This window comes from Leopardus geoffroyi, chromosome A1 (assembly GCF_018350155.1).
Source record: "Leopardus geoffroyi isolate Oge1 chromosome A1, O.geoffroyi_Oge1_pat1.0, whole genome shotgun sequence".
Classification (NCBI taxonomy): Eukaryota; Metazoa; Chordata; class Mammalia; order Carnivora; family Felidae; genus Leopardus; species Leopardus geoffroyi.
Window position 1 is genome coordinate 88236152 of NC_059326.1, and position 107796 is coordinate 88343947.

The following is a 107796-nucleotide window of genomic DNA, read 5'->3' on the forward strand; positions in this document are numbered from 1 at the left end:
CACGAGGAAACTCCTCCCCCCAGATCCCAATAGCACTGCACTTATAGCATCCCCAGCATCCATATTCCCACTGTCACCCCCATCAACCCTGTCTAGCCTTTTCCTATCATGTCCCTAGAGTCCTTCCAGCCACCACCCTCTCTGCCTGATTCCAAAGCCACTGCACACTTAAGTATATGGTAAGGCAACAGCTCACACTTAATACCAAAATCCATATTCGTTTCCTATTGGTGCATAACAAATGATCAGAAACCTATCATTTTACCTAAAAACACATATTTATCATCTCACAGATCTGTAGGTCAGAATTCTAGAATGATATGGCTGGATTGTCTGCTCAGGGCATCACAAGGACTTTAAAACAAAATACATTACTAGAGGTAAAAAAAAAAAGACATTTAAAAAGTGTAAAAGGATCGATTCATCATGAATTGTGTCGTGTATCATGAAGATGCAATAATTATAAAGATAGAAACATCTAACAACAGAGTCCCCAAATTCATGCTGCCAGAACTGACAGAGTTGAATGGAGAAACAGACATTAAACAATAACAAGCTGAATATGTTAACAACTCACTTTCAGTAGTGGATAAAAAGCTAAGCTGAAGATCACCAATGATGAGCAAGCCTGGAACAACACCAGACCTCAAGAACCGTAGAACGCCTAACCAGGCAACAGCACACACATTCTCCAGAACTCATGGAATAGTCTCCAGAATAGACCATTTGCTAGATCAAAAAATAAACCTCAAATAAATTTAAGGGACTGAAATTTAAGGGACATACAAATTATGTTCTCTCACCAAAATGGAATGAAATCTGAAAGGAATAATAGAATAAAATCTGGGAAATTCACAAATATGAGTAAATTAAACAACATACTCCTCAGTAACCAGTGGGTCAAAGACAGTATCACAGGATAAGTTAGAAAATACTTGGAAATAGATTAAAATGAAAGCACAAGAGCGAGTGAGAGAGGCGAGAGAGAGGGGAGAGAGATCCCCCCCCATCACATATAAAAACATAAGACATGTATGGGGCACCTGGGGGCTCAGTTGGTTAGGCGTCCGACATCAGCTCAGGTCATGATCACATAGTCTGTGATTTCGAGCCCCTCATTGGGCTCTGTGCTGACAGCTCAGAGATTGGAGACTGCTTCAGAATCTGTGTCTCCCTTTCTCTCTCCCCTCCCCTGGTTGTGCTCTGTCTCTCTCTCTCTCTCAAAAATAAACATTAAAAAAACATAAGAGATCTAGCTCAAGCAGGTCTTAAAAGTATGTATAGCTTTAAATTCCTGCATGAAAAACAAGAGAGTTCTCAAATGAATACCTAACCTTCCACCTTAAGTAACAGAAAGAAGCAAAAACTAAACCCAAAGCAAACAAAAGGAAGGGGGTAATAGAGATGAGAGTGGATCAATGGCATACAAAATAAAATAGAGAAAACCGAAGTTCTTTGACAAGATCAACAGAACTGATAAACCTTTAGCTAGACAATGAAAAAAAGAAAGGCTCACATTAATAAAGTTAGTGATAATTACCAAAAAAACAAAAGTTAGTGAAGGAATATGTTTAACAACTGTTTGCCAACTACTGAGAAATTTATATGAAATGGGCAGGTTCTTAGAAAGGCACGAGCTATTTAAACTGACCTCAGTAGAAATAAAATGTCTGAATAGACCTATTCCAAGAGACTGAGTTAGTACTTTTAACATGTGCCAGAAAGAAAAACCCCAGACCAGGGGCTTTCAAGGGTAAATTCTACCAAACACTTAAAGAAGAAGTAATACTCATTCACAAGCTCATCCAAAGAGAAATAAGCAAGGGAAGGGAGAAATAGAAGGGAAGAGAGCCCTTCTCAGTTCAGTCCTGAAGGCTAGTATTTCCCAGACCCAACAAAGACACCACAAGAACAGAAAACTGCAAACCACTGTCTATTATGATGCAGAAACAAAAGTCCTCAATAAAATACTATCCAACTGAATCCAGTAACAAATTAAAAGCATTATACACCATGACCAAGTGGTATTTATGCTAGGGATGTAAGGTTGGATTAACATGCAAAAACAATGTGATAAACTCTATTAATAGACTAAGGACAAAATCCACATGCTCAACTCAATAGATGCAAAAAAAACCCACCTGACAAAAGTCAATACCATTTCATGATAAAATGATCAACAGACTTGGAGTATCAGGGACTTCATGGACTTGATAAAGAGCATCTACAAAACCCCCACAGCTAACATCATACTTAACGGTGAAAGACTGGGTGTGTTTTCCATAAGATGAGGAACAAGACAAGGATGTCTGACCTCACCACTTCCATTCTAGTCAACATTGTTCTGGAGGCTCCAGCCAGAGAAATTAGATAAGAAACGAAAAGAAGGCATCCAGATTGGAAAGTAAGAAGTCAAATTATCTCTATCTGCAGATGACATGATCTTGTGCATAGGAACTCCACTAAAAATGGTTAGAATTTATAATAGTTGCAGGATGCAACATCAATATGCAGAAATGAATCAATTTCTGTACACTAGCAATGAACAATTTGAAAATGAAATTAACAAAACAGTTCCATTTCAATAATATCAAAAAGAATAAGATACTTAGGAATACATTAAACAAAAGATGTGGAAACTTTTTTAAACTTATTTTTAAATCTAAATTGTAGTTATTTAACTTAAGTGCAATATTGGTTTCAGGGGTAGAACTCAGTGATCCATCACTTACATACAATACCCAGTGCCTATCACAGCGTCCTCCTTAATGCCCATCACCCATCTAGCCTATCTCCCACCCACCTCACTCCATCAACCATCAGTTTGTTCTCTATAGTTAAGAGTCTCTTGTGGTTTGTTTCCCTCTCTTCTCTCTCCTTCCCTTCCCCTATGTTCATCTGTTTTGTTTCTTAAATTCCACATATGAGTGAAATCATATGGTATTTGTCTTTGTCTAATCGACTTATTTCGTTTAGCATAATACGTTCTGGCTCCATTCACATCATTGCAAATGGCAAGATTTTATTCTTTTCCATCGCCAAGTAGTATTATACCAAATCTTTTTTTCAAGTTTATTTATTTATTTTGAAAAAGAGATTATAAGCAGGGGAGGGGCAGGAAGAGAGAGAGAGAGAGAATCCCAAACATGCTCCTTGCTGTCAGCACAGAGCCCAACATGGGGCTTGATCCCATGAACCATAAGATCATGACCTGAGCTGAAACCAAGACTCAGACGCTTAACTGATTGAGCCACCCAGGCACCCCCACATCTTCTTTATCCATTCATTAGTCATTGGACAGTGACTAATTGAGACCTAGGGACAAGGACATCTAGGACCAACTTGGGGGACAGGGATGTGTGGGACAGACCTGGAGCACAGGGACATCCAGGACAGACCTAGGGGACAAGGAAATCTAGGAGATACCTGGGGACAGGGACATCTAGGACAGAACTGGGGCCCAGGGACATCCAGGATGGACCTAAGGGACAGGGACATCCAGGACAGACCTCGAGACATGACAGGTAGGACAGACCTGGGGATAGGGACACCTAGGACACATGTGAAGGACAGGGACATCCAGGACAGACCTGGGGGATAGGGATATCTAGGACTGTCCTGAGGGACATGGAAAGATCTAAGACAGACCTGGGGGACAGGGACATCCAGAACAGATGTGGGGGACCTGACATGTAGGAGAGACCTGGGGACAGGGACATATGGGTGAGACCTGGGGAACAGGGACATCCAGGGCTGACATGGGACAGGGACATCCAGGACAGACCTGGGGGACAGGGACATCTAGGACCGACCTAGGGACCTGACATATAGGACAGACCTGGGGACAGGGACATCCAGGACAGACCTGAGGAACATGGAGATCTAGGACAGACCTGGAGACAGGAACATACAGGACAGACCTGGGGGACAGGGACATCTGGGTGACACCTGGGGGACGGGGCATCCAAGACAAGTCTGATTTCCTCCAGGCAGCAGGAGGTCCAGCTGACATGCAGGAGACCCAGAGCCCCGGTCAGCCAGAAGCCTTGTCTGCACAGACTTGCATGTCCTGGCATCCAGATCCACTCTGAGCAGCCCGATCCACTGAGCCAGATCCACTCCGAGCAGCCCGGCCCCTACATCAGGTCTGGTGCTGAGGCCCCATGACAGCAGGAGCTGGACAAGACTCCCCGGGTGGAGGGCTTGTGTGGCACCCCGTTTCCGGGCCAGGACCAGGAGCCAGAAGCAGCTGGGGACACACAGGCCCTTTGAACTGGGTAATCAGGAGGCAGATTCCTGTGGTGCCAAGTGTCTGCTGGTGGGGGCTGGCCAGGCTCCCTGCTGGCAAAGTCACCTCCATCACGCCTGAGGGGTGGGACCTGGGCGCCGCAGAACACACTCCACAGCACGGTGTGATTGCAAAGGGACCTCCGCTTCGGGGGCTGGCAGAGGGACCAAGAAGCCGTCCCACATGCCTGTAATCCTGCCCACTGTGCTCCACCTTACCCAAGGCACCTTCCAGCTGCTTGGGGAGCAGTCCGCCACCACTGTCCCCTGGGGGCCACACAGCCATGCTGTCCTGCCACCTAGGCTGGGGGCTCTGCTGGGCAGGGTCTTGCTTTCCTCCCTGGAGCCCTGAAGGCAGTGGACTCCCCAAGTAAGGAGGGCAGCAGCATCCAAGAAATGTCCTCCTAATCCAGCCCCCACCCCAGCCAGGGCTCCCACGGTCAGCCCTGACCCCAACCCCAGCCATGGTGCCCGACTGTGGGGGGGCCTGTCACTGGCCAGGCCCCCTCCCCTCTGCCATTCCAGCAACACTGCCTGGTAGGTAAGACTGTCCCTGCTCCTCCTCAGGCCTGGTCCCACCTCTTGCTCAGCACTCTGCAGTTATGTGCAGACACCAGTGGAAATGGCTGAGGCCCGCTGAGCATGCACAGGTGTGCTCAGCATCCTCTTCACGGATGCTGATGACCTCAGTAACCTCAATACAGTCATCAACATCCTCGTTTAAAGATAATGCCCCTTTCTGCAGAAACAACTCCTATTCCTGTGGCTTAACTGTCCCTGCCCACCTGCTCCTCACTCCCACATCCCCTCCTGTGCCCCCTGGACTGTACCCGCCCACCTGCTTCTCACTCCCACGTCCCCTCCCGACCACACCCCAGTCTGTGTCCCTGCCCTGGAGACCCAGTCCACCCACATCTTGGGCCTTGCTCTGGTGCCCCCTACCCGAGTTTTGCCAGGGCCAGGCCACATCAGCAGAGCAGGAATAGGGGTCCTGGCCCTGACAGGATCCTAGGGTGTCAGCAGTAGGCCGTGGGGTCCTGAGTGCAGCGTCAGCCCAGGTATGGTCATCACTGTGCCTCATGCCTGAGCTGGGTCTGACCTGTGCCCATCCCCTGCTTCCTGTTCAAAGCCCTCTCCCAGGCCCACGCCATCCCTCCAGCCCCGGGCAGCCTCCCTGTGATTTGTACCCCCTGAGCCACCAGTTCCCAGCCCTCTCCAGGAAGGTTCAGCCACAGTCAAAGCCCCAACCCCACCTTCAACTGCAGCTCCATGCTGACCTGGCACCAAGGTCCCCACCCCAGACCTAGGCCCTGCAGGCAGACGGATGAGACCTCCTTGTGGTTCACCCATGAGTTGAGGGTGGTCTGTCATGCAGCAAACGCTGACTGATACGCAGCTAGCTGGCAGTAGCAGGAGCTGGGGGGCTGGGGCGGACCACGGTGTGCCCTGGTTCTCTGCCCACACCACAACTGCTGTCTCTCCCAGAGCAGCCCTCTGCTGATGGCCTGAGAATCACCCCCCAGCCACAGAGCCGGTGTCCCTGTGAGCCCAGCGTGGGGAGCAGAGCGTGTGCCCGGGGAGGCAGAGGGGCCCCACAGCGGTCGGCCCAGCCTGCTGGAGGGTCTGCCTGGTCTGAGCACAGGGAACAGCCGGCTGGACGCTGAGGGTGCCCAGCTGCAGTCTGGAGGGGTCCTGGACATGGGCCTTCTCTGGGCCTCAGTTTCCCCAGCTGTAAAAGGCAGGGCTCATCAGATCTTCCCTGGGAGCACAGAGTACGTGGCCTGTTCTTCCAGACACGGCCTCCCCCTCCCACAGCTGGTTCCCATTAGAGCAGGGCTGGCTCCCCCAACTTAGGGAGCTTCTCAGGCAAATGAGGAAATCTGATCTGACCATGGCTCATCCCACATTCCAGCCCTGGGAGCCCCAGAGCAACTCCTCCTGCCTCCTCAGCCCCTATGGGACCTCACCCTCAAGCGGCTCCAGAAGGCAGACAGGGGCTCCTGGGAAGAGGACCTGGGAGGAGGCCCGTTCTGTTTGGGGAACCATTTGCAGAGCCCCCCTTGTGCGGCCTAGCTCCCAGGCTGCTGGGGCCCTGACAGGGGCCAGCAGCTGCACGCCTTTGCAGGGCCAAACACCAGCCTGTCCCAGATCCCCGCATGGTGTGCAGAGGGGGAGAGTTCCAAGAATGGCACCAGGTCCCCACCAGCCCATCCCTGATCCCTGCATGATGGGGGGGGGGTGGTTCTGGGGATGGGACAAGGTCCCCACCAGCCCGTCCCTGATCCATGCATGACAAGAGGGTGGTTCTGGGGATGGGACAAGGTCGCCACCATCCTGTCCTGGATCCTGGCATGGCAAGCAGGAGGGGATTTCTGAGGATGCCGCAAGGTCCCCAATCCTCACCCATCAAGGACCCGCCCAGTGAGAAGGAAGGGCAGAAGCCGCCCCGGACCCCCAGCAGCCCACCCTGCTTGTGAGCATGGGGCCAGCTGTGAGTGCTGGGACTCCACATGTCCACCTGCCCCAGCCTGTCTCCTCCCCCAACCTGGCCGCCTGGCCTGTGTCTGTCCAGTCTCTTGACCAGGAGGGTTACTTGGCATCACACAGACAAAGGTTATAGGGACAGAGGACTGAGCAGGCAGGCAGTCCTGGGGGGCATGTGTGCGCATGTGCATGTTTGTGGGCTGTGTGTGTGCGTGAACTGCGTGTGTGCGTGAACTGCGTGTGTGCGCGTGTGTGCATGTGTGTGAGCTGTGTGTGTAAGCTGCATGTGTGTGTGAGCTGCATGTGAGCTGCATGTGTGTGTGTGAACTGCATTGCGCATGTGTGAGCTGCATGTACGCATGTGTGTGAGCTGCATGTGTGCATCTGTGTGCTGCATGTGTGCATGTGTGTGTGAGCTGCATGTGTGCATCTGTGTGCTGCATGTGTGCATGTGTGTGTGAGCTGCATGTGTGCATCTGTGTGCTGCATGTGTGCATGTGTGTGTGAGCTGCATGTGTGCATCTGTGTGCTGCATGTGCGCATGTGTGTGTGAGCTGCATGTGCGCATGTGTGTGTGAGCTGCATGTGCGCATGTGTGTGTGCTGTGTGTGCACATGTGTGTGAGCTGCAGGTATGCATGTGTATGAGCTGCATATGTGTGTACATGTGTGTGAGCTGCATGTGTGTGTGAGGTGCATGTGTGTGTGCATGTGTGTGAGCTGCCTGTGCACATGTGTGTGAGCTGTCTGTGTGCATGTGTGTGTGAGCTGCACGTGTGTGCATGTGTGTGAGCTGCACGTGCGTGTATGTGTGTGAGCTGCATGTGTGTGAGCTGCATGTGTGCATGTGTGTGTGAGCTGCATGTGTGCATGTGTGAGTGAGCTGCATGTGGGTGCTCTGCGTGGGTGAAGCAGCCATGTGTCTTCACTCTCTAGGACAGGAAATGAAGCCCGTGCACCCAGCCGGACGTGCTGCCTGCCCCAGTGGACCCAGCCTGGCTCCTGACTCTGGATCCTCTTGGTGGGGTCTGCTGGGCAAAGGGCTGGGGAGGGGATGCACACTCAGGGGCTTCTGGCCCTGGCGGGGGCCTGTTGGGGTGGCAATGCCTGGCTGGTGAGGAAGCTGGTGGCCAGAACAGGTGCTGGAGACCCTCCTTATCTGGGTCCTTTGGCTCTCCCAAGACACCAGAGGCAGGAACTGGTGGGCCTGGGACCAGTGCCAGCCAGGGGGGACTGGAAGAGCCACCCAGCACCAGCCAAGACCAACAGGGATCCCGGAGACTGCTTGGGCTTTGGCACCACCCCCCCCACCACCACCCCGGTCCGGCCTCTGGGAGCAGCCAGGACCTGTTGAGCGGGACTGTCCTGCCCAGGTCTAGCCCAGCCCTGGAGTTCTGTGATTCCAGAATACCTGGAACCTGGCAGGCTTACCTCTCGACCCCCACCATCCTGGGATTCTGCCCAAACACTCATCTCTCCCCAGGTGCCCACCCCTCTCTCCATTCCCTCTGTACTCTGGGCTTGTCCCCACCACTGCCAGGACCACAGCCCTCCACCCAGCAGCAGGGTCTGCAGGCCCTGGGAAGCCTCACTGCCTGTAGGACACCCAGCTCCAGGGCGTTGCTGGAGCCGTTGCCCTTTGTCAATCACCCAGAGTGTGGTCCACGCTGGACGTGCAGGCAGGTTCTGGGGAACACACATGCACACACATACATGTGCAAATATGCAATCTCACACCAACAGTTGTGCACATGCAGACATATGCACACAAGATGCTCACACACACAGCTGCACACACAGGGCCATCACTTTCTCTCTCTGGACTTTGAGCCACAGCTGCCTCCACACCCATCCCCCTCTTGGTCTGCTGATGGTCGGCCCTGAGTCCAGTCACACAGGCTTCTTCTGTGCAATGTCCGGCCCTCAGGTGAACTCCTGTCCCCATAGAGAGAGCAAGACTGTCCCGCACGCATCACCCCACCCAACAAATGCCAGCCAAGCTTAATTGGCACCTACGCACTCTCGCTCCAGTCTTCGGGGGCTCTGGGGGCCTGGGCCTAGGGTCAAGAAGCAGGAAAGGTAGGGCTCATCCCTGTGAGAGCAACCAGCCCAGGTCATACCACAGAAGCAGTTGAGACAGGATCTGAGCCCAGGGGAGTGGGTGTCAAAGCTGGGCCTTCACACTTGCATGCACACAAGTTCACCATCAAGTGCTGCATCTCTGGAGTTAGGACTGCCTCATGGCCCCAGATACTCCTGATTGGGTGGCCCACGGATGAGGGTGTGGAGCAGGAGCCCAGGTCCAGCCTCTCAGGAAAGGACTGGCTGCAAGGAGCTGGGTGGAGGTCAGGAGGAGGAGGGTCCAGCACTCTGTGTTAGTGGGGACACCACCCAGGATGCACACATCCTGCACATGGGGGACTGAGGCCTGAGCAGGGATGGTAAATGAGAAGCAGGGACCCTTGGCGGGGAATAGGAGTGGAGGTGAGGCCAAGCCACCAGGGGTGGTTGAAATGCATGGGCAGGACCAGCCGGGTGGAGCTGGAGCCCAGGGACACACCCAGGCAGATGGACCTTTGGGGGGAGGGTACAGTCTCACCAACAAACAATGCAGGGATGACTGCATAGACCCCTTCCTCAATTTAACTCCCTAAACACACCAGAACGAATCAGACACAAAACCATGAAGCTCTTAGAGTAAAACGCAGGGGCAAATCTTTATGACCTGAATTTGTCATGGATTCTTGGATATGGCACCAAAATCACAAGCCATACAAGAAAAATACCCCAGTTGGACTTCATGCTGACCCCAAAGTCAGTCTAGGAGCTGGAGAAGAGACAGACAGGGCCAAGGCAGACGGCCATTGGAGTCACCCTGGGCTGTTGGCTTCTCCTGATGCATGCCAGGCTGCTGCCTGATGGTGGGGCCCAGGACTTGGCAGGACCTGTGTGCAGGTCAGTGTCCTAGGCCACCCCTGGCCTGCCCAGCCCCATCCCCCACCCCAGGTGTGCCCCATCCATCAGCCTGGGTGTGCCCCACCCCCACCCCAGAGGTGCTCCATCCATCAGCCTAGGTGTGCCCCACCCCCCACCCCAGGGGTGCCCTATCCCCCACCCAGGTGTGCCCCACCCCCACTCCAGGCCCACGTAAGCTCAATGATGCCATCTCAGTGCCTCTGGCCACCCCTCAAGCCTCAGCACATGAGACCCCCTCCAGTTCCAGGCCCGTACACAATGCTGTATTCTCTTTTATCTTCCTTGACCCCTCCCCCACACCCCTGTCCCTCACTGTGCCCTCCAGACCCATAGGAGAGTCCTAGGCACAGAGCTGTGACAGGAAGCCACTCCCTGGCTGTGGGTCACATGGAACAAGGAGAACTCTGTTTTCGGAATGGGGGGGTTGGGTCTCAGTAGCCACGTGCTCTTCTGGAGAAGGACTCACATGTGCACAGGTTTCAGGGTCAGCAGCCTAAAATGTGGAGCCCTGGGGTGGCTGGGGTTCTGGTCGCAGACTGCTCTGGGGCCCAGGGATCTGTGTCTGTACCTCACAGCCCAGGTGAGGCAGGAGCCCTCAGAGTTGGGGGTGTTACTTTGGTCTGGGGGGACCCCCTTCCTCTGCACCCCCATACCCCCTGCTGACCTGCTGGCACAGATGAGGCTCTTGAATGGAGGGTGCCCAGAGGACCATCCCTTATCCGGAGACACACACGGGAGCCCTCCTGGACCAGGCAGACCCTCTGCGGGGAGCCCTCGGGGCACAGGTGTTTGCTGGGAAAATCTTTTGCAAAAGGAGTTGTCTCTGTTTGCTTTTAAATCAGTACTTTCCACTTAATTTCTGTATTCAGAGGCCATTATATATACCTTTGAGGGTCTCAAGCATCCTGGCACGTCCTGGAAAAAGTTGTAGGTCCCCTCACTGTGGGGCAGGGTCTGACCTGTCAAGTCCTGCTGGGAGATGATGTACCTCTGACATCCAAGGAGCTTTGCAAGCGGGCTGGGAAACACATTCAGATGCAGACACAGGCTTGTACACGTGGATCCGAAAGCACTGCATATGTGGGTCCATGCACACAGAGAGATGCATGTAGACGCATGTACAGAGAGGTACATATGCCCATGCACACATAGGTAGACAGGCATGCACATGTAAGTCTACACACACACATCCATGCACACACAGAGACACACACCTGTACACACAGATATCCACACGCTTCTGGGGGGTCTCTTTCCTCCTTCCTGAGCTGGACTGGGCTGGGCTGGGAGAAGAGCACTAGGAACCTGTCCTCAGGAAGCCCACACTCTGGATGCTAAAACAGGATTACCCCCGAGAAGGGCTTAAGGAGACCACCTCCCCAGATGCTCGACCTCCTGAGGCTGCTCCAACTCCCCCCCCCCAGGTGCTCCACCTCCCTCCTCAGGTCCTCCACCTGCCAACCTAGGTGCTCCACCTCCCTTCCCAGGTGCTCCACCTCCCTCCCCTGATGCTCCATCTCCCTCCCCAGGTACTTCACCTCCCTCCCCAGATCCTCCACCTGCCACCTTAGGTGCTCCACCTCCATTCCCAGGTGCTCCACTTCCCTCCCCTGATGCTCCACCTCCTTCCCCAGGTGCTGCACCTGCCTCCCTAGGTGATCCACCTCCTGAGGCTGCTCCACCTCCCTCCCCGGATGCCCAACCTCCCCCCCCGGGTGCCCCACCTCCCTCCCTGGGTGCTCCACCTCCCTCCCCAGGTGCTTTACCTCCCTCCCCAGGTGCTCCACCTCCCCAGGTACCCCACCTCCCCAGGCAGCCAGCGTGGACCTACGTGAACCTGAGGCAGACTGTCCAGCTTCACTCATTAAATACTTTTGCATAAAGTCCTGGAGCATATGGGTTTGCATTCCATTTGTTGGGTGGGGAAGACAGGATGTAGACAAACAGATGATGTGAGTTCCGTAAAGACTCTGGGAGGATCCGGATCGCATGATGACAGGAACCTGCCCCAGGAGCATCCTGGTCACCGGGTGGGGTTCTCACCCCAGTCAGTGCCTCTCTTCCTCTTCAGCTTCTCCTGGCTGCCGGTGGCATCTGTGGGTCAGGCACTTGTACTTGCCCTGGTCTGAGGCCCCAGCTGTGGTTGCCCTCCTGCAGTGTGAGTGCAGGGGCCGGCCTGACCAGAACAACACACCCACTCACAAGAGCTTCCCCTCACTGAACAGATGGCCAAGCTGGAAAGCACCCGGAGAGGCCAGGAAATGCCTGCGATCACATGTCCACACAGCTGTGACCGTGTCTGGGCTGCCAACCCTTCTTCCATCCCAGCAAAGGGACGAGATGGAGACACAAGGGGGTGTCCAAACATGAGCCCCCTACCCCTTCTCAACATACGCTCTTTGATCTCCCAGCCATATTTGGCCCCCCAAACAACAGCCCCCACTGGCCCAGCGATGGTCCTTGTAAATGCCAAAGTCACAGCATCCACCTGGGGCATGAGAGACACCAGGCACAAGCTGTGTGAGCCATAGAGGCCTCAGGAGGGAAGCCCGTTCTGTCACCCAGAGCACCGCTGTGGGACAGGGCTTGCCCTGTGCCACTCATAAATGTGGCTCAGAGGGGGTCCTACTGGTGGCTTCTGTCCTTCACATGGTGATGCTGTGAAAAGATGCCAGACGGGAGCCTGGCACCTGCCCACCTTGGAAATGAGGGGTGACCACACATCCTTCGGTCCAGGCACATAGTCAGCGACTTAGGAGCACTGCTGTTGTTTATATTATCGTCATTGGTTTTCTCTCAGCCTTTCTTCCTGCTGTCTGATGTTGCTCTCCTTTTCTCCGATTTTCTGTCTTGTAGTTAATTTTCAGAGATATCTCACGCATTCTTTACAGGCTGTTTTAAAAACTTGGGACAAGGTGCACTGAGTGCTGTGTGTTCATGCCTGTCTGCATGTTTCTGTGCGTATGCGTGTTTCTGCACCGTCTGCAGGCCGCGTCATGTCTGTGTGTTTCCAGGTGTCCGCGCCTTTCCGTGGAATCCACAGGCCTCTGTGTGCACGCGCACACACACGAATAAATAACTTCATAAGTACATCTGGGTCGGTGGGAGATGGAGAAGTCCCAGGCAACTCTCTCACATTGTTTTTAATGGGTTGGCCCATGTCCCAGGAGCCCATGTGACGGAAGGCCATGCTTGCATGGAGTGGCCACCAGAGGACATTGGGACATGACACTTTCTCCGGCCCAGCTCCATGGGCAGGGGTCTGTGTGGCAAAATGCCGAATACACAGACACATCGCACGTTACAAATGCATCTAACATCCTAGTAAGACAGAACAGTGGCCTGCAACCCATGGCAGGCATTGATAGCCCAGGGGATACATGGCTCCTGGCATGTGGATATCTAGATTCACACTTGCCATGTCTGCAAGCCACAGTTTTGCCTGAAAACAACCTCCCTTTCCTGATGTAGGTGAAAAAGCAACTAGAGAAGAAGAAAACTACTTTCCAACATGAATTCCCCCTTCCTCCTTCTCACAAGGAATGTTGACTGTCTTGGGAATGTCACCCCACCCTCAGGGCCCCAGGGCAGAACGTGTCTGCACAGGAACTGCTAAAGTGGCTCTTCAGTTATCCCTTGAAGAAATCACTGCAATTGAATTGTCCACACATCAATACAATAAAAATGAACAACCCCAGAGAGATCTGGGTTTCAAGTCAGTCTGTGTAATGAGATACTTACTATTGTGTTTAAACTGTAACCTTTACCCAGATGTGGAGAAAGAGGCTGATTCACCAGCAAGTCCCCGCTACAATGTTCCTCATTGGTCACAGCGAATTAAGTATTTTGGCTCTTAAACTCCCCTTGCGATATCAAGACACATTTTAATTAAACTCATCCAGAAGCTCCAGAGGACAGGAAGCTTGTGTTGCAAAGCTCTGCACAGCTGCTCTCATTGTTAATTACAGATGCTACAAGCCAGCTGGGAGAATCCAGCACAGGCAGGCACCCTGGAGCCATCTCTAATCTACCCAGACACTGGGCTCCAACACGTGTGGGTCACAGAAGTACCAGGCCGGTGCCAGGACAGCAGCCCGCAGTGCCACCTGCCCTGTCCCCACCTCAAAGAGGGACCCAAACAGCCCCATGTGTAAAAGTCTGTTTCTCCCACCAACTCTTCAGCTTACTCACGTCCGTCCAGAGATGGGACAGGTGCACATTTCCACGCCTGTTTGGAGTCACGCCTCAGCCTCCCAAGGTTCTTTTGCCCCAGTTCCTGGCCTGCTCTGCCTCCAAAACACCATTTAGGTTCCCTGACCTTTATTCAAGTTTTCAGTGTTTGGTACACATGCTTTTATTTTAAGACAGATACACTGTTAATTAGCTGGTTGGCACATTCATTTATTACCTGGGATCCTCATTATTTGCAGATTCTGTATTTGTTAATTTTTCTGCTTTTTAATTCAGATTTCCTTCAATGTCTGGCAACTTGCTTGGCCCTTTTCAGTGAAGACCTGGAAACAGGAGTGGAGTCGGGGAGAAGTGCCCACCCCCTGGGCAGATGGCTCTGTGCACAGGGCCTGCCCCTCCGTGTCACTCCGTGTTTTGGCTCTCAGCCTGCAGTCCTGGGTGGCCTCAGCAGGTGACTCTCCTTCTGGCCTCAGCTTCCCTCCCTTCTGTCAGGGGATGGGGATTGAACCAGGGGTCTCTCCTCTTTCTAAAACTTCTGTAGCCCTTCTCTCCTTCAGCTCTGTGCAGACATCAGCCCCCCTGTCCTCAGAGGGAAGTTGCTCCTGAGCCTGCCTGTGGCTGTGACAGAGCACCGTGTTTCCTGCTTTGGGGAAGAACCAGCAGCACTCGGGGAGGATGGGGCTGAGACCGGAGGCCATGCGGGTCCTGCACCCCCCCAGAGCAGGGCTGAGGAGAGGGCCCCATCTGGAGGACTGCTGTGGCTGCCACATTCTCCATCTTCCTTCCATCCTCAGCAGGATGTCCAGGCCTGGCCACCGGAGTGACATGCTGCCCTCGTGGGTTCACAGAGAAATCCTGGGAGGCAATGCTGGCCATGATGGACTCCCGCCGGCCACAGAGAGTGAGGGGCTACAGCTCCTGTCCTTCCAGAAGAGATTCTCTGGGGGGTTCCTTGGGGCCGTGGGTACCTAGACAAGTCAGAGGGACGTGTCACATGTCTGGCCTGGTGTCCCCAGCCCTCTCCACCTTTCCAGAGCTTACCTGGGTGACGGTCACGTGCGGGCCCTGGGCTGAACCTGGGAGTGGCCTAGTGAGTACAAAGTCCCTGTACTGTGGAGGGAGAACACAGGAAGCTAGTGCGGGTCTTGCTACCAAGGACACGTGCACCCTTGTTTGACAATCCGGGTGAAGGATCCAGCCACTGGTAAGGCACTTTGGCTGATGCATTGGGACCCTGCTTCCACTAGATGTCCTTGGGTCCAAGAGTTGGGCATTGGGTGGGGCACAGATTGCTGGCCTGCCACCGGCACTGGCCACCTGGCCTGTGGCTCACACTGGTGAGTGGTCTGGAGGGTGCAATGCCACCCGCAGATTCAGGCATAAGGCTGCTCAGAGGATGGCCAGGATGCCACCAGGGGCCAGACCAGCTGCTCGCCCACAGGAGGAACCAGAGCCAATGAGCATCTACACCACATGCCAGGCCTGGCTCCAGGGAAGCATGGGGGGTGACAAAACTGAAGTCCTGCCAACTTCTATCTCCCGAACTGACACCAGTGTACTCCATGGGTAGGGCACACCACCCAGACACGCCCACACACGTATATACTCTGATGCACACCCCCGAGCCTGCTAGGGCACACCACCCAGACATGCCCACACACGTATATATTCTGATGCACACCCCCAAGCCTTCACACACCCATGCACACACTCACATACACCCCCACACCCTAAAACTTCACATACCTGTGTACACACTCATCCACATACATACCCCACACCCTCAACCCCTCCCACACCCGTGCATACCCACACACATGCCCCACACCCCAAACCTTCACACACACGTGCACAAACTCACACTCACATACCCCTACACGCCCAAAGCTACACACATCCAAACCTACAGACACCCAAATCTACACATGGAGTCATAAATCCATGTACATGTATACACACACACACCCAAGCTCTCATATACAACTGTGCACACACACATACACGCCCAAACCCACACACGCACACATGAAAACACACACTCTTACAGACCCAAACCCATGCATACACACCCATACTCTTATTCATGTGCCCAAATTCATGCACACACACATATACAAACATACACACACACACACACACACACACATGCGATGCACACACACCACGTGCCCTGTGAGGCGTCTCCACCCAGGACCAGGAACACTGCCAGCAATGCACTGAGAGAGCCTGGTGAGCTACAGGGCAGTACCCTCTCCCACAGTCCCTGAGTCAGGTTCGCCCTCCCCTTCCCACCCATGCTGCTGTCCCACTGCACCCACACAGCACCAAGCGTGTGTCCCCTGACCAAACCCAACTCTGGAGTCAGGAGGGAAAGAGGCCAGTCCTGGGCAGGGCTCCTGGTATGTCTCCTATGCAAACACTGGTGACCACGGCCCAAGGAGCAGAGGTTAGGGACAGAGGAGGCCATAGGTCTGGTTAGAAGGTGGGACCCTCTGTGAGGAGCCAGAAGCCTGCAGCGGTGAGCTGGTGCCCACCTGGGCACAGCCTGTGTGCAGATGTGCTTGTGTGGAGGGCTCCACAGTGTTGGCGCACCTCTGTCACCTCCGTTTCTGTGTCCAGATCACCCCTTGGGACTTGACCCTGTCTTCCTGCTGAGGCTTGCAGCCTGGATGGTGTAGGGAAGATCTCCCTCCTGAAGACAGTTCAGCACCCACCCATTTCCCACCTTCCACACGTGCAGTGTTCCAGTTGCCAGGAGACTCCCCCACTCCATCCCCTGTCTGTCCTCCTGGATGCCCTCTGTCCACCCAGATCCAAATCCCTGCTGTCTGCCCACTTCTCGGGCCTCGCCACAATGCCCCTTCTGCTATTGGCTCAGTCCTGCACCTTCCCAGGGCTCTGGAGGGCAGGGTCCAGGTGTGCCACTCACAGAGGTCTGTGCTCCACAAATGAATGAGCGAATCACTTCCTCCAGCACAGAACTTATCCTGACCCTTTCAGCCCCATGCAGACAGCAAGCAGGGCTGTGTCAGCATGGGCCTCATTCTGCCTCTCACTTTTATCGGACTCAGAACATAAGGAAAGAATCAAGCTTTGAAGGAGGTATCATTTCCAAAGCTAAGCAAAGATTTTTGTTTTGGAAACTTCTCCTTTGAAAATCACGGAAAGCCGGTGCTGACAGGCACGCTCTCCTCTGAATCCAGAGTGATTTGTTTATTCAGGCCGCACGCTCTCTGGGATGGCATCTGGAGATAGACGTCTGCTTTTGGTGAGAGTGTGTGACTTTGGTGGTGCCTGGCATGCAGCAACGTCAGCCTCGCGAGCGCCAGCCGCCTTTCTAAAACAGGAGGCTGGTCGGGGGCGGGCGCCCAGGGTGGAGCCCTTCCACGGAGACTGGGGACTGTGCTTATCTCCTCACAGTCCTCTTTTCTACAGGAGGGGGACGCAGGCACGCCCACCCCTCCTCCCCCCAGATCCCCCTCAAGCCTTCTGACTTTCTGCCTCCTGCCCCCACCCCAGGAGACACTCCTGGGCTTGGAGGTGCATGCGAACTGGGGCTTCAAGGGTTAGGACAGTAAAGGTGCACCTGGGGGGCTCAGTCAGTTAAGTGTCAGACTTGGGCTCAAGTTGTGATCTCAGAGTTCGTGGGTTTGAACCCCGCGTCTGGCTCTGTGCTGACAGCTCAGAGCCTGGAACCTGCTTCGGATTCTGTGTCTCCCTCTCTCTGCCCCTTCCCCACCCCTGCTCACTCTCTGTCTCCCTCTCTCTCAAAAACAAACAAACAAACAAACAAACAAACAAACATTAAAAAAAAAAAAAAAGATTTAGGGCAGTAAAAAGCAGCTTCTCCAGAGGCACAGCCCTCAGGAGCCAGGCCTCATGCAGCCACAGCCCTAAGCAGGGTTTGGCACCAACTGTGTGCCGCCCACTTTAACCTGGACAGTTCCCTGTAGGGTGGCAGAGGAATCCAGCTGCAGTGGGTTTTCCTGATGTACTCACACACTAATCGGGACTTCCAGTGTTCCCTGTGGGCCTGCCTGGGCCTCGCCCCGGACACTGACGTGTCATAGCCACCTGTCCTGCCTCGCTGTCTCCCGCCTGCTCTTTTTAAAAATTTTTTTAAAACATTTATTCATTTTTGAGAGACAGAGAGAGACAGAGCATGAGCAGGGGAGGGGCAGAGAGAGAGAGGGATACACAGAATCTGAAGCAGGTTCCAGGCTCAGAGCTGTCAGCACAGAGCCCACGCAGGGCTCGAACTCACGAACTGCTAGATCATGACCTGAGCTGAAGTCAGATGCTCGACCGACTGAGCCACCCAGGCACCCCTATCTCCCGCCTGTTCTTGCCCACAGAGAACCCAGGCAGTGGGCAAGCCCAGAGGCTGGGGTGCTCAGGACTTGGTCTCCATCAGACACTGCGGCCTGCAGTAGCGGGTGCCTGCCTCTCTCGCCCATGTATCTGCAGGGCTGAGGGACCCTGTGGAGCAGAGTAAGCTCCAGAGAGGCCTGGCCCCTCAGGCCTCTGTCTCTTCCCACCCCCACCCCCCACTGCACTGCTGTGCCCACAAACAGTGATGTCCCTTCTTGGACCCCACTCACTCCTGGGCCCACCATGACTTCCCATCTGTCCGGGCTTCATTGCTATAAACACCATGCACCACAACAGAAACCACCCCATTGAAAGCATGCCAGACACGTTGAACATATCGGCAGGTTTCCATGGATGGGACTGGTGTCCACCGGCCCATCGCCATGAGCCCCCAGCCGCACCTCCCTGGCCTGCTGCAGGTCCTGGTCTGCCTGTCAGCCTGTGGTCAGCCTGCCCGGAGTGACAGGAGGGAGTTCCTGCTGAGCTGATGGAGGCACCGGGACCCCTCACCCGCCAGGCCGCTGCCCCCACAGTGGGCTCCATTGTGCTCTTGCTGTCTCTTCGGCCATGTGGGGGAAAGTAGGGGGCTTCTTCAGGGCTGTAGCTCTAAGGGTCCTGGAACAGGACAAGGAGCAGAGAGGCAGTGGTGACCTGGGCCAGGGGCTCTGCTGGTTGAGACATGGGTTCTGTAGGGTCTGCACATTGTAGATGCAGAGGCGGGAAGTGACTTTCCCCAACAGTGAGAAGGGTCACTGAAGGTGGAGGTGTCCACTCCCTGTAGGTACATGAGGAGTGAGGGCTGGACCACAGCTCTCCTGGAAACAGAAGGGCAGATCCCAAGATTCCCCCAGTATCCCTGCTCTGGTGCACACACAGCTGTTCCCAGTAACTTGGTCCAACAATAATGAGACGATGCTGTGACAAGATTCTGCAGATGGAATCAAGGTCCCAGATCAGGGCACTGTCCAGGTGGGCCTGCCCTCATCACATGAGGTCCTTTATAAGCAGACTTTTCAACTGCTGGTCACAGAAGGGGAGTCTGAGATTCCCAGCATGAAAAGGATGCTGGCATGATGATGGAAGGGGTCATGGGGCGAGGAATGCAGGTGACCTCTAGGAGCTCAGAGCGGCCCAGCCGACAACCAGAGAGGAAAGGGGGGCCTCAGTGCCACTGCTGCAAGGAGCTTGATTCTGCTCGAAGGAGCCCAGATGACGCAGCTCGGCCAACAGCCTGCTTGCAGACTTCTGGCCTCCATACCCAGGAGACAGCACATTCCTCTTGTGTCCACCCACCCAGTTTAAGCGCTTTGCTATGGCAGCCACAGGAAACTGACACAGACCCTCTTACCAGGACGTGGGGCACCACTGTCATAACACCTAAAAACGTGGAAGTGGCTTGGGAATTGGGCAGCGGCTTGAGATTCTTGAAACACATAAGAGAAAATCCCAGGCTGCCGTGAACAGACTGTTGGTGGAAATGTGCTATCAGAGCGCCAGTGGGCACTCTGAGATGGGGGGAAGGGCACTTGTCACAGCAGCAGAGTGAACTGTGTCCTCCTGAACTGTGTCCGGCTGAACTGTGTCCTCCTGTTGGACGCAGGGCAGAACTTGAGAGCCGTGACCCTGGGAGATTCCTGGGCCAGGGGAGAAAGGTGCATCTGGTTTGTAGTGAGGTGGAGAGAGATGGGGGAAGACAGCAGCTCCTGAAGCTTTGGGATGTCCTCAGCTGGTCCAGGTGGCACCCACTCGGGGGTGGGAACGCATGTCCCTGAGAGACCCTCCATGTGACTCACAGGTGTCCAGGCCTCTCCGCACAGGCCAGGAGCAGAGGCAGTCCATCCGGGACCGCGTTCTGATGGTGTGGCCCACCGGGTCTCAGAGACGTAGTATCAGTAGAAATACTGCATGCTTAGACTGGAAGGGACCAAGGGAAATGGGCTGTTGCATTTCCAGAGTTGCACAGGAGGAAAACAGGCTGTGGACCCGCGCTGCCCTTCAGGAAAAGGCTGAATGACTCCAAGAGCACAGAGTACAGCCTTAATTCACAGAGGATTGCTCTCATGCCTTGAAACCCACTGGAGCTCACCCTGCTGGATTCTGATATTTCTTGGGACTCTTTTCCAACCCCCACCCCCGACTCACTGCCTTTCTAAGTAGACTTTCTTTTTTAGAGCAGTTGTAGGTTCATAGCAAAATTGAGTGGAAGGTACAGAGATTTCCCAGACATGCCCTGACCCCACACCAGAGATGTGCCTTTATTCAGAAAGGAGCCCATGCTGACACATCATTGTCACCCAAAGTGCACCATTTCCAGTAGGGTTCAGTCTTGCTGCTGAGCATTCTGTGTGACAAGTGTATCCACCACTGCAGCTGTATCTCACACAGTGTGTGACGTCACCACCTTGACAGCCCAGCCCTCCTGCACCCTGAGTCATCCCTGGCCCCCCCTAATCCCCGCAGTCACTGGATTGGCTCCTTTCACTTAGTGATACGTGGTTAAGGTTCCCCATGTCCTTTAACGGCTGGGTGGTGCGTTTCTCTTTAGCACTGAGTGCTGTCAGGTTGTCTGGATGGACCACTGTTCACATATCCATTCAGTCCTTTGGATAATAGTCCTTTATCAGGTGTGCCTTTTACATTTTCTCCCAGGCGGTGGCTTGTTTTCTCACTCTCTTGACAGTGTTTTCCACAGAACAGAAAATTTTAATGGTAATGAACTCCAGCTTATCCATTCTCTTTCATGGACTGTGCCTTCATTGTTGGGTTTTAAAGGCCTCACCACACCCAAAGCCTTTTGGGTTTTCCCCCATGTTATCCTCTAGGAGTTTCATGGTTGCATGTTTTATATTTGGGCCCACGATCCATTTTTGAGTTAATTTTTGTGTAGGATATAAGGACTCTGCCTAGATTTTTTTTTTTCTTGGCATGTAGATGCCCAGCACCACTTCTTGGAAAGATTATCTCTGTTCCATTGTATTGCCTTTGCTTTTTCTTTCAGAATCTTTTGGCTGCATGTTTCTGGGTCTATGTCTGGGCGCTCTGTTCTGTTCCAGTGACCCACTTGTCTATTCTTCCACCAACAGCACACTGTCTTGATTGCAGTCGCTTTGTAGTGAGTCATGAAGTCAGGTAGTGTCAGTCCTCTGTTCTCATTCAATACTGAGTTGCCTTTTCTGAGTCTTTCACCTCTGAAAAGACACTTCAGAATCAGTTTGTTGACATCTGGGATTTTAATTGGGATTGCACTGAATCTATAAATCAAGTTTGGAAATACTGACATCTTGACAGTATTGAATTTTACATGCAGACAAAGACAGTTTTCCCTCCTTTCCAATCAGTATACTTTTCTTATCTTATTGCATTAGCTAGGACTTCCAGTGCGACGTTGAAAAGGAATGGCGAGAGGGAACACTTTGCCTCGTTCATGACCTGAGCAGGAAAATTTCTAGTTTCTCACCATTAACTATGATGTTAGCCATAGAACATAGATTTTTTGGTAGCTGTTCTGTATGAAGTTGATGAAGTTTCCCTCTGTACCTAGTTTACTGGAAGTGTTTTTTTTTTTTTTTTTAAATCATGAATGGGTGTTCGATTTTGTCAAATGCTTTCTCTACATCTATTGATATGATCATGTGGTTTTTCTGTAGTATGTTGATGTGATGAATTCTATTAATTGATTTTTGAATGGTGAACCAGCCTTGCATACCACTTGGTCATGGTGTATAATTATTTTATGCATTGTTGGATTTGGTTTGATAACATTTTGTCAAGGATTTTTGCATCGATGGTCATGAGAGATATTTGTCTGTAGTTTCCTTGTAATATTTTTGCCAGATTTGTGTTAGGGTAATGCTGCCTCATAGAATGAGTTAGGAAGTATTCTCTCTGCTTCTATCCTCTGCAAAGAGACTGTATATAATAAGGTAAATTTCTCCTTATATATTTAGTAGAATTCACCAGTGAACCCATTGGGGCCTGGAGCTTTCTGTTTGGGGAAGCTATGAAATCACTGATTCATTTTCTCTAATAGAAACGGGTCTATTCAAATTGTTTATCTTTTTTAATGGGCATTTGGCAGATTTTTCCTTCAAGGAATTGGTCCATTTCATCTAGCTTATTAAATTTGTGGCCACAGTTGTTCATAATATTTCTTTAGTATCATTTTAATGTTCATGGGATCTGCTTCTCTACAGGTAAGGTCATTTTCTCCCTTTGGCTTTTTTCAAGATTTTTTCTTCATCTTTGATTTTCTAAAGTTTGATTATGATATGCCTAGGTTTAGGGTTTTTTGTTGTTATTTTGTTTTTGCATTAATCCTGTTTGGTATACTCTGAACTTCCTGAATCTGTGGTTTGGTGCCTAGCATGAATTTGGAGGGAAATTCTCACTCAGTGTTGCTTCAAATGTTTCTTCTGTCCCTCTTCCTCTTGGTTCTCTGTCTGGTCTTTCCCCCCCATATGTACACTTTGCCTTTTGTTGTCCCACAGTCCTTGGATAATCTGGGTTCTCTGTTTTGCAGCCTTGTTTATCTTCGCTTTCATCTTGGAAATTTTTATTGACACATCCCCAGGCTCACAGATTCTTCGGCGGTGTCCCCTCTACGGATGAGCCTGCCAAAAGCATTCCTCATTTCCATTATAGTGTTTTTGACCTCTAACATTTCTTTTTTATTCTTTCTTAGCATTTCTATCCCTCAGTATACATTACCTACCTGTTCTTGCGTGCTCTCTACTTTATCCAGTAGAGTCCTTAGCATATTAACCACAGCTGTTTTAAATTCCTGCTCTGATAATTCCAACACAACTGCCTTGTCTGGTTCTGATGCTGCTCTGTGTCCTCAAATTGTGTTTCTTATCTTTCAGTGTGCCTTGTGTTTTTTTCTTGATGGTGACAGACATGATGTACCAGGTGAAAGAAACCACTGTAAACAGGACTTTAGTGATGTGATGAGCAGGTCAGGCTCTGGTAGACTCATTTCTCCGGAAGATGGGCCAGTGCTCTGGTGTTTCGTGGTGACTACTTTCCCCTCCCTGTCAGGAGCATGAGGGGACGTCTCCTCCAGTCTTCGCTGTGATAGCCTGCTGGAGTCCTCACTCTCAGACTTGTCCATGCTGAGCCTCCAGCAACCTGTCCTGTACAGTGTAGTTTTTCACGCCTGGGCACTGGTTCTCAAGGGGGTTTCTGGTTTAGTAGGTTGTGATTCTCTGGGCTCACCTGTCTCCAGATTTGGGGGCAGTGGTTTGCCCTGTGACCTCATTTCTCTGAGGGACTAAAGGAGAGTTGTGTTTTCAGCTTGTTCAGCTTTTATCTGGATGTGAGGATGGGGTAGCAACTTCTCAGCTCCATGAGTATGAGATCAGAACAGGAACTCCGGCAACCTTTCAAACTTCTGTGTTTTTCTCTTAGGCTAGGGACAGTCTGCTACTCTTGCCCTATGCCTGTCCTTCCAAGTAGTTTGGAGATGATGGAGAGGAATTTTGCCCCAGGGGGGACCATACTGAGTCTCTCCCCCACCAGATTAAGGAGATTCACATAACGAGCCAATGATATTTAGATGACACTGAACAAAGATGATGGGTAAAAAGATGAGACTTTTGAGGATGTTGGGATGGAGTGAATATATTTTGTAGGTGGGCCGAGTGTGAGTTCAGGAGGAACCGAGGGCAGCCTATAATGGTCTGACTTATTGCTCTCAAAAAGATATGTCCCAGTCCTGATTCCAGGAACCTGCAAATGTGACCTTACTTGGAAAAAAATGTCTCCGCAGATGCAGTTATGTTAAGGATGTTGAGATCACGTGGGGTCATTTGCTGGGCACTAAATCCACTGACAAGTGTTGACAGACACACAGTGGATGAGGCAGCGATGCCACAATGTTGGGGGGATGGGCACATGCAGCTTCAGGCCACCATGAGGTGCACAGGCCAGAAGCAGTCTCCTCTGGGACCTTTGGGGGGAGCAGTACCCTGACCACACCTTGGCTTCAGATTCAGGCCTCCACACCTACGTGAGCATAAGCTCTATGGTTTCCCCCAACCTATTTGTAGTAGTTCCTTACAGAAGCCCCAGGAAAATCACACACCTCTATTTGCTTTTTGTTCAGTTTGCAGTCAGGCCACATGACAGGAGGAGACCCCACCCCAGGCTGTGAGGTCTGTGCACAGTGAGGGGTGGGTGGGTGGGGACTCTCCTCAGTCTGTGAGGTTTGCGCACAGTGAGGCGTGGGCGTTGGGGAGACCCTGCCCCAGGCTGTGAGGTCTGTGCACAGTGAGGGGTGGGTGAGGGGGAGATCCTGCTCAGGCTGTGAGGTCTGTGCACAGTGAGGGGTGGGTTTTGGGGAGATCCCACCCCAGGCTGTGAGGTCTGTGCACAGTGAGGCGTGGGTGAGGGGGAGATCCTTCCCAGGCTGTGAGGTCTGTGCACAGTGAGGGGTGGGTGGGTGAGGGGGAGACCCTCCCCAGGCTGTGAGGTCTGTGCACAGTGAGGGATGGGTGTTGGGTAGACCCTCCCCAGGCTATGAGGTCTGTGCACAGTGAAGGGTGGGTGTTAGGGAGACCCTGCCCCAGGCTGTGAGGTCTGTGCGCAGTGAGGGGTGGGTGAGGGGGGGGATCCTGGATCCTGTCCAGGCTGTGAGGTCTGCCCCCCCCCACCCCGCCCCACTAGGCAGTGTAAGAAGGGAGGCCTGACAGTATTACCGGCAGCAGGGCTTGGACTGTGGGGCCTCCTGGGGTCAGGGTTTGAATACGGGACGGCAGGGTACCTACTTCCCCAGACCCAGAGCTCAGAGTGAGCTTGGACATGATCTTCTTCCTCAGGACCTGAACACCCCTGCAAGCCCAGAAAGCCAGTGAGGCTGCAGGTTCAGGCACCTCCTGATTTGGGTTAGTCTCGAGGGATCACTGTTGCTACCCAGGGCATCTTGCTCTTCTTCCCCAGCTAATGCTCCAGCCCCTCTCTGTGACACACTCTGTCAGGGCCAGGTCCTGTGTGGTCAAGCCAACTGGGAAGAAAGGTGGTCTGTGGGTTTAGCAGGAAGCCACCGACTACAGAAGGAAGCTCATTTTCTGAGATGGGGCATAAATGATGGGTTTGGATCTGCACGCTGAGCAGCCTGCTGGTCTGGATCCTGCCCTGAGGGCTGAGACCCCTTCCCTTCTCTCCACACTGTCCTCCCCGAGTCTTCGGTCCCACTGGTCAGCTGGGAGGGATCTCATGCTCCAGAGGCCTCAGCGCTGTTCTGGGGTGCCTCTGTGAGCCCTCGGGGCAAGACTGCACGCAGGGCAGACCTGAGTGTCTGAATCATAGGTGAAGTGCTTCCTCAGCACTTGGGGGTGGCTCCTGGGCTTGTCCTCTGACCCGTCTGCATCATCTTCCCCAGCTGTGATCTTAGCGCCTTGACCACATTCAGAACCAGAGCCTCAGTTCACTGGACATTGTGGCCTGAGGTCCCACAGCAACAGCCAAGGGACGGCAGGAGGCTGTGCATTGCCTGACTGTCCTTGTTCACCTCAAAAATAAATAGACATTTTATCAGCAAAAATGGGTTTATTCAGGGATAACAGAGAGTTGCAGTTTAGGACATTCTAACGGTTTCTCATTGGCTGGGTTACAGAGGTGGTCTTCTTGTAGGAGATGCAACCCACACCTCTTCCTTTGGGGGGCCTGTAGCTGGTGATTCTTTCCAGTTGTGGATGCTTTGGTTGGGGTCCCCAAGGGGCAGGCTCCCTTTTCCGGCATCCCTGGCTAGTGTCAGAGTCCACGTTAGTGGGGCTTCTCTTTAATTTCACCCGCTCACCTTACACAGTGTGGGATTAGTGCCATTGCTGCCCCCACGCTTCCCAGAACATCTGCCCCCGAGTCTCCCAACAAGGGTCAGCCCTCCGGGCACCTGCTGCACGGCCGGGCATGGGAAGAAAAGGCCACTGTGGGTGGGCACAACCTTCTCCACGTCCAGCTGGGTTTCTGCACCCAGAAACCAGCTGATGGACACAAGCCCTTTGCTCATTCCGGGAAAGATGCTCCAAGCAGAAGGGTCAGCTGGGGAAAGTGAGTCACCAGTCCCCCATCCTGAGGGTGAGAGGAAATGGCAGAGGTGGGGACAGGAGATGTCGAGCAGAGTCTGAAGGACCCTGGGGCACCTGGTGGGGGAAAATGTGCCAGAGAGACAGGGTGGTGCCGGTGCCCAAGCTGCCCACTGGGAGAGCAGCTGCCCATGATGGCACACCAGCCACACTGAGGACATGCTTGTCCACGCCTATGGGAGTCTGGTCCACGGGGCACAGTCTCTGGTCCTGCTCATAGCTCTCCACCTCTGCAGCCCGGGGGGCCTTACCTGGCAGCACAGCCTGGCTGTGCGTGGCTCTCTTGGGCTGGCAGGAGCTCCTGGGGCTGCAAAGCGATACCTTCCCACTGCTCCTGCCTGCTTGTGCTGAGGAAGCCTAGGAGCGAGACTGACCAGCCGTTTTGGGAAGCAGGACCACCCTTGCCTCCCGCCCTGCGGCTTTTCACTTTCAAAATGAATCAGGGAAAATTACCTCCTCAACAGGCCCACTGCTGTTCCAAGTTTCCAGATGGGTGCCAGAAGTTTGAAATATTATGTGGATGTGGAAATCAGTTGCAAATGTGAAAACTGACTACAATTTGTGTGTCTTTCAAGTTTTACTCAAACCTATGGCTAATAATTAAACTGGCAGCAATAAGGAGGGAGGGGTCTCCTCACAGGTGAGGCTGGTGGTCTCATGCCAGGGCTGACGCCCTGCCTCTGAGAAGGCATTTCATCAAAGTCCAAACAAACCAAAGCCCCCACCCTAACTGACTGCATACAGTCGCGTTCCTTGTGTGTGCGTGTGTCTGTGTGTTTGAAAATGTCTCCAGGATGTTCGTCTTTTCCTCGGCTAAAATCTCTGTGTGTGCTCATTTGGGGCCTGCAGAGAAAATCACTTGTGGAATCCACATCAGTTGCTCCTCACTTTACTCCTCCCATTCCAAGCTCCGCCTTCTAAAGGACCAGGACCACGGACTCCCATCCGTGCAGCCTCTGAAGCTGTGGACCGCTGGGCACAGCCTGGGAATGGAGGTGGGGGGGGGGTTCCCCGGCTGTGGCCACACTGAAGTCCAGGGCTGAGGAGGCCAGCGAGTTACTTCCTGAGGGACTCACACACCTTGGCGGGCGACGCACCTGCAGCCTGCATGCCCAGGGCGTGTTTAAAATTCAGAGAGTTGAAAGAATGAAATCAAAGCAAGAATAACAAATCCTGACACGTGAAATAAATGACACTGTAATGTCACAGTTTTATCTGAACACATCAAGCCCATTTGCTCACAAGTCCTGGACGCTCTCTTGTAAGTAGCACAGCCCGGACATTGTGATATGCGTCACATGGCTCAAGATGAAGTAGTTACTTCTGGGCCTTTTATACAAAACCCACCTGTGCCTGAAACAGACCAATTAACTCAGGGTTGTTTTGTTTCAGAGTCAATTGTTTTTGATGAGATGTGAAAGCAGTTTCATGTCAGCGTGAAGTTGGTGCCATAGCTGCAAGGGTCTTGCGTTTTGCCCACCTTTATATGGAGTAAAACTGGACTCAGAGCATTTTGTGTTTTAGGAAGTGCAAACACCTCCCAGGGTGACAACAAACCAACATAGTCCAGCCCCAATCGTCAGTTAAAGGGCAAACACTAATATTTTGGTGCAGAAATAAAGCACATGGGTGACCTCAACCCCACAAATGGACCGAACGTCAGTGTCAGGGGTCAAGGCCCACATCAGGAAAGCAGAAAATAGGGTGGACACCACAGGCCCCATTGCCAACAGCCTGCTGCCACTGCTAAGCCGTCAGTGGGGTCCTCATGACACCCTCCAGAGCATCTCCTCACCTGATGCAAAGAACTGGGCTCCAGCCATCACACCAACACCTGAGCTGCCTGAAGATGGCCAGAGAGATCACCACCTGACTATTCACCTGCTTCCCCTGGTCCAGCTTCCAGAAGCAACTCAGTGTCCAGTCCCAGTTATGTCCTGAGTCCAAAAAGTGGGGCATGGCCAGTCCACCCAGACTAGGGAGCAGTGGGGGCTGGAGTTAGGGCACCAGGGGATGGGAGCAGTGGGGGTGGAGTCAGAGCACCTGGGGAGGGGAGCGGTGGGGGTGGAGTTGGAGCACCTGGGGAGGGGAGCTGTGGGGGTGGAGTCAGGGCACCAGGGGAGGGGAGAAGTGGGGAGTAGAGTCAGGGCATCTGGGGTGGGAGCAGTGGGGGTGGAGTTAGAGCACCTGGGGAGGGGAGAGGTTGGGATTAGAGTCAGAGCACCTGGGGAGGGGAGCGGTAGGGGTGGAGTTAGGGCACCTGGGGAGGGGAGCGTGGGGGTGGAGTTAGGGCACCAGGGGAGGGGAGGGGTGGGGAGTAGAGTCAGGGCACGTGGGGAGGGGAGCTGTGGGGGTGGAGTCAGGGCACCAGGGGTGGGAGCAGTGGGGGTGGAATTAGAGCACCTGGGATTAGGAATAACTGGTGTTGGAATTACTGCCTGGTTTCATAGGGATTTTTGAAAAGGGCTGGCCTTTTAGGTTGCCCTTCATAGTTAGGGTTGGCCTGTGCCTTGGAGTCCAGTGCTTAGGTGTCTGTGCTTAGGTTCCAGCCTGATTTGGCAATGGAGTTTTGCTACTGGAAGTGTGTAAGATGAAAAAGTTAATTCTGGAGTCAAGGTTAATAAGTAGCATAAAATGATCCTGATGTACCTTTTTTTTTTTTTTAACAGTCTAATTCTGCAGAGAACTGTTGTCTCCATCAATTTATGTATTCATGGGAGACAATGGCCCAGAGATAATGCCCTAACACTCCAGTGTCTTCAGTGCCACATACCTTGCTGGTGCTTGGGGTCTCAAGCATCCCCAGGTGCTGGAAAAGGAGAGGCTAGTTCTGGAGAACTCACCGGGAGTCCTGGCCCTGCTTTGAGTACTGTCAGTTGCAGAAGTCTGTGCAGCCCAGCCGCCAGGAGATGAAGGGCAGTGGCTATCTCCAGCATGAGCGGATGCTGGCAGGACCGCCCTAGCAGGCCAAGGGTGGGACAGGTTTGCTTTCCTTCCGACTTCAGGGCTCTTGATGGCAGAAGTCACCTGGCCTGTGGCTCTTCCTCTGACGGCTGATGTGAGACGCACAGATACCCACGGAGTTTTGAGGAGCCTGGGGTCAGCATGTATGTGTGTGTGCACATGCAAGTCCATGTGTGTATGCACACGTGTGTGCACTCTGAGTCCCTGGTGTGAGTCTGGAGTTCAGCTGTCACAGAGAACCACATGCTCCACCTCTAGGAACCTCGTTCCTCATGGGCTGTTGCAGGAACTGCAGCTTCTGGAGTTAGGGCAGCCTGCCTACCTGCACGTGCCCAGGGCCCAGGGCACGAACTGCGTCCTCCCGCCTCACTCCAAGCTCCACAGGACACGATCCCGCCACTGCATCTGGGCACAGCAGAAGCTCTCAATAACTGTCCTGTTAACACACGTACACATCTGCTGTGCCCTCCCTGTCCTCCCCAGCACTGAGCCTGAGAAGAAGGAGCTTCTGGGGGCTGAGAGCTCCAATCTCACGGTGCCAGAAAAGTGCTGGGGCACTCGCTCACATGCCAGCATCAGACTGGGGGCCCTGAAAGCACAGGCCCACTTGTCATTCTGGAGGTTGGTAGGGACAGGCCAAATAAAATAGACAGAGATGAGGACTATATCTCACCAAAGTAACAAGAACCAGAAGATACCCATGAAGGTTATTTTCTAGACGTGCTACTTCCTGTGTCTTCTTGAACAAGCCAGCTTCCAGAAATTTGCGCACTCCTAGGTGACCCCAAATTCACATCCACACTGAACTGGAATGCGACATTAGCAGAAATGGCCACATTATGCAAAAGCTAGCCCTGGATCAGGGCGGGCCCTGAGTCAGTGACAGGTGTCCTTATGAGACAAGGGAGGGGGAATTTCAGTCAGCCATTTGGTGATGGAGGCAGAAACTGGGGAGACACGGCCATGAGCCCAGAACTCCTGAGGCTCTGGCAGTCAGGAGAGATCCTCCTGGAGCCTTCAGAGGAAGCATGGCCCTGTGACACCTTGACCTCAGTCTCCTGGCCTCCAGACCTGGGAGAGAACAAAGCCTGCTGTCCTAGGCCCCCCACTTGTACTTCATTAGCAGCCCCAGAAAATTAGCACTATACCTGCACAGTCAGAGGACAGCCACAGGAGAGCCTATTCCAAAGCAGTCTGCAGGTGGCCCGGCCTGTGAGAGAAGGGCTCACCCACTTCCGCACTCTGCCCCCATCCTGTCCTGAGGGGCCCTCCCACTGGGATACCAAGCAGAAAGCAGCATCAACATGTATCTTCAAAATACATTCTAAAACTACGGTATCTCTTCTATTTCTGGGCAGAAATGGGGCACCTAAAGAAAAAATCGACACTTTTTAAAATAGGTGTAATATGTATTATTTTCACACTTGGCTAAAAACTGGGCAGGGGAAGAACATTTCAGGTGTTTATAGGATGACCTCCAGATGTACTAGACTTCGGGTAGAAAATCACAGCACAACCAGGAAGGAACTGGCCTGTCCCTAGAGAAGGACAGACTGAGGGCACTGGGGCCCACGCACAGTGGCCCAGAGAGGGGGGGGGGGTCTCGGGCCTGAATGTGGTCCTGCAGAAGGGGCTCTGCTCACATAGCACACAGAGTTAGGGGGGCAGAGTCAAAAATCAGCATACTTCTTTACCAGAGACTTAAATTGCCCTTTTGCACCAAGCAAGGACAGAGAAACAATGAAGACTCCGCTAGCTGTGCTGCTGGCCATGCAAAGCAGCCTTGAGCACTGGGGTCAGCTTCCAGTTGCTGTCCAGGCTCCAAGGGGCTCAAGTATGAAAGGGGAGTGGCCTGCAAGGAGGGGGGAGTGGGTGGGGGGAGCCCTGCAGGGAGGAGGAATGGGGAGGGAGGGCAGGGAGTGGAGTGGGGGGGGGAGCAGGGGGCAGTGGGGGCAGGAGAGGGGGGAGAAGGGGGAGAGTTGGGGGTGGAGTGAGGGGAGTAAGGGTAGGGAGCAGGGAATCAGGGCCCAGGACAGGTGGGAGCAAGAGGAGCTGGGGCCACCATGGGGGTGCAGGCCTCCTGGAGCTTCTCCTCCCCACTGGGGGCCATGGTCAGCATCACAGTACACAGGGAGCCAGGCCCCTACAGCCCAGGCAGGCCTGCACCTCCCAGGGCAAGGTGTCCAGGTACCGCCTAGCCCTGGACCCAACTTTCCGGGCTTTCTGGTCAAGGAAGCGTGCAGGTGTTGAGAACAAAGCACTCAGGGAAGTGACTGTCATGCTTTCTTGTCCCTCTAAGTCAGTTTCTTTGCCCTCCGATTGTGCTTGTCGATGGTTAGGGTGGTCCGGTCCACGGCGGCGGTGATGTCATCCAGGGCCTCGTCCTGCCTCTCCAGCTCTGCCTCGGTGTCCAGGGCAAGACCCTTGAGTTTCCTCAGGATCTGCAAGAGAGGCACATGTGGCAGGGGGGGATGCCTTTCTTCAAACTCTCAAAAACAGTGTATCTTCCTGTCACGTTTATAGTGCTTAGGAAATGTTGTGAGTCAGTAGGGGTGATGAACACTTTGCCCTCCAGTCCTGAGTCTGGGTCTCAGCTGGGCCACTCAGCAGCATTGACCCCCAGGGCGGGCAGCAGGCTGGAGTTGACAATGCAGCCTGGGGTCTGTACAGTCACTGTCTTCAGTACCTGTCTGCACCCAAGGACCGAACCCAGACTAGCTGGAAACACAGGATTTACAAAGAAAAGCCAAACCACTTTCTCCTTTGTGTTTGAAACATTTCACATACAAAGCACCCAAGGGAGGTGAGATCGTGGAGCACAATCCTGCGGGCTGAGAGGGGAGGAGGGACGCTGACAGGCTGGATGGTGGCCCCTCGCCCCATTTCTGTGGCTCAGTCACACGTCCAAAGTCTCACACGCTGTAAGAGCAGGCGTTTTACTGCAATTCTACTGAGACTACTTGCATTGTGAAAGGTACTTTAACTATGTGCGTGCTGAGCCTGGCTTTAAAACTTTAATATCCTCAAGCTGACAACAAAAAGGAATGATTTTAAGAGAAATCTTAATGACCAACTACCTGCAATAAATGTTAATGCCAGTTTCAGGGAAAGTCGGGTCAGGACAAAGGGCCTGCAGAATGTGAATCGTTGAGGAGCACGGGGTGCCTGTCTGCCCTCTCCCAGCGGGTCCATGGCCCGCAGATGACTTCTAAGTCCTTGGTCATGCAGGGACGAATGTCAGCAGTGACTGGCCCAGGGGACACAGCGGGGACCCCACAGGGCACCATACCACGCACTGATATCACCCCCACTGGCACCACCAGGTGACACCACAGCCTAGGACTGGCCACACCTCAGGGACAGCACACCAGTCCCCAGGTGACGTCTCGGGAGGCATCGCAAGAAGCCACCCTGCACTGCTGGCTGCCACACGAGGAAGAGAATGGAGGCAGGGAGGTGGCCGGGAGGATGAGCAGATCAGCTCCTTCCTCAGGAGCGGTGAGGCCGGAATGAGCTCACAAATGGGAGCAAGCTGTCAAAACTATAAAGCGCCATGTGAGGCGCGCCCGCCAAGTCCTGGAGGCTCAGCTGCAGGAGTACCGCGACAGCCCGCTTCGTGGAGGGGCCGGCGGTGAGAAGCACAGAGGTCGCTGTGACAGAGGCAGGCTGGGCCCCTCACCTCTCTGCGAGCCCAGCATCACCCCCGGGAGCCCCGTCCAGGCACGGAACAACAAATCCTGACCCGAGGTAGCAGGCTCAGACACCAGCCTTGCGCGCCCTCTGGGAGCCGCTGAGTCACTGGAAAAACTGGACGGAGCTCTGGAAAGTATACTGTGGGGTCAGTCGGCTCTGAGGGACGGGCTGGATGACCTAATACAGGAGGTCTTTTCCATCGCGTTCCTATGACCTCACATGGCTGAGGCCCAAACAGCACAATAAACAGTCACCGCTCAGCACCGTGTGAGGCAGGTCCCTTTCCCACCAACCACCCCTCCCAGCAGGCCTCCACCTTGAGTGCACCAATGCGGCACTCCAGGAGGTATGCACACACCATGTCCCCGGCGGGCCGGCCTGTACTACCCATGTGCACCCTATTCCACACCCACGAGGGGACCCCTGTGCTGGGCCATCTATGTCCCTGTCAACCCCACCAAGCATCTTCCAGGACCAGCAGGATCTGCACTGTGAGCAGGCACAGGTGCACCTGTGCTGATGGCATGGGCTTTTAGTAAGGCAGCTACTGGCCAGATCTCACTGGGCAAGCACACAGGACACAGAACAAGAAAAGGAAGTATGTTGTCCTGAACCCAAACCCAGCTGGTGCTGTCAGACAAGCACTGCTAGTAACGCTGTGGTGCTTGAGCATCCGGCCTCCTTCCACCCCGTGCCCACACGCTCGCACAGACATGTGACTCTGGGGGCTGAAGCACACACCCACGACCTCATCCCGGTCAGCCCAGATCTGGGTAAGGACTGTGGGTCCCCTGCCATGCACCCCAACTGGTCTCTAAGAGCCTTCAAACTAGCTGTGTCTCAAACCAGGCCCAGGAGCTTGCCCAAGACCCTAAGCTCAGGGCCAGTCAGTGCAGCCCTGATGTGATGAGCCCACAGGGATCATGGTGTGATGACCCAGGTCATAGCACTCACACAGCCATGTGAGGGGGTTAGGACCCAGGCCTGCTCTCGTAGCCCTGAGCAGCTATGGCAGATGTCCTGCCTATGGAGAGCCACAGCTGGGACTTGAAATTTTCTAACGTGCACATTTTCAACAGTAAAAACGGTAAGTATTATGACTGTCAACAATGCACCCTATTTTACCCCATCAAACCAAGCTATTCTCACTTCAGTGTGAGGTCAACGCGAACAACACTAACGAGACACATGCTTTCATCAATTGCCGAATGGTGTACTCCCAGCACACCTCAAGCTGGATAAGCCACACTTCCAGTGCTCGGCGGCCACATGTGGCCCATGGCCATTGTGCCAGGGAGCACAAGACCACCCCACCATGTGACAGCTCTCCCAACAGAGCCGCGCCCCTTCGTGGCCCAGTGCATGCCTCTTGCCGGGATCCAGGACCAGCTGACTCGCCCGCAAACGCGGAGCATTCTGTTGAGGGTACAGTCCAAACACGGCACGTTCCTGTTGACTTGCTGGACTCTGAAAATGTCTCTCTGAGACGCCTTCTGTGCAGCCTGTGAGGAGACCCTGGCCGGCCCGCCAAAACTGTGCTTGAAATGAACTGATACTGCAGAAATACGAGTGCCCTTTACAGCCACCATGTCTGCCAATAAAATTACTGAGGACACTGTCAGGCTAAGAGTGTGCCTCGCATGCTGGTGTGGTGTTCTTTCCCTTTAAGAAAGGGGCTGGAGACACTAAGCGGCACCATGTGCATTCCACAGAACACAGGGTGGAAAGAATGGGGAGTAGCAAGTCTGGCCAAACCTGAACAGTTGTTACTGCTGTGGCCCAGGATGACAAGCTGTCTCGTCAGCAATGTCTCATGCTGCCAGTCTCTGAAGGATCAGCAGGCCGCTCAGAGGAGCCATCCCTGGGCACTGCCTCAACCCGGCTCCACGGCTCGTCCTCAGGTCCCTGCCCCAGTGACAAGCCATCTTCCTGGACACACGTGAACCTACACAGAAATGACCTGAGTAAAAGCGCACTGAGTTTTGGGAGGAAGCAACTTTCGTAAACTACAGAGAAACACACGGTGCACACAGCACAGGCGAGGCACAGACAGACACGAACAGGCACTGCCGGGAAAGCTCGGTCCCCTCCGGCAGGGCACTGGGCCCACTCGGCAGCTTCAACAATCAGGAGAGATGCCTGGATGGCTCAGGCCAGCAGCGGGTGGCGCCACGTGGTCCCCAGGGCAGAGAAGTTACTGTGCTCTCTCTGTACTGGCCATATGCCAGGATGGCTTGTACCTCCCGACACCACAGACCGCGAGATAGTGGCGCAGATGACACTCTCATTCTGTTTATAATAAATGATGGAAAAACAGCTCATCCAGCAAGGAAGGTCCACTTACAAACACGTGTGTTTCAATGTAAGCCCCTTACCACAAGCTGTCAAGGTGTGAGAATCAGAGGGAGGAGGCAGAGGCCCAGCTCCGCTGTGAGCCTCCAGGGCCCTGGTTGTCCAGCCTCCGGCTCCGACCACGTCACTGTGGCAGGGGAGGGACACAGAGCACAGAAGGATGAACCTTCACGTGTGCACATCTGCAATGTGCTAACTCACCGTCTGAAGAAGAAAATGCCTTGTTCTGCCTCATGATAAAACCCCAGGATTCAGAGTACCACTACATCAATATTGAGCACCTAAAGTGAGTTTAGTATTAGTGAGACTGTCTGCCCTGATCTTGTTATTAAGCTGACTCACTGAAAAACTGTGAATTTTCTTGCAGTGAGAAATTAGTAACCATTTAAGAACAGAGCTGGGATAAATCAAGCTGTCTGCAAGTCCAAATAGTTCTTCCAGTTGGGGCCATTAATATGCTATAGAGAAGGTAAAGAGGGAAACACTGGCCTCCAGCACAGCCAAAGCTCTGGAGGCTGTAAAGAACATTCTAGGCTATGATCTGTCACATTCAGCACTCATAGACCACCCCCATGTCCCACCTCGTCCATTCTGCTGCATTCCTCGAGGCCCTGAGGGCTGTCTGTGGACAGCAGCACAGGGTTCTCTTCTAGGGAGGCCCCTCCTCAAGACTGCCTCCCTGTGCAGCGGGTGGAGAAGTGGACTCACCAGGATCCTATCCCGACAGTGAGACATGGGCAGCTGCGTTCAGGGATCCCTCAGCCCTCAAAGTGGGCCGACCGGCCTGTCCAACTCAGGGTCCAGGCAGGGCAGGCACACGGAACGCCGCCCAGGACTAGGGGGGCCCCGGGCACCAGCCCACCATCAGGTCACCATGGGATCCAAGTAGGACTCACCCCAGAATGCAAGAAAATAGAGGTAAAGGCCTAAGACCTGCATCCCACACGGAGACATGTTCAAGACCTAACTAGGGAAGGGTGTCTGTGTTCCTGGGCTGCAAGATGGTGGTACGTCCCAAAGTGACCTACACATTCACCACAATCCGTGTCAAATTTCCAGAAGCCTTTCTTCCTCCCCAGAAGGAGGAGGAATCTCCAATCCCTCCTCCAATCTGTCTGGAATTGCAACGAGCCCTTCAGGGCCAAAGCAACCCTGGAGAAGGAGACTGAGGCAGGAGGACTCACAGCTCCCCACACCAGCGTGGGAAGGAGTGTGTGGAAAATACTACAGGGGGAGTGACCCTGGGACCTGGGAGTGGCAGTGGGGCCCAGACATACAGACACAGTGAATGCACACACGTGGGCCATCCACACACCGTGTACTTGGCTGCAGAAAGGAAAGTGCAGGTGCTTTAAGACCATCAGCTGGAAAGCTCAGTGCGCAGCGAGGAAAGCCTAGCGTGGATGGACACATAGGTGACTGCACCTGAAGGAGGTTCCCAGAGCAGGTGACCTCAAGGAGCAGCACAGGAGGGCCATGGCCGGGAGCTGACGCTGTACGGGACTTGGACACAACCGCACACTTACATGATGAGTGTTCACTACAACAGCACACACAGGGTAAAGTGCTGAGGCGTGCCATCCTGAACTGTCTGCGCTTTAAGGTGTGGGATTCCCTTGGAGCTGAGGCAAGAGGAAAGCATACACTCCTGCCTGGCTCCCCCTGCTCCTGCCCTGCCCACCCCACCCCAGCCCCCGCTCCACCCTGCCCCCCCAGCTCCTACCCTCCCTTGTAATTGCTCCTGCCCTCCCAACTCCACCCCACTCCACACTCCACCCTGCTCCCCGCCAGCTCCTGCCCCCCTCACTCCTGCTCCTGCCCTCAACCCAGGCTCTATAGCCCCTGCTCCTGTTCCCCAATACCTGCTCCTGACCCTACCCACTCCTGCCGTCCCCTGTCCTGCACTCCGCCCCCTCACCTCTGCTCCTGCCCCTGAGCTCCTTCCTCAAGCTCCTCTCTCCCATGCTACTCCCCTTTCCCTCCACCCCCACAACCATGCTCCTCCCTCCCTGAGCTCCTGTCTCTAGCACTCCTCCCTCCACACAGCCCAGCAGCTGCTCTAGTTGGGGCTGGCACATTCTAGAATCTGTCTGCGGCACTGCCTCCCCATCCACGTCTCCGGGGCAGTGGAAGGGGCACAACGCGTTCCCAACCACCCAGACTGCAAGGGAGCTGCCCCTCCTCAAAGCCCAGCTGCATCCTGGCGATGCCCTGGGGCCGATCACCACGGCCAGCGATTTCAGGGGGCAGCATAGGAGGGAGGGCATGAAGCCGCAGCAGGCGGGCCAGAGCCAGGACCCTAGTTCCTAGTGCAGGACCCATCCCAGGACGCCTGTCTTCTCACTGAGATGTCAACCGTCAAGGATGTCAGAGGTTTCCAAGGCTCTTCTTATGGTTTCACACAAGTGACACAGGACATGATGTCGGGGCATTTTTAATAACTTACAAAGTAACAGATACTGAAAAGAGGGGCCTAACTCACCAGTAGTATCTGGACTGGCAACAAAACCATAAATACGAGTGGCATCGTAACCTCCCGTACCCCGGGAGCAGCACTGCTTTTCCCATAAGTGATGAAAATGACTTGGAAGGGTTCAGGGGAAGATACAGGACAGTAAGAGAACGGGCAGGGGGAAGGGTAGAAACCTGAAATGAGTTCAGCACCCACTGCTCAAACATCAGCAGTCACTCCAAACAGCCCAGGGCACTGAATCTAGCCTCTTGGCCAGCAAGGACACCAGCAGTTCCCGTCCCCGAGCAGAGCCCAGTCCAGCAAGGTGCCTGCCTGCCTGCCTGCGCCAATGCCCCTCCATGATCTCACTGGGATCTCACATCCCGAGTCCTCACCCTGCACCCCCAGAAAGGGGACCGAGACCTCACAGCCTGGGTTCTCACCCCGCACCCCCAGAAAGGGGACCGTGAGCTCACAGCCCAGGTCCTCACCCCTCACCTCCAGTATGGGGACTGTGACCTCACAGCCCAGGTCCTCATAACCCCACACTCCCAGTACGGGGACCATGACCTCATAGTGCGGGTCCTCACCCCACACCCTCAGAATGGGGACTATGAGCTCACAGCCCAGGTCCTCACCCCGCACCCCCAGTACGGGGACCGTGACCTCACAGCCCGGGTCCTCACCCTGCACCTCGAGAACGGGAACTGTGACCTCACAGCCCAGGTCCTCACCCCACACCCCTAGAACAGGGGCCGTGACCTCACAGTCTGGGTCCTCACCCCGCATCCCCAGTATGGGGACTGTGACCTCACAGCCCGGGTCCTCACCCTGCACCCCCAGAATGGGGACTGTGACCTCAGCCCGGGTCCTCACCCCGCACCCCCAGAATGGGGACCGAGACCTTACAGCCTCACCCCACACCCTCAGAATGGGGACTGTGACCTCACAGCCCGGGTCCTCACCCTGCACCCCTAGAATGGGGACCATGAGCTCACAGCCCGGGTCCTCACCCTGTACCCCCAGAAAGGGGACCGTGTGCTCACAGCCCGGGTCCTCATCACCCCACACTCCCAGTACAGGGACTGTGACCTCACAGCCCGGGTCCTCACCCCCACCCCCAGAATGGGGACCGTGAGCTCACAGCCCAGGTCCTCACCCTGCACCCCCTGTTATAGGAAGGGCAGGAGTATCTGGTGAACCCTCCTTTGCCACGTCTGTGGCTACACGTCAGGCTGCGGTCCCTGTACCACGGTCAGCAGGGAAAGCTAGATCAGGAGCAGACAGGGCAGTGGGGGTTAAGACATGATGGAGAAAACTCCTAGTGAGGGGAGAACTGCATCCAGCAGGCAGCGGACACTGCTGTCCTGACAAACAGGCCGCAGTCCCAAGGCAGGAAAGGCCAGCGCATCAGACGCGAGACATGGTTCACGGCGCTCTGCCAAACCCGTCCAGGGAATCCGGTGCCTCTTCCAGTCCCCGTGGACAGTGGCCGCCGCGGTGAGAGCTGGCCCGCTGCGCTGAGCATGCTGGCCCCGGGGAAACCACAGCCGGTCGTCTCTGTCAGCATCCGAACTGCTTTCCACGTAACAACTGTAACGGCATCTGCCACAGAAACCACAGCTGAACGGGAGGGGGGTTGGGGGGGTGGGTCTTGCATTTCTGTTTTCCCCAGAAATTTACCTCATTCCTACTTTCGCTTGAGCTTCAACTACAGCTAAGAATTCTTGTCTAAATATGAAACATGTGTTTCACCTCTAGAGGACGAGGTCCTGTGGAGCTGGGCCCTCCCTGCAGGGGGGGGAGGCAGCTGGCTGGTGCAGAGCCCTGCTCTCCTGCAGTGCTCCCCAGCCCCACCACCCAGGGGGTCATTGCTTCCCCGCCCTGCAACTGGCATCCTGACTCACAGCTTGGTCACCTGTGGACAACGGTCAGGACTAACCCCAGGGACGCAGTTTCTCATGGGGAAGGAGGGCATGGGAGCCCATCCTACTCACATCCTGACCTCTACCACCTAGGGAACAGACTGCTGGTTTGAAATTGGAAGGGGCCTTTCAAACCACATGGACGCCACCAGAACCAATAGATGAAATCCCTACACTTCCTATCAAAAAGTCACGCTCCTGCCTCGGCCTCAACAGAACACAGTGGGATGCCTTCATAGGAGGGTGGGAGAGGGTCCCGATCCCCCCAGCCTGAGGCCTGTGTGCTCTCATCCTCTCTCAGGAGAACGGGGACTTGTCTGTTAGAGGATAAGGGTTTCTCAAGGCCTGAAGCTGTGTTCTGCAGTCAATACGCGGGTCACAAGGAGTAGTCAGTAACCTGCAGAATTTGTGGTTGCAGCTAGAAAGCAGCGTTCCTATGTGTCATTACTGAAAGTGACTAAGTTAGACCAGGGGAAAGAGTGACAGCTCATGCATATTTAAAATATCCCACAGCAAAGATGAATGCCTTTTTTCCAAGGAGGAAATGGCCCAGCTTAAAGGAGACCGTGCCTCTGCAGACGCATCAATAGGACTTCTTTAAAAACAGGTTTAAAAGACGAACGGTCTTCCTGTGTGCCCTGGTGGAAGAGTGAGGTGCCACTGACGGAATAGCCTCTCCAAAGCAGAGCCTGAGTCTGACAAAGTGTCTAGCTATGAACCAGGGAATCCAAGTTTTCTCTACAAATATACCATGAAGCGAACGGGAAGGGCAGAGAGAAGCTGTACACACGCAGGCGCTTTGCTGAGTGTCCTGCGTGGGGCCGCGTGCGGGTCCTGAGCGGCACACACACACACACACCTCCCTGAACACGAGGACTGATGTCTGGTGAACCCAGATGAGCGTGGCAGGGTGTGGGGGTTTCTACCAGTTCTTATGTCCTACAGACGTGCGCTGACACGTCTACGACGTGCACATGCACGATGTCTAGGCATTTGCTTCAAAATTACTTAAAAAGGAAAAAGTTAAATCACTATTGTCCAGCAATAACATAGGAAGACAAATTAAAATATTTCCATCTAATATTGTTTAAAGATCTACTTCTGGACAAAAAGAGGCAAGAATCCAGTGTCAAGCCCTTGAGAGAAATGTGGGTGAGTGAGCGTGCTCAGTTGTACACACCCCTGTGGGGCACCTGCACACACACATACACACACACACACGGACATACAGACAGGCACACAGCACATGCACACACAGCACACACACAGATACATGCACAGCAGATGTACACATACACAGCACATGAACACACAACACACACACAGACATATACACGCGCACAGCACATGCACACACATGCAGACATACACAGACACATACACAGCAAATGTACACACAGCACACGCAAAGCATATGCACCCAGACATACACAGATACACACAGAGTACATGCACACATACACAGACATACACACACACAGCACATGCACACACAGCACACACACGGACATATACACACGGCACAGCACATGCACACATATGCAGACATACAGACACATGCACAGCACATGCACACACACCACACGCACAGCACATGCACACATGCAGAGTACATGCACACATACATGGACACACAGACATACACACACAGCACATGTACACATAGCACACACACAGACGCATGCACAGTACATGCACATACAGAACACACACGGACATACACAGACACACAGCACACAAACACACAGACACACGCAGAGCACATGCACACACATGCAGACATACACATACACATGCACAGCACATGCACACACAGCACACATACAGATATACACATAGGCACGGCACATGCACACACACCACATGCACACAGACATACACACACACAGAGTACATGCACACACACAGCCCACACACATACAGACACATGCACACATAACCACACACACAGACGCATGCACAGCACATGCACACACAGAACACACGCAGACATACACAGACACCCACACAGCATACACACAGACACATGCACAGCACATGCACACACAGAACACACACAGACATACACATACACACGCGTAGCACACACACACATGTAGACATACACATACACACACAAAGCACATGCACACACAGACACACATGGACATAGACATATACACAGCACTCTCACACAGAGCACACACACGGACATACAGACACATGCACAGCACATGCACACACACACATACACAGACATATGCACAGCACATGCACACACAGCCTATACACAGACACATGCACACACACCATACACACAGATGCATGGATAGCACATGCACACACACGTGGACATACATAGATACACACAGCACACGCACACAGATGTATGCACAGCACACACACACATACAGCCCACACATGGACATACATAGACACATGCACACACATGTGGACATACACATACACACATAGCACATGCACACACAGACACACATGGACCTACAGACACACAGCACATTCACACAGAGTATACACATGGACAGACACACACACAGCATATGCACACACAGCCCACACACGGACATACACAGACACATGCATACACACCACACACGCAGTACAGGCACACACAGACACACGCAAAGCACATGCACATATACAGACACATGCAGAGCACACACACACAGTGCACACAAACACAGTACACATGTATGCACATATCTGCACATGTACAACAGGCAGGAGTGGCCACAGGCAGACCGTGTGTGTACAGGCCCACTGGCGTGTCTGCACGTCACCAAGTGCAAGGACCCAGAACAAGCACCGCTCTTTCTCTGCTCTCTGCATCTGCAGAGAGCAAGATGCACGGTGGCCCATGTACACCAGCAGGGAGATGTCTGCAGGCGCCACGGCACCGGGAGCGCACATTACCTGTCTCAGTTCCTGGGCGTCCCCCTCGGAAATGAACGGCTGGGTCGTCTGCAGCTGGAGTGGCTGGCCGTCCTGGCTGCCTGGGCAGGGCTCGTGGTGCACGGCCCGGTCCATCAGCCCAGACGCTGGAAAGGAAAGTCAAACAGCCGTGACATCTTCCTGGAGGTGCGAATGACCCAAGAACATTCAGAACTTTACACGGACTGATGTTGAGGGCTCGAGGGCCGTCAGGGCTCTCTCACACATGCACTGGTCCACAGCCTCTGTGCCTGCTGGGGAGGTGGGTGTGGCAGGGCCCTGTCCCTGAGCTCTGCTACGCTGGGCTGGGCGGGGGCTGCCTGAGCCTCACTCCCACCCCAGGTCCACGCTGCTCCCTTAGCCTTGCTCTCACTGGAGAGTCAAGGTCTGGTTCTGTGGCTAACATCTGAAGAAAGGCCCTGTATCCACGAGTGGTCGTTATCCTTCTCTGGGGGAAAAGACCATACATTTGGAGTATCAGATGTACCATGTGCTGACCCCTGGTGAAACGCCCAGGAAATCCCCTGCTGGAAACTGCAGCACCGAGTCTTACCCCACACAACGCTGTGGTTCTCCAGAGCACAGGAAATGGCCAGCAGCTTGGGCCAAGCAAAGCTGAGTGTGCAGCCGCGCCGAGCTGGGGGTGAGTCAGAGCGCTACATGTGGCCCGGCACTGCTCAGGGGTGTCTCCCGTCCCCCAACACCTGCGCCCGGTGAACTCCTGAGGAGCGGAAGGGCAGACAGGCCCTCCTGTGGGGTGCAACCAACCTCCATCTGCAGCCCTGGGGCATCGGTCAGGGTCTGTGGTCTGCCCTTCTCCATCATGCAAAGCATCCAGGTACATGGCATAGCCACGTTTATATTAGGGAGCTGCAGAGCAGAAAGTGCACAGGACGAGAGTCAGCTGTTTGGATGCCAGCATCTCTGGCTTCTGTGGGACAGGAGGCGCAGAAGGGCCACCCCAGAGGAGGTGAGCAGTCATCATAGCAGCCGGATGAACGCACAGTCAGGAAAGGAAGGAGAAGGATGCTGGTCTGGGGCGAGCTCCACACATACACAGACTCCCCTGCTACTTGAGTTTCTCCACATAACTCTTACACAGTCATCCTCCCTGAGGAGCAAAGGAAGCACGGCCTCGTCCAGGACAAGTGCAGGCTGGGTGAGGACAAGACACAGGTTTCTCAGGGTCCTGCAGAGGAAAGGGGCCCAGGCCACACAGAGAGCACTCAGGAATGCATGGGCAGAGCGGGGGCTGCGTGGAGGCAAGACCCTGGGTCTTGGCTGGCCTCTGCTGGAGGAGGCCCTGTGCAGGTGTGTGCATACCGTGTGTGTGTCCCATGAGTAGTGGGTCCATGGAGAACACCACACCCTCATCCAGGGGGTCCAAATGTCCTCTCAGACAAAACCATGCACACACATCAGGTTTTCTACTCCATTCTTTAAAAAAAAAAAAAAAAAAAAAAAAGCTGGGGTACCTGGGTGGCTCAGTCAGTTGAACATCCAACTCTTGATTTCAGCTCAGGTCATGATCTTGTGGTTTGTGAGTTTGAGCCCCATGTCAGGCTCTGCGCTGACAGTGTAGAGCCTACCTGGGATTCTCTCTCTCTCTCTCTCAAAAGAAATAAACATTTTTAATAAAATAAATGCTGATTGCAACCAATGAAATTGCTTTCACAACCTGTGTTCTAAAATCTCCAAAGCCCCATCCTCCTCCAACTTCCTCAGGGCTTTTAATTAGCAAGGAACTTTCCATAGGCCGCAATTCAGTGCTGTTTGGCCTTAACGTGATAAAAGATGTCACCACCTACAATGTTACATAATGAAAAGCACTTTTCTGAAGTGGGCCACAGAAAAGCAGCATCAGAGCCCGGCTGGAAGAATGGAGGCCAAAACGGAAAACCTGGTCTACAGCTGTTATTGGACTAAAAGAAAGCCAGCTGACACACGTGATGTCACAGAGTTATCAGTGAGAACACAGTGAGTGCAGTTCTATGGCAAATTTCTTCCTCGGTGTCCACTCCCCGGTCCCCCGGGTCTCCCGTCCCACATCACACCGACGTGTCCCCCCCCCTTGGCCACACCAGCAGCAACCACCTTTCCTCGTCACCTGTCCCAGCATCACTCCACCTGCACACCGGCAGTCCCGTGCCGCCCCTGCACTCTCCAGCTGGGCCTCTCCAGCCAGCGTGTCCAAGACTGCAGCCCACGGGGCCCAACACTGTGTGCCTCCACCGCTGCTCACACACCTGCAGCTGTATTCTAGACGGCTTGCTGACTTCTTCTGAATGTGTAACAAAAGGGGTTTTTAGTTAACCAGAAAGCCGAAACAGAGAATTTTTCTTCCTGGAATATACTAAGTCAGGGCTATTTTTCATGAAGAGCTATGGGGTCAGCAGGATCCACACAGAGCTTAGCACCCCCGTGCTCTGTACTGAGACCCGAGTCACTGACTCAGTGACTTCAATGCTCTGAAATATCTCCGAAGAAAAATCAATTTCAGTACAAAATAGTTTCTGTCTCTGAAGTCATTAATTATCTCAGTTAAACAGAATCAGCACAAATCGTTCAAGGTACAAGGGAATGTACGGATGATTTCACTTTCTAGGAACGACGACTGGGCTGGGAGGGGCAGCTGTGGACGCACACCTGGCCTCACTGTGTGCCCAGAGCAAGGCCCAGCAGCTGCACCTGGGAGCAGAGCAGAGCCTCCAGAGGTTATTCTCCTTGTCCCTGGGACCCCAACACCTCAACAATGGCTGAGGGATGGGCCCAGAGAACATCAGAGGATGCTCCCACCCCTGCTTACGCAGGAAGCACAGGACAGAGAGTGGAAACGAGGGAAACAGCAGTCTCCACTAACTACAACCACAACACCGTACTCTGCAAACGTGAAAAACTATAGAGCACACAGCTCGGACCCATGGGTCCTTGGAGGGGATCAAGTGGGTCAGAGCCACACAGCTTCCAGGGGGTCCACTGGGGTCAGGGAGTACCTGTGTCCTAGTGACCACACAGGGAGGGTATATGTGGTAGCATGGTTCCCGTGGCCTAGAGACCACATGGGTGAGGGTCTGTCTGTGGTCCCTGCGCCCTGGGATCAGGACTCTACCACCTGGAGCCAGAGTCTTAAATGAGCGATCCTGCACAGGGACATTACTGTCACACAGATGTGTGTACTGCTAGACACCCAGGCCCATCCTGGGTGCTGGAGATGCGGTCATTAAGGTCTGGTCCGGAGCACATGTCCCAGTGTGGAAGCAGGACAGCCAAGGGGGCACTGAGGGCAGGCGCTGGGTAAGATCTCCATTTGGTGAGTGAGCAGGTGACCAGGGCCTCTTAAATAGGCAGTCAGAGAAGGTGACCAGTTGGCAAAGATGAAAGTAAGTACCCAAAACTCTGTAAAACACTATGCATGGGCCTTGCTCTGAAGTCTTCCTGAAACCTGTCAGCCCAAGATCATGAGACAACATAAGACAACGTGCCAACCTCCACACAGACACATCCCCTGGGACACCACACGCGGTTGGGGACAGCAGGCGTGAGGGAATGTGGACAAAACGCAGACTTGGGAGAGCGACAGTGTGTGAGCATCGCTTCATCAGGGGAATCGGTGTCTGAGACACGGGGACTCTGTACACTCCTCGCAGCTTGTCCCCAAGCTGGAAGCTAGGCAAACACAGCAGTTTTTCCACTGCTTTCCCCCAAGATGGACGCTGCCCACCTGTGTCGTCCGGGCTCCCGAAGCCCCTGGAGACACCTTGGGCCGGCCGGGCCGCTGGCTGGGCCGCCTACACTGCACAGGATTGCAGAGATCTCCGGGAAGTTCCTCTGGGTCCTGTGACTACACTGCCACCTTCTGGCCACAGGCTCTATCACAACAGCAGCTGGAGATATGCAGCCATGGTCTCCACCTCAGGTGCTGCAGCCAACAGCAGAGACATACAGCAAGTCAGACACCACTCTGCTCACAACCGGGGCCTGTAGCTCCTTCCCCAGCTCCCTCCTCACCACCTGCAGAAGCTCACAGGCAGGCAGGGTGGCCTCCCCAAGGGAGGACTCCACGTCTTGATCTGCACAGGCTGATGTTAGCCCTAAGGTGAAAACTCATGTGTCATCCTGATATGGCTCCACTCACTCCACGAACACAGGCCCCATCGCTCAATCCAACCCGAATCTAGACCTTGCTCGTGAGGTGTGTGCGGACATGGCTGACGGTAGGTGACTGTGGCTTCCCTGAGGAGGAAGATGTCTGGCCCGTGGTCAGCAGTCCTGGCTGGTGCCCTTCCCGATCCAAACCCTGGCCGCAGGGCTCTGGCCCCTGAGCCATGTCCTGTCTCTGAAGATGCCAGCTCTAACAGAAAGCCCACGAACCACGAATGTGGTGGAGCCCCACGAGGACAAGGGCTGTGGGTGCCCAGCACCATGTCCTTGGTCTCCCCTCACTGCCCAGGCCCCTTGGGTCAGGGTCTTATGCTGGCTTGTACTGCTCACCCTCCTTGGCCCTGTCATGGGCTTCTAAGTCTGGCCTTGAGAGAGGGGCCAAAGAAAAATCTGGGAGCGCCAAGAAAATACATTTTTTTAAAATGTTTTATTGTTATTTGAGAGAGAGAGAGTGCACACATGCGAGCAAGGGAGGAGCAGTGAGACAGGGAGACACAGAATCTGAAATAGGTTCCAGGCTCTGTCAGCAGCAAGCCTGACATGGGACTCGAACCCATGAGCCACAAGATCACGACTTGAGCTGAAGTTGGATGCTCAACCAACCGAGCCACCTAGGTGCACCAAAAAAATACGTTTTTTAAATTAAGTTTTTACGTTAACATTCCCAATGTCTTGGTATTTATGGGACCAGGTCTATTTTTAAGCACATTTCTTCTTGAAACTTCCATTTAGAATAACATCACAATATTCATGTGTTAGGGAAATTGGTTATACATTAGCACTGAAATCAATCACTTCAGAGAAAAAAGAAACCAGGACAGTAAAAACATGTCTCTTACTTTAACAGACACCTGGCAATCAAAGTTAATAAGGAAGGACTACTGGCCTGTCAGAAAAATTGCTATAATATAGAAGTAAGATCACATATAACACCAGTATTAGAAACTACGATACTTTATGACTCTGGGATTTCTTAAGCTGGACTCAAAGACAAACTGAAGGGGAAACATGGTGGATGTGACCACAGCAACATTAAACATTTCTGTGGTGGAAAATGACCATCTGGGAGAGGTACTGGTAGCCCCTGAAGTCAACAAGGGATACATATCTACAACAAATAAGGTGCTACTACAGATCAAATGAAGAAACAGCACGGTAGAAAAACAAACGGGATAGGCAGTCCACAGAGACAAACCTGTGAGGCCACAAAACAAATAAAAGGTGTGAGACACGCCTTCTACAATCATTCACAGAGACAAAAATACAGACTAAAGACATGGGGCGCCTGGGTGGCTTAGTCGGTTAAGCATCCAACTTCAGCTAGGGTCATGATCTCACGATTTGTGAGTTCAAGCCCTGCGTCCGGCTCTGTGCTGACAGCTCAGAGTCTGGAGCCTGCTTCTGATTCTGTGTCTCCCTCTCTTCTGCCCCGCCCCTGCTCACGCTCTGTCTCTCAAAAATAAATAAATGTATCCCACTCGATCATGGTGAATAATTCTTTTTATATGCTGTTGAATTCAATTTGCTAGTATCTTGTTGAGAATTTTTGCATCCATATTCATCAGGGATATTGGCCTGTAGTTCTTTTTTTGCGGTGTCTCTGGTTTGGAAATCAAAGTAATGCTGGCTTCATAGAATGAGTCTGGAAGTTTTCCTTCCTTTTCTATTTTTTTGAACAGCTTGAGAAGGATAGGTATTATCTCTGCTTTAAAAGTCTGGTAGAATTCCCCAGGGAAACCATCTGGTCCTGGATTCTTATTTGTTGGAAGATTTTTGATAACTGATTCAATTTCTTCACTGGTTATGGGTCTGTTCAAGTTTTCTATTTCTTCCTGTTTGAGTTTTGGAAGTGTGTGGGTGCTTAGGAATTTGTCTATTTCTTCCAGGTTGTCCAGTATGTTGGCATATAATTTTCATAGTATTCCCCGATAATTGCTTGTATTTCTGAGGGATTGGTTAATAATTCCGTTTTCATTCATGATTTCATCCATTTTTTTTAACGTTTATTTATTTTTGAGACAGAGAGAGACACAGCATGAAGAGGGGAGGGGCAGAGAGAGAGGGAGACACAAAATCTGAAACAGGCTCCAGGCTCTGAGCTGTCAGCACAGGTCCCGACACAGGGCTCGAACTCACGGACTGTGAGATCATGACCTGAGCCAAAGTCAGCCGCTTAACCGACTGAGCCACCCAGGCTCCCCCATGATTTTATCTGTTTGGGTCCTCTCCCTTTTCTTTTTGAAAAGCCTGGCTAGAGGTTTATCAATTTTGTTTATTTTTTCAAAAAAACCAACTCTTGGTTTCATTGATCTGCTCTACAGTTTTTTTTAGATTCTATGTTGTTTATTTCTGCTCTGATCTTTATTATTTCTCTTCTTCTTCTGGGTTTGGGGTGTATTTGCTGCTCTGCTTCTATTTCCTTTAGGTGTGCTGTTAGATTTTGTATTTGGGATTTTTCTTCTTTCTTGAGATAGGCCTGCATTGCAATGTATTTTCCTCTCAAGACTGCCTTCACTGTTTCCCAAAGCGTTTGGATTGTTGTATGTTCATTTTCATTTGTTTCCATATATTTTTAAATTTCTTCTCTAATTGCCTGGTTGACCCATTCATTCTTTAGTAGGGCGTTTTTAACCTCCATGCTTCTGGAGGTTTTCCAGACTTTTTCCTGTGGTTGATTCCAAGTTTCATAGCATTGTGGTCTGAAAGTGTGCATGGTGTGATCTCAATTCTTTTATACTTATGAAGGGCTGTTTTGTGACCCAGTATGTGATCTATCTTGCAGAATGTTCAATGTGCACTTGAGAAGAAAGTATATTCTGTTGCTTTGGGATGCAGAGTTCTAAATATATCTGTGAAGTTCATCTGATCCAATGTATCAATCAGGGCCCTTGTTTCTTTATTGATCCTGTGTCTAGATGATTTATCCATTGCTGTAAGTGGGGTATTAAAGTCCCCTGCAATTACCACATTCTCAATAAGGTTGCTTATGTTTGTGATTAATGGGCTGCAGGGCTGGTTCAACATTTGCAAATCAATCAATGTGATACATCACATTAATAAAAGAAAAGAACCATATGATCCTGTCAATTGATGCAGAAAAAGCATTTGACAAAATTCAGCATCCTTTCTTAATAAAAACCCTCGAGAAAGTCAGGATAGAAGGAACATATTTAAACATCATAAAAGCCATTTATGAAAAGCCCACAGCTAATATCATCCTCAATGGGGAAAACTGAGAGCTTTCCCCCTGAAACCAGGAACATGACAGGGATGTCCACTGTCACCGCTGTTGTTTAACATAGTGTTGGAAGTTCTACCATCAGCAATCAGACAACAAAATGAAATCAAAGGCATCAAAATTGGCAAAGATGAAGTTAAGCTTTCATTTTTTGCAGATGACATGATATTGTACATGGAAAACCCAACAGACTCCACCAAAATGCTGCTAGAATTGATAACATGAATTCAGCAAAGTCGCAGGATACAAAAGTAACGTACAGAAATCAGTTGCATTCTTATCCACTAATAATGAAGCAACAGAAAGACAAAGAAACTAATCCCATTCACAATTGCACCAAGAATCACAAAATACCTAGGAATAAACCCTAACCAAAGATGTTAAAAGATCTGTATGCTGAAAACTATAGAAAGCTTATGAAGGAAATTGAAGAAGATACAAAGAAATGAAAAAACCTTCCATGCTCATGGATTTGAAGAATAAATATTGTTAAAATGGCAACACTACCAAAGCAATCTACACATTCAATGCAATCCCAATCAAAATTGCACCAGCATTCTTCTAGAAGCTAGAACAAGCAATCCTAAAATTTGTATGGGACCACAAAAGATCCTGAATAGCTAAAGTAATACTGAAGAAGAAGACCAAAGCGGGAGGCATCACAATCCCAGACTTCAGCCTCTACTACAAAGCTGTCATCATCAAGACAGCATGGTATTGGTACAAAAACAGACACATAACCAGTGGAATAGAATAGAGACTCCAGAATTGGACCCACAAAAGGATGGCCAACTAATCTTTGGCAAAGCAGGAAAGAATATCCAATGGAAAAAAGACAGTCTCTTTAAGAAATGGTGCTAGGAGAACTGGACAGCAACATGCAGAAGGATGAAACTAGACCACTTTCTTACACCATTCACAAAAATAAACTCAAAAGGGATACAGGACCTGAATGTGAGACAGGAAACCATCAAAACCCTAGAGGAGAAAGCAGGAAAAAACCTCTCTGACTTCAGCCGCAGCAATTTCTTACTTGACACATCTCCAAAGGCAACAGAATTAAAAGCAAAAATGAACTATTGGGACCACATCCAGATAGATAGCTTCTGCACTGCAAAGGAAACAATCAACAAAATTAAAAGGCAACCTACGGAATGGGAAAAGATAGTTGCAAATCACATATCAGATAAAGGGTTAGTATCCAAAATCTATAAAGATCTCACCAAACTCCACACCTGTAAAACAAATAATCCTGTGAAGAAATGGGCAGAAGACATGAATAGACACTTTTCCAAAAAAGACATCAAGATGACCAACCGACACATGAAAAAATGCTCAATGTCACTTCTTATCAGGGAAATACAAATCAAAACCACACTGAGATACCACCTCACGCCAGTCAGAGTGGCTAAAAAGAACAAATCAGGAGACTATAGATGCTGGAGGGGATGTGGAGAAATGGGAACCCTCTTGCACTGTTGGTGGGAATGCAAACTGGTGCAGCCGCTCTGGAAAACAGTATGGAGGTTCCTCAAAAAATTAAAAATACTGATGAATAATGGATAAAGAAATTGTGGTTTATATACATAATGGAGTACTATGTGGCAATGAGAAAGAATGAAATATGGCCCTTTGTAGCAACATGGATGGAACTGGAGTGTTATGCTAAGTGAAATAAGCCATACAGAGAAAGACAGATACCATATGGTTTCACTCTTATGTGGATCCTGAGAAACTTAACAGAAACCCATGGGGGAGGGGAAGAAAAAAAAAAGAGGTTAGAGTGGAAGAGAGCCAAAGCATAAGAGACTCTTAAAAACTGAGAACAAACTGAGGGTTGATGGGGGGTGGGAGGGAGGAGAGGGTGGGTGATGAGTATTGAGGAGGGCACCTTTTGGGATGGGCACTGGGTGTTGTATGGAAACCAATTTGACAATAAACTTCATATATTGAAAAAAAAAATTAAAAATAGATCTACCCAATGATCCAGCAATAGCACTGCTAGGAATTTACCCAAGGCATACAGGAGTGCTGAGGCAGAGGGGCACTGGTACCCCAATGTTTATAGCAGCATTTTCAACAGCCGAATTATGGAAAGAGCCTAAGTGCCCATCAACTGATGAATGCATAAAGAAATTGTGGTATATACACAATGGAATACTACTTGGCAATGAGAAAGAATGAAATATGGCCTTTTGTAGCAATGTGAATGGAACTGGAGAGTGTTATGCTAAGTGAAATAAGTCATAGAGAAAAAGACTGATACCATATGTTTTCACTCTTATGTGGATCCTGAGAAACTTAACAGAAGACCATGGGGAAGGGGAAGGAAAAAAAAAGTTAGAGAGGGAGGGAGCCAAACCATAAGAGACTCTTAAAAACTGAGAATAAACTGAGGGTTGATGGGAGTGGGAGGGTGGGGAAAGTGGGTGATGGGCATTGAGGAGGGCACCTGTTGGGATGAGCACTGGGTGTTGTATAGAAACCAATTTGACAATAAATTTCATATTGAAAAAAAAAAGAGAAAGAAAATAAATAAATGTAAAAAAAATTTTTAAAAAGACAAAAAAGACTAAAGACGTGACCAAGATGTTACCTGACACCCATCAGGAAGGCGAGCCTGAGGAGTCAGGTGGTCCCAGGCTGTCCAAAGGCATACGTCCAGCCCCACGCTCTCCATGGAGACACACGGGAGGACTCCATGGGCCCTCGCCAAGGCCTACAAACCCACAAAACGTACCTGCACGGTTGTCCAGGATTCTGATTCCCAGACACATTCCTGGAATGGGCCCAGGTTGGGGGTGCAGAGCCGGCATGTTAGTGTCAATTAAGTCCCACAGAGGAAAGAGGTGAAAACACCTACCCTGGAGCCCTCCTCTGTTCTGGATAGAAAGCAGACTCTGGAGAAACCTGCCTGGCTCCCATTTGAGTGTGTGGTACACCTGAGTCTGGGACTTGCCCACTTCGAGGTGGCAGGAACTAAGGAAAGAGGCCCGAAGTTGTTCTCACCTGCTAACAAATGCACAGTTGCTGGTGCCTGGAAACCAGCAGCTGCTCCAAGCAATGCCTCAAATGACGGACGTGCCACAGGCATGCTGCATTTGACCATGATTCTGGAGACTTGTGCAGGGCCTGTACCAGCGGTCACTCACCTGTGTGCCACATGGAGCAGCCCTTCTCTGCTGGGGAGGAGGTTTTGGTGCTGCTGGGTGTCAGGGCGTCTCCTAACACCTCCATCTTTTTGCTGAACTGCACCTCCAAAACGGGGATGGCCTCTGGCATCCTGGCAGATATCAAGTGATAGGCTATGTCAGGCTTCCCAATGAACCGCTGGCGGATGCTGATCTCATAGGGCGTGTGAACCTTAATGTCATCCACGTCTTCTCTTTCGAACCTGTGCATGAGCGCAGAACTCGAATCATGGATTTCCAGTCCAGACACTAGGACGGTGAGACTCCCTGGTTTGACATGGGATGCTGTTCTCTGGGAGACAACAGCAGGAATTCTGACCACTACCCCTTCCTTCCCAAGAGCTTTGGGACTAGCCGTTGAAGTGTCTCCCTTAAGCTTTGTTTCTGATGGCATCTTCCAAAGCTTGGAGCTAAAGGGCCACCAGGAAGGGGACTCCAGCTCTGTCAGCAACCTAAAAGACCAAACAAAACACAGAACAGTCAACGGGGTTTCAGTGCGTTTTCTTGAAGACTGCTTTAGCCTTCATACAGCACTTAGCCATTTTACAGGGCTACATTTTACCCAAGCACTCCATGAAGCAGAAGAGCAGGAATTACTACCCCGTGTTTTAGAAAAGAAAACCGAGGCCAAGAGCATATCTCTTCTGTCTACAGACACAAAGCTATCAGTAATAATCCCACAATAGAAACACATGTCTTCTGGGGTGCCTGGGTGGCTCAGTCAGCTAAGTGTCTGACTCCTGATTTTGGTTCAGATCATGATCTCACAGTTTGTGAGTTTGAGCCCCAGTCAAGCTCAGTGCTGACGGCGCAGAGCCTGCTTGGGATTCTCTCTCTCCCTCTCTCTGATTCACCCCTGCTGGCACTCTCTGTCTCTCTCTACAAATAAATAAATAAACTTAAAAACAATTTTTTAAAATAAAAATAAAAAGGAAAAGAAACACATGTCTTCTGAAAAATGTTGCTCTTTTCAGGTTTGACCCTGGGTGATTCTGACTCCAAATAAATCCTGATCTGAATCTGTAGAGAGCCATCGGATGGAAATTTCTGCAGTAATCTGTCTGTCCAATATGGTAATAGGCACATGTGGTTACTGGGCATCTACAGTGTGGCTCCTAATGCAGGACTGAATTTTAAACTTAATTACATGTGGCTAGTGCCTACCATATCAGACGGTACAGCTGTAAAATAACCACTAATAACACCACGAGATCTATCTTGTGATGAAAAAAAAAAAATAGAAGCAGGAAAGGAAAAGCAAAGGAACAAAGATCAAATGGAAAAAATAGAAAATAATCAAGGTGGTAGACTTAAATATAGCCATATTAGTAATTATATTAAATGTAAATAGACCAAATCCTCTAATTTAAAGGCAGATTGTCAGCCTGGATTCAAAAACAAAAACAAGACACAGCTATATCTTGTTTACAAGAGACTGTGAAATATAAGGGCACAGACATGTCAAAAGCAAAGGTATTGGTAAAAAGATGCATCGTGCCAGTAGTAAACCTTAAGACAAGGATGTTACCAAGGATAAAGACAGACAATGCATAATAATCCATCAACAATCCGCCAATCCAACAAAAAGACTGAATACTAAACAAGTATATCTGACAAAATTTCAAAATTCATTAAGCAAAAACTGATAAAACTAAAAGAAGAAATAGACAACCACAGTTGTAGGTTTTAACAAATTTCTCTCCATAATATAGCAAGAAGACAAAAACAATTAGTAAGAATATAAACACTATTTAAACAACTCAACTTGATTGATATTTATGGAACCAACATCTATCTGCTGAATACGCTCTTTAAAGTGTATTCCGAATATTAAAAAAATGTAACACATCTCAATAAATTTCAAGTATTGAAATCATACAGAGCATATCCTCTGTCTTCAAACAAATGACATTTGAAATTAATGACAAAAGGCTAATAGAAAATCCTCAAATATCTGGAAATTAAATACGATTCTAAGTAAAGGGAATCAAAAAAAATCTGAAGTGAGTGAAACAAACCAATATGCAAAAAATGGCAGGGTGCAAGTGGAGCAGTCATGAGGAAAATTTATAGCTTTCAGTGGATGTTGGAAAACTTCTTAGAAGGATTTAAAATCAGCGATTTAAGCTTCTGTCTCAAAAAGTTATAAATTGAACCCAAAGTAAGTAGAATAAAGGAAAAGCAGAAATCAATGAAATTGAAAACAGAAAAAAAGAAAATATTAGAAAAGCCAAAAGTTGGTTCTTTGAAATAACTAAAAAAAAAAAAAAAAAAGAAAAGAAAAAAGAAAACCCTTACAAAAAATGATCCAAAATAAAACAAAGAAAATGCATATCACCAACATCGGGAGTGATGGAGGCATCACCATAGAGCCTTTAGCCCTGGAAAGGCTCCTAGGGGATACCATACCCAATTTCACACCAATAAATTGGACTTTTATGAAACAGACAAAACACTCAAAAACCACAACTTTCCAAAACTGAAGCAAGAAGTAGTTCAAGAGTATGAATAGCCATAATGAAGTAGCAGAAAGAGAAATTGAGAAAAAAAGAATCTCATTTACAGATGTACCAAAAATAATAAAATACCTTAGGAATAAATTTAACCAAGGAGGTGGAAGACTTGTACTCTGAAAACTATTAAGACGTTGATGAAAGAAATTAAAGATGACACAAAGAAATGGAAATATATACCATGCTCACGGACTGGAAGAATTAATATTGTTAAAGCATCCATACTACCCAAAGCAATTTACAAATTTAATACAATCTCTATCAAAACACCAAGAGCATTTTTCACAGAATTAGAACAAATAATACTAAAATTTGTATGGAACAACAAAAGACCTCAAATAGCCAAAGTGATCTAGAGAAATAAGACCCAAGCTGGAGTTATCACAATCCCAGATTTCAGGATATACTACAAAGTGACAATGATCACAACAGTATGGTATTGGCACTAAAACAGACACACAAATCAGAGGAACAGAATAGAGAGCCCAGAAATATACCCACACTTATAGGTCAATTAATCTATGATGAAGGACACAAGAATATGCAATGGGGAAAAGACGGTATCTTCAACAAATGGTGTTGGGAAAATTGGACAGCCTTATGCAAAAGAATAAAATAGGACCCTTTCTTACACTTTACACAAAAATAAGCTCAAAATGGATTAACGGATTAGATGTGAGACATGAATGCATAAAACTCCTAAAAGAAAACACACACAGTAATCACCTAGACATCGGCTTTAGTAACATATTTGTGGATATGTCTCTTTAAGCAACGGAAACAAAAGTGAAAAACAAACTGTTTCATTTTTTATTTTCATAAAATAAAAAGCTTCTGCACACCAAAGGAAATCACTGATAATACAAACAGATAACCTGCTGAATGGAAAAAATATATTTGCAAATAATACATCTGATAAGCAGTTAATATCTAAAATACATAAAGAACTTATACAACTCATCACCAAAACAAACTAACAAACAACCCAATTAAAAAATGGGCAGAGGATCTGATTAGGCACTTCTCCAAAGAAGACATCCAGATAGCTAACAGACACATAAGCATAAGAAGATGTTCAACATCACTCATCATAAGGGAAATACAAATCAAAACTACAATGAGATACCACCTCACACCTGTCAGAATGGCTAAAATTAACAACTCAGGAAACAACAGATGTTGGTGAGGATGCAGAGAAAGGGGAACCCTTTTGTACTGTTGGCTGGGAGTGCAAACTGGTGCAGCCACTCTAGAAAACAGTATGGAGGTGTGTTAAAAATTAAAAATAGAATTACCATATGACCCAATAATTTCACTACTGGGTATGTACCCAAAGCAAATGAAAACACAAGTGGTAAAGATATATGCACCCCTATGCTTACTGAGGCATTATTTACAATGGCCAAACTATGAAAGTAACCCAAGGGTCTACCCATAGAGGAATGGATAACGAAAACGTGATACACACACACACACACACACACACACACACACACACACAGAGGAATATCACTCAGCCACAAAAAAGAATGAAATCTTGCCATTTGCAATAACATGGATGGACCTCGAGAGTATTATGCTAAATAAAATAAGACAGAGAAAGACAAACACTACATGATTTCACTTATATGCAGAATCTAAAAAACTCAACAAATAAACAGAAAAAGAAAAGGCAGAAACAGATCCATAAATACATAGAACTGATGGTTGCCAGAGGGTGAAGAGCAGAATGGGTGAAGGGGAGTGGGGGATAGAGGCTTCCAGTTAAGGAACGAATAAATCATAGGGGTAAATTAAGATACAGCACAAGGAGTATGATCAACGATACTATAATAGTGTTGGATGGTGACAGACAGTAGCTACACTGGTAGTGAGCACAGCATCAAGTATCAACTTATCCGATATGCTATCCACTGAAAATTAATGTAACCTTGTGTACCAACTATACTTCAATTTAAAAAGGGGGGGGGCGTGGACATCCACCCTTACCTGCTGCACTAGGGTCCTTCCCCAAGCATGGGATTACGGTACAGGAGGCCACATGAAGAGCCAGCGGTAACAACGGAAACCTTACGGGTGCAGGGGGGTGCACCTCTAGGGGGGGTGGTAACAAGACCTCCCTAATTCTCCCAGTTAGGGCACTGTTAAGCCCTTAGTTTATCCCAAAATTCACATGGAAACACAAAAGACCCAGAATAGACAAAAACAATCCTGAAAAAGAAACAAGTTGGTGGACTCTTGCTGAGTGCAAACTTACTACATGGTCATGACAATGATGATGGTGTGGTACTGGCAAAAGGTTACAGCGTGGATTAATGAGATGGAACTCAGAGTCCAGAAACAAACCTTTATCCTTATGGTCAACTGGTTTTTGACAAGGATGACAAGACAATTCAGTGGGGAAACATCCATCTTTCAACAAATATTGCTGAGATCACTGAATAGCGTCATACTAAATAAATAAATAAATAAATAAATAAATAAATAAAATAAAATAAAAAAGAAAAGAAAAGAAAAGAAAAGAAAAAAGAAATTTGATTCATTTCTCACATCATTCACAAAAATGAACCCCAAGAGGTTCAGGGACCTAAACAGAAGAGCTAAAACTATGACTCTTGGAACAAAGCAAAAGAATAAACCTCTGTGACTCTGGATTAGGCAATGAACTGGATATGACACCAAAGGCAAGTGACAAAAAAAAAAAAAAAAACAAAAAAAACAACAAAAAAACCCCAGGTACATTGGTCTTCATCAAACTTAAAATCCTTTGGCCTTGTGTCCAGCCAGGTCTGGGCCCCATCTGTGCGCAAGGCACAAGCAATCAGGCCTGCGTATCATGGTGCCCTGAGGGTGAGGGGAGGGAGCAGCGGAGAAGGAGAATGAGGACCTGGGAGGGTCTTCTGTCTTCAGAGGTGTGCTCCCCTTGAGTTGGCTGGGCAGTATCTGAAGGAGCAAAACTGCAAAGCTCTGAAATGTTCATGTTTTGAATGTGAAAGACCAGTGTTGGCTTCGGAGGAAGAAAAGGCTATAGATGCTATTATGTTGAAACCAAAATAAAAACAGCTAATGATTTTCTCTGGTCACTTAAACCAGAGAAGCCAAAATGGGAAAAAGACTTTTTGCTCATCTGTTGGGTTGGACTAGTTTTTCCCTCCATGAACACTGGAGAGAAAATGGACAAGTTCTGTTTTTGAAAATGTACAAAGTAAATGATTCTCTTGCTCTAAGTTATTTCAAGAAGAAAGAATGAATTGAACAGTTATGAGCTGGGAGCATAATAGTATGTTTTGAGAGTTGTTCTAAAGCACAAAAAGTGGGGCATCTGGCTGGCTCAGTAGGTAGAGCATGCAACTCTTGATCTTGGGGTTGTGAGTTCAAACCCCAGGTTGGGCACAGAGATTACTTACAAATAATTCTAAAGCACAAAAAGTAGAAATATTATTTTCAAACTTGACTCTTTAAGGAAACGACACAATCTGTACATCCTCTATGAATAGTATGAAGACCACTGATGGGACTTAAAATTGATAACATGCAGTCTGGGGAGAAAATGTCTATTGGGAAAGTTTAGGATAAAACTTTCTTTTGCTCAGTCTGTCCTTTTAGTTCTAAAATAAATTGTGCTTGATTCATTGGAGAAAAAAAATTAAAATCCTCTGTGATTCAAAAACCACCTTCAAGAAAGACAATCCACAGAAAGGGAGAAAATATTTTCAAATCATGTATCTGATAAAGGGATTTCTACCCAGAATATATAAAACTCCTACAAAGTCCATAATAAAAAGACAACCACATAAAAAAATGGTCAAAGAATTTAAAAATAAAATAGACCTATGGGGAAAAAGCATATGAAAAGATGCTTATTATCATTAGGAAAATGATTGTGTAATGAGACGCCACTTCACACCCACTATGATAGTTATAATAATAAAGCAGACAATAACAAGTGTTAGTGATGTTGTGGAGAAACTGGAGCCCACATAACATTATTGGTGGGGAGGTGAAACATGGCACAGCCACTTTGGAAAACAACTGGTCAAGTTCTCAAAATGTTAAAGAGAGACCCAGCAATTTCCTACCCAAGGGAAATGAAAACAAACGTTCATGCAAACACTTGTACACAAGTGTCTATAGCAGCACTATTCATAATGGCCACAAAACAGAAACAACAAAATGTCCATCAAAATTGGTCAATGGACAAACAAGATGTGATAGATCATATAACAGAGTATTGGTCGGAAATACAAACTAATGGGGCGCCTGGCCGGCTTAGTCAGTAGACTCTTGATCTCAGGGTTGTAAGTCCAAGCCCATTTAAAGTAGGCATGGAGCCAGAAAGAAGGAAGGAAGGAAGGAAGGAAGGAAGGAAGGAAGGAAAGAAAAGAAAAGAGAAAAGAAGAACAGAAATATAAAGTAACAAAGTACTGATCTATCCTACAATGGAGATGAATCTCAAAAACATGACACAGTGCAAGAAGGCAGACATATGTTAAGTCTCTAAAAAGACAAATCTACACAGAAAGACTAGATCAATGGTGACCTGGGCAGGGCAAGAACAGAGTGACTGCCAAAGGGCTTGAGGTGACTTTTGGGAGGGATAGAAATGTCCTAAAATTTGGACTACAGTCTTGTCTGTACAACTCTGTAAGTTTACTAAAAATCGTTGAATTGTTTACATACAGTGAGTAAATTTTATGGTATGTAATTTAAAAGCCTGTTCTAAAAAATCTACATATCAGAGACACATCAGAATAAAACAATCAGAATATCTAGGATAGGGAGGAAAAAATAGTAGGCACAATCCTACCCAACTTAGCAATCATGTACACTAGGAACACAATGGGAAATGTCCTCAAAGTGCTGAGCTACACTTGGCTCAATTGTGAAGAGCCTAACTGTCATTCCAGAGTGCCATTTTCCAACCTCTGAACAGAGGCAATACCAGTTACTCACAGATGCCAATGAAAACACAACCAGACCAATTACCTCAGCAAGTAGCTTCTACCAAACTCCTGAAATCAAAACTGGGTTACCAACTTGTCTTCATTTCATTTAAAGAGAGACACGGAATACCAAAAAGTAGGAAGTGTGTAACACAGAATTTTAACATTTTGTTTTCTAGAAGTTCTATGCTGCTTTTGACTGCAGAGAGGCTGGCATAGAGGTTTCAGCTACGATAAGCCCAAGTGGCTTCCCAGCCAGAGGGAATTCAAAGAGACAAGACCCAATTCCTAAGAACATCTTTGTCGGTTCACTAGCTGAACAGAGACGCAATGAAAGAGAAACTTCAATGACCACATATAACAAGAGAGACACACTTTGCAAAAATAGTTGGGAAAAGATTCCAATTCCAGTCATAACCCTCAACAAGCAAAGACCACTAATCCCCAAGGAGTAGAATTAGGTTTCCAGAGTGTATCAGTCAGTTCGGGCTACTGTAACAAATACCACAAACTGCATGGCTTGAACAACAGACATTTATTTCTCAGTTATGGAGGCTAGGAAGTTCAAGATTAGGGTGCCAACAGATTTGGTTTGGGGGAAGAGCTTTCTCCCTGGCTTGGAGACAGCTACCTTCTTGTTGTGTCCTTGTACAGCAGAGAGAGAGGAGAGAGAGGAAGAGGGAGAGGGGGAGAGACAGAGAGAGAGAGGAAGGGGGGGAGAGAGAAGAAGAAGAAGAAAGAAGAAGAAGAAGAAGAAGAAGAAGAAGAAGAAGAGGAGGAGGAAGAAGAGGAGGAGGAGGAGGAGGAGGAGGAAGAAGAAAGAGAGAGACAGAGAGAGAGAGATTTAGCCTCTTCCTCTTATCCCATCATGGGGGCTCTACTCTCATGACCTCATCTAAACCTAATCACCTCCCAAAGGCCCTGCCTCCTAACACTATCACACTGGGGTGGGGGCTGGGGGTGGTGGTGACCTCAGGGACTTCAGGTGAATTTCAGGGACACAAACATTTAGTCCATAACAGATTTACCACAACAGAATGTGCACTTCTCAAGAAAAAATGATAAAACATACAAAGAAAGAAGAAAGTATGGCTGATTCATAAGGCCCATAATCATCTCTGAGGAAGTCCTAACATTTTATCAAAGATGTTACACCAAAATCTTAAATATGTTCAATGAGCTAAAGGAAACTATGGACAAATAACTGAAAGAAATAAGAAAAAAATGTCTGAACAAAACAAGAATATTAGCAAAAAGAAATTATGAGAAGGAAACAAATTCTAGAGCTGAAAAGTGCAATCACTGAAATGAAAAACTTGCCGGAGGGATTCAACAGCAGATTTGACAGGGAAGAACAGAGAACGGGTGAATTTGAAAGTAATACCTTTGAAATTACCCAGTCTGAGGAGCAGAAAGGAAGGAAAATGATCAGAGCCCAAAGGACACCATCAAACATATCCACAAACGTATTATGGGAATCCCAGATGGACAAGAGAGAGAAAGGGACAGAAAATGAATTTGAGGAAACATTGGTTGAAAACTTCCCAAATCTGATGAAAGACATGAATGTACACATTCAAGAAGCTCAACAAACTCCAAGGGGGATAAACTTAAAAAGAGCCACATCAAGATACATTATAGTCAAACTGTTGAAACCCAAAGAGAAAAACAGAATTTGGAAATGAGGAGCCACGTTCAAAGGACTCACAGTAAGAGATGGTCCAACATAATCAGCCAGCCACCAAGTAGAAGGCTGAACACCCTGGAGACTAGAGGCATATTGGAGACTTGGTGTTGGTGGCTGTGGTCAGGCTGGCCTTGGTGAGCTGAAGTCTGTGCTGCTGGACCCAATCATAGCTTCCATCCCTGTCACCATGGCCACTTTGTTCATGGGCTCAGTGGGCAACTTCAGGAGGTGCTGGGAAACAGACCGACGGGTATCTAGGGCACAGGTCATCCTATCCACTGGATTATTACAATTCTCCTCTGCTGAAGACACCCTTCAGTGAGCATTCAGGTGAGACACATCTTTGCCTTTTTTCCCAACCAGAGAAGTCTATCCAACACTTCTGCCCTGGATCTCCTGGTCATGAAGTTTCCAGTCCTGTTTCTTCCAGTCCTGAACATCAGCCAAACCACTGGCTGCAGCCAATCAGCATGCAACTGAGCATCTGGCCATTCCTCCTTCCAAGAACCCTGTTGAGCAGAGTGCCACACACTGGTCACCAATCTCAGGGGAGGACTCAAACACTTTTGCCCACAGCATCCTGGTATCGGAGTTACCATGGAGCACAACACAGTCCAGCACTGGACAGAGCAATGCCATACTCAGCTTTCCTAGTGCAGAGTAGAGCAGAACAGAACCAGCTCTGGTAGTGGCTGCTGGTCCCCTGGCAGCCGATGCAGGACAACAGGCTTATGCACATCCTTTGAATGCTGTAGTTCAAGGACTGCCCCCTTTCCGCAGACTCTAATATATGAACTCTGACAGCTGGCAGAGTGCTTCAGTAGAACAAATGAGTACCAGTTGAGCTTGTAACAGGGAAAGCTATTTCCCTACTAGGTGGTAAGCCTGGCATAGGCTGTGTGCTCCAGCCCTCAGATCCATTCTAACAGGGCTGACAATGGGTCAGAAGACTGCACAAGACTGCCTTCCCAACATGGTGAACCTCCAGGCGCATGGCTTGAAGTTCTGCCACTGGAAGGATCTCCCTTCACCTCTGTTCATTTCTGGGTGATGCCTGCACATGGTATAGAACCATCTGTAAGTGTAAACCAGGCCCTGCTGCTTTCGTTCTCAGTCAACTGATAGCAGGTATGGGTTGTGCCGTAGGTGCAGGCTGGGGGCAGAAGGCAGGGGTGTAGGAGCAGGCACCGTAGCATGGGAGCTAATTCCTCACACAGCCTAACCCATGCTATCAGGGCCTGCTTGCCCCTGATCTCCTGCATCACACCATCGTTGGATGCGGGGGCTGGGAGGAGGGTCACCATGCGTGCCCCACGTCATGGCTTGCTGGGTCAAATAACACCCATTTCATGAAGAACAGCTCAGATTGTGTGATAACATGGTGGTCCACGGTCCAGCGTTCAGTCTCTACAAAGGCCCAGTAGCAGGCCAAGAGCTGTTTCTCAAAAAGAAAGAAGTTATCTGCACAGGATGGCAGGGCTTTGCTCCAAAATCCTAACGGCATGCACTGTGACTCCCTACAGAGGTCTCCCACAGGCTCTGGAGAGCACCCTGTCTACCACGGACACTTTAAGTGCCACTGGATCTGCTCAATCATGTGGCCCACATGGCAGCCTGGACTTGCTGCAGAGCTTTCTTGCTTTGGGTTCCACTCAAGACCAACAGTTTTTCATGTCACTTGGTAAAAGGGCCAGAGTAGCACCACAAATGAGGACGTTGCTTTCAAAATGCTCACCACCAGGCAGTGTCTTCTTTTTGGTTGTAGAAAGAGCCAGAAGCAAAAACCTGTCCTTCACGGTAGAAGACACTTTGGTGAGCCCCACACCACTGGATCCCTAGAAATTTCACTGAGGTGGAAAACCCCTGATTCTCTGGGAGATTTACTTTCCCACCCTCTGACATGCCTTCGCAGTGTGTCCTGAGTAGTTGCTAATTTTACGCCCTCGATGCAGTTGGCACGGTATCACCCAGGTAACAGACCAGGGTGCTACCCTGTGGAGGGAAACACAGTCCAGGTCCCTGTGATGGGAATGGGCATGGGGCTGGAGAGCTGGTGTTGCCATGAGGCGGGACAGCGTTGCAGTTTGCTGGGGAGCAAACTGCTCTGGTGGCCCCTCCTAACAGCATGGACAGAGAGTGTCTGCCAGAGTAAGCGCTGCGCCCCAGGTCTCACATGATGTGCTAACTTGCTCAAGTGTCTGGTACAGCGAGTGCCATAAGAGAACGACCTGGTCACGGTTGGGACAATCCACTGTTCTTCTCCAACTTTTCCCTGCACAGCCCAGTGAGTGCGCTGAGTGGAGATGGTGCAGGGCTCACTGCCCGTGCACCCTGCAGGTCCTTGATGGGGACACGCACCTCTGCAATCCCTGCAAGAGTGGTTCACTCTTCTAGGTAGCTCCAGTGGCTTCCCCAGAATAGCTCTCACTACGCAGGTCAGGGAACTGGTGTGGGGTTCTCTAGCTAGTGAGAGCGTGTATTCCGATTATATGCTCCAGGCCTGGGAAAAATAGCCATGGGCTGGGTTCAGAGGCCTACTGTGTGACTGTGTGAGGTGGACCTGATCTGAGACTCCACGGATCCCCTGAGCCCAATAAGCCCCTCCTCTGACTGGTGGGCCACAGGGCCGTTTTGGGTCTGCTAGCATCAGCGCCAGATCCAGTGTCCCCTAGTCCCTAAAAGTCTGATGACTTCCTGCCTCCAGTGCTCAGTCGCCCTGGTTAGACACCACAGGGCCCTGGGGGGAAGGCTGGCACAAGAAATGATAGTGTCAACAGATAGTGGCATCCCAGGGTTTCTCCTCAAGGGGGCCGTGTCCCCATCCTTCAAAGGGTTTCGGATCTGGAAACTGGTTCAAGTCTGGAAGATGATTCAGGGGCCATGACTGCTTTCTAATTCAAGTAAGAGGCTCGCTCACTTGACCCAGGGCCCTTCTGTTTACACAGCCCTGGTAAGGACCAAAGGCCCTGCCTGCCCATCTGTTACTTCCCTGGGGGCACGTGACCAACCAGCCACCACCACAGGTCTCTAGGACTCACACCACTGACTGCTGCTTCTGCTCTGCTGTCCCTTGTGGTGACCATCCCACGTATCTTCAGTGACTGCAGGCCACCAACTGGCCCTGGAACCCTGGAGTCCATCACCCCCGCCATGGGGAGGGTCCCAGCCCAGCACCCCAGAGTCCACCACCCCTGCCACAGGGAGGGTCCTGGCCCGACACTCTGGAGTCTATCACCCCTGCCATGGGGAGGGTCCCAGCTCAGGGGCAGCAGTGCCCACCATCCTTTCTGGCCTACGCAGAAGAGTGGCTACACAGCTCCTCAAGGATATGGGGCCTCCTCATAAACAGGGTTCTCATGGTCCTGGGCCAAGTGTGTCCCTCTGGGCCAGGCTGGGTGTGGAGCAGGTCTCACATGGTAAGTCCATATGACTGTTCCAAACCTCACCCAGCGTAGGTCACCTTCCATAATGCTTCACCCACCAGTGGACCGGTGGAGCCCTCTCCAACCCAGGGAGCAACAGTACTGAATCCAGTCCCTTGTTTTGTAGGCCCTCTGCTGTAAATGATGTCCTTTCCACCACTGTCCCCCACCCTTTATACTCATTCCCATGCATGTCCTGTGGACTTCCTTCTGTCTGTGGACACTGGAACCTTCACAACTCTTCCACGGGGTCACATCCTCCTCAGGGTCACGCTTTGTGCCTCACCTTTTGGGATCTGCTGTGACCCGAGCCTACAATTCATCTGGGAGCAAAGGAGGGTGGTGGGGTGGGTCTCTTCAGGAGATCTGCAAGGCAGTTACCTCGGGGGGGCGTTACAGACTCTTCCGACAAAGCAGGATGACGGTGGAAGGGACGTGTCTGCCGACAAAGACTCACTCGAATGGAGGGGTTCAATGCCCCCAGTTTCATCAGGACTTTCCCATATGTCCACTTTCCACTTTTCAGGATCCAGTTTCTTCTTCATCAGTATCCTAGGCTTAACAGAAGACAGCACACAAAGCTGGGGTTTCAATTTGTGCTGTGATTAATGTGCTCACAGACGACACTCGGATCTGGTCTTTAGAAATCCCAGACCTGCTGGTTCAATATTTGCAAGTCAATCAATGTGACACACATCAATACAAGAAAGGATAAGAACCATATGATCCTCTCAATAGATGCAGAAAAAATATCTGACAGAATACAGCATCCATTCTTGACAAAAACCCTCAACAAAGTAGGGATAGAGGGAACACACCTCAATCTCATAAAGACTATATACAAAAGACCACTGCTAATAAATATCATACTCAATGGGGAAAACTGAGAGCTTTTCCCCTATGATCAGGAACAAGACAGGAATGTCCACTTTGGCCATTAGTACTTAACATAGTGCTGGAAGTCTTAGCCTCAGCAATAAGACAACAAAAAGAAATAAAGTGCATCCAAATCTGTAAGGATGAAGTCAAACTTTCACTATTTGCAGATGACATGATATTCTATGTAGAAAACCCAAAAGACTCCACCAAAAAATTTCTAGAACTACTATATTAATTCAGCAAAGTCACAGGATATAAAATCAACATACAGAAATTGGTTGCATTTCTACACACCAATAATGAAGAAGCAGAAAAAGAAAACCAAGAGTCAATCCCATTTACACCTGCACCAAAACAATAAGATAAGTAGTAATAAACCTAACTAAAGAGGTAAAAGATCCGTATGTTGAAAACTATAGAAAACTTGTGAAAGAAATTGAAGAGACACAAAGAAATGGAAAGACATTCCATGCTCATGGATTGGAAGAACAAATATTGTTAAAATGTCCATACTACACAAAGCAATCTACGCGTTCAATTCGATCCCAATCAAAATAACACCAGCATTCTTCACAGAGCTACAACAAACAATCTTAAAATTTGTATGGATCCACAAGAGACCCCGAGTAGCCAAAGCAATCTGAACAAGAAAAACAAAACTGGAGGCATCAAGATTCTGGACTTCAAGCTATATTACAAAGCTGTAATCATCAAGGCAGTGTGGTACTGGCACAAAATAGACACATAGATCAATGGAACAGAATAGAAAACCTAGAAATGAACTCACAACTATATGATCTTCGACATCTTTGTCATCTTTGACAAAGCAGGGAAGAATATTCAATGGAAAAAGGCAGTCTCTTCAGCAAATGGTGCCAGGAAAATTGTACAGCAACACTCAGAAGAATGAAACTGGACCACGTACTTACACCACACACAAAAATAAATTCAACATATAGATGAAAGACCCGAATGTGAGACAGAATATCATCAAAATCCTAGAGGAGAATAGGCAGCAACCTCTTTGACCTCGGCCATGGCAACTTCGGCCATGGCAACTTCTTACTAGACATGTCTCCAGAGGCAAGGGAAAAAAAAGCAAAAATGAACTATTGGGACCTCATCAAGATAAAACGCTTCTGGACGTGAAGGAAGCAATCAGCAAAACTAAAAGGCAACTGATGGAATGGGAGAAGGTGTTTGCAAATGAAATATTAAATAAAGGGTTAGTATCCAAAATATATAAAGAACTTATCAAACACAACATCCAAAAAACAAATAATCCAGTTAAGAAATGGGCAGAAGACATGACCAGACACTTTCCAAAGAAGACATCCAGATGGCCAACAGATACAGGAAAAAAGGCCAAACATCACTCACTCATCATCAACGAAATATAAATCAAAACCAGGATGAGATACCACCTCATACCTGTCAGAATGGCCAAAACCAACAACTCAGGAAACAACAGATGTTGATGAGGATGTGGAGAAAGGAGAACCCTCTTGCACTGTTGGTGGGAATGCAAACTGGTGCAGCCACTCTGGAAAACAGTGTGGAGGTTCCTCAAAAAACTAAAAATAGAACAACCCTGTGACGCAGCAATTGCACTAGTAGATATTTATCCAAAGGATACAAAAGTGCTGATTCGAAGGGGTACATGCACCCCAATGTTTATAGCAGCATTATCAACAACAGCCAAACTGTGGTGGAAATAGCACAAATATCCATCAGCTGATGAATGGATAAAAAAGTTCTACATACATGTATTCATATGTGTATACATAGTGGAATATTACTCAGCCATCAAAAAGAATGAAATCTTGGGGCGCCTGGGCAGCTCAGTTGATTGAGTGTCTAACTTCGGCTCAGGTCACGATCTCACAGTCCGTGGGTTCAAACCCTGCATCAGGCTCTGTGCTGACCTCTTGCTCAGAGCCTGGAGCCTGCTTCAGATTCTGTGTCTCCTTCTCTCTCTGCCCCTCCCCTGCTCACGCTTTGTCTCACTCTGTTTCTCAAAAGTAAATAAATGTAAAAAAAAAAAAAAAATTAAAAAAAAAAGAGTGAAATCTTGCCATTTGCAATGACATGGGTAGAGCTAGAATGTACTATGCTAAGTGAAATGAGTCCATCAGAGAAAGACAAATACCATATGATTTCACTCATATGTGAATAAATAAAACATGAACATATGGGAAGGAGGGAAGAGAAGAGAGGGAAACAGACCACAGAGACTCCTAACAGTAGAGAACAAACTGAGGGTTGCTGGAGGGGAGGTGGGGCAGATGGGCATTAAGGAGGGCATTTGTTGGGATGAGCACTGAGTATTGCATGTGAGCGATGAATCACTGAATTCTACTCCTGAAACTGTTATTACACTTCAGTTACCTAACTAGGATTTATATAATAATAAGGTAAGAAACCCTGGCCCTGCAACCACAGGCACTCAGGGCATCTTTCAGGGCAGAGACAGGGCATTCAGGCCACTCTGTGGCACCCTGAGCTCATTCTTTCCTTTCTGCACTTTGTCCAGTGGAGCTGGGAGCAGCCAGCAAATCTCAGTTTGACAAAAATGCTATTAGCATCAAATACGTGGTCACTCGGATCCTTGCCTCTTAAAGTATTTGACTAGGAGTGTCCTGCAGAGATATTTTGTGTATCTCTAATGCTACATGCCATGCACTAGTGCGTGGAAATGAGAGTTATTAGATTTAAATCTAATCAGATTATTAATCCCCAAAACTGTAGAACACATTCAGAAATCACCCTTCAGTCTTAGTACCAGATTCCCTATCTGTCAGGTTCTCCAGAGAGACAGAACCTGTAGGACGGACACACACAGACACACACACACACACACACACACACACACACACACAGAAGCAGAGAAGGAGACAGAGAAGAAGGGTGGGCAGAGGCGGGCACAGGCCAGGACAAAGAGGCACCACCATCCCTGAGGACCCCTGGAGGCACCACAGCTATTTCCGCCTGGGACCGTGGTGGGACAGAGACCAAGCACCGTGACAGGGCACCTCCAGCAGAATCAAGGACTCCACAGTGTACCCGGCCTGGCCCACCCGCGGGAAAGACCTCTGAGGGGACAATGAATCACAAAGCACAAAAATAACGCAAGCAGTCAGGCCCACAGGGGTGCTCACACCAATGTCTGAAGGTGCCAACTCTTGATGGTGTATTGGGGGCCAGCAGTCTGCCAGCCCCAGCGATGGGCTGCTGGAGAGACAGTGGGACACAGGGGGATGTGAAGGATGGGCGCAGGGGCAGTGCTTCTGGGGACTCAGGATGCCTGGTGCCCCATGGAAGCAGCACAGTGGTTGGGAGTGGAAGGGTCTGTTTCTGTGACAGTCCTTCTCTGGTTCATCCACTGAGTCTTCAGGAAGAGGAACACAACATGTAAAACAGAGCAATAGCTCAGATATTTCGAGTTCGTCCATCGTTACCCTCATTTCCTAGCAGGAATCAAAAGCTCATGGGTTGATACAGCAGAGAAGAAAGCACACTGTAGATAGCTCTTCCCAATTTCCTGTTGAAATATTGACCCAGACACAGAAAAAGGCAGAAACTGGCAACAAAATGGCAAATCAAAGGAGAAGACCACACAGATGGAGAAGTAAGCACTTGCACTATGTCTGTTTTACCCTATGACTGTAAATGTGACAATGTCCAAAGATGGCAGGAAAACCTGAACTTTGCACAGACAGCACCTGCTCCAGGATGGAGCAAGCAGCTGTGAGCAGAAAACTCAGGCATCCTCATGAGGGCTGGAGCAAACGGACTATGTACCGGCCCCCTGCCACAGCTCCTTGCATCCCTTTCTCCGCACTGGCCCCTGCATCTCTTCCTCCTTCCTCCACACCAGATACTTACAGAATTGTAAGTAATTGTAGGTTGGTGCACTAAAAAAGGATGCTCAAGGATATGTCTGTTTGAAAAATTGTCAGAGGATGATCAGATTCTGACAATTACAAGGTGTGTGTGGTTTTATCCCCACACCAAGCCATTCACTCAGCTCTGGTCCCGTCCACATGGACTCCACTCTGGCCCTGTCCACATGGAGTCAGCATCAGACCTCACAGGCTCAGCCCCACAAGACCACTGCCACTTCAGGCACCAACCCCAAGTCCAGACATCACCTGTGCTCTGACCCACAGGTGACAGATCACAAGTTCCCATGGCCCCTCCTCAGGTCTGATGAATGTGCTGGAGGGGCTCAGAGAACTCAGGGAAATGTTTCACTCGCTAGGTTAGTGGTTTATTACAAAAGGATATGACTCAGGGATAGCCCGATGGAAGAGACGCCCAGGGTGAGGCACTGGGGAAGGGGCGGGAAGCTTCCATGCCTCTCTAGGCACGTCACTCTACCCACGTCTCCACGTGCTCCCCAGCCTGGAAGCCCCCCCCCAACCCCAAGACCGTCCCTCTGAGTTTTCATTGGGGCTTCATTGTATAGACATGATCGATTAATCCATTGCCCATTGGTAATTGATTCCGTCTCCCCTCCCTAGAGGTCAGGGGCAGGACTGAAGCTCTCTGGTCCCACGGTGGGGTCTGCAGGCCACCAGCCGCCATCCCTAGGGGCTTTCCAAAGTCACCGCAACAACATGAACTCGGACTTGTTATGAACACCGTGACACCTTCATTGCCGTCTTCAGTTGGGAAACCCAAGGGCTTTAGGAGCTCTGAGCCAGGAACAGTTACAAGGGCCGAGTCCATATTTATTATAAATCACACTATCAGAGATGACAAATCGAATACACATATTTTCCCCAAGGACAACGAGAAGACACGGCAGCAACAACATTTTGGAACCTAGAAACCAGACAGACTTTGTGAATCCAGGAAAGTAAGGGAAAAGGCAGTGGTGGCAAAGCTGGGACACGACCCAGTCTGTGGTGAAGAACCTACACGTGGAGACAGAGGGTACCAGGGACCTCGACAACAGGCGTGTTTGTGAAGCTGGGCCTTACCTCACCCCACAAGCAGAAGGTCCAAGCTGTGTGTCAGGAGGGAGCTGGCGACAGGGAGCCTGGCCAGCTCGCATGTGGTTCAGCTGAAGGGCGGGAGGTGAGCTGGGAGCAGGGGAGGGGAGCAAACTCCTCTCCTGTGCTGGGACACACACCCAAGTCCTTTCCGCACATGGCTCTCCAGAAAACCCCAAGACACAGAGGTCAGCGTGCCCATGAAGCAACAGGCTGCTATTCAGAAGTAACGTTTGGAGATTAATAAATAACTAGGAGAAATTAAAAATATCACAGAGATGGAAGGGTAGGAGGAAGACACACTTCAAGAAACAGAAAGTAAAACAAAAAGATAAGACACAGAATGAGATCAGAGGGCAGACAACCAGACAACAGGAATCTGAAAGGAACACACTTTAGAACTGAGGGGGAACCAGACCTCATGGACCAACCAGAGAGCTCCCTGGGGACTCCCCACAAAAGCACCGATGGATGTGCATCAAGGACTGTGGCCAGGAGCGCCAGGCGGTTGCTTTGCCCTTCCCAGGGGCCCAGTGTGCCCTCCCCCCGCCCTGCTCGGGTGCTCTCTGTCCTTTGTCCTCCACTACTGATAAACAGTATTCTGCTGTACACATCTACTTGCAACTTGTTTTTTTTTTTTTTTTTTCCAGTTTACTTATTTTGAGAAATAGAGACAGAGCATGAGCTGGGGATGGGCAGAGAGAGAGGGAGGGAGAGAATCCTAAGCAGGCTCCGTGCTGTCAGCACAGAGCCTGACATGGGGCTAGAACTCACAAACCATGAGATCATGACCTGAGCCAAAACCAAGAGCTGGTCGCTTAACACACTGAGCCCCCTAGGTGCCCCCATGAGCACTCCTCTGAAGGTAAGATTTGGGGCTCTGTTCCCTGCAGCTTGAGCACACACCTCCCACACCATGCAGGCAGTCAGGAGTGTCCCAGGAGAGCAACAGGTGGTGCCTGCAGAGTGGGGTCACTCAAGTCAAGGGTCCCCACCAGCAGCAGCCACGCAGGCCTGGACTCAGGGCCCAGCACTAGGCCATCTGGTCATGAGTTCCCCGACAGCCATCAGGGACACAGGGAGAGGCTGTTCCCAGCAGACACTAAAATCTCCTTCGTCCTGCACTCATCTTAGAGTCAGCACAGTATAGAGCATCGTCTCTGAGACCTTCTGGAGCCAGTGTGTTCACAGCAGCACCTGGCAGCACTCAGCTCTGTGCTCACGGACGTGTGAGGGGCACCCAGAGGCCCCAGGACACAGTATGACCTGCAGGCGACTGCAGAAGCAGGCGGGCGGCAGGACTGTGCGGGAAAGAGAGGAGCAAAACCCCAAACAAGGCTACCCTCTCACTAAGTATGTCTGCTTTACAAAAACTATTTTTCATTCACAGAGCTGTTTATGTTACCAGGTCGTGGGTTTATTACTGCACTTTTTGAACAAACAAGTGATTTTTTGAATCTTAGTTCATAAAAAACAGATTAATATTGGCACATATGACCCACGTGGGGTCCTTGATGTGAAACAGAGGGGGGTCCTGCGATGGAAGGCTTGGGAGCAGCTGGAGCGCCTCAGTGAGGCCCCAGGCTTGCTGCTACGTGGCTGTGCACAACAGATGTGCCGGTGGACCGCATGTGACCTCCACGAGTCACCCGGCCGCATGGCCTGTTCCCTCACAGGCGCCTGAATGAGGTGGTCTTCCTGAGACACTGGAAACACAGAGCCCTTCCCCCACAAATGTGCCACTGTAGCCCACCTGGCGGGTTGACCCATATGTACGACACAGGGAATGGCAGGGAAGACACACAGGGCAGGGCTACGTGGCTCTGTCTACCTGTCAGCCACGTCCAGGTCGGATTCCATCTTGTCCAGGCCCCTGGTGATGCTGTCCAGCTGCTCGCCCTGATGGTGGAGGACTCTGGCCGTGTCCTCCAGGCGCTTCTGGGAACAGGCCATGAGGCCAGTCAGCTCCTTCCCCTTGGTCGCAGGAAGCGGTGCTTCCGGCTGGGAGAGCAGCAGCTCTCTCCAGAAATGCTCGATGACACTGAATGCGGCATTGCGACTGGGCTGCAGGGAGCTGAACCAGTGCTTGCGGTTGTCCTTCTCCAGGACGGTGATGGAGCTGAAGACGAAGTGAGAAGCCTCCTTCTTGATCGCAGTGATGCCAGACAGCGGGAAACTCACCAGCGTCTCCTGGGCCTCATCAGCCGCAAACTTCAGGGAGCAGGAGGTTAAGGAAAGCTTTCCAGGGACCCATCGCTTGTCCAGCTCTAAGTAGTAGGAGCACGGCCAGGTGTGCACGCAGACCTCTCTGCTCATCTGGCTCCCGGTGGGTCTGCTCCACGGCCTCGGCCACTCTGCCTGTGCAGGAGAGGGATAAATCAGTGGGTGGGGCAGGCTACAGCACATCATCACACCTGGACCAGAGACACCACGGCAGGGGTGGAGAGGGGGCGGCCAGGCTCTGAGCACAGCCGTCTCCCTCCACCCGGAGTGAGCAAGATGCAGGCCCGCCCCACCAGAAGCAGGGTCCATGGCTGGACCTGACTGAAGGGCAGAAACCCCTGGAAATGGCCACCCCAGGATCCCTCATGCATACACTGTTTTGGCTGTGATGACCCCCACCTCCCCCACACATTCCTGACAAGTTCCTGTACTAACATTCTCCACTGGAAATGTGCAGAAACTGACTTAATACCATAAAAGAAAAAATCCCACAGAAAAACTTTTCCCTTCTTGTAAGGCCCGGGAACTTCACAAAGCTCCACGTAATCGACAGGCTATGCATACAAACGTACACATACAGTTTCATACAGTTACAAGCAGCAGGGGCGCACAGTTCACACCTACAGTTTGCATTTGCTAACGAAGGGCGGAAAGTCACAAACAGCAGATGTGAACAACCCCTGAAGGACACGCAGTCCGCCCCTCACTGAACAGATAAGGCACCGAAGCCGGGACAGGAAGAGGACCTTATGCAAGCTCAGGCCACAAGCACATGATGCTGACTTGGCCAGAGTTGGGCTTGGGAATGCCTCGTCCAGCTCACTTCTGGGCAAGGGTCCCCCATACCATGGGCTTCTACTGCTACCCTCTGTCTTCATCCCTCGCAGTCACAACATGGCCTTCCCTGTGAAATAGGGAGAACAAATAACTAATGTCATCTCTTAACAACACACAGGGAGTCCCTGCATCCCGGCCACGGGCCACAGGCCCTGAGGAAACAACACTGGCTTCAGCCTGGGCCCGTGGAGCTCAGTCCACTGGACCCCTGTGAACATCTTCACTGAGTTGTACCTTAAAGACCCGGACTAGAGCAGAACGGCTGGACAAGACAACAAAGCCACGTGTACTGCACGGAGCTGCCCACTTACAGAGAAACACAGTGAGCGGAGAGTTGGCAATGCTCCACCAAATACAAACTGAGCTAACGCAGACTAAACTCCACAGCTCACAGGTGAAGGTGTGGTGACATATGGGAAGGAAGTCTTATCGGAGGATGGCACGGCAGGACAGCCACCGGTTCCTGTGACGGCCAGCTCTTGGGGCAAGGACAGCATTGTGCTCCTAACCCAACTTAGGGAACACTCTGGGGCTGAATGTGTCTGTCCAGCTCACCCTGATGCTCACAGTTCTGTGGGTAGCAGCCTTCATTGAACACCGTCAGACACAGATGGCAGATGTGGTCCTGGCCTAGTTAACCAGTGTGTCGGATAGGGGACTCAGGAAAGTCCATAGAAGCTGAGATGGTACAGAAACCAGGGGCAGGCACTTCCAGGATGTAATTCTCTGCATCTCATGCCAGCTTTTGTCCCAGGCGCTTCTTCTCATAGTGGTGCAGGGTGGTCCCTCCTGATCGAGACACCATCTGCTGCCTCCTGGCCAGGATTACAGGACACTGTCCCCTTGGAGGCCTGCTCACAGCCCCCTGGGAGGCCCATCTCCTTGGCCATATGGTGAGTGCCAGACCAGGGGAGCCTCAGCACTACAGGTGCACCTGACAAACGCCAACCTCATAGTGCGAGGGACCCAGGTATCCACGGTCCCAACCTTCTGCACAGACAACTGAGTCATGCTCCCGAGGGGCATGACCTGTGAGCGTTCCCAGCAGCCCTGCTCCATGCTGGGATGGTGCGCAAGGTCACCATCTGCAGCAGACACAGCCGGACAGTGGGAACTGGAAAACAAGCATCTCTTCACCAGACTTCTGTCCCCACCAAGAGGGCACTCCCCTGACACTGACCCAAACACAAAACAGACTACAGAGCGCTGGTGGTGGCCTGGAGCTCTGGCAGGACAGGAAAGTCAGGTGCACACACCTGTGATGTCCTCTGCAGGTGACCTGCTAGTGCCCTTCCTCCACGAGGCCCCTGCTGTCATCCGGAACATGGATGGCAGGCAAGCCTCTACTCTCAGAACCAGGGACGACTAACATGATTTTGGGATTTTGAGCCCAAGACTAAGGTTGGAGGCCAGGCACCTCAGCCCTGCCATGGAGCCTGTCACTGTACTGGTCAGCACCTGGGGCCAGCCTGACCCTAGCCCTCCAGCAGCCAGGAGCCCCCCCAAATCGGCTCCTAGTCCCCACAGTGTGCAACCCACAGGGAGTCCCTGTCCATACATAGACACCGTGTGAGCCCCACTGGAAATCCCTGACCACGGCTGCCGGCCCAGGAGACACCCCACGAGCACCGCATGAGCCCCACTGTAAATCCCCGACCACAGCTGCTGGCCCAGGAGTCACTCCATGAGCACCGCGTGAGCCCACGCACGCCTTCTGTAAACAGTGACTGAGGCCAGTACTGCATCGTCAGGAGCTCGCTCTACCAACTTCATGGCTCCTGCTGGGCCTGTTCATCTGCCAGTAAAATAACTGAAGACCCCAGGACAACTCCACCTCTCAGATATGCTAGAATTCACTCAGGGAAGAGCAAGGGAAGAGGAAAGAACAGTCCAGAGGAGGAGAAAGCTCACTGCCTACTGGGAGCAGCACTCAGGGTGGATGATTCTGAGGATGATTCCAAGGACGCAGCAAAAGGAGAAACCCACAGCCGGCACCCCTCCTTCCTCATGTTCCCATGGTTCTTCCCTGGCAGACAGAGTGGACAGGGAAGATGTGGAGGACCCAAGTGAGAACAGCACTCCCACACTGCCCTCACTAGTCTTTGCGAAGCAGTGCCCTTGAGAGGCCAGGCCTCCCTCTCCTGCCCTTGATCCCAACCCTATGCAGCAACACCAGCCTCCTTGCCTTCTGACCAAAGGCCAGACAGTAAATACCCTGGACTCCGTGGGCACTGGTCACTGTCACAAGCACCCTGCTCTGCCGATAGAAGCAGCCAAGACACCACAGCAACAGAGGGGCATGGCTGTCCTTGTGGACAAAATAGGTGGCTGCCAAGCTTGGCCAGTGGGCCATAGTGGGCCCACCCTGACCACAGCACTGACCATAGCACTGCCCATAGCTCCAATCAGAGCACTGCCCACAGCTCTGACCAGAGCACTGCCCACAGCTCTGAGGAGCTTGTGAATGATCCTACATGCTGACAGGCTCAGTCTACCCACCACAGAAGGCAAACATCACAAGGAAGGTGCCTTGGGCACAATGCTGGCACACCTCGGCCCCTGGTAAATGCCTGCTGAGCGAACTACAAATCACCTCATGTGGCAACATTGACCGCATCCACCATGGATGACTTTCTTCCTTCCAGGTCCTGACCTAGGTCTCTGATCTGTGCTAAGCTCCTGGAGTCCTTATTGCATCTGGAACCCACGGGGACCTGTGCTGACCTGGGAAAGCAGCAGAACTGGGGATGCTCATGGGGAGAGATGAGTGGGCACGTGGGTGCAGCGTGCGACGCTCGGCACTTTATGAGACGCGCTATTGTGCATGGATAACTCCCAGGGCTTACATCAGACCTGTGCCCTGGACTGACACTCAGTATCAAGTAAACACCCTATTTTTAGTTAGTTTCCAAAGTAACAGGACCAGCGACATTTTACACAAGTTCCAAGGACTCTTGGGCACAAGCAGGTCTGGAGTCAGAACAGTGGGAGCAGTGTCTCTGGGCGCCGGCAGCCGCCTTTTCCATTACCTTTACCTCCTGCTCCTTAGAGGCTCGTGCTTTCAACCCAGAGGTTCACATGTGCTGTTTGGGGGTGTCCTGCTGCAACAACGTGGTCTATTCACAGGGCGTGTACCATCCCTCTAACGCTGCAGGCAGAGAATGAGGATTTGTCCTCATTCCCACGACATTTCCCACCAAGTGCTAACTTTTAAACTCCCCCTGCAGCTCTCCTCTCTGGCTGTGCACAGTACATCACTGGGCTGCGTTCAGGCTGGGAGCAGTGCCCTGCCCCAGGCCCAGGAATGTGCTCTTCCCACAGTTCCCCAGTGATGCCAGGCCTGCCATCTGGGGGCCTTTGAGGGGCACAGCCCATGCTCTGGCCCCAGCCCTGCTCTCACGCCTGCTGCCACAGCCCCATTGGTGCAGCGGTGGTAACACTGACCACACCAGAGGGCCACCACATGGACCACAGGTAATAGCACAAAAATCCTACCCTGACTTACAGGCTCAGTTGTGCAATCAGACCTGGGGAGCATGTGGACCTGCTAGGCCAAAGCCTCCTCTTTCTTAGGAACTTAGTTGCAACCTCAGAGCTTCAGACACTGGAATCCTGGGGTTCTTCCCAGGTGATACCATCTGAATGTCTTATTTCTCCCAAGCCGCAAACTTAAAGCCGTATTTCCTAAATCTTCAAACAATCACAAACACTCTGTTTCCCACACTATCCCCAACTGCCCCCCAAGGTCTGCAGCCACAAGTGAAATCCAGTAATTAAGGACCATGGAGCCAACAGATGGCAAGATTTTGACAGTACACAGTCAAATTTTTGCAAAAGGGTAATGACAGCATAAGCTTACACATGTAACTTCTCATACGTATGAAACAGACTGTGGGTGTATGTGTGTGTGTGTATGTGTGTGTGTGCGCGCACACGTGTGCATACAAGGAGAGGAAGAAAGAATTAAAGAATAAATGCATACCTGCAAGGATAGCTCTATATCAAAAATTTTTTTAAGTCTAATCTGGATAGGATCATAAGTGATTTTTTTTTTCTTATTTTGAGAGAGAGAATGCACACAAGCAGGGCAGGGGGGCAGAGAGAGAGGGAGAGAATTCCAAGCAGGCTCCACACTGTCAGCACAGAGCCCAACACCAGGCTCAAGCCTACAAACCCTGAGATCATGACGTGAGCTGAAAGCAATACTCAGATGCTCAACCGACTGAGCTGCCCAGGCACCCCATGGGTGATTCTTTTCCCCCACATGAATGGCCCCAGGTGTCCTTGCTGATGGCCACATGCTGACCTCAGGGCACAATGAAGCCGAGTGGGAAGCCGGCACCACACACACAGAAGCACATGGCTCTTCACACTGCTCTACTCGCCACAAACACTGTCTACCACCTGCCCCACCTCCTCGGTGTTCTCAGTTCCCACCGTGGATCCCACTTCTACCCGGAACTCAGACTCACCCCAGCTCATTCTCCTCCTGCCCCCCCTCCTCTTCCTTTCCCCACTTCTGGTCCTCCCTGTTCTCCTTCTGGGTAAGCTTCATGCCACTTGGGAAGAATCCCCCTCAAGCCCTCCTCCAAAGCTCAGAGTCCCAACATCCCCAGAAGCTCCGTATCCCACCTGTAAAGGTAAGCAGGGTGGCATCTTCCTCATTTAATAAAAGAGAGACACCTGTCCCTCCTCCTTACACAGAGTGTCTCCTTCCTGCAGGAATGAGACAAACCCCGTGTCCAGATTTTACAAGGCAGTCACCAGCTGCCAACTCAGAGCTGTAAACACACACCTGCAGAACAGAATCAGAAACTTCTCACCAGGTTCAAAAGACCAAGGAGGTGCATCTGCTTTTCCCTCAAGGAGATGAGAGCTCTAATTGTCCTTTCTTCTGCTTTTACCGTGTGTGACACGCGTTCTGACCAACTCTATACTCTCTTGCAGACTCTCTATGTACATGTAATCTGCCAACTTCACAGAGTAACAAACCTACAATCTTTCTTTCCATGTTGATGTGGGTAGGTTTGTGTTCACAGAACATTTCTTTCTCCAATATGCTAAGGCCCTGACTTGTCACCCCTTCCCACGTCCCCACTCAGAGGATCCTCCATCTCAGACCTACTGGTGTGTGCAGCCTCAAATCCTCACTCTTGATCCCCCACACTTCCATTTCAGGCACCTTATTCCCCCATCATGCCCTCTCGGCCCTCACCATTCCAATGGGTCCCAGGATTCCCTCCTGGCCCCCAGCATCCTGTCCAGGCCCCCATCACCCCCTGGACCTCCAGTATCCCCTCCAGGTCATTACTCCCTGGGCTCCCAGCATCCCATCCAGGACTCCATCACCCCCTGGGCTCCCAGCATCCCCTCCAGGCCATTACCCCCTGGGCCCCCAGCATCCCATCCAGGATTCCATCACCCCCTGGACCCCCAGCATCCCATCCAGGCCTCCATCACCCCCTGGGCCCCCATCACTCCCTGGGCTCCTAGCATCCCATCCAGGCCTCCATCACCCCCTGGGCCCCCAGCATCCCATCTAGGCCTCCATCAATCCCTGGGCCTGATCAACCCCTGGGCTCCCAGTATCCCATCCAGGCCTCCATCACCCCTGGGCCCCGATCAACCCCTGGGCTCCCAGCATCCCATCCAGGCCTCCATCACCCCCTGGGCCCCCAGCATCCCATCCAGGCCTCCATCACCCCTTGGGCCTCCAGCATCCCGTCCAGGTCCTCATCGTCTGGGCCCCCAGCATCTCACCCAGGTCCCCATCACCCCCTGGGCCCCACATCCCCTCTAGGCCATTAGTCTCCTGGGCCCCAGCATTCTATCCAGGTCCCCATCACCCCCTGAGCCCCAGCATCCCCTCCAGGCCCCCAGCATCCCACCCAGGTCCCCATCACCCCCTGGGCCCCAGCATCCCACCCAGGTCCCCATCACCCCCTGGGCCCTACATCCCCTCCAGGCCATTACCTCCTGGGCCCCCAACAACCTATCCAGGTCCCCATCACCCCCTGAGCCCCAGCATCCCCTCCAGGCCCCCATCACCCTTGGACCCCGCATTCTCACCAGGCCATTACCTCCTGGGCCCCCAGCAACCTATCCAGGTCCCCATCATCCCCTGAGCCCCCAGCATCTCCTCCAGGCCATTACCCCCCCGGGCCCCCAGCATCCCCTCCAGGCCATCACCCCCTGGGCCCCACATCCCCTCCAGGCCATTATCTCCTGGGCCCCCAACAACCTAACCAGGTTCCCATCACCCCCTGAGCCCCCAGCATCCTCTACAGGTCCCCATCACCCCCTGAGCCCCCAGCATCCCCTCCAGGCCATTACCCCCTGGGCCCCCAGCATCCCCTACAGGTCCCCATCACTCCCTAGGCCCTGCATCTCCTCCAGGTCATTACACCCTGGGCCCCCAGAATCCTGTCCAGGTCCCCATCACCCCCTCCAGGTTCCCAGCATCCCCTTCAGGTCCCTATTATCCCCCCGGGGCCCCCAACGTCCTCTCCTGGTTTCCATCACTCCCTGGGCTGCTGTATCCCTTCTAGGTACCCAGCATCCCCTCCCCGTCCCCCAGCATCCCTTCCAGGTACCCAGCATCCCATCCAGGGCCCATCAACCACCTGGGCTCCCAGCATCCCCTCCAGGTCCTCACCCTCTGGGCCCCCAGCATCCCTTCCAGGTCCCCCAACACCCCCTCCAGGTTCCCAGCATCCCCTCCAGGTCCCTATCACCCTCGGAACCCCAGCATCCCCTCCAGGTGCCCAGCGTCCCCTCCTGGTCCCCATCACTCCCTGGGCCCCCAGCGTTCCCCAGCGCCCCACCTCTGACCCCCATGCCCCTTCGTCAGCCCAGTGCACGCCCCACCATCTCCCCTGGTCAGTGGCGCGCTGGAAGAGGAGGGGTTCTCACCGCGACAGCAGTGGAAGGCGGGACTGTGCCGCGGGAGGTGTGGGCGGGCTCCGGCAGAGGCCCAGCCGCACAGTGCGGGCGCCGCTTACCTGTGTCACCCGGGAGGCGCTCAGACCGCGAGACTCGGGTCTGGCGCGGCTTGACAATCTCAGACGCGGGAGGGACCAGATGCTTCAGAGGTGCTAAGGGACGCCCCCGCGCCTGCGCAGAATGAGGCCCGCAGGCTGCTACGCGCATGCGTCCAGTGCCCGGCGCTCCCTGTTTCGTACTCGGGCAGGAACTCTACCCGCATGCTTTTAATTCCGCTCCGCGGCGCCGGGCCGACCGTGGGTTCTGAGAGCCTGTGCGTCGCGGTTTTCGCTCCGGCCGGCACGGAGGCCGTGAGCAGCCGGTGCCCCTAACGTCTGCTCCGGAAGTAGTTTCAGCAAGTACTTCCGATCACTCCCAGTCTTCGGGCCTGACCACGGGAGGCGAGAGTCCGGGCGTACGCCCCTCACCGGGCAGCGGCGGCTTTTGCGCCGCCCGCCCCGCGCGGACGCCCAGCCTGTGCCGGAATGGACAGAGAGACGCGCGTCTACGCCGAAAATCATTTCCGAGGCCTGCAGGGGCGGCCCCCAGGCGGCGCCTGTCCGCCCCCAGGCTGCGTGGACTTCATCGAGAATCCGGACTCGTTTTCCTACGCCGACTTCTTCAAGGGCTACCTGCTTCCCAACATGCCGTGCGTCTTTTCCAGCTCCTTCACCGCCGGCTGGGGCAGCCGCAGGCACTGGGTGACGTCCAGCGGGAAGCCCAACTTCGAGCACCTGCTTCGGAAGTACGGTGAGGATCGGGGGCCGGCAGCCGGCGGTGGGAGCGCGTACCGAGGGTGGTCGTCTTCGCAGAGCCTCGGAGGAGTCAGTGCCGGACACTGTTGTTTCAGGAGACGTCGTCGTGCCTGTTGCCAACTGCGGGGTCCAGGAGTACAATTCGAACCCCAAAGAACACATGCCGCTCAGAGACTACATCAGCTACTGGCAAGAGTACATCCAGGGGGGCTATTTCTCTCCTCGGGGCTGCCTCTATCTCAAAGACTGGCACCTGTGCAGGTAAAGGGGCGTTGCGCGCGCAGGGGCGCTGTTTTACCTGTACCTAAACGAGCCCTGGTTGCACACGGGGGGCAGCTCGTCTTCTCCCCAGTTAGGGATTTTGTTTCGGGGGGGGAGAGGGGTAGGGAGAGAAAGGATCCCAAGCAGGCTGCACGCTCAGCGCAGACCACAACACCGGGGCTGGATCTCGCGGTTCTGGAATTACCCACCACCTGAGCACAAATCAAGACTCCCGACGCTCAGTGGATTGAGCCAGCCAGGCGCCCCGCCCCCAGCCAGGGTGTTTCGGCGCGCACAGACCAGGCTGTCTTACGCGGTTGGAGGCGTCCTCTTCAATCACAGGGTGGGTGACTGTGAGGAATGTGGGCTCCCGCGGCCACCTCTTCTGCTTCACGTTTGCCCAGAACCCTCTTTGAGGTCTCCACCCTCTCTAGCTGGCAGGTAGTACTCAGCCTTCGCCTTTCCTCTCAGGTGCCACTAGGACCGGCCTTCCCTTTCCAGCCCTGCTTTTCCAAGTTAGGCCAGTGCCTGTCCACCTTGGACTGGGAGTTTCCAGTCTCCAGCAAGTCTCCATCACTGACCAGCAACTCTCTGTCTGTAAGGAGGCCTGTTGTGGTCTTCCCACCTAGCACTCGTTTCTTTCCCTGGGAGCTCTGACATGCATGGGCAGCCTCATCCCATCTGCTGTGTTCCCACTCTCTGAGGTCGTCCTGGGGTTTTTTGTCCCTCTCCCCTGCTAAGGGGTGTGTTTTTCACAAGCATCGACCATTGTACTCAGACCTCAGCGAGCAGCACAGGGCACAGAGTGGGTGTTAAGTTAGTGTCGGATGGATGAGTGAATGACTGAATTCTCGTTTTGCTGGTGTGGAAAGTAAGGTTCAGAAAGGTAAACTGAGACTAGATTCGCTCCTTTGAGGTTCCTGAAACTAATCCAAAAGTGCACTTGGCAGCAGCATGCCCTGGGTGCTTTCTGCCTCAGTGCTGCTTGTTCCTCACAGACCAGACACAGGTCCTGGCCCTCAGGGACTCCTGTTCCAGCAGCACATATGGACTTGTAGACCCAGATGCTCCCGCACTTTGGATTCAGGCTTCCAGTAAACAATAAGTGAGTTTTCTGGTGTGCGTTCTAGGTATTGCATGAGAACTTGTTCAAGAAACTTGTTCAGTGATTATATGGTGGCTGATTTTGGCTGAGTGTCACATATGGTAATCCTGGAAACCATAGAACAAAGAACCAAGCAACACGGGTCAGGCAGGCAGAGGTGGCCATCAGAGACATGACATTGGAGCAGGGTTTTGAAGGATAAGCAGGAGTCTGATGGCACACAAAGGCATGGTCGCAGAGGGAGTGGCTGGTGTTCTGGGTAACTACAGGTGGTTTGGGGCTCCTGGGGTTCCCCCCCTCGTGGCCTGTGACCATGAGAGATGTGTGAGTGGCTCCAGAAGCTTGTTCCAGCATGTTGTTGGGGGGCTACCCACTCCCTTGGACTGCTTTGGTGTGCTCTTGTGCCTGGGGCCCCATCAGCTTGGTTGTGGGATCAGGTTTTTGGACCAGGGGGATTTGGAGTGTTGAGAGGTAGGAGAGAAGGATCTCAGCATATATGGGCCTGTGGTCTCACATCCACTCAGACTGGAGGTCACTGGTGGGGTGAAAGCACAGAGGTCCCCAGACTCTGGAAAGACAGGGTGATGCAGATGAGGCATCTGGAGCCGTAGCCCAGCCAGAGGCTGAAATCCTAGAAGTGGTGCTGGAAAGTTCTGGAGCAGTCAGGTCCCTGCCTGTGTGGTCGATGCGCCCCCAAAGCCGTTTTACCTGCTGTGACTGTGGTTGGGCCATGGGGGCTGTGGTCATCTGGTGGCTGGACTGGCGCTGGGTGGTCAGTTGGCACTGGCTCTGGAAGGCAGCTCGGGGTTACTCATCATTCCAGAACGCTTAGGATCTGGCACCTTGTTAGCCACTCCTGCCACAGCCCCCTGCCACCCCCTCCAGGGACTCATCAGCGGAGGACGTCTTCACCTTGCCTGTGTACTTCTCATCCGACTGGCTGAATGAGTACTGGGACTCTCTGGATGTGGACGACTACCGCTTTGTCTACATGGGGCCCACTGGCACCTGGTACAGTCTGTCTGCTTCCTCCCTCCTGCTGGCACCTTGTCCCCTCCGCTTCCCTGCATGCGGTCCTGAAGCCCATCCACTCCATGAGAGCCCCTGTTTCTGGCCAGCTTAACCCACTTCTCCCCCCCGGGGCTCTGCCTGTGGCCGTCCCACTGGAAAGAACCAGACGGCACCCAGTCAAGAGGCACTAAGGGGATGTTTTGCACAGGTCACCGTTTCACGCCGACATCTTCCGCTCCTTCAGCTGGTCTGTCAACATTTGTGGGAGGAAAAAGTGGTTCTTCTTTCCTCCAGGGCAGGAAGAAGCCCTGCGGGATTGCCATGGTGGCCTGCCCTACGATGTGACCTCCCCTGCACTCCTTGACCGCCGTCTGTACCCCACTCGTGAGCACTGCAGCCCCCCGCTGGAGGTCACGCAGGAGGCGGGCGAGATGGTGTTTGTGCCCAGTGGCTGGCACCACCAAGTCCACAACCTGGTAGGGTGGGCACACCGCATCCCACATGCCTGCAGCATGGCCCAGACGGGCCAGGGAGACACGTCCTGGGGTCCTCCTGGTGTGGCTCCCGCCCCAGAGAGTCCGTCTCCCCCTGTGACTGCCCCTTGGCCAGCCCACCAGTCCTCACCCCTGGCACGTTCTCAGATGCCTCTCCACAAAGAGGGTTTAGGCCCACCTCTACTGACCCCACCCTGTCTAGGAGAGCCTGCGTGCAGGCCAGGTTCCACCAGCCCGCTCTCCCTGCTGGCACCTCTGGGACACAAGAGCAGCCCTTCCAGGTCTGGGGAGGGCTGGAAGGACCTCCAGGCCGGGGGAGGGGTGGTACCTGCCCTGGGCTCATGGGGACACCTCTGCCTCACCCCTCCCAGGAGGACACCATCTCCATCAACCACAACTGGGTCAATGGCTGTAACCTGGCCAACATGTGGCACTTCCTGCAGCAAGAGCTCTGTGCCGTGCAGCAGGAGGTCAGTGAGTGGAGGGACACCATGCCTGACTGGCACCATCATTGCCAGGTAGGCCAGCCTGGACAGGACGGGGGTGTGGGAAGTACTGGGAGGGGCTCTGCAGGGCTGCAGTGGGGACTGGGGAGGGGGCTCCGCAGGGCTACAGTGGGGACTGGGGAGGGGGCTCTGCAGGGCTACAGTGGGGACTGGGGAGGGGCTCTGCAGAGCCAGGGCTGCAGTGTGGGGAGGGTGTGGGGCAGCACCCAGGGCAGCCTACATTCTCAGAGGGGGCTAGAGCTGTGGTCTTGGGGGCGTGGTAGTCTTTAGGTCTGCCTGTGTGAAGGTCCCTCTGGGCCTGGGGCAGGTCACTGAGGTTTCCAGCTTGCAGGACTCAGACCCATCCCATCGCTGGCTGACCCCCAGTCATCTCTGTCCCCATCCTCGAGAACTGGGCCAAGTCTCTGGATCCTTTGTGGTCTGGGCCCTGCCCACAGTCAGCAGATACTTGCCTGGAGCCGCGAGCAAGCTGTGGCTCACTGGCTGCTCCTCTCTGGCCAGGTCATCATGAGGGCTTGCTCTGGGATCAATTTTGAAGAATTTTACCACTTCCTCAAGATCATCGCTGAGAGGAGGCTTCTCCTGCTGGCGAAGGGGATGGGCCCTAATGAAGTGGAGGGTGAGGGTGGCGAGGGCACCGTGCTGGGCCCCCAGCAGGCTGCTTTCGACATCGGCCGGATTGCCGAGGTGCTGGCGTCCGTGGTGGCCCACCCAGACTTCCAGAAAGTGGACACTAGCACGTTCTCGCCACAGCCTGAGGAGCTTCTGAGGCAGCTAGAGGAGGTCGTGGTCACCACCATGACTCTTTAATGCATGCTACATGGATCAGGTACCCCATGACGTGACAGGATTGTGGGGCACCAGCATGGAGGGTAGGTGGCCTCCTCTGGTGCGCCTTCCAGAAATAAAGCTCCACGCTTCTGTGTGGCCTGGGACACATCACCTCCCACTGAGCCTTGTCGCCTCCAGTGTCCCAGGCATGGCTCCTGCTCTTAAGGGCGTGATAGCATCCTGGCTGTCCGCTGGCCTCCCCGGGGCCCTGATGCCTGTGTAGAGGGTCCAGGCTCCTGGTCCTGAGGTTCGGCCAGGGCTGAGTATTCTGGATTCAGTGAGGTGCTGGGTGGGAGGTGTTGGTAAGTGAGATCTGCAGCAATAAGGCTGGAGTGTGCTGGGGACTCAGGTGGGGGCAAAAGGTGGCTGGGATTCTCGGTGCCCCCGGCCTTTTAGCAAAGACCAGCCTGCAAGCCCACAGGCCTCCCGTCCACGGCAGCGTGAGGCAGCCGGTGTGTCTGGCAGGGTACCCTCTGCAGCAGGACCACTGTGTGAATGTGCATCTTCCCCTGGAGCAAGCCCCTTCTTGTTGGTGGGGACTGGGGCCCAGGGCAGCCCCCAGGCCAGGGCTTCTGTCTCTGTCCCACACTAGAGCCACTGTTTACACAGAACCTGCCTTCCGTCTGTGGGCCTGTGCCCCGTCCTTGGCCTCATGCATGCCCCCAGGAATCACTGTGGTGCAGCACTTGGGCACCACTCAGGGTCTGTGGGTCTGCTGGGTTTTATTTCTCTCCTGCTTGAGACAGCCCTGCCTTTTCCCATCAGGGGTAGACCTGGAGCCCAGCGAGGGCTACATGTTTTCATCTACTCAGACTCTACCTCTTTTGTAACTTCCATCAGATGCCACCTCCTGAGTGAACCTCTCTCCTTCCCAATCAGAAGTGTCCCTTTAGTATTTCCCTGGCACTTTGCTAACTCCACACTGCATGTATCTATATTTATTGCTGATCTCCTCTAGCAGATTATAAGCTCCTAAAAGTCAGGAGCTTGTGTTAACCCTCTTGTATCCCCCACAGTAACTTTGTAGAATCTTGTACCTACCAGATGCTGAAAGGTGTGTAAAGAATTGAATGGAGCTGAGGACCAGCAAAACTAGATGTTTCTACTGGCCATTTTGGCAGCTCTCTGATGGTACTTAGCAGTGCCCCTTAGTATAAGCACACTCTCTCTGCACATAAAACAATAGACCATGAACCTAAAGATGTTTTTTTCTACCTTTCTTGTATTATGAATCCCACTTTGATTCTGGAGCAACTCTACGTGTATGTGTGTACCATGAAAAATGTCTATGCCCCACCAGCCAGGAGGTGTATAGGCAGAGATGGCACTGGTAAAGTTAATGTGAAATCAGTGGAAATTTTCTGTATTAGTATTTTGCAGGTTCGGGACTCTCCTACTTAGGTAACTGTGGATAAGTACTTCCCATGGTCTCCAGGGCCCCTGTGACCCTCTTCCACCCTTCACTCATGTTTGTCATCCTAAGCCACCAAACAAGCAGTATGTGGTTCAGAGCACATCTGCCCCGTTGAGCCTCCAAACCTTGCACGGCACCTCTGCCAGGCAAAAAAAGTTCATCGTTGCACCCTGTGGTCTATTTGAACTGCATGCTCACCTGTGCCATTCAGTTTTCACACCTTGCACACCTGTGTGCCACTTAACAGGGTGGTAGGGTTCTCCAGAGAAATGGAACCCACAGGATCTACTTAGAGCGAGAGATGGTGAGTGAGATGTGTTGACACTGTGCCCTTTGGTCCAAAGCCTGGAAACTCAGGAGGGTGTGTGTGGCAGCCTGGAAGCAGAATTGTTTCTTTGGGAAACCTCAGTCCTTGCTCATAAGGCCTTGAGCTGATTGGGTGAGGCCCACCCACACTGTGGAGCGTCATCTGCTTTGTTGAGGTGTGCAGAATTAAAAGTTAATCATATCTGAGAGATGCCTTAACAGTGATATCCAGCCTGGCATTGGACCAAATGAGTGGGCTCTGTGGCCTGGCCAAGAGGATGTGGACCTGACCACCAATCACTCCCCAATGTTCCCTTGCCTCTGACCACCCACCCTGACATTGAGCACCTTGCCCAGCTGCTGTGGGCAGTCGTACGGCCACCCTCTGTGTACTCCTTTGTACCGGGCCCCCCTGTACTCTGCCGTTGGACAGTCATGTTTGCACGCTTCCCTGAGTGTTTTCCAGCCACGTTTTGGCACGCTGACTAAACCAGTGTGCATTCACTGGGTTATTGGACAGTTGCCCCTTGCACCCTTGTTCCATACCATCAGCTTCCACCACGGGAATGCCCACTCTGCCATTTCTTTGCTCTTTGCACAGCCATTATTTGCCATTTTGGTCACCTTTTACACACTTGTGCACAACTCCACAGTCTATGCTTGTGTGTTTTCTTCTCCAGCTTTCACCCCAGCACATCCTTCTGCAGTGTTTACCACTTGCTCCTCCTGTGCTGTCAAACATTTGATCCTAGCACACCCACTTGGTGCTATCAGACCCTGTCTTGTTGCACACTTCCCATTCGGGATCCCTGGACTGTCCCAGGCCAGGTCATCACTTACCGTCATTCTCTTTACAGCTCCCTCCATAGCCACGGTGTGCCATCAGATACTCGCTCTGCAAACCCATGACCACTGCATGTGTGATTGTTCATCTGGTGTCCCTTGCGTGGTAATTCTGGATCTTCCAAACCAAGAAGTGCCACATGTGACAATTCTGGACCATCCGAACCAGGAGATGCTACATGTGAGCAGCTTCTTGCTCCATGTTGTTCTTTTTTTAAAGTTTATTTATTTTGAGAGTGTGAAAGAGAGGGAGAGAGAATCCCAAGCAGCCTCCACACTGTCAGCACAGAGCCCAACATGGGGTTCAGTCTAATGAACCTTGAGATTATGACCTGAGCCAAAAACAATCAGATGCTTAACCAACTGAGCCACCTGGGTGGCTTATGTTGGGCGATCTGCACACTCCTTGGGCCTGGCAGACGTGAGCCCTGCTGTGTGTGCAGCCACTGGGGAGGAGGGGATAACTCAGAATTGCCCCCTAATTCACCTAGCTCTTGCTTCTGTAGGCTGTCTGTTGGGATGCTACTGGAAGTCTGTGACGGGACACACAGGAAGTTATGTAGGGCCTTGGAGGCTCTCTGGCATGTCTGGTGTAGCCCTTCAGCCTCTGGTCCTGGGGAAGGATATGGGAGGGCACTCCAGTAAGCTCAGGGCAGTGTGTGTTTCCCACCTGGATTGGAGGCATTCTGGTATTGGTAAGGCAGCGACTGTGGTGCCCATGGATGGTCATTTCTGGTGACACCCCTCACCTGTCAGGCTACATCTTTCAGCCTCCTCATGGGAAATGTTGGCACTCCTGTCACATAACCAAGGCACAGGCCTTGACCAGAGTGACCATAGTGTCCCCGTCTAGGGCATTTCTGGAGTAAGCTATTGTGCAAGGCATTGTGGGGATGCTTATGGGATGAGGCCCAGCTGTAGCTCTAAATTCTGCATCACAAACCTTTCCCCTGGACAAGAAGCCAGCAGGAAAAGGAATTCTGAGGTCAGAGACCACCTCCCAGGAGGTGTTAAGTGTAGGTAAAGAGTGGACCATGGGAGGTCCTTGGGGAGGCTTGCAGAGGCTAAGTCCTGCCTGCTCTCAGTACATTTACTAATAACCTTTCTCTGGCCTCATCCTTTCCATGTTCTGTGTTCTCCCTTGCTTCTGGCTTTTGTTTTGTTTTTACGATTTTTCCCACTATGGGCTGATGGAGTTCCAGAGTATGACCTTGAAAACTGTTAATTTCTCAATCCTTGTCAGAAGAAATCTCAGCAAGAGAAGCAGAAGTTTCCCTCTTCCTCCAAATTGTAGAAATACAGCTACTGTCCTGGGAGAGGCAACAGTCCTGGCAAGGGCTGTATAAAGACTCCCAAATTTGAGTGGTTGTTCCCATACCTGAGAATGTACCTCTGACCGCTAAATGCCAGGAATTCTGAGGGGCTGCCTCTGCTCCTGTCCAGGGTCACAATACTGATGTGACCATGTCCTCTGAGGGAAGAGTGTCTGGGTGTGTCTCGCAGTGGCTGGAGAGTTGTGGCTGGCCCTTCTCACATCCCACACCTAAAATAAACTGATAACCCTGCAAGACTTCTTATTGAATGAGGAGTGAGTCTGTTTCATTTAAACGCAGGAAATGAAAGGACGAAATCACAACTCCCAGCTGTCGTAGAAAGGGGATTTTAATATGGTATTCACCTGTAGCTTCTACATTTATGTTCAATATTGTCCAAATCAGTAAGCCCTTTTTTGTTGTTTTTTTAACCTGTTGTGCAAAAATTCAGTTACCCTCTCACCTCCTCTGAAATGGTCCCCTCCCACTGACCCCATCTCCTGTGGTCTCAGAGCCCTTCAGTGGCACTCATCTGCCTTTCCTTATCTGGTGAAGAGCAAAGTATGTGAAGGGGCCTTTCCTCCTGGGGGAGGATGGGGTGGAGATGGGGCTTGGCAGGACTCTCACTCTCCGTCGGCCTTGATGGTGGAATTTGAGAGTCCATCTATCCGACAAAGGCTGGAGCACTGGCAAGCAGAGCCAGGCCTCTTGGCAGGGTCCTGGGGAGATGTAGACAAGAAGAGATAACTGCCGTCATCAGACCCAGTAGGTGCTTCACTCACCAAGAGTGAGTGCTTCATGGTGCCTGTGGGCACAGGTGGCAGTGACCTGTACTGTGCTCATTGGCAGTGCTCCTTAGGGTCAGCTGGTCCTCAGGTTCCTGGAAAGCAGAAGGTACTGAAGGCAGCAGGTGGTCCACAGAAGGCCAGGTCGACCTATCAACTGTCAGGCATCATGCCCAGCCATGGGAGAGATTCAGTGATGAGACCAGAGTCTGGTGGTGGCCTGGGCTGACATGTTGGGAGGGAAGTGGTGCTGGCTGCCCGGGTCAGCCACAACCTAGAGAAGGTGGTCAGTTAGAAGATGCCCTTCATGAACTAGAAACAAAGCAAACTAAACTGAAAGAATAAATGTTAGAGGAGAGATTAATGTAATTAAGAACAGAGCAGTAGAGAAAATCAGCAAAACTTTTTTTCTGGGGAAAAAATGCAAAAATTGTCAAGCCTTACCTAGGTTGACTAAGAGAAATCTAGACGGGGATTAGAAACAGAGTTTGAAAAACACTGCCAACCCTACAGAAATAAAAGGGTTTATTAAAAGAGACTGCGAACAATTGAACAGCAACAAATTGGATAATCTTGATGAAATGTAAAAATTCCTAGAAGCACAGGAACTACAAAACATTCTACTGGTGAATCCTACCAAACATTTAAAGAATTAATACCAGTTCTTCCCATCTGACATCCTAGAGGAGGGAACATTTCTGATTTCTACAAGACTAAATTACCCTAATACCAAACAAAGCTAAAAACCCCACAGGAAAACTATAGATCAATATCCTCTATGATACAGGTGCAAAAATGCCCCAATAAATCATAGCAAACAGAATCCAGCAGTAAATTAAAAGATTATACATTATGGCCAACGGATTTACCCCAGGGATTGAAAGGTTGTTTCATATATGAAAATCTATTATATTAGAATGGAGGAGAAAAAATTTACACAATCGTCTCCACTGCTGCAGAAGGAGTATTTGACAAAATCCAACATGCTTTCACAATAGGAGAACTCAGTAAAGGAGAAATAATGGGAAATGTCCTCAACGTGATAAGGGCATGTATGAAAAATCCACAAGTACCATCATGCACAGCTTACTGACAGCTTTCTCCCTAAGGTCGGGAACAAAGACACCCACTCCCACCACCCCTACTCAACATTTCACCGAAGGTCTGGATGGAGCAATTAGGCAAAAAAACTAAAACATCCAAATTGGAAAATAGGAGGTAAGACTGTCCATTAACAGATGACAAGATCTTGTATGTAGAAAATCCTAAAGAACACACACACACACACACACACACACACACACACACACACACACACATACACCCCTGTTAGAGCTAATACAGTCAGGCTGCAAGATACAAGGTAAATGGAATAGAATTGAGACCCAAGAATTAAACCCATACATGTGTGGTCAGTGGATTTTTCAACAAAGGCACCAAGACCATCCAATGAAGGAAAACAAACTTCAAACAGTAGTGTTGGGGAAAGTGAATATCCATATGCAAAAGAGTAAAGCTGAAGCCTTACCTCACACCATATGTAAAGATTAACTCAGAATAGATCCAACACCTAAATTTAAGAGCTAAAATTCTAAAACTGTTACACAAAAAACACAGGGGCCAACCTTCATGTCGTTTGATTTACACTGATTTCTTAAAAATGACACCAAAAGCACAGGCAATAAAATATAAAACAAATTGGACAGCATCAAAACTTAAAACTTGTGTGTGTCAGTGGTGCCTGGGTGGCTCAGTCGGTTAAGCGTCCAACTTCAGCCCAGGTCATGATCTCATGGTTTGTGAGTTTGAGCCCCACATCAAGCTCTGTGGTGACTGCTCAGAGTCTGGAGCCTGCTTCAGATTCTATGTCTCCCTCTCTCTTTGCCCCTCCCTAGCTCACGCTCGCACTCTCTCTGTCAAAAATAAATAAAAAATTTTGTGTGTCAAAGGACACAAGAGGTAAGGAAACAACCCACATGATGGTAGAAAATACTTGCAAATAATAAATATGATAAGAGTCTTTTATCGATAAAACACAGACATTGCAGTGATACCATTTCACACCTGCAAAGGTGACTATAATTTAAAAAACAAGGAACAACAAGTGTTGGTGAGGTTGGAGGCCTCATACATCCCTGGAGTCGGGGTGGGAGATGTACAATGGTGCAGCCTTTGTGCAAAACACTGGCAGTTTCTGAAGAAGTTAGACACAGACTTGCCATTTGACTCAGCAATTTTTCCCACACAGTTGAAGACAGACACTCAAACACATGTCTGTACATGAACATTCATAGTAACGCTATTTGCAATAGCCAAAAAGTGGAAACAACCCAAATGTTCATCAGCAACAGATAAGTAAATTTGTGGATATGGATATGGGATGAATGAAGGTCATTTCTTTACATGTACACTGAAATATTATTTGGCCACAATACGGATCATATACTGGGACATGACACAGCATGGATGGGACTTCAAAAATACTATGCTTGGTGACAGAAGCCACGCACAAAACCACAGATTGGTTCCACTTAAATGTGCAAAATAGGTAAAACTATAGAGACAGAAAGGAGATGATTGGTTTCCAGGGTCCAGGGGTAATGAAGAGGGACCACTTCATGAGGGGGGATAGGGTTTCTGTTTGAGGTGATGAAATGTTCTGAAACTAGACAGTGGTGGTGGTTTCAGAGCATTGCAAATGTACTTAATGCTGGTGAATTGTACAATTTAAAATACTTTAAAAGAAAATTTGTATTTTATATAAATGTTATAACAAAACACTTAATTGTAAAGTATAAAAAGAAAAAGCGACAAAAGAAAAAATAGGAAGGAAGAGAGCAAGCCAGGCTCTGGTTATGGAGTTGGCACTGGAGGTGAGCTGACTCTTGCTCTGGAGCCGATGCAGGTGTGGATCTGCTCTCAGAGATGGAGCTAGAGCCTGTACTTCAGCTGGCCTGGAAGTGGGTGTTTGAGCTGCCTCTAGCTCTGGAGCTGGTGGTAGTGATGGTACTTGAGCTCTTCCTAACTCTGATGGAGCTAGAGCTGTTGCTGTACTGGTTCTAGCTGTGGAGCTGGTGCTATAGCTGCTCTTCCTCTAAACCTGGCACCGGCTCTGATGCCATAGCTCATGCCAGAGCTGGCTCTTGCCCTTATGCTGGTGCAGAATCTGGCACTGGTGTGGGCTCTGGCTCTGGAGCTAGTTCTAGACTTGGTGGTGGAGCTAGCTCTTGCTCAGAACTTGGTGCTGTTTCTAACTCTGAGATTAGTTTTGGATCCAGAGCTCATGCTAGAGCTATTGCTGGAATTGGCATAGGAGTGGGTGACATAGTCTCTATCTCTGGGGTTGGTGCCAGACCTGACGATGGAGCTGACTGTAGCTCAGAGGATGGTGAATACCCTCACTCTGGAACTAGCACTGGAGCCAGTGCCAGAGCTGGCTCAAACTTGGAAGCTGATGTAAGAGCTCGTGCTGTAGTTGACCCCATCTCTCTATCTGGTGCCAGAGATGGTGCTAGAGTTGGTTCTGAACCTGGCTTTGGATTTTTTCTTTTTCTTTCTCCCTTCCTTCCTTCCCTCCCTCCTTCCTTCCTTCCCTTCCTTTCCCTCCTTCCCTCCTCTTCCGTCCCTTCCCCTCCCCTCCCCTCCCCTCCCCTCTCCCTCCTTCCTTCCCTCCCTCCCTTCCTTCCTTCCTTCCTTCCTTCCTTCCTTCCTTCCTTCCTTCCTTCCTTCCAGAGCTGGCAACAGAGCTGACTTTACCACTGGAGCTGGTGCTAGAAATGGCTCTCACTGTAATAATTTTGCAGATGCTGGGGCTAGCTCTGGAGCTGTGGTGGAGTTGGCAATGGACCTTGTGCCAGAACTCGTGCTCAAGCTATCTCTGGAGTTGACTTCAGCTCTGGAGATGGTAGACTGATGCTCACAGAGCAGTTGCTAAAGCTGGCAACACAGCTGTCATTAGCTCTGGATCTGGCCTCAGAGCTGACGTGAACTGCAGGCAGAGGAATGTTCAACCAACATGATTACCTTTTCATGTGACTTTCCAAAAACAGAAAACACCCTATTGCCTTTAAGAGAAACCCAAGCCAACCCAAGAGCCATGTCCCAGGAAGGGTTCCCAGACTAGAGTTCACCAGAGGAGTGGGCTGAGGCCACTCTCTGCTCCTGTGTTTGTGGCCCAGCCCCCTCTTCCATCATCACAGCAGCCACCCTAATTCTTCTGACCCTCTGGCTCTGCTTCAGTGGGCTTCCACTGGGTGAGGAGCATCTGGGCAGAGCAGCAGGTCCAGACCAGGCACGTTAAGTTGTGCTGGTCCACTAGCATTTTGGGGAGAAAGGTATGGGAACTGACAGAGATCCTCTGGGGACTGGTCCAGCCAGGCACCCAGGATTGGAGAGAAGGTGCTGGGGGAAGGCAGGCAGACAGCAGAGTCAGAGGACACCCAGGAAGACACTCCCATAACAGTACCCATACACTTCAAACCCCAAAGGCCCACACTTGGAGGTGTAGCCCCTCCATCAAGGAGGGGACAGTCCTCCTGAAGCAGGGAACTGAAACAGATGTCTACTGTCCCCCTTCTGCCTAGAAATTCACCTTTAGGGAGCAGCCAAGGTAGGGCCTAGAGGGTTGCTATCTACCAGTTGGATGAGGGCTAACCCCCAGTATCTGCCAGGGAGTGGAGCTTCCCTCGGCCAAGGGCCATCAGCTCAGCTGGAAGGGTCTTCCCTCTCCGAAAGCCTACTCCTTTCCCCTTGTTCCATTTAGGGGTTAGGGTCCCCGAGGACCTCCTCGGACACTGCCAGCTTCTGGCAGTGGCAACAGGAAGGCTGACCTTTGAGAGGAGAATCTCTCAAACACCCCTCACTGGAAAGTTAGGCAAGAGCATGGACCAGGCCCCAACATCTGCCATCCCAGCTCCCAGGGCCCGATTGTGGTGAGAACAGTCGTGAGGGTGGGGCCTGGGTGAGCCCTCAGTAGGTACAGCTGGCCATCAGCTGGGCCATCTTGGACCTGCACTCCTAATGTCAGGTCATATGACCCCTCATCTCTCTCTCCCCAGACAAACGGCCTCATCCTGACAACCTCCTGCTTTCTCTGCTCCACCCTAATTTTCTCTTTGTCACCAACAATGGGACACCACGGAGGCAAGAAGTAATGTGGCCAGGGAGTTAGGGTAACTGAAGTCACAGTGGTGGCTTGGGCTCTCCTGTGTTATTCTTGGGTCCCTCTTGCCAAATGGCCACAGGCACTGGGGTGAGGGCTGAGCCAATGTCTATAGCAACAGAAAAGGCTGTCATTTGGGTTTTCTGAGCCCAGAGCCTCAGGAAGTCAGTACACATCAGGAGGACACTTTGCTCGGGGCAGTATCTCTGTCCAAGTGAGCTGGGAAGGGCTGTCTCTAGAATGTGGGTGCCCAAGGTATCTTGCGGACCTATCACCAAGGAACTGAGGTCTCTTCCTAGGGTCCCCTTCCCTGGACCCCTCCTCAGATAGGATCACCCCCCAAAAGGCCCCTCTGGGCTTCTGACTGCTCACCCTGCTGCCCCAACCCATGTCCATACACAGTTACACCAACACGGCCCCCAAGATGGCCTGGGTGCAGCCAGGACCCCAGCTCCGAGGACACAGAGGACACAGACCCGACTGTTCTGTAACCCTGGATGAATCACTGCCTGTCAGGCATCTCCACTGCACAGTGGGAATTATCCAGCATTTACTTCCCAGGGATGTGACCAGGTACATGTGAGATGCCCCTTCCAGGCAGAGAAGTGGTGTCTGTCCCATGTAGCTCAGACACTGAGATGTAGCCTGGGGCCTGGGTGCTGGTGCCCTGACCTCCCCCTCCTGCCCTCATGCCCCAGTCTGCACTGTGAGGGGCCTGAAATAGCAGAAAGGCAGATAGCTTTCCATTCTGGCATCACAAGTTCAATGGCCTGTTGCTGTGTTTAGGATCAGACCAGAGTGCCTTGTCTTGGCCATGTGGTGGCATCCTGGCAAACCCCACTTCTTGGAGCCCCCATCCTTCTGTAATGCACCCCCCGCCCCTGCCCTGAGCAGGGAGGCCTGGTCACTCCTGTCTAACTGTGAAGGATGCAAAGTGCGAGGCTGTCACCTGCCGGATGCCACTGCGAGAAGCCCACGGCTCTGTCATGTTCATTGTCTCCTGTATTCCCTCCTGTATTTTTCTCTATCTGCATCTGCCCCTCTCTGTGCCTCTCTCCCTCTCTGTGTCTCTGTCTCTCTATCTAAATGATTCCCCCTGACCCCTGGCTATGGGAGAACAAGCTGCCTTTTTATGTGCTGCCTTGTGGAGAACCCCACGTGGCAACAAATTGAAGGAGGGCCCTGGCACCCTCTGTCAAGGACTCGGGAGTGAGGGGCTTGGTAGAGGGGCATCCCCGGTTGAGCCTCAGTGGAGAGCACAGCCCAGCCTCCTGGGAGACCCTGAGGCCAAGGCTCCCGCTAAGCCTGTGAGGCACTGCAGGCTGTGAGCCAGGAAGCTTTGGGCAGGGTGACCAAAGGCCATAGATGGATAGATGGATAGATTGATAGGTAGCTGATGCCCTCTGCCAGGCTCTGCCTGCCTCCCCATGACTGCCTTGCTCCTTCTCCTCCACTCTCTTCCCTCCCCTTCTCCTTCCTCCTTCCTCTCTGCTCTCTCCTCCCCCTCCCCTTCTTCTCCTTCCTCCCTCCTCTCTTCTCCCACCCCCTCCCCCTACCACCTCCCCTCTCTCCACCTTCCTCCCACCTCTCTTCTCCCTCTGTCTTCCTCCTTCCTCCTCCTCTACATTCCTCCCCCTCCCCTTCTCCTTCCTCCCTCCTCTCCTCTCTCTCCTCCTCCCTTCCCTCCTCCCCTCCCCCTTCTTCTTCCTCCCTCTTCACTTCTCCTTCCCCCCTCTTCCACCTCCTCCTCCTCCTTCCTGGTCCTCCTCCCCATCCTTCCCTCCCCTTCTTCTCTCTCCTCATCTCATCTCTTTCACTCCCTCTTCTTTCCTCCTCTCCCCTCCGCCCTGTACTGGCTTTCTCCTTGCACATGCGTTTGCTTTTGCCCCTCTACCCTCCAGACCGTGAGCTCCTGGAGGGCAGGGGCCACCCAGAACTGTGGCATCGGGGCCAAGGGCTTGGAGTCAGTAGGTGAAGGAGGAGGTGAGGGGATGCGGAGTCCCTCGAACCCATGAGCAGCTCGCATTTGGGACCCGGAATTATCGTCTGGCCCGCTCTGGCGGTGGGAGCGGCCCTCCCCCTGGTGGACGGCGCTGGAACTGCAGCCCAGGCGGGACACCTGGAGCCAAACCCGCCTGCGCATGTGAGCGGGTGGGGGCTCCCCAGTGTCCAGTGGGCGGAGGAGCCGGCGGCAGGCTCCCCTGTTCCCTCACAAGGCCGCCTCAATAGGCGGCCACATCCCCACTGCCAAACCAAGACCCGAGGCTCTGGTAAGGATGGTCACCTCTCTAAATCTTGCTGGAGTCAGAATCCAGTGCTCGGCACGTGCCGAACCACACCAGCTCCTGGCCCCCGAGTCCCCACGCGACCCTACTAAAAGGACCACCAGGGTTCCCAAACACAGTGGGCCATCCCTAAAGGACCAAGTCCAACCAACGCTTCTCTGATCATGTGGAACCCTTTGGGTCACCCACTTCACACACCCGACTTGTAAGGGAAGAAACTGAGGCCTTCTCTCCTGTAGTCCTCTCACCAGGGAAGGCTGCTCATCCTAGTTCCAGGTGTCTGCCGTGGTGGACACAGGACCCCAAGCCCTGTCTTCTCCAGGGTGTTTCACTGGTGGCCCCAACCCAGGCGGGCCCCACAAACCATCAGCCCAGCACCTGTACCCTCCTCTTTCTCTGGGCCTGGGCATGCTGCTAGGGGACTGGATGCATGGCAGTCGTGGCCCATGGCAGAGCTGTCTTCCACCTCTTCAAGTCTTCTTTCCCCTTGCCACCTCCAGTGCCTGCTTCTTCTCTGGGTCCCCATCCATGCTCCCTACCTGGATGTCCCTGTGGGGGGTGGGACTTGGAGGGTGTGCAGAGGAACAGACCCTACATGGGTAGTGGTAGACTCATGTCCCTGGAAGATCTTATTCCCAAAACATGCCCCATGGGAGGAGCTGAGTGAGGGGAGCAGGTCGAGTGTCTGAGACAGGGGTCCAGTGCCAACCACACCGGCCATCAGGGAGTTAGCTTCTGGGTCGGAGTAAGGCTGGGGTTTCTGATTGGGTTTGAGGTCAGGTTTGAATTTGGGTTTATTGTTTAGAGTTCAGATTCCGAATGGAATTGCAAGATCACATCTTAAATGTACGTTCTGCTTTTTTGAAGAACTGCCAGACCCTTTTCCACAGTGGCTGAGACATTTTACATTCTCATTCATAACGTGCTAGGATGCCAATTTCTCCATGTCTGCACCAACTCGTGTTCATCTCCACTGTTTCTGTAATAGCCGTTCTAATGGATGTGAAGTGCACCTCTCTGTGGTCTTGATTTGCATTTCCCTGATGGGCTTCATGGGAGTCCACTCCAACCCGGCCCCTCAGTGCCTTCCATCGCCCTATTCTCTTAATCTCCCCTGTCTCTTTACCCTCTGTAATGTTTCCTTTCCCCTCACGTCATAGAAACTGGAGCGCACAGCGTGTAGTCTACTTGGGTCAGTTTTTTTGTGTGTGTCGTGATATCCATTAAGATCCAACCATTTCTTTGCGTGGCTTGAGACCATTCTTTCATATTGTTGAACAGTATTCCATTCATGGATGCTTACATGTCCCTCACGTGGCTATTGATACACCTTTTGAAGGATACCCTGATTTTTACAAGTATTTGGCCATCACGAAGAGATGATGTGCATAATTGCACACAGGGTTTTGCGTGACATGAATTTCAAAGCGGTTGTCCAAATACCCAAGAATGCAATCATTTACCTTTGGGAAAAGCTGCCCAACTGTCTTCCAAAGTGGCTGTGCCATTGTGCATCTTACCTACAGTGAATGAAACTTCCTGTTGCTATTTTTTCCCTTTAAGATTCTAGCTATTGTGGTAGGCATACAGTGCTATGTTGCTGTTTTCATTTGCTTTTCCTTACTGACAAATTGTTGACCATTATTTTGTATGCTTGTCATTGGTATATCTCATCTGTTTCACTGTGTTTGCACATATTTACCAATTTTATTTGGATTGTTTGTCTCGATTTCTTTTGGGGTTTCTTTGTATGTATTTTTTTCTTTGTACATTTTCCATAGAAGTCCTCTTTCAGATGTGTTTTCCAAATATTTTCTCCCAATCTGGCTTATCTTTTTGTTCTCTTAACAAAACCTTCACAGAGAGGCATTTTAAATTTTAATAAGGTAAACGCCAGCAAAATTTTTTTAATGGACTGGCTTTTGGTGTTTTATTTAAAAAATGAATCAACCATCCCAAGGTCATGTAGATTTTGCCTGTGTAATCTTTATAGTTTTGCATTTGAAAATTTATGTCTATTTTGTTTACTTATGTTTATTTTGAGTGAATGCTTACATGTGCATTCATATTTCCCCCATCTCCCAATTGTTCTATCACCATTTGTGGGACAGACTTTCCTCAGCATTGATTTACCTTTGTCCCTTTGACAAATCAATGACTACATTCACATGGCTGTATGTTGTGCTTTGCTGTTTTCTTTATTCCTTCACCAATATCACACTCTCCTCACTGCTGTAGCTTTATGACAAGAACCCACATGTGTGGGTTCTTCAACTGTGTTCCTCAGTCTTACATCATCTAGTCTCAGTGTGGACCATTTGTCAGTATCTGTGATGGTAATTTGATGAGGGCCATGGAATCTGTAGATCAAGGTAGAAGGAATAGCCATGGCAACAATTTTGAGTGTATTGCTCCTGAACAAGTAATATTTCTGCATTTATTTATATTTCAATTTATCTCCCAACCCATGTCTCAGTTTTCTCTGAATGCATATTATATATATACTTGGTTAGATTTATATTATGAACTTTAATTTTTTGCCCTGGTACTGTAGCTTGTTTTCATTTCAAATTTCAATTTGTTTTATGCATCATTGCTGATTGTCTTAGTCTATCTGGGCCTCTATAACAGAACACCACAGACAGGGGCTTACAAACAGTAGACATTTGGGGGTGCCTGAGTGGCTCAGTCAGTTAAGCATCTGACTTTGGACTGTGGTGCAGGTCATGATCTCAGGGTTCATGGGATTGAGCCCCTGAGTCAGACTCTGTGCTGACAGCATGTAGCCTGCTTGGGATTCTCTCTCTCTCCCTCTATCTGCCCTCTCTCTCTCTCTCTATCTCAAAATAAACAAAAAAACTTAAAAAGTACAGTAGACATTTATTTATCATGCTTTTGGATGCTGAAAGTCTGAGACCAGGGTGGCAGGATGATAGGGCGAGGGCTCACTCTCTGGTGACAAACTTCTTGTTGTGTCCTCACATGGAGAGAAGGGGCTAGGGGCTCTTTTATAAGGGGAACAATGTGGGGGTTAGGACTACCAACCCCCCATGCAGTGAAACATTCATGTATAACTTTAGATTCCACAAACTTCTCTACTAACAGCCTACTGTTGAGCAGAAGCATTACTGATAATGTAAACAGTTCACTAACATATATTTTTATATGTGTTTCATATACAGTAGCCTTACAATAAAGTAACCTAGCAAAGATAAGACTTTATTAAGAATATCATAAGGAAGAGAAAATACATTTACAGTGCTGTTCTGGATTTATTTTTAAAAATTCACATATGAGTGGACCCATGCATTTTAAGGACCCTTGTTCAAGGGTCCACTGTAATCCCAGTCACCAGAATGCCACCCCAATGATCTAATCACCTAGAGGTCCCTCATTCTAGCACCATCACATTGGGGGTTTGGACTGAATATGTGAACTTTGGGGAAGCTCAAACATTCATACCATAGCACTGATATGTCAATTATTTCATTTTAGACATCTGCATTAATAAAGAAATAATATCACTGCTGATTCATGTTAACTTTCTTTGCAACATTTTATTTTATTTTTTATTTTTTTAAGCTTATGTATTTATTTTTGAGAGAGTGAGAGCACAGGTGGCAGGGGGCAGAGAGAGAGAGAGAGGGAGAGAAAGAGAATCCCAAGCAGGCTCTGCACTGTCAGCGCAGAGCCCGACGCAGGGCTCCATCCCACGCACTGCTAAAACCAGAGCCAAAGTCAGACGCTTAACCCACTGAGCCACCCAGGGGCCCCTCTCTGCAACATTTTAATCCTTTCTAACTTCAAGCCACATAGTTTACCACACTGCCATTCCACTGTATTTTCTTCTGGTTGACATAGAGATGAGTATCCTCTCAATTCCAACATGGAAATATTTATGCATTCAGTGAATCACACTTGACTCTGGATGAATATTCTCTTAGGAATGTTCTAACATCAGGACATTTATAATCCTTCTAGGGCTCTGATTCATTATTGGTGATATTTGCCTATAAATAACAATTGGACACAAATGAAAAGTGACACCATCACAATCTGAAAGGAGAATGCACACATTATTTGGAAATTGACCAAATATGGAAACATGTACACACGTGTGCAGTACCTTGAGGCAGCGTGTCGACCGAGCACATTAATAACTTGTGCCATAGTGGCAGAAAGCACCCCAGCCTGTCTGTCCACCACACGGTGTGCTCTGCAGGACAACACAGACCTAGGGCTGTTGCAATATTACTGACCAAGACAGGTCACATACCCATGGAGCAGCCATCCCCATAGCCAGTAGGTGGGGCTATGGATGAGGGCATAGGGTTCAGGTTCAGCTCCAGTTAGATTCCAGGTTCAGGTTTAAGGGCTCAGGTTTGGTTTGGGGTTCAAGATTCAGGTCTTGAGGTAGGTTTGGGTTTAAGGGTCGGGTTCAGGTTGTGTCTGGTATAGAGTTAGAGCTCAGGTTAGGGTCGGTGTTTGGGTTCAAGGTTAGGGTTTGGGTTTGAGTATGGTAATGGGTTAAGGTTTAGGGTTAGTGTTAGGGTTCAGGTTAGGGTTCGGGTTCGGGTTCACGTATGGGTTTGTGTTAAGGTTGGGGGTTCTGGTGCGGGTTAAGGATCAGGTTAGGGTTCAGGTTTGGATTCTGGTTAGGGATCAGATTCAGGTTGGGCACAGGTTCAGGATCAGTTTTGGGGTTGGGTTGGAGTATGGGTTCACGTTCAGGTTAGCTTTAGTGTTTGGACTGAGGTTCAGATTGGGCCAAGTTCAGGTTGGTGTTTGGATTAAGGTTTGGAATTTAAGGTTCAGATCTGGGTTAAGGAGTGGCTTTAAAATTACGGTTCAGGTTCACCTTGAGGATTGGGTTTGAATTTGGGATTGGATTTGAGTTTGGTTTTGGGTTAGTGTTAGGTTTTGAGTTAGGATTACAATATGGGTTCTGGTTCAGGATCAGGAATGGGTTCAGGTTAGGGTTCGGGCTCAGGTTCGGGCTCTGGTTTCTGGTTTGGGTTAGGGCCAGTGTGAAAGTATGTGCCCATTATCCTGTAGTTCGGTAACCTCTCTAGAGAGAGAAGTTTAGGGCTAAGGTTATGGTTAGGGTCATGGTTAGGTTTATGGCTCTGAGGCTAGGGGTTTGTTACCAGGCTTAGGGTTTGGTTTAGAATGAAGTTTGCACTCAGAATATTACTCTCTAGCTCCTTCCATGTAGTTGCAAAGTGCATGATTTCAATGAAATCGTTTAATGAAAGTAAGTCAGATCATGGAGGCTGAATTTCAGCAGCCATTGGAGAAGGGAGATTCACTCAGAGAGCTGTGCAGTAAGCAATTCCATAAATGTTCCAAAGGCAGAAACACATGAGGTGGGGACAGCAGTTAGGAATCTCTGGGCAAGGTCTGTCCTCTGTTCCCCAATTTCCTCCCCTCATCGGCTGTGGGATTTTTTTGTTGAAACAAAGCTGCTGTTCCTGGCTGGCCAGGTATGTGTTGTGGAAACCCCAGTCTGCTGCTGGGGTACCACCATCAGAGGTCAAGCTGGCACCAGGGCTGTGAATCCTTCCTTCCCCCACCATTCAGGCACCAAGTACAGACACCTGATGAAGTGGGACCAACCTTGAGCATCTTATCAGGTATCTGAGGTATCACCACTAGGTTGCCTGTCACCATAGCAACTGGAAAGTTCTAGGGGAACACGAAGGGGAGAGTTTCTCTTGGGATCTTTCTTGATTCAGATCCTACATTGCTGGTGGTTTATCTCAGGGGAAAACCCATGAGTGGAACTTCTGCCTTGTGGTCCCACAATGTCCTTCCTGGAGGAAAAGTCTGCCTGTGTGACAAGATGATTCTTCTACCCGTGTGTGGGCAACTTTGGGGCCCCAGGTGGGTACTGCCCTGGGGTGGTGTCCCTGCTTCGCTTCCATCCTCCCTTCTCCTGGTGTCCATGAAACAAGCAGAGAAATGGAAGAGCCAGTGAAACTTGGAAGAGGCCTCATCCCTTGACATGCTTGGGACCATCACACCTGATGCTACTGTAAGTATGGTCAGAGGAAATGCCCATGGACACTAAAAGGCTGTTGTGTCATGAATCATTACTAACAATCACAGTGTCTGCAGTTTCAGGGACTATATCAGTTGCTCCCAAGACACACCAACATGTCTAGGGGCCCCACTGCCCATAAAGGTTCACAGTGGCTGGGAAGTCACTGTTTCCACTTGACAGATGGTGACAGCACCTCTTGGACCTGCCTGCTCTAAGCAGCCTGGGCAGCAGGGACCCGTTTGCAGCTTGGCCTTCCTGCTCCACACAGCACCTGCTCTCCAGCATCTTCCCTGTGTCTTGTGTCTCTCATCTCTTTCCCTCTGCCTTTCTGTTCCCTGTCCCTAACTTCCTGCCAAGTATTCCTACAAGCCAGCCATTCAGCCCTAGGGAAAGTGGATGTCCGGGAGAGGCTCACCATACTCAATGAACTTCAGGACATTCTTGCTATTACTTCCAAGGCCAAAAGACTTCCCAGCTCCCTGGGCGCATCCTGGCTCTTTGCTGGCAATGAAGGCACTGTTTAAACCTTCATTATTTTAAAATAACAAGTATTGGTGAAGATGCGGAGAAAAAGGAACCCTCCTGGTGGGAATGCAAACTCGTGCTACCACTGTGGAGAACAGAATGGAGGTTCCTCAAAAAGTTAAAAATAGAACCACCTGATGATCCAGGAATTCCACTCCTGGGGATTTACACAAAGGAAAGGAAATCACTGTCTGGAAGAGATCTCTGCACATCTACATTCGTGGCAGCATTGTTCACAATGGCCAGTCATGGAAACAGGTCAAGTGTCCATCCAATGAGTGATGCATATACAAAGGAATATTGCTCAGCTGTAAAAAAGAATGGGCAGATCTGGAGGATGTTATGCTGAGTGAAATAAACCAGACACACAAGAAAAGGCTGCGCGGTCTCACTTACATGTGGAATATGAAGAACAGGCAGAAGCTGAGCACAGAATGGCGTGGGGTGGGGGCATGTTGATCCCAGGGCACATGGTGGCAGTGATGCAGGAGGAAGTTGGAGACCTGGTGCCCAGCACAGTGACCAGCTGACAGCCCTGTACTGAGTGTGCATGACCTCAGGTGCTGTGATCACACACAGAGGGTAACTGAGTGGGGAGAAGGCAGGTCCAGAACTTGGCTCCAGCCATCATGTCACTGGTATGCGTGCCTCACATCACTGTGCTGAACACCCTAAATAGATGCCGTTCTTACTAAAATGTTTAAAGTAAAATAAAACAACCAGCCTGTGTGGAGATTTTGGGGGTACAGGTGCAAAGTCCAAACATCAGGCCCATGAGAATCTGTCTCCAGTGCTCACTTTGATACCTAAAATGTCCCAAACCAATGGTGACATTGCCTACCCTCCAGGGACTCCGGGTAGATGGATACAGGTGGGTCAACAGAAAGGGCAGGGCCCTCACCTGCTAGGACTGAAGCCACCTGTGAGCCTCTGTCTGTTGAGCTGGGGTGACAGGAGGGAGCGGGCACCCCCGTCCCATCCATCCTGGACATCCGCCTGCAGTGGACCAGATATGGACCAGATGTGCCTCAGATTCTGCCTCAGCAGGTGCATCACTTGTGCTGGTCTCTACACTGGCCTCCTCAGATGGGAGGTGGCCCCGGGGAACCTGCCTGGACCCCTGTGTGTGGGAAAGCTTGGAATTAGAGACCCCTTATGGGGAGATCCTGGGGACTTCCTGACATGTGTGGAGGCCCTGGCACCCCACTCAGGCCTGCCAGGGCCCAGAAGAAATCAGTGGGGACCTACTTGTCACGTACACAGTCATGCAAAACAATACATGCCTGTTGCTTCCATAAGGGCATTTCTGTGGTTTGCATGCCGTGGTGGGTGACCCCGGCAAAGTCCACTGGGTGGTTCGAGCTCAGCTGCCCTTGGCAGCATACATGCCTCTGGCTCTCTCACTAGCCCTGCCCTCCCCAGAGAAGCTTCTAGATGCTGGGAGGGCAGGCTGATGGTGGAGGGCCCGGTGATGGGTCTGCTCTCTTTGCTCTACCAGGGCCCCTGGACCTCCAACAGCCTGAAATGATTCTCTGTAGCAGCCTCAGCAGCCCCCTGAGATACAACACAATGTCCCTAGTCAGCAGGGGCAGCCACCCTACTCCACAGCGATCCAGCCTAGGGCCCCTTGGCATGGTGGCCAAGATGTGGGCTGCAAGAGGCTGGAAAATGGCCTCTGAATGACCTGCTGCACACAGGTCAGGCCCTGTCTGTGTATCTCTTTCTCAGTCTGTCTCTGTCTCTTTCTCTGCATGTGGTCTCCCTGCCGGGTGCCCTCAGAATCCAGCTTGTTGCATGGACACTACCCACACAGATGTCCCAGGGGAAGGAGGCACAGCTGTATGGCCTGCTTGATGGGAGCCTCAGGAGTCCTATGGGCCACAGAGCCCACCTGGGGAGCTGTGGGGGACCCAGGAAGAGGTTGACTGTCCCAAAGCCCCATACCCACTCCAGGAGACAGCTGCCTGGCCAGTTCCTCCCCCCCACCCCGCCTACAGGTGGCCTCCACAATCTGTAGGGCACAGGCAGTTTCCTACCTCTCTTTCATCTGAAGGTGACACCCTCCAGCTCCACTGCACTTGCCCTGTCTGCTGACCAATGCTGTTTACAGGACAAAGGATGAAAAACACAGCAATTCAGTCTGGTTGTAAAAAAATGAATATGTTTGGGTAAAGTAACATCTACTCGGGCTGAAATTTGGTAAAGCTATTTCTGAACAAGAAGTTTGGGCTGTAAATATGAGAAAACCCATCTCAGAGGGGCTATTACAGTAATGGCATTTGGTGGGGTTACCAAAGAAATAGTCAGAGTTGGGGCCAGAGCTGAATGATGTCCCCTGAGCCAGGCATGTCCCGATCTTCTGTTTCCATTCCCAACATGA

The 107796-nt window shown here is 51.0% G+C and overlaps 2 protein-coding genes across 11 annotated transcripts; one reads left to right on the plus strand and one right to left on the minus strand.

The window, feature by feature from the left end:
- Positions 1-27563: 27563 nt before the first annotated feature.
- Positions 27564-82111, minus strand: SNAP47 (synaptosome associated protein 47). Of its 8 annotated transcripts, XR_006713960.1 has the most exons (7): positions 81799-82106; positions 73569-74095; positions 71726-71953; positions 53258-53748; positions 42689-42813; positions 28793-31794; positions 27564-28576 (listed from the first exon to the last, which is right to left on the minus strand). XR_006713960.1 is itself a non-coding variant. In XM_045483804.1 (6 exons), exons 2-6 carry the CDS (start codon positions 74051-74053, stop codon positions 31648-31650), a joined length of 1476 nt encoding a protein of 491 aa, XP_045339760.1. In that variant the 5' UTR covers positions 74054-74095; positions 81799-82106; the 3' UTR covers positions 27564-31647. The 8 variants fall into 8 exon arrangements, 6 of the variants coding, with proteins under 6 accessions (XP_045339760.1, XP_045339781.1, XP_045339772.1 ...); XM_045483804.1 differs by having other exon boundaries at positions 27564-31794; XM_045483825.1 differs by lacking the exon at positions 81799-82106 and adding an exon at positions 81710-81775 and having other exon boundaries at positions 27564-31794.
- Positions 82112-82133: 22 nt separating this feature from the next.
- On the plus strand, positions 82134-90884 carry JMJD4 (jumonji domain containing 4). 3 transcript variants are annotated; one of them, XR_006713976.1, is made up of 7 exons: positions 82134-82528; positions 82629-82794; positions 84785-84910; positions 85119-85386; positions 85776-85922; positions 86412-88459; positions 90781-90884. XR_006713976.1 is itself a non-coding variant. In XM_045483873.1 (6 exons), exons 1-6 carry the CDS (start codon positions 82264-82266, stop codon positions 86718-86720), a joined length of 1281 nt encoding a protein of 426 aa, XP_045339829.1. In that variant the 5' UTR covers positions 82134-82263; the 3' UTR covers positions 86721-90884. The 3 variants fall into 3 exon arrangements, 2 of the variants coding, with proteins under 2 accessions (XP_045339829.1, XP_045339820.1); XM_045483873.1 differs by having other exon boundaries at positions 86412-90884; XM_045483864.1 differs by lacking the exon at positions 90781-90884 and having other exon boundaries at positions 85119-85922; positions 86412-86836.
- Positions 90885-107796: the final 16912 nt, after the last annotated feature.

What these genes read in the sequence shown, in the direction of transcription:
- SNAP47 (XM_045483804.1), bottom strand. Translation starts at nt 74,053, where the DNA reads ATGAGCAGAGAGGTCTGCGTGCACACCTGGCCGTGCTCCTACTACTTA. An exon ending in CCTTCTGCTTGTGGGGTGAG is followed by an intron (nt 53,749 to 71,725) that starts GTAAGGCCCAGC and finishes TTGGTCTTTTAG; the next exon opens with GTTGCTGACAGAGCTGGAGT. An exon ending in ACGCCCAGGAACTGAGACAG is followed by an intron (nt 31,795 to 42,688) that starts GTAATGTGCGCT and finishes CCTCTCTTGCAG; the next exon opens with ATCCTGAGGAAACTCAAGGG.
- JMJD4 (XM_045483864.1), top strand. Translation starts at nt 82,264, where the DNA reads ATGGACAGAGAGACGCGCGTCTACGCCGAAAATCATTTCCGAGGCCTG. An exon ending in GCACCTGCTTCGGAAGTACG is followed by an intron (nt 82,529 to 82,628) that starts GTGAGGATCGGG and finishes CTGTTGTTTCAG; the next exon opens with GAGACGTCGTCGTGCCTGTT. An exon ending in ATGGGGCCCACTGGCACCTG is followed by an intron (nt 84,911 to 85,118) that starts GTACAGTCTGTC and finishes TGTTTTGCACAG; the next exon opens with GTCACCGTTTCACGCCGACA.